Here is a 144179-nt window from a genome sequence, read left to right as displayed (position 1 = left end):
ATAATGGCCCTGATTTAAGCATTATAAAAGCTATCCATGTAACAAAAACATTTGTACCCCCTTTATATTTTGAAAAATTTTTTAAAAGCCTAAGAAAAACACTGGAAAAAAGCAAATAAAACAAAATATCAGCAAGCTGTAAAGCTAGTGTTTTTCTTGCAATTTGTCCACCACTGTATAATTTCAGAAATGCATCGGATCCTGCACATACCCTTTGCCACAGTATAGGGTAAATGAACAAACAGATGGAGGATAGGCTTTTTAATGTTTGCTACAAAGGAGAAATAAACATTAATACCCAGAAACTTCTTGTCTCCATGAAAATTCTGATCAAGTTAGGATTAAAGGCCAATGAAAAGGCCCACAAGGAGTGATTATACCCAGTGCCCAGATCATCATCTTTAAATACCATTTCTCACTAAAAGGACATGACTCCGTGAACATAGTCTTGATCTAGGGTAGGAAATATATAAAGATGGCCCAGGACATCTCGTTGTACCAAAAAGCAAGGATGTAAACCATCCTTTTCTTGGGGTTGCGCTACTGTCCAATGAGCGCACAGTGAGGGCAGTACTTCTAATGCCTGCACAACACGCCTGCATCAACTAGAGCTTTGCTTTACCTTGGTGCAATTTGGGAAAAAAGAAAAACCTCTTTTCCATGATTAAAAAAAAAAATCAAGGATGCTCTCATAAACCATTAGGTTGCATAAAAAGTACACAGGAGGAGACATGAAGGAGCTTCTATTGGCCAAAGATGGAATAATCTGAGTATCAAAAAGATAATATATTCTATTGAATGAATCACATTGAATCTAAAAACCCACATGATTACTAAAAAATAAAATATAATAATTATCTCGTTGGACATCACTGGAATCAACATGGGCACCAATTCTTTACTCTGAAAATTGGCAATAAAAGGAAAGAAATATTTATCTTCTCTTCTCCACATACTGCATTTCAAGATAACTAAATAGCTTTAGTTGATAAGGAAAAGTTATTTGCAGAAGAATTCTGACTAATAAGTGTGAAGAAATGAGAGAATTAGAAAATCAGCACTTTGCAACCTTTAATGAAATCACTGGTTAAAGCAAAAATCATCAATGGATACACTCATTTGATAAAAGATCAGTGGGGAACTTTACAATATAGGGATCAGGTTATCACCACTTAAATATACTGATTAATCTTAGTATCACTAAAGGTGGGATAAGCTCAGATATTGTGTACCTCCTGTTGAGAAGCAATATGAAGTATAAAGCGCCAATTATGAAGTATTCTTATCAAAAAAGTAGAACTTGAATCTAATCAAGCCTCTGGAGCAAACTTCCATTTATAGAAAATACAGGGAGACAGAGGGACATATTAAATGATACTATAAGGAAACAAACAGATAAATTCAGAATGTGGGACATTCTATAGAACACTGACTCAATTTCTGCAACAAAACAATGGCATGAAAAAAAAAGTTGGGGAGGAGAAGGGGGACTGCTCTATATCAAAACAAATATAAAAACTAAATGTGATAAAAGGGCCTTGTTTAGATTCAGATTTTAACAAACCAACTGTAAAAAGTCATTTTTAGACAACTGGAAATATTTGGGTATGGAGTAATCATTGGCTAATACCAAGGAAATAGCTCTAATGTTTTAGGTTTGATAATGGCATTGTGGTTATGTAAGAAGAATGTTCATATTTTTAGATGCATACTTACTGAAGTATATACAGATCCAATAACATGGGATTTGCTTTAAAATACTTAAAGGCAAAGGAAAAAAGGATACGTGATACAAATGTGGCAAAATCTTGAAAATTATTAAATATGAGTTATTAGTATATGGAGATTCATTGCACTATTCTATTTTCATGTATGTTATAAAGATTTTTACAATTAAAAAAAGGAGGGGTTAATCACAACTATTACAACCTGGGATATTTACTGTACCTTTCTTTCAAGGAGGGCAAAGTACATTAATTATTACTAATAATAATAACAATAGCTAACATTTAATAAACTTATTATGTGCTAGACACTCTAAGTAGTTTATATGTACTAGTTCATTTAACCTATCTTTCTTAGCTTCACACCATCTAATGTCAAGTCTACTTGTTCAAGTTTAACTTACCTGATATACTTGGTCTGTAGTACTATTCTTTTTAACCCTGACTGTAACTGTTGTTCCATCTGGTAATGCTACTCTCAGCTCTACATCGGACACACCGTTATAGTTCTGGGGGAAAAGACACAGAAAGAATTTATAACCCAGTATATTCTCACTCTTCCTGTAACATGTAGCTAAACAGTAACCTAAACATGTGATAGAGAGGAAGTGAGTTACAATGAAAAAGGGGGAAAAGTCAATACATTTACAAGTCATGAAGCTGACTTTAGGTTGCAGCAGAAGTTAACCTTTAAGATGAACAGTGAGGAGAGAAAAACGTTGAAGCCAACGTGTTCACATTTCAAAGCAGAAAACTTGTGTGAAGCAGTCTAGGTCAAACACAGATGAGATTTTTGGTTCACTTCCCTCTCCCCATTGAGAGCTCACAAATGTGAAGAGAAAACAACTTAAAGCAGTAGTTTCAAAATCCTCTGGTACTAATGGTAAGGCACGTAGATTGGCTAAAAGGGTATCATAAGTTCCTTTCTGAACCTTGAAATAATCAGGACATCTTGGAAATGAAAAATGAGTGAGACTCAGGTATCTGAGTTAGTCTGATGCCCAATTTTCTTCTAGCAAAGAATAAAAATTATTATTCTCTGCTGGGCACGGTGGCTCACACCTGTAATCCTAGCACTCTTGGGAGGCCAAGGCGGGAGGATCGCTTGAGGTCAGGAGTCCGAGACCATCCTGAGCAAGAGCAAGACCCTGTCTCTACTAAAAACAGAAAGAAATGATCTGGACAGCTAAAAATATATAGAGAAAAAAATTAGCCAGGCATGGTGGCACATGTCTGTAGTCCCAGCTACTCGGGAGGCTGAGGCAGAAGGATTGCTTGAACCCAGGAGTTTGAGGTTGCTGTGAGCTAGGCTGATGCCATGGCACTCTAGCCCAGGCAACAGAGTGAGACTCTGTCTCAAAAAAAATAAATAAATAAAAATTATTATTCTCCTTGATTCAAATGAAATCCTTTTTTTTGCTTTTGATGATTAACACATTCCTCTAACAGATTTTTGACCTTGTAACTTTTATTAGACAGAAACAACTATTTAGGAACAAGTCCATCTTCATTTACCACTTTTAAAAAAGTAGTATTCATTGCCTAACCATTCGAAGCATTACTTTATTATAAGCCCTTGTCTGTAAGAAACCTATGATCTAATTGGAAAAATAAGACATATGCATATAAAATAATTAGTGGATAACACACTAATATATTAGCATTAAATATTCATTCTTCTATCCAACTAATATTTATTAAGCACCTCCAGCATGCCTGACACTGTGGTAAGGCATTGGGAATGTAAAGATGACCAAGATTTAACTCTTACCTACAGGTAGCTCACACTCTTATAGGTTAAAAATATAAAGTGACAATCTGATTATATGTCTAAAAATTAGAGAATGTGATAGCAACAGGTGAAAATTGAGTGGTACTGATTGTAAAAGTTCTTGGTAGAATAAGAAATTGATAACCTGAGTCATCAGGGATGGCTTCAAAGAGAAGGTGGACCTGGCACTAGGTCTTAAAAGATAGATAAGCAGGATTCATATGAAAAGGAAGTAGAAAAAAATGTAGTCATCTGTAAAGTTTATGACAATTCAACCCATAATGAATATCTTTCATTTATTTTCCCCCACAAGGAGCCAAGAGGAAAACAGTCACTAAAGGAGGTATTCACCTACCTCATCTGATTCTGACAGGAATTCCTGCATGATATCACTCTCACCAATGACTCGTATTGAACACACTGTAGAAAACAAAGATAGAATCTGGCATAAGGCCCTAAAATCAAGAATATTAAGTCAAAAATATATGAAGGTTTAAGTTTAAATCATCAGTAGGAGGCAATGATGAGGTAGCATGCCATGCCAGGCATATAAGATTTTAAGACATGACAAACATTCATCTGAATATGATAATGGAAAAGTAATAGAAAATACAAAGATATGGCTTGCTAAGTATTAAATATACCCAGAAAAGAGAAATAAAAGTTCAGTAAATCTAGCTGGGCATGAGAAGCTGAGACAAGAAGATCCTTGACTTGAGCCCAGGAGTTAAGTGACCAGCCTGGACAACAAAGTGAGACCCTTTCTCTTTAAAAAAAAAAAAAAAGTTCAGTAAATCTAACTTTGCAGTCTTGTATGACCTATTAACAAGCTATAACAATAGAACATGCGAGAAAGAGACAGTGGTAAGGAAATGTCAATCAGGAATAAATCAAATATAAAATTGAAATACAAAAGGAAAATATCTATTTGGCCCATGAACAGGCCATTCAGAGAACCATAAACATTTAAAACCACTTTGGAAAAAAATGGATAGGTAATTAAGTATTAAGCTGAGCACATCATTTCACCTCACTGACTAGCTTTAAAACCACCAACAAGAAAAAAAAAAACGAAGGAAGGAAAGTAGGCAGATAGGTAGCTACTCATCAAATCCAAGAAGTTAATTTCTTGACATTCTCATGAGGATGCTAAATTACACTGATGATTTTACTTCATTTGATTAAAAAAATTGGACCCTTTCTCATTTCCCAAGGGCTGGGTTCAGAGGCCAATTCATGTTAGAAAAAGCTAAAAACAAATGAGGAAGTTCCACTACTTTCTATGGGAGAAATGGTTTTTCTTCAGGGATAAGGCTCCCTATCGAAGTTTTTTAAAAATCAACTAGGTCAATTAGTTCTTATACAAGGACACGAAATGACTAAATATCACATAAGACCATTATTCTATTAAATCAGTATTTTAAAGGAAAACCTATTGCACAGCTAGCAAATTCTATAATTCTGTAACTTAGTATGATAAGGTCGCTTCTCTGAGCCACAAGATGAACTATTTTATTGAGGAGACCTATGTTATTTCTGTTCCACTCTAGATAAACAAATGTTTCAGCATCCACATCCAGACTCCTAATGTATCATTTGGAAGCTTGGAAATAACAAGTAAATTTCCATACTTCTACCTTTAGCCTGCTTAGAACAATAAAATTTTAGATTACTACAGCTCTGCAAACCTATCCATGGATACCTATAAAATGAATAAAGAGTTTTCACGTAGGATATGCCAGTAAGCCAAGAATCACTTTCATGAAAATGTCTTTAATATTGCCCACTTAGTACCCAATATTCAGCATATTGATGAGTCTGTCTGAATGTGGTCGCTGGCAAATAATATAACCCTATAAATAAAGGTCCATAAAGGACAATCAAATGCATCAAAAACTAAATATTCATTTTTCTGTTAGTGTTAAGCACTCAATGAACCAATAAAACCGGCTACTGATCACTGTACTGGACATTCCAGTATTCCCTTCAAAGTTCAGATCATTCAACACTATAGTCAGAAACTTGACTTTCACTATTGAGTTTCAGGAAACTCAGCCATACAGTTTAGAAGTTGCATGTCTAGACCCTATGTCCACTCACGATAGTGGAGTTTAATGGGTTGGCTTACCTTTTTCTAGATATTCTTCCAAACCCCGACGTCGGGTATCTAATTGTTGTTCTGATAATGAGAAGGGCCACTTTCCTGGAAGACGGGGAAATGTAAAGTTGGCAAACTCTCTCTTCAGGTTCTGGTGTAGGATAGCAAACTCCCGGTACCGCTTAGAACATAGCTGCCTCCCTGCCATGTAAACATTGTATACCTGGTAAGGGAGAACAAAGAAAAGCCTACTTACTACAAATTAAATCACAGAATCATCTAAAGTCAGGCTTAGACTGATACTGGTCAGGTGATTTTTGCTAGGCACTTACAGAGACTATGTTTCGAGGGCACTTTAAAAGTAAGATGTACTTTCAACAAACATACCAAAAGTAATATGCACAAAAAAGGGCTACCCTTCAAGAGGGGCATGATCTTGTTTTTGCTATTGAAATGATCTCTAACACACTTTTAAATATCTTCAAAGGCAATTATCAGTTGTTTTTGATTTTTTTTTTACCAACTGCTTAGACTTTGCAGCAATTATCAGTTTTTAAGGATAGATTTTATTTTTTGAAAGTTAAAAGTCATTTGAAGACAATGTGATGAATACAGTGAATGAACAAACAAGCAAATTTGGATGGAGATGAAAACCTAGGGTTGATTATAAAGCGGTGTGTCTGACATTTGTGTGTGGCCCAAACTGGTTCTAAAGTTAATTCCAAAGAAAAGAACTAAAAATGATTTAAGCAATAGCATTTTTGTTAGCAAACAGATATGGTAAAAAGCAAAATAAAAGCCAAGACCTTGATAATAACTTAATTCAAATCATATAGTCTCTGCCTTCTCCATCCCATCTCTCTGCTGCCCTGACCCTAAAAAGTTATCATATCCAACTATGTTTATCATTCCCTTGCTTTCATCTTGTTATATATTTTTGCATTTATATGTAATCCTTAAATTTTTATTTTTTATGTTAATTTTTAAGGATATTTTAGTTTTTGTAAAAATGGGGTATCATGCTGTATGAGACTTTTTAGACCTTTTTCACTCAGTCTCATCCACAACATTACATATCTTTGTGGTTTATTCTGCTGCACATAGCACTTGGTTGTGCGACTATATCATAGTTGTTTGTTTTTAATCTGTCCACTGATAGTCATTTGGGTTGTTTCTGGGTTTTAGCTATTGTGAACAGTGCTGCTAGCAACATTTGTATACATGCCACCTGTTGGACAAGGAAAAGAGATCCTTCTGAGTATATACGTAAGAGTGAAACTGCAGGGTTATAAGACATGTGCATATTCAACCTCAGGAGATAATGCCAAAATGTAAGCTAAAGTGGTTACACTAATTTATTCTCTTGTCAGCAATACATAAAAAGATCCTCTTAATTTTTGCCAACAGAATGGGTCTGAAAAGATTTCTCACTGTAGTCCTAATTTATATTTCCCTAATTACTAATGATGTTTATCTTTATATATTTATTGGACATGTGAGTCCTTTTTTGTAAAATACCTATTCATGTGTTTTGCCTACCCTTATATTGAGTTTTTGTGCTTTCTCATTGATTTGTGGCATTCTTTATATGTTCTTTTTTTTTTCTTTGAAGATGGTCAAGAATCTTTATATGTTTTGACAATCTTTTTCATTTGTGTATTGTGAATATCTTCTCCCAGTTTGTCACTGGTCTTTTCACTTTATTTAAAAGTCTTCTAAATTTTAAAAAGTTTTTAATTTTAAAAAAGTCCAATTTATTAATCTTTTTATAACCAACACTTTTTGTCTTTTTTTTTGAGACAGAGTCTCACTGTCACCCCAGCTACAGTGCCGTGGCGTCATCACTGCTCATTGCAACCTCAAACTCCTGGGGTCAAGCGATCCTCTCCAGTAGCTGGGACTACAGGTGCACAGCACCATGCCTAGCTAATTTTTTCTATTTTTAGTAGAGACAGGGTCTTACTCTTGCTCAGGCTGGTCTGAAGCGACCCTCCCGCCTCAGCTTCCCAGAGTACTAGGATTACAGGCATGAGCCACCACACCTGGCCTTTTTGTGTCTTAAGAAACTTTTTTCTATCACCAAGCTCTAAAAGCTATTCACCAATATTTTCTACTAAGAGCTTTTAATATTTTTTTTTGTCATTTAAGTCCTTAATCCATCTGGAATTGATTTTTCTATATAATATGAAGTAGAGTTCCATTGGCATTTCTTTTAAAGCCAGGAATATTTAAAATCAACTTGTAATTGAATTCTCCCTAAACAAAAATATTCTGCTTTTACAGGACAATATGGGGACTTCCAAGTGGTCCGTAATTAACTTCTCACTATAAACAACTAGAAAACTGGGCACAATATAGGACACAACTATTTTCAGACATTGGACAACAGGCAGCTAAGAGCTGTGATCCCTGAGTAAGGGAAACTAACAAGATGAGCCCTACCGTAAGCCTGGCTTTCTGCCTGGAGGAAACTCCTAAACTGCAGCTCGGGGGGGGGGCACCCAAACAGAGTTCCCAGGAGTTGCACAGACAGAAACTATAGTTCAGAGAAGCCAAAGCAGCTAGAATTTGCAGGGCTGCAGCTAGAATTTGCAGGGCTGAGCACTCAAAAGGGAGCTAAAGAGAGACATAGGTCCAGAAGCCTGTGTTGAGGTCCAGAAGTCTGTGTTGAGTCCCCTTGAATTTTAGCTGAATCTGAGGAAAGAACTATAACCAAGGGCGAGCTACAAATAAACAATTCCCAGAGTTCACACAAGATATGGACTCATCATTCAACTTCCCTCCAGCCAGAATAAAGAGACCTCCCTGAATCTATGTGGAATTCAGAAGGGAACTCAAAAAGGCCATGCTTTAGGAGTGGGGCTAAATTTTTCTAGAGTGACAGCTACTCTAAACCACCCTAAAAGAGCTTAAAAGCAAACCCCAAAGGATTAAAATAAACTGTAACTTAACTGCATGCCAGAAAAAAAAAAAATCCAGAAAAAAAAAGAGTAAAAATCTTTTACTCTTTAAAAGAATATAACAAAATCTAGCACCCAATAGCATTAAATTCACAAGGTACAATGCCCAATCAAAAATTACTAGACATATAAAGAAACATAAACATTTAATCTATGACCAGGAGAAAAATCAGCCAGTAGAAACAGACTCAGAAATCACAAAGACAAAAGAGTCAGTAGACAAGGACATTAAGCAGCTATCATAGGCTGCTTCTGCTTCTGTTTAGGATTTAGGAAGCTGGGCCAGGCTTGGTGTGTCACACCTATAATCCTAGCACTCTGGGAGGCCAAGGCAGGAGCATTGCTTGAGGACAGGAGTTTGAGAGCAGCCAGAGCAAGAGCGAGACCCCGTCTCTACAAAAAATAGGAAAATTTGCCAGGCCTGGTAGCCCATGCCTGTAGTCCCAGCTTCTTGGGAGGGTGAGGCAGGAGGATCGCTTGAGCCCAGGGATTTGAGGCTGCAGTGAGCTATGATGATGCCATTGCACTCTAGCCAGGGTGACAGAGCGAGACTCTGTCTCAAAAAAAAATAAAGAAAGAAGGAAAAAAGAAATAAAGAGCACTTCCACCACAGACACCAGGAGACTTCCCACTAACTTGCAAATCCTTCCCGTGGGCCTCTACTGTATTCAGAAGAAAGACTGGGGGCAAGGCAGGGGACTAGAGATAGTCTCTCTTGGTGGCCTAGGCCTATGGGAGGTGATTAGCAATTGCTAGGGGACAGACGCAATGCCCAACCACTCTCCCATACCCTTCTCTTCTAAGCAAAAGCTTTAGGCTATTAGGGGATGGGCAGTGCTATGGTTTGAATGTCCCCTCCAAAACTTAAGTTGAAATTTATTTGCCATTGGGAGGGTATTAAGAGGAACTTTAAGAGGTAATCAGGTCATGAGGGTAAAGCCCACATGAAAGGGTTAATGCAGTTATAGAGAGAATCAGTTAGTTATCTCAGGAGTTAGGCCCTCCCTTTTCTCTGTCTCATAGGTACTTCTTCACCATGTGATGCCTTCCTCCATGTTATGATACAGGAAGGAGGCCCTTATCAAATGTGGCCCCTTGATAGTAGACGTCCCAGCCTCCAGAACCATAAGCCAAATAAATCCCTTTTCTCCATATGTTATTCTGTTACAGCAGTAGAAAAGAGACTTAGACAGGCAGCAAACCCTCTTATTCGGAGGGCACAGGCAAAGATCCACTGCTTCCGGGGAAGGAGTAAAAGCAAAATACCCTGCACTCCTGGCGAGAGGCAGGAAACCATCTTAGGTCCAGATGTGCACACTGATACCAAGCAGGCGTCTGCTGTAGCTGGAGGGGGCTCAGGAAACTCTTTCCCAAGACTAACCACAGATACTAAGCAGAGTTTGTCTGAGAAAAGAAGGAAGGACAAAAAAACGAAGACACAAGGACACAGACTCTGCCTACAGCTAAGGCTGGAACATACAACATCCACCTCTACCAAAAGAGGCTAGTGCAAATAAAAAGTAAGAAGAGTCTGTCAGTGGCAGAGGGGCAAGCGTGTTGAGAGAGAACTTGTCTGTGGTGCAGGTATGCAGGGGTGACTGAAAGCTTTGGGACAGAAATACTAAAAAACACCCTCCAGAAGCCCAGGCTCCACTCTAAGCACAAGGTAACAGCAGCCGACTGCTACAGGAACTTGAAACCTATGGCACAATAAAAGTAATGATAGCCACAAGAAAACACAAACCCAGCTTAACTGACTCAATTGCCTAACAGAAGAGGCTTGCCCATTTCCAGGTTCAAATACTATTTACTTTAGTCATCTCTACTGTTCTACACATGATGGTTGGCATTCAGTTAATTATTACCAGACAAAAATGAAAACAAACAAAAAAAAAAACCCAATACTTCTGTCAAAAGATAAAGCAATTTCAGAGGTGAGACCCAGAAGTTTAAACTATTAGACAGGGACTTTAGAATAACTGTGATTAATATGCTAAAAGAGCTAATGAAAAAGGAAAAGGTAGAATACATGTATGGACAGGGATTTCAGCAGATATGCAAACTATACACAAATATCAAACGGAAATGATAGAATAAAAGGCATGCTATCAGAGATGAAGAATTCCTCCAAGAATCTCATCAGTAGACTGGACACAGCTGAGGAAAGAATCAGCAAACTTAAAGACAGGTCAGTAAAAATGATCTAAATGGGAATAAGAGAAAAAGAAGAACTAAAACAGAATAGAGTATCCAAAAGCTCTAGAACAGTATCAAACAGTCTAATATATAGGTAATTGGAATCTCAGAAAGACAAGAGAGAAAAAACAGGACTGAGGAAATATCTAAAAACATACTGGCTAAGAATTTTCCAAAAACTGTAAAAGATATCAAACTACAGAGTCTTCAAGTAGAATAAATACCAAGAAACACCCATCTAGATATATAAAAATCAAACTTTGAAAACCAAAGATAAACAGAAAACTTTGAAGATAGCCAGAAGGGGTTAAAATATTACATAGAGAAGACCAAAAATTAAAACAAGCTGGATTTTCATAAGAAATTATGCAAACCAGAAGACTAGAGTGACATTTTTAACTACTGAAAGAAAGAAACTGTCAACCCAGAATTCTATACCCTACAAAAATATTTTTCAAACATGAAGGTGAAATGAAGACTTTTCCAAACCAACAAAAGCCAAGAGAATTCAATTCCAACAGACCTGCACTACAAGAGATATTAATGCAAGTTGTTCAGGCAGAGGGAATATGATGGAAATTGTATTTACACAAAGCAATAAAGTATATCAGAAATGGTAAATATGTGGTTAGATATAAAAGAACTCTTTTCTCATTTTGAATCTCTTTAAAAGGTAATTGTTTGGGCCAGGCACAGTGGCCCAAGCCTGTAATCCTAGCACTTTGGGAGGCCAAGATGGGAGGATCACTTGAGACCAGGAGTTCGAGACCAGCATGGGCAAGAACGAAAAATACAAAATTTACAAAAATTACAAAAATCTACAAAAAATACAAAAATTAGCCAGGTGTTGTGGCACATGCCTGTAGTCCCAGCTACCAGGGGGGCTGAGGCAGGAGGATTACTTAGGCCTAGGAGTTTGAGGTTGCAGTGAGCTATGATAATGCCACTGCACCCTAGCCTGGACAACACAGCAAGACACTGTCTCAAAAAAAAAGGTAATTGTTTGAAGCAAAGAGAATAATGTATGTATCATGAAGTTTATAACACACACAGAAGTAAATGTATGACAACAATAGCACACACGATAGAGGTGGAAATAAAATATACTCTTGTAAGAGTCTTATACTATAAATGAAGTAATATATAATTTAAAGATATATGCTTATAAATTGAATGTATACTAAAGATGTAAACCTAGAGCAACTACTAAGAAAATAAAACCACAAATTATATCTACTAAAGCAATAGTGGAGATAAAATGAAATCATTTATAAATACTCTATTAATCCAAAAAACAGCAGGAAAGAAGGAAAAAAGGAATAAAGAGCAGATGAGACACAGACAACAAAGAAAAAGATGATAAGATTTAACCTAACTATATCAATAATTATACCAAAGGTAACAGCCTACACACTCCAAATAAAAGAGACTGCCAGACTAGATAAGAAAGCAAGACCCAACTATAAGGTATCTATAAGAAACCCACTTTAATTACAAAAACATAAATAGGTTAAAAGTAAAAGGATGTAAAAGATATACATTGAAAACAATAACCAAAAGAAAGCTGAAGTGCCTATTAGTAGCTATATGTTAATAGCAGAGAAAGACATCAGAACAAAGATTATCACCAGGGATAAAGAGAGATATTTCATAATATTAAAGGGGTTAATTCATCAAGAAGACATAACAGCTTCATTATACATAAAGAAAAACCTGATAGAACTGAGGATTCTACTTCAGGTATTGTTACATAAACTCCCTGTAGATCAACCCTCCCACTAATAACAACTACAAATTCTAGACAAAATGCAAAAAAAAAAAAAAAAACCCCAAACGAACAAAAAAAAAAACCCAATTACCTGAGGATTCTGAACAATACACTAAAAACAGGCAGATTATGAGGTAAACAAAACATGGAACAATGATCTACACAGGGTGGGATGGGGGGATTCCTGCTTTTAGGGGGCTTTGCACTGTTGGTAGGCATCAGTCACAAAGTAGCACAACTTAAGCAACTAAAACTCCAGTAGAAACCCTGACATCTGGGAAAGGATTTTAGGCAACCATGGTTGCCACCAGAGTAAGTGGAGAATCCTAAACAAGAGAGAGCTGGAGAAGGGGATCCCGTAATTCTGTCAATGAATACCACATGTTTCTCAGACTAATCCCTCCTTGAACAATGTATACAGACTCAAAGTAGCACTGCAAAGGCTGAAAGAACTGAACTGAGACTTGAAGTACAACCCACAGAAGGTGACACAGCTTACAGCTTATTGTCAGGTAAAACAAAAACATCAATACTACTCAGAGGAATATTACAGAACCCAGAGTCTATACAATGTAATGTTCACAATATCCAAGATACAGTCCAAAATTACTACCAGGAGGATATGACCCATTCTCAAGGGAAAAGACACTTAACAAAAGCCAACCCCAAAATGACATAAATGTTGAAATGTTCAGACATGTAATCAATGGAACCAAATAAAAAGCTGAGAAATAGAACCACACTTATATGGTCAATTGATTTTCAACAATGCCATGGTATTTCAAAGGGGAAAGACTATTCTCTTCAACAGAGGCTGCTGAAACAACTGGATATCAATATGAAAAACAAACAAACAAAAACCCTTGACCTTTATATCACACAATTAAAAAAAAAAAAACTCGAAATGGATCACAGACCTAAATCATGATCAGTGAAAACTATGGTACAGTCACTTTATAAAGCAGTTTGGCAGTTCCTCAAAAGGTTAAACATAAAGAATTACCATATAACCCAGCAATTCCATTCCTAGGTATATACCCAAGAAAAATAAAAACATATATTTACACAAAAACATGTACACAAATGTTCATAACAACTTTATTCATAATAGCCTAAAGTGGAAACAACCCAAATATCAATTGAAGATGAATAAATAAAAAGTGGTATATCCATACAATGGAATGTCATTTGCCAATAAAAATGATGTATTGATGCACGCTACAACATGGACAAGCCTTGAAAATATTGTGCTAAGTGAAAGAAGCCAGTCACAAAATACAATTCCATTTATATGAAATGTCCAGAATAGGCAGATTATAAGATAGAAAGTAGATTAGCAGTTACCTAGGGCTGGAGGGGATGGGAGATTTGGGGAATGATGGCTACAGGGTACTACTGGGTTATTTTGGAGGTATGAAAATGTTTTAAAATTGATTGTGGTGATGAGTGTAGAATTCTGTGAACACACTAAAAACAACTAAATTGTACACTTTATATGCGTGAATTTGTGGCATATAAATCATACTTTAGTAAAGTTATTACAAAAAAGAGCTAAAACTATAAAACTTCTATAAGAAAACATAAAAGATTTGTGTCCTTGAGTTAGGTAGATTTCTTAGAACATAAAAAAGCATTATCCATAAGTTTAAAAACTGATAAACTGAACTTTATCAAAATTTAAAACTCTCGTTCTTTGAAAGATACTTTTAAAAAAGAAAGGCAAGCCAAAAACTGGGAGAAATATTTACAAAACATCTATCTGATAAAGGACTTATATAAAAAGTATATAAAGAACTCTTACAACAAAATAATAGGACAAACAACTCAATTTTTTAAATGGGCAGAAGAGTTGAACAGATGCTTCACCAATGAAGATACACATGAATGGTCACTAAGCACACAAAAATCAGTTCATCATCACAAGTCATCAGGTAAATGCAAATTAAAACCAGAGTGAGATACCACCATACCCACAAGAATGACTAGAATTACAAAGACTGAAAATACCAAGCGTTCAAGAGTTATGGAGCCACTGGAACTCTCCACTGCAGATGAGAATGCAACAATGGTAAGGCCACTTTGGAAAATAGTTTAGCAGTTTCTTATATAACTAAATTTACACTTATCATAAGACCCTGCAATTCTACTTCTTGGTATGTACTCAAGAGAAATGAAAACGTAGGTCTACATAAAGACCTATACATTAATATTATTTCATGGCAGCTTTAGTCATAACAGCCCCAAGGTGGAAACAACCCAAATGTGCATCAACAATGAATAAATAAACAAACTGTAGTAAATCTATATAATGGACTACTACTCAGCAATAAAAAGGAACAAATTATTGGTATATGCAACAATGCGTGTCAATCTTAAAGGACTATACTAACTGAACAAAGCCAGACACAAGAGTACATACTGTATGACTTCATTTATTTGACATTCCAGAAAAGGCAAAACATGGTGACAGAAAGCTGAGCGGTGGTTGACAAGGGTAGTGGTAGGGAAAGAGGACTGACTGCAAAGGGACATGAAGGAACTTTTGGGGGGTGATGAAAATGTTCTATATCTTCATTGTGGTAGTGGTGGTGATAAGACTATGAACATTTGTTAAAACTCATAAAAGTGGACACTTAATGTGGGTGAATGTTGATGTAGGTAAATTATACTCAATAAAGTTGATTTTTTTAAAAAAGACAATTAGTAGTTTCATTCCTTTTCTCAAGTTCCCAAGGTTTTAGATAATTCCCAAAAGGTTTCAACATCCCATCTGCTCTACTTTGGAGAATCTGACCTTGATTTCAACTTCTTACATGCCTTATGATTCAAAGTTAGCACTTTTGAAGCATAAAACTCTAAATTTTGTGTGTGGTTCTAAAACTACAGAGGCCATGCTTAGGTAAGCCCTATGTGCTATCATCTCCAGCTAAATTACAGATACAGTCGCAAATATTATTTGATCCTCTGCAACTTTTCTAGCTTTCTTGCTATTCTCATCTCCTCGCTAAAAAGAATTTATCATGAATGTTTAGTAGCTCATTCATATGCAGGGGACAAATCCCAGTTTGAGAGACTACAACTTTAGTCAGCAGGTCGGTTTTAAACACCTGTAGTCTGATTACTGACGTCTAACAGAACCCACTACATTTTTTACTAAGAATAACAAACATTTGTCATTATATCAACACTCCCAAAATAATCAAAGGCAAATAAACCATACTGCAACCAAGAGAAAAATTAAGTAGATTGGGCTATCAGTGGCAATTAGGTTTTGAAGAACAAACAAAGGCATTCAGAAAAGGGGCTGGCATGTGAATCTCTTGGAATTCAAGATGGGCTTTCCTGCATATCTACAACATCAATAGATTGGAAATGGATGAAATAGCTCATTGGAATTGCATTCAGAGTATAATTAGGACCTTGGGAAAAACCAGAGTTAATCACATAGATATTTCCAAAGAAAATGAAAAAGAACAAGATGTGGAAAGGAGTGTGGGGACACGCAGGTTCTGGGACGGATGAACCTCTGTGTTATCCAAATTATTTTGGAAGACATAATTTGTATTACTCAAATTATTTTTAAATTAATCTTGCTCTATCGCACCACAGAATCAACAGTAAATGAGAGATTGCTACTAGCAAAGAGATATGGCAATCAATAAAAGAACAAACAAAAAAGAAACTAAACAAACAAAAACTCACATGCTTACAACAGACCGGAATGCAAATTTGAAACTGCCTGGAAATAAAATGGAATTATATTTAAGCAGAAATAGGACTCTTATTTATCACTGTAGTTCATCCCCTGTAATAAATCAGGGTCATTGTCTTTTATTTATGTGTGAACCCATTTTCCTGGTAGACAAACTGACATAGGTTGTCGTCTTTTATTCTACTGCTATATTTTCATAATGATAAGACTGAGGGAAACAAAGCTAGATGCTTGAGGATCAAGTTGGACTGACACTCACCACAAACTTCTCACCATTCTGCTCCACATGTTTGTATGTGGGGACCGATATGGGCACTGCTTGCTTTTCTGTGTAATCATAAAATGATTGTCCCAACGAGTCGTCACTGGGATCTAGGTTATCTGCCTCATGAGGAGGTACAGATAACACTGTCAAGATCAATTCCTTCTCGCCTGCTCGGATCAGGTCCACCACCTGCTTGTGTGTCGCCCCCTCAACATTCACGCCGTTCCTGAGGGGAAAAAGGGAAAAAGACAATCCCATAAACCAGAAGGGTCCAAATACCTTGCATCTCCACCCTCCGGCCCCCACTCCGGTGTCACACAGCATGAACCATAAAGTCAAAAGGTTAATTTGGTTCCAGAAAAGTTGTTTATGTTTTCACAGATCCTAATGTGAAAAACTGTTTGTGAACTTATGGCAGGGGGAAAAATGGAAACAGGTGAGAGGACCTACCCTTCCTCTATACTAGAATCCCACACATAGCTTCAGAAAAGCACGTGGGAAAAAGGGTAAAGCCGAGGAGGAAACAACGCTTTTTAAGCTAAACAGTCCAATTTCCTCACCTAACCAAGCATGTATACAAAACAATCAAAGTGGCTTTTGACAGTCCTGCCACTTGAACTGTACTCTTTGTCCTTTTTAAACTTCATGGGAATTCTGTTAAAAGAAACTGTACAAAATGCATTCCCTTAATTTGCAAATAGAGACTCAAAAAAATTTGTGACTCAAGATAATTCTTTTACATTTATATCCAATTTCTCCCCATATCCTCAAATTAGTCAACTTAATTTTCCTTTATACCAAGTTTCATTACTTTGGGAATTAAACAGTATTACTCTTCATACACACTAGTTTCCTCTATCACTTGGTTTTTTAAAAGGCAAGGTAATTACCTGTCTAAAATCTCATGATCTGACCTAACTTCCTTTGTTTTCCCCAATCACTTCAATTAACCTCTCATGATTCTATCTACTTTTTTCCTGCTCTGTGCTGCCTCACTTAAAGCCCTGTGTAATCAGTCAGATCTAAAAAATATAAACCTAAGTTTATATAGTAAAATCAACCTACTCATTTTCCTTCCTGTTTCAATGTGTATCAAAGGCTGAAATAAGGAAAGGCACAAGGTTTAGAAGAACAATAATTTTGTCAAGAAAGATGCTGAGTCTCACAAAACTCACTCAGCAAACCAAACTACCTTCCCAGAATGCTGACCCAGCCTGCCAGTTCAGCAAAAACCACTGGGCAGCTGTCCTGGAGTTTACCTCCCCTGGCTATCCCAAGAGAGGGAATACACACCTGGCCTCTAATTCAGTTAACATTTAAAGCTCATCTACCCTTTAGTGTTAATTTCTTTTTCAGTCTTGTTCCAAACCATCAGGATTTTTCCTTCCTGAAAATGATGCTAAGTTTAGTAACAAGCCTTCCATAAACTTTTCAGTCACTGAAATTGTCTCTGTCAGAAACATCCATTTATATAAACAGAATAGGCAGGAGATCACTCAGCTAGTCTCTGTCCTTATTTAGGGTTTTTTAGGGTTTAACAATCTGGCCAGTAAATTCAGCACTCTTGACATTTCACAACTTAAAAGTCTAACATACAACAAAAAAAAAATCAGTAATTTTACAAGAAGCTAGCTATAAAAGAAAATAAAGAGCACTTTCCACTGATGGAAATTTGGGCCTTTTACTCAGATCAGTCAGACTCCAGATCAAAAAACATGGTCAACTCTGATCAGACAGCAGGATGGTAAAATGGAAAGAAAATGGGCTTTGGAGCCAGAGTTACTTGAGTTCAAATAGCCTAGTCCTGTCCACTAGTACCAGAATTGGTCTTGATGGAGTTATTGAACCTTTCTTAGCCTTGCTTTTCACATCTGTAAAATCTGTAAGTCCCTAACAGAGTTCCTGTGAGGATTAATGTAAAATAATATGTAACTTGCCTAGAACGATACCTGAATACTTGCATCAAAAAGTTTAAAAAGGGCTGGGTGTGGTGGCTCATGCCTGTAATCCTGCACTCAGGGAAGCCAAGGCAGGAGGATCGCCTAAGGTCAGAAGTTTGAGATCAGCCTCAGCAAAAGTGAGATCCCATCTCTGTAAAAATTAGAAAGAAATTAGCCGGGCAACTAAAATAGAAAAAATTAGCCAGGCATGGTGGTGCATGCCTATAGTACCAGTTACTCAGGAGGCTGAGGCAGGAGGATCCCTTGAGCTCAGGAGTTTGAGGTTGCTGTGAGCTAGGCTGATACCACAGCACTCTAGCCTGGGCAACAGAGCGAGACTCTGACGCAAAAAAAAAAAAAAAAAAAGTTTGAAGAAGGAAAGAAGTATTATGCATATAGAGATTTTAGTTAAAGAAGAAATAGAAATCTAAAGTTAGGAATTGGCAAAGGATTTCATTTAATTATTTGGCCTCTGTAGTTTTTTGAGGTTTTTTTTTTTTTTTTTTTTTGAGATTGGGGGTGTGGGGTCTCACTGTATTGCCCAGGTTGGTCTCAAACTCCTGGCCACCTCAAGAGATCCTCCCATTTCAGCCTCCCGAGTAGCTGGGATTACAGGCATGAGCCAGTCCTTACTAGTTCTGAGAAAATGTTTTGATGGTAGAAGAAACAAATTGAAAAAGCAAAGTTTAGGAATCATCAGAGAATTTCATCTATCCCTAGAACCTTAGCTTATTCATGAATACCCATGTTAATTTTTTCTTTAACACAGTTAAAAAACTAACACCTTAGAGACTGAATAAAGTATCTTAGATACTAAAACAAGATTTTTTATTGGTGCAATCAATCTTATGAGATGTGCATTTGTGAAAAAAGTTTAAAAACCGATGCTCAAATCTTTTCAGTTCCCTAATTTTTTTCCTTTAAAGGATTTTTAATCTGGGGTACTCTGTTGATAGGCTTGGGAGTCAGTGAATCTAGAAAATTTGTATGTAAAATTGTATTTGTGTGCATATTATGCATTTTTTTCCTGTGGAGAGTTTCCCTAACTTTCATCAGCTTCAAAAAGGAATATGTAATCTCCAAAAATTTTCAGAACTATTGTTTTCAATACACACCTCCACCCATTCAGTTTTCAAATCACAATACACTGCTCCTTGTGTCACTCTCAAAAATAAGCCATGAAAATCGCCAGAAAAACTTAAGTGAGGCTTACATCAAGAGTAGCCAGGGAGCAACGAAACTTGCTTAGGTTTGACCACCTTATTACTAAGACCGAGTTTCAAATTGGCTATCATCCCAAAAGCCTCTTTTAAAAACAGAGGAAAAAACTTACAGTGTCATATCCTAAACATACTTACTATTATTTATCTGGTTCAACTACAGAAGGAATGCTATACATTCCACAACTTAATACAAAGCGGGAAATTCCTTCATTTTTCAGAGAATGAAATGAGGTCAGTAAAAACCTCAGGATGTCTCATTTGAAAAAGGGCCCTCCTTCCTCAAGAATCAAGAGGTCTTCACAGTCATAAAAATGTTTACCATAAAAAGGTTTATATGATATGATCTTTCCCACAAGAATGCTACTATACCAGGCTCAATGTTTACCATAAAAATGTTTATATGATATATTCTTTTCCACAAGAATGCCACTATATCAGGCTCAAACGAGGTGTGCCTCAACAGTTTGTACAATTCTGAAGACATAAATAAATGCAAAATACAAATTCTGCAATAAAAGGAAAACTTTCAGCAGTACAGACTTCAAGTTCAAAGCACAGGTTTGGGAGTCAAACAGACTTGGGTATGAATACCAATTGTGCCATTTAACAGAGGAGACCTTATGTAAATTACTCAATCTAAGCCTCAATTTTCTAATCCATAAAATGGGGACAATAATACCTACAGCTAATGGAATTGTTGTGAGAACTAAAATGAGATAAAGCTCTAGAACATGGTAACAATTCAATAAATGATAGCTATTTGTGTTATAGTATTTATAACAATTGAGCAAATAGGTTGGTAGTATTTTGGCCTCACTGATGATATAAATCCTTTCTACCACTACTTTCCCTTGCCTTTCTTGTCTTTGTGACATAATCTAGTTGGAATTCATGTGAAAATAAATGACTAACCTCTCAACCAATGATAATAGGGTTCACAAAACCACTGCATCAGAAAACTGTTAAGTCCCATATCACACAAAAAAGTACCTACTGCCCAGCAGGACCTACCAATCTATGCTTCCTCCTTAAAGAAAGGTAGTAGCGGCCAGGCGAGGTGGTTCACGCCTGTAATCCTAGCACTCTGGGAGGCCGAGGCGGGAGGATGGCTCGAGGTCAGGAGTTCAAGACCAGCCTGAGCAAGAGCGAGACCCCGTCTCTACTAAAAATAGAAAGAAATGATCTGGGCAGCTAAAAATATGTATAGAAAAAAAAAATTAGCCGGGCATGGTGGCACATGCCTGTAGTCCCAGCTACTCGGGAGGCTGAGGCAGAAGGATTGCTTAAGCCCAGGAGTTTGACGTTGCTGTGAGCTAGGCTGATGCCACGGCATTCTAGCCTAGGCAACAGAGTGAAACTCTGTCTCAAAAAAAAAAAAAAAAAAAGAAAGGTAGTAGCTTAAATACATTCTAATAAAAAAAAAATCAACAGATATGTGATTAAGCAAATATAGCAAAGTGTTAATGATAGGGCTTGGTGTGGTGGTTTATGCCAGCATTCTGGAAGGCCAAGGCAGGAGAATTGCTTGAGCTCAGTCAGGAGTTTGAAACCAGCCTGAGCAAGAGTGAGACCCTGTCTCTACTAAAAATAGGAAAATTAGCCGATCATTGTGGTGTGCACCTGTAGTCCCAGCTACTCGGGAGGCTGAGACAAGAGGATCTCTTGAGCCCAGAAGTTTGAGGTTGCAGTGAGCTATGATGACATCAATGCACTCTACCCAGAGTGAGACTCTGTCTCAAAAAAAAAAAAAAAAAAAAGTTAATTATAGAATCTAGGTAATAGGTATACAAATATTCACTGTATAATTCTTTCAACTTTTCTGTATGTTTAAAATTTTTCATAATAAAATGAAGGAAAAATGAAGGCTGCCAAAAATTCCAACAACCCACAAATATGACCAAAATTTTGTTTCCTTAGGCAACTAGATGATACCTATGTCTTCAACATTATAAAGATACAGTTGATAATTTTAATAAAATGTTCAATTTTACATAAGACCAACATTTGGCCCCAAGGGAGAGGGGCCTTAAGCTAGTTAATGGGAGTGGTTTCAAATAAAACTTCTATTCATCCAAAGTTAGCAAGGTAGGGAAATTGCAAAGCTAATATAAACACTTCCGGAAGCCGGAGAAAAAGCTCTAGTCAGGATTTGTATACTGCTTCTGAAAAAAGCTATATATAATGAAAACTAGGTATGAATGGAAATGACAAAGCCAGTCACTATATGTACCACGGCAAGGAGCCATTCTACATGGTAAACACACTACTACTTTGACTCCCCTGTGATAGGCAAGAAAGTAATTAAAGGGTAATTAGTGCCTCAGAAGCAGCCCATTAAAAACATACAATAAATTCCTATAACTGCAAACAATAAGACATACATTTCAATTTCAATTTTGTAGATTAAAACACAATAGCTGGAAGATGGAGGGAAGGGCCAAATAAATAAATAAAACACAATGGCTACATATCCACAAGAATAGCTAAAATAAAAAAAAGAGTGACAGCACCACGTTTTGCCAAGGATGTGGAACAATTACAATTCTCATACATTGCTGATAAGTGCATAAAACAAAAACAATCTAGCAGTTCCTTAAAATGTTAAACATACATTTACTACATGATCCAGCAAGTCCACCCCTGGGTATTTATCCAAAAGAAATGAAAATACATCCATACAAACAACTATAGTTGAATGTTCACTGCAGCTTTATTCATAATAGTCCAAAACTGAAAACAGCCGAGATGTCTATCAAAAGGTGAACAGATAAACAAATTGTGGCATATTCATGCAATGGAGTAGTACAACAATAAAAAGGAACAAACTGCTCATATCCACAATAATATAGATAAATCTGAAAAACACACTCAGGGGAAAAAAGTGAGAGAAAAGAATTTTATTGACTTGATTCCATTTACTTGAAGTTCCAGAACAGGCAAAACTATTCTATAGTGCTAGAAATCAGATCAGTGGTTGTCTAGAAGGGAGGGAATGACTATCGAATGGAAGGAAGTTTTCTAAAGTGATGTAAGTGTTCTATATCTTGATTGAGGTGGTGGTTAAATGGGCGTATACTTTGTCAAAACTCCCAACTCTATACTATGTGTGCATTTGACTGTATGTAAATTAAGCCTCAATAAAGTTGCTTTAAAATAAAAATTATTATATAATACCCTCATCTATAAGTGTGAAATAGTAGTCCATCATCTGAATGAAACATAATCCCTATTCCACTTTTAGATTACTCTGATTTTTTTTTTGCTGTTATGAACAATGTTGTTATGAAGATCCTAGTAGATGAATCTCTACATACCTACAGCATAAAATTTTTTTTTTTTTGAGACAGAATCTCACTCTGTTGCCCAGGCTAGAGTGCCATGGCATCAGCCTAGCTCACAGCAACCTCAAACTCCTGGGCTCAAGCAATCCTTCTGCCTCAGCCTCCCAAGTAGCTGGGACTACAGGCATGCGCCACCATGCCTGGCTAATTTTTTCTATGTATATTTTTAGTTGTCCAGCTAATTTCTTTCTATTTTTGGTAGAGACAGGGTCTCACTCTTGCTCAGGCTGGTCTCGAACTCCTGACCTCGAGCCATCGTCCCACCTGAGCCTCCCAGAGTGCTAGGATTAGAGGCATGAGCCACTGCGCCCGGCCAGCATAAAACTATTTAAAGAATGACATGCATGCTTTCTCCTTCACCTCCCATATCTTTGTGGAAAATAAGCTAAACTTTGGATATTTCCAAGTCTTACAAGCTTATTTCTTGGAAGTAATGAAGAGAAAATTAAGCCAGAGCTAGTTTTACTCCTCCTACTACTCTGACTTTTTTCCTAATCTCCTATAAACAACAGGACACATACTTCAGGCCTAGTATAGTTAAGAACTCAGCAACAGATGACTATAAAGTTAAGTCAGATAGCAGCAGCATCTCTCTCAAGTTTATCAAAGCCATAATGTAAGGGCCAAGAGTCAAATTCGTCAAACACTGCATTAATACCATTGTATTGTATTACAAATATAATTCAGATTCTGTTTCTTAGGAAGCCTAGATTCCACTTGTTAGATTTTTAAGCATTCAAGACCATAAAGCATTGTCTTCTGACAGAGTATTTGAAAAAGGATTTGTTCAGCCAAATATCTAACATTTAGGAAACTTTTAAAGACACTGAAGTACATCAAACATATGGACTAAAAACCTCTTTAAAAATATTTATAGCCAGGCATGGTAGCTCACGCCTATAATCCTAGCACTTTGGGAGGCTGAGGCAGGAGTATCACTTAAGCCCAGGAGTTTGAGACCAGCCTGGACAACAGCGAGACCTCATCTCTACAAAAAGTAAAAAAAAAACTTAGCCAGGCATGGCGGTACACGCCTGTAGTCCCAGCTACTCTGGAGGCTGAAGCAGGAGGATTGCTTGAGCCCAGGGGTTTGAGGTTGCAGTGAGCTATGACGATGATACCACTGCACTCTGTCACTGGGTGACAGAGCAAGATCCTGTGATCAGAAAAAAAAAAAAAAAGTTCATATTCTTTCAATAATTGCATTACTGCTTTATCCTATGGAAATAACCAAAAGATGAGCTCTGCAAGGGTAAGAACTGGCATGTCGAACACTCTCAAATATTTGTTGGATGAATAAATGAAATAATCCTAAACATAGAACAGTTAAGCACAAACATATCCATTATTATCTAGGTTGTTTCTGAATTTCTGTTATTACAAAAATCAACAATAGGGGGATGAATAATCAAGAAAATTATAGTATAACAATTTGATAAACTATAAAGCAGTAATTTAAAATTGTAAACATGAAGAACAAAATAACCTAGACATACGTTTGAGCTAATACTATGTTAAAAAGTGGATTATAAAAATGCAAATCAATAAAACTTCTAAAAGATAACATAAGAGAAAATCTAGGTAATTTTGGGTTTGGCAATGAGATTTTAGACAACATCAAAAAGCACTGATCCACTGAAGAATAAATTGCTAAGCTGAACATTATTAAAATTTAAAATTTCTGCTGTGTGAAAGATGTTAAGAGAATGAAAAAACAATCCAGACTAGGAAAAAAATATTTGCAAAACACATATCTAATGAAGGACTTGTATCCAAAATATACAAACTATTAAAACTCAACAATATTAACCAACATCTGAATCAAAGTAAAAAAAAAAAGAACAAAAATAAAAACAGAGTAAGAAAATAATCCAATTTAAAATAGGTAAAATATCTGGACAGATACCTCACCAAAGAAGATATAGAGATGGCAAGTAAGCATATGAAAAGATGCTTAACAACATTCATCATCAGGGCATTGCAAATTAAAACAAGATACCACTATGCATCTATTAGAATGGCTAAAATCCAAAAACAAAACTGATAATACCAAATACTGGTGAGGGTGTAGAGCAACAGCAATTGTCATTCATGTTTGGTGGGAACACAAAACGGTACAGTCATTTTGGAAGACAATTTCTTAGATAGTTTTACAATAAGATCCAGCAATCGCACCCCTAGGTATTTACCTAAATGAGTTGAAAACTAACATTCATACAAAAACAAGCACACAAATGTTTACAGTAGCTTTATTCATAACTGCCAAAAACTGGAAGTAACCAAGTTTATCCCTCAATAGATGAATGGATAAACAAACTGTGGAACATCCATACAATTGAGTATTATTCAGCTATAAGAAGAAATGAGCTATCAAGCCATGAAAAAATATGGAGGAACCTTAAGTCCATATTGCTAATGGAAAGAAGCCAGTCTGAAAAGGCTATACATATTGTATGATTCCAAGTACATGACATTTCAGAAAAGGTAAAGATCAGTGTTTACCAGAGGCTTGAGAGGAGGGGAAGTATGAACAGGTGAAGCACAGAGAATTTGGGGGGTAGTGAAATTGTTCTGTTTGATACAGAATGGTACATACATGACAAAAATGCATTTGTTAAAACCTCTAGAACTTTATAACACAGAGTGATACTTAATGTATGCAAATTTTTAAAAATCAGGAGGTTGGAGGAATCTCAGAGTGTGACAAGGGAACCTAACTGTATTTCAAATGTATTTTAAACAACCTCACTAAAGGAGGTAGAGGAAAAGGTATGGCCCTAAATAACTGGAAATGAATGGTATCTGTAAGACTAAAGGTGAGAAAGGGACTACACACGAGTACTGTACTTTAGCCAATAAAGTTGTTTTCCACAAGGGTACAGGTTAACAATTTTGATACGGCACTGGAATGAACAATTAAGTAAATGGATGGTGGATGGGGGGAGCCAAGTTTCTCACTGTTGGAATGGAAATTTACAGGTCAGCAGGGAGAGGAGGTTAGAATGATTCATGTGGTAATGGAGCAGAGATGCAGAGTCAGTAAGAACTCAAGTTTAACTTAATACAAATATAGATGGTTACAAAGAGAAGTATACATAGATATGTATCTATGCAGGGGTTAATATACACATATTTTTCTTTGCTATCAGCTGGAATGGCCAAAAAAAAAAAAAAATCACACCCTAGCAGCAACAACCACACCTAGTGCCCAGATCTTGGTTTCTAATACCAGTCTCCAACGAAAGGAACTAAGGCACCTTGGAGAAATGGCCGATTCTAGGATTGGGGCAGGAAATATACAAGATGAGCCAGGAGCATTCTGTAGTACCAGAAAACAAAACAAAAACTATCTTTTGCCTCTGTTCAATCATGATTTAGTGTAACCATTGTCCAGCCTGAGCAACTGCCTAAATCCAAGTAAGCAGAAAACAACTACACCAAAGTTAAAGGATCCCAAAATTACAATCAATTTCAGTTTTTTCTTCTTGATTTTTAAGACCACTGACATGAAACATGCTTTTAATGCAGTAATTCTGAGTTTATTGTTTGCTAGAAAAAGAGAATTTAAATGTGTCTTGACACAAACTATAACCAAAAAATAAAAACAAACAAAAAACCCTCATCTTATTCTAATTAGGTCTCATCTTTGATAAGTGAGGGGGGAAAACAAACAAATGTTAACTACATATAGATCAAATTGAATAAACTTCCAGCATTCTATAGAGCTAGCCATACTTCACAAATCCTTTGGTGCCTTTTAAGTATCAAAAGTAAGATTTAATCTTTATATCAATATTTTCAAAGCACCTACATCCAGCAATTTAAGACTGGGCAAAAGAGTGTTAATAACAGTTTTGCCCAGGCAAAGCCTAGCAACCTAAGGGTGTCAATCAGCATTTGGTCTTCCCAGAAAGGGGAAAGAAGAATAACTTGTCAAAAAAGCTGCTTACCATCACTGAGACTTTTTACCTTTGTCTGGGTGCTCTGTTCACAAAGACTACTGCCTGAGGCAGGAAAAGTATAAACAAGGCTCATATGTTCTTCAAGCTTAATACTTCTAGCCAGAAGTAACAAAAGTTTATCACTTGGGGAGAAGGAGTTATAGATTCCTCAAATCTTCTAATTCCAAGGTAATCAGTACACAAATATACTTTTACTCAGGTAGATTTATTTCTGGATAAATGAATCATATTTTTTATTTAGGGGAAAAAGTATAATAACGCTTATGGCTTTAAGATATTTAAAAAATAAATATATAATCAATTTATTCAAAAAAAGGTTCATTTGTTAAATGATAATTAACTCTAAAGCCAATGTAACCCTTTGTCACTAAGAATAAAAACTTGTTCATTTCTTATTAGAATATAAAATTCTAGTCTTAGAACTTTAAAACAGTGTCCTATATTAAAATTATTAAGGCTATAAATCTGTGTTCCAGGTTGCCGGAAGACACCTAGTTTACACCTGTTGGCTTGGCAAAATTAACAGAGTCCCTTTCATTCTCAAAAGTGTCAGTTTAGGTGATCAACTATATGGTACCCCTAGTTTCAGTACACTTGTCTCAGGGAGACTCCTGTTAAGATACACATGGTACCTGGGCACTTGCATTTACTGGTTTAGGTAACTAAGGGCAGAAAAGTACTTATGGGGACTTTCTAGAGAAACTCCTCTAGATTCATTCAGGGGAGGGTTAGGGGTGGAGAGAGATTTCAAGTCAACTGGGCTTAAGAAGAGACCTGAAGCTTCTATCCTCACCTCCTCTGCCAACTCTGGTCAGGTGCCATCTTCTGTGTTTTCTTACCTTCCCTGGGTTTACATCAGGACTGCGATTGTTTGCTGATCTGCTGGATTCCCCACCAGATCCTAAATTTCCTAAGCGTAAGGACTAACTGTTATTCAGCTTTCTATCCTCAGTTGTCTAACCCCATGTTTGCCTCATACTAAGCACTCATAAAGAAAATGTTTTCCTGAATGGAAAAAAAATTATTAAGGCCAGTGCACAAACACAATGATGTTTTTCCTCCGTGCACTTCTACAATTTCATTCTTTATTTTTAACTTTTATACTGGTTTCACTGTTTGGAGGGAAGTACTAAAAATACTGTGCACACTCTACATTTTTTAAACTTTAGTATCAGTGATCATTTTGCTTTCTTTACGGGAGGCAGCAGAAATGATACTTAAGATTAGAATATTCAATTATGTAAGCAATTTCAAAATAAGGCTTTCTTCTCAAATGCACTGAAAATAAAAGTAGCAAAATGTCTTTATTTTTAAATATAAACCCTGATTCCAAGGATAGCAAAGAAGGTAAAGAGAAGGAATAAAAAATAGACATGTTGATACTTTAAAAGCAAGCCTTTATTTCATGTAAATTCTAGGAATAATCTATTGTAATTACATTGTTTCATGTCATGAATACTAAATTTACCATACTTAGTATAAAAAAATTTAAACACAATGCCTTTACTCACATTTGAGAGGCTAAAGAATTATCAGTGAGGTGTTAAAGAAAGTTCTCATACTAAAACTCCAAAAATATACAAAATATTGATTTATTTAGTTTTGACAGAATTTTTTGTTTTTTAAATTTTTGTCTTTAAAAACTCGATCAGTATATAGCAACCCTATTGTTCTATGCAAACCTAAGGCTGGATGTGATAATGGGTTACTTCTTCACACTGCAGGGCAATGTTAGAAATGGAAAAGTTCAGTTGCTATTAGCAGTGATGGTTTTCCTAACCTCGTTTCCCTCCTATGTACACCATTTCTGAGGACTCCCACACACACGGTTATTCACCAGCAAAACAAACACAACCAGGTCTTAACCATTTCCCAACACCAACTCAGAGTTTGAGATCTGCTACATTTTGAATCATTGCCTAGATGGCCAATTTAAATGCAACCCCAAATGTTTTTAATTCAGTATAGTGACCACAGTGAAAGTTAATTAAATAATAAAACCTACTTGCTTTGTCAACAATCTTAGTTTGCAAGTCAGGTAAATTACCAGAGAAGGAATCTTAATTTTTTAAAGTTCTATTTCACTGCTATTTCTAAAGTACTACATAATGTAATTAAAGGCATGATTCCTCATATGATCCGGTAAATTTGTTCTAGGGCCACAGCATGTACCCTGAATTCCAACCACCCATTTCCCATTTCAGTTCATCCAAGTAGTACTATATGTGAATGTGAATAGTGTAAATCTATCACAACTGAAAAAACAGCTCAGCATACTTTCATTTAGGAAATACAACCTAAAAAATTAATAATGAGACATACTTTTCAAGAGATATGACCCTTTGGCAATTAAATACTATCTTTCAATCCAAATTAAATTGGATCAATTTCTTTTGGAAGTTGAGGAACACAGGCTACAGTTTCTGTAAGTCTGTAGTCTATTTCAATATGCTGAAAAAGAAGAAAGGCTGGCCCAGTGCAGTGGCTCATGCCTGTAATCCTAGCACTTGGGGAGGCCAAGGTGGAAGGATCGCTTGAGGCCAGGACTTTGAGACCAGCCTGAGCAAAAGTGAGATCCCATCTCTACAAAAAATAGAAAAATGAGCCAGGTGTGGTGGCACATGCCTGTAGTCCCAACTACTCGGGAGGCTGAGGGAGAAGGATCCCTTGAGCCCAGGAGTTTGAGGTTGCAGAGCTATGATGATGCCACTGCACTCTAGCCCAGGTGAAAAAGAGAGATCTTGTCTCAAAAAAAAAAAAAAAAAAAAGTACAGTAGGACCTTTTGCAAATCAGCAATATAAAAGATAACTGAGCAGAACAGGGAAATCTAAAATAATTTACCAGCACATAACTCTGAAGGAAACTTCAGTGTCACATTTCCTTGATTCAAATCACCAGGTACACAGAACAAAATTCATTACAGCTTCCAAGTAAGGATAGATGCAGGTTACATATCTTAAGAAAACAGATCCAAAAAGTAATTTTAACTCTATCAGGCTCAAAATGACCATAATTTTGAGTAAAAGCTAAGTAACCTTCACAGGACATTCAGTAGACAAACTTTATACATGGCAAGTTTTCTAGATGATTAAACTGATCAGCAAAAGTAGAAAAAGTTTCCAAAATTTTCAGAGGTCATCACGTTTTCAAAGTTCTCCAAATATTCATTTAATCAATCTAAATAAATATAACTAAAAGTAGACACACAGATATAAAAGTACTGCAGTATTGGGGTGGGTAGAGACGACTTACTAGTTAATCTTACTGAATAGTTCTGAAGAGTAATCAAACTCTTGAAAGCAGCTGGGAGAACATCCACACAAGCAGCTGACTCTGCAGACTGCTCTGTACTTTTCCAAAGGGAAGTAAGATAATTACTTGTGTATCAAGTCCATAGAATATATAGACCTGTCATTCTAGCTTTACTCTGAAGTCTGACACAAGAATCTAAAAACTTTCAGACGGCTTAAGCAAGAAAAAATCATTTTTTAAAAAGATGTTTTCGTAACAATTGAAGTTCACTGGAGGAAGCACACACATGGGTACTCAAATACAGCTCCTTACTCAGCAATTCAAATACCTTGCAGATAGATAAATTTCCTCAACTATTATGAGAACCTTAGTTGGCAGGGAGTAATAAGTATAAACAAGAGAAACTATGCACATACTACCTAGCATTTGACTAATACCATATCACAAAATGTAATCCTGAAGTACTCCTCACATTACGAGACAGAGTAAAAATTCACTTTGTGGTCACCACCCATTCTTAAACTCATCTGAAGGATCTTCATATGAATTTTCATGTTGAAAGTAGACTTCAGGTGTAAATTATAGTACTGTATTAAGACTCATTTGTCTTCAGTCCCTTCAACTCCCAACAACAGGCTGTATGCCAAATAAAAGATTTAAATTAAAGGAGGCATCTTCAAATCAGAGGAACAGACTGGGAGGAAAGTACAGCTGAAACAGAACATCATAGGTAAAGCAAAGCACATGTGGACCTGCAGTAATATAAGGATAAAAATGATCAACTGTAAATATAACAGTAAGTACAGTCATTTAAAGAGAAAGAGAAATGGATATTTGAGAAGCGGATTGGATTGTGAAGTAAAATACATACACAAATTAAAAGCAACCAGCTCCTCACCAGCTGTTGCCAGCTCTGGGAGTTAGAGCTTAGTTGTTCTTAGTTCCCTTCTTTATATAGTACAAGACAGTCCAAGAGACTACATGCTCTGAAATTCTTCTAATTCTAATAGTGATTCTCCTCTTTGGCCTTCGAAAAGTTATTCGACCTCTTCTGGTATTAATACATAGACAGCTATATTCTGAGCTCATAAACAGAGTAAAATCCAAACTTCTTAGCACTGCATTCAAAGTTGTTTTTGATCTCACTTAAATCTTCCTTTCCAGTCTCTGCAAAATCGTCTACAAACAGCAACTTTAGGCCTCTTGCTATTCTAAGAACTTTTCACATCTTCCTCCCTTTGGTCAGACAGTTTCCTCAGCCTATGAAATCTTTCACCCTTCTCTGCTACTGAAATTACACTTGTCCTTGAATCTCAGTTTAAAAACCTTCTATAACCTATCTCCCCACCTATCTTCTGAAGCATAGTCACTATTTCCTCTAAATCTGCACTGTGTTCTTCATTCATCTCCATTACTTTGTTTCACAGTACACACAGGAAAGTGTTTATGTGTACCTTTCCCAGTGCAGTGCAAGCTGCTCAAGGGCAGGGATGCAGGGACATTGTGATTCATACAAGCCTAGCAATACTTTATACATAGTTTGTGCTTAATTGTGGAACCAGATTCAATATGAGGTAATATTGGTGGGCCAATATCAGGAAAAGTGATAACTCTAAGTCACTGTTTTTTAGACAGTAGGTCACAACCTAAAAGAGTCATGAAATTAATGTAGTGTACTGCCACCAACATTCAAAAAACCAAAATAAAACAAAAAACCACAGTATGAACAGACTAAAAAATACCAGAGTGCATGATACCAGTAAATACAGTTTTTCTGAAACTTGTTTCAGGTGGTTTTTTGTATATATTATTATATTCGGTTGTAACATAAAATCTCTTACTGCGAGTTGCAATTTTTAATAAAATATTTAAAAACTGGCCAGGTAATTACATGCCTGTAATCCTAGCACTTTGAGAGGCCGAGGCTGGAGGACTGCTTGAGGCCAGGAGTTCAAGACCAGCCTGAGCAAGAGGGAGACCCCATCTCTACAAAAAAAATTAAAAAATGATCCAGTTGCGGTGGCGCATGCCTATAGTCCTAGCTACTCAAAAAGCTGAGGTGAAAGGATCATTTGAGCCCAGGAGTTTGAAGTTGCAGTGAGCTACAATGACACCACTGCACTCTAGCCCTGGGGAGAGAGCAAGACTCTGTCTCAAAAAAATAAAAAATAAAAAACCGCCTAAAGATTTTTTTCCAAATGTGGGCTGGAACTATACCACTCATACATACGCTCTTACTGCATTGACCAAGTGATGCACAGAAAACGTCTATATAGCTGACAGCTGGAGAACAGAATGAACCTAACTGGCTCTAACCTAAACCTACAATATCCTCTGTTAGTAATGCCATAATCTAATGAATGAACTCACCACAGATCATGCTCACAAAGCACTCTCCAGTGATCATAAATTGTTCAGTGTTTGCTTGTCAATTAAGTCTCTTTGCTTATCTACCAGATCATAAGAATTATTCCCAATGGGATTTACTTAAAAAAATAATTATCCTTGAAAGCGTGGTAATGAGTCCTCACCTGAAACAAACTAGTCAGTGGTAGCTGGAAAGAGAACAATAACTTATGAGACCCAGACAAATCTTTATGCTACTAATAAAAGATCCTGTCCTGGCCACAGCAATCTGTGGAATTGATTTCTCAGGAGAAGGTAATGGTTTTTCAAATTTAGTTTTATTTGTTTGCAACTCCAACTACCTGTGAAATTAAAAGTATTTTTGAAGTTACAATTATAATTGTCATGTTCTCTTCACTGATAACCAACATAGTAAAGATAAGAACAATAAGGGCAAAGAATGCCTGCTTTAGTCCCCTGTCTCCCACTCAATTTAACAATGGGTGATAGTGAGTACATAAAGACAAAAAATAGCATTTCACAATAGTAGAACCAAAGTTCAACTGCTATCCAAGTTTATAGGAATATAACTGAATTTTAAGAATTTTAAGAATTTTAAGTAACTAGTCACAGTCAAGAATAGTTTACAGTCAAGAAGCCAGGCACAGTGGTGGTGCACACCTGTAGTTCCAGCTAGAGGCCAAAGAGAGAGGATCGCTTGAGCCTGGGAGTTCAAGTACAGCCCGGGCAACAGAGCAAGACCCTATCTTTAAAAAAAAAAAAAAGCTGAAAAAAATTAAAAAACGGAAAATACACTGGATTTAGAATCCAAAGACCTGGGTTTATTCTGGTTGCCACTCACTAATGCAACACTCAGTTTCCTCTCTTATAAAATAGGGATAATAATACTCAGATTCTTTCAGCATTTATTAATGTCCAACCAGACATTGGACTAGGGATACAAAAAATACATAGTATTTGATGTAGTCCCTTCCCTCAAGGAGCTTATAATTTCCCTATCTCACAGGGCTGTTGTGAAGATCAAATATAAAAACACTGCAAACTGTAACACGCTATACACATAGCAAAGTGGTATAATTATTATTACTATTAACTTGTTCTAGCTCTTAACCATCTACTTTTATTGCAAGAGCTTAGCAAAATCCAATAAGTAAAATATAGATGATCACATAGAATAGTTAGTGTTTAACTGATTTTCCACTTAGGCTAGAATTCAGGAGCCTAAAAAAAATCTCTATGTGTTAGTATAGTCTTAACTCATGACTCTCAATATAACCATGAAGATAAACTGAGAATCCAAGGTTTATAACCTATAGTGTCACTCTGGGCATGTGACTGAGTATGTGGGTTCCATTACCCACATCTAACAAAGGAGAAAAAAATAAAGATTTCTAGGGTCCATGAAAGATTTACTGAATCATAACCCTTAAAAGGTGAGCCTGAAAATCTATACTTTTGACAAGCACACCCAAGTGATTCTTACATACACTAAAGCTTAAGAACTATTGCCATAAAATTTCCTGTGATCAATAACCATGATTTCATACATTATTACCAAAATCTACCTGGAAAATCTGAGCCAAACAGAACTCAGTTACAATTGAGAAAACAGCTCTTGAGAAGGTAGTCAATATTACATGACTCACACTTAACTTGCAAAAATGCTTCTCATAGCACCGACCTCTTTTTATTGAATGATTTTCAAGCTTTCACACAAAATGAAGTAAAAAAAAAACCCTAACACTCAATAAACAAATTGATATATACAGTTTTATCTTATGGCTTAACTTTAATAAGGAAAAGCTGATGGATCTATTATCTGGTAGCTATCAAGGAAGAAAATATATACTCTTTGACTAACAAATATATCAGGATTTTGAATGCTTGCAAGCCAACCTTAGTAGTCCATGCTTAAAGACCACACTACCCAAATATCAAAGAGACAAAACAAATAGCTAACAGACAAACCTAATCCCTGAAAAATACAAACAGTCCCAGATCCTTACCTACTGTACAACAAAATCCCCCTAAAGGTATCTCTCAAGAAATCAATCAAGCACCCTTGGAACTACTTTAACCTTAAGAAAATTAACCTGAAATCAAATGTTACTTCACATACTATATAATTAGTGCAAAGACATATTTATTTTGGTTCTATTTGTTGAAAGCATTCTTCATTCATTAGCCTCCAGGTTTATACACATCAAAGAGAAGAAAGGCACTCAGTATATGTTACTCTGGGAAAAATTACAAGGTGGAAACTAACATTGCTAGTCAAGAAAACTTTCCATCTGCAGTAAAATTTATAGCCCAGAGGGCTTGTTCGTACTGCAGTACCAAGCCCTGCAACATGACTCTTTCCCAAATCAGTTAGAGTCTAGTCAGTTTTAAAAGAAGAAAGGACAAACTGAACCATACTGGCTCCAATTTAGTTTAACCATTGTTCCAACATTCGAGGAGGACAGAGCCTTGGTAAGCAGACTTTAAAAGAAACACAAAGAAGTTTAGGCTCTTACTTGTGTGCTAGCTTATATCCCCTTAAATCTCAAAGTTACTCTGTTCTTTCACACCTATGTCAGTTGTCCAAACAAATGCAATATATGAAAAATGAAATAAAAACAATTTGTATATAGGAGAAAAGAGTCTAAGGTAGGGAAAAGTATTAATTAAACAGCAATTATCAAGGTCCAGACATCCACCTATGACTTGATGCAAACTACATCTACACAATGATACTCCATCTGTCCCTAATTGTGACCCTACCTGGCATTTGATCAACATGGAAAGCTTTCCTGGGACAACAGAGGTTAACTCAAAGAACCTGGATGAGAGACAAAAAAAAAAAGCTCTAAGGAATGTTGCCCCAAAAATGCTTTAGGAAAATGAGCATCAACCTCACCAAGATGAAAACAAGCAGCAGGCACAGATATCCCTCAAGAATCATATCTATCTGGTTGCTGATTTCCTCTTCTTACTTGAAAACCTAAAGAGAAGATGCAGACTTTGGAAGAAAGGAAGGAAAGAAAAAAAAACTATATAGTTGAGGTCTCAGAGGATTTGCCAACTAGCTCAGCTTTGTGTTGCAACTATCGGTACTTCCACTATAGTACCAGAGAAGTTTCAAATAATTTGGAAATCAAAATACATATAGTTAGAAGGGTGAGAAACCAATGCCAGGAAGATTTCTGATGATCACAGCCTTCCAGAGAGAGGTCTTCTAGGCAGAGAGTGTTCTTTTCCCCTGGCCACTATTATAAAAGAGACAAAGTTTTCTACTCACTACCATGGATGTGCCAAAAAGTAATGTCTCTGCTGTAGAAGCCAAAGACTTCCTAGGTTCCTAGTCCAGAACTTGAGCCTGAGGCAAGTCCTTCTACCCGTCCTAAGGGATTATCTGAGGTCTCCTTTAAAGTGTATGTCTGGGCTCTGCTGCAGAAGCCACAGTAAAGGCAAGAAGCCACCTACTATGAATGACTGTTGGTGTGTATATGTGCCTGTGTGTGTATATTTGCAGAGGCAGATCACATTAGCTGTAGTCTCCCACAGAATTATTAGTTTTAGTTTAGTTCCTTTGGATCCTGTAGAGAGTAAACAATTTAGAACTTTACTAGAAAATACTAGAAAATAGTATGCAGGACATTAATGAAAAAAGAAAGCATCTATTTACGGAAAGGATAGAGGAAAGGTGTAATACTTCCAAACACTTTCTTAGTTAAGCAACTATTTCTTGTGGTGGAAGGGATGAGGAAACAGAATGAGTGGATATCACAGAATAAGAATGTCAAGGACAAGGGCAGGGGACACAAGACGAAGAAGAAGGAATGGACTCCCCTATAAAGCCAGACTTTCAAGATACCAGCCCCTTTGCAAATCTTGGGTATACCTACTGTTCCACAAAAAGAAACTGAAGGTTGTAGAAATTACAATTAAAATAAAATTTATAAAAAATGAGAAAGACTTCATGTGCACAAATCCCAACATGGAGGGAGAGAGCAAAAGTGTGAAAAAGATTATACAACACAAACTGAGTAAGGAGAGAAATATAGAATGGAAGACTGCTGAGGAGGATGGAGACAATGAGGGCATATACCACCTACAAGTCAACCAGCAATCTCTATGTGAATTTCAATACAAAGTACAAAAACACAAATGTAGCACCTAGATTAGGGTAGTGGAGGAGGTGTGCACAGAAATTGCAAGACAAGTCAGCATTCCTGCAAGAGCTTTAAGGGATGTGGAGGGGAAGAAGGCATGAAGGAGTATGAAGGGGAGGGATTGCAGCAGGGGAAGAGGGTGGGCTGCAGCAGCAGCAGAAGCCTTAGAAAGAGAAGGGAGGGAAAGCAACCTAGAGGAGAGAAAGACTAGGATAAAGTCAAGTGCCAGATCACAAGAGGACAAAGTAGAAGAGAGAGTGGAGACACGCATGCCCTCAAAAAGTGGAGCGGTCAAAGACCCAAAAGGGGCTTGTAGTTTGGAGGGAAGTAGGAGAGCTCTACCATAAACCTGACTGGACTAGAAAGAAGTCTGAGTATAGCGCAAGAGTGAAGACGGGCCAGAACAGGAATGCTCTCAGTGGGATGGGCTGACGAAGAAGACCCTAGATTCAAAATCAGGGTGTAATACGTGGACAGCCGAGAAGAGAAACTTGTGTCAAACACCACACGCACCCTCCCCAAAAGGCATGCATATGCATGGGTCAGAAAAGAAGGTATACTCTTGGAGTATGAATACTAAAAGGAGGGGAGGAAAGGGATACACAGTAGGATGGCAAAATTTAGGGGGTGCTTAACCATAAGGAGAGGATAACTAAGGAAAGAAAAGGAGTGGAGTAGGGGGGATGATGTTTCCGGAGGAAAAGTAGGAGCAGACCAGACGTCCAGCTTCCTCGGTCTAGAGGGCAGAAGAGACAATCCACAGGGGCTGAGCGGAGTGGTGGAGAACAAGAAACTATGATGCTAAAGATGAGAACTTGGGGAGGACACGGAACTGGCTGGGTCAGAAAAAAGAGATGCCGTCAGTCAGGAGCAGAAGAGGTTCATCACGAGGAAGGCGAGGGGGAGTGAGGAGCAGAAAGCAGCATGCCAAACGCGAAGGCAAAGGGGCAGAAAAGAACCCAAAGGAATCGGGGCAGGGGTAAATGCAATCGGGGCGCAAGGACATAAACTACGGGGGAGACGGGAGTCGCAGAAACCCAGGGTGTGTTGAGGGGGAGAGGGTCAACCCACAAGAGGGGCCCGGCAGCCAAGGCCTGAAAGGGGCGGGGGTCCCGGAGCCGGTTCGGGGGTTGGGGGAGGTGCGGCCTGAGGGTGACAGGGGAAGAGGGGAAATGCAGGGACAGGCGGAGGGGATGGAGAGGGTGGGGCAGCGGACGGTCCCGATACTCACACCTCCAGGATGCGGTCCCCCTTGCGCACCCCGGCGCGATCGGCCGCCCCCCCGGGCAGCACGGCGCTCACATGCTGCAGCGGCGCGTACAGCTCCCCGTTGATGCTCCGCAGTTGCCCGCCCTCGCTCACTTGGCCCCGCACGTTGAAGCCGTAGCCGGACTCGGACTTGACGATGCGCACGACCCGCGGGCCGCCGCCTCCTCCGCCGCCGTTCCCGGCGCAGTAGAACCCAGACCCCCCACCGCCGCCGCCACCTCCGTTCCTGTGAGGGGCTGAGGGGTGAATCCCTTCCCCGTCCTCGTCCGCCATCTTGCGAGCAAGCGAACCGTACCCCCGCCCCCTACGCCTCCACTCCCTCCTGGAGCGCGCTCGCCCTTCCCAGCAGCCGCGCGACCCCCGACGCGCGCGCCCGCTTCGCCGGCCCCGGGACAGAGTCGGCCACGGAGCTGCCGGCGGGGGGTAAAGGGGAGGCAAGGGGCGGGGGGAAACCAGGCTGTTGGGCGCCGTGGGGCCTCCTGGGAGATGTAGTTTCTAGGCGAAGGGGGCGGGGAGAGGGCTGGGACCAGGCCTGAGCGGAGGTTGTATGATGCCTTGCGGGAGCAAGGCCTGCTGGGAGTTGTAGTTTCTCTTTAATGATCTATTAGGAATTTGGTCTTATGTTGGGTGGTGAACGTCTAACTCAGCAGCCAGTGTGGCAAAATGATCCAGCTGTTGATGCAGGGCAAGTTTTTCTTTATTCTCTTTCTCTTCAAACCTCTAAAAACAATAGTGTTAGGATAAATTGCCTTTTGTGATTCAACACAGTCTTAAATTATATTAACTCATTAGTTCTGTAGCTTGTGTTCACAAGGCCCGAACAATCTGTGAGACAACTGGATCACGAATTAGTTTCCATATTTCACATGTTAGAAAACTAAACCTTAGAGTGCTCAAAGCCATACAGCTATTAACTATCAGGAACTAAGGCCCAGTTATATTTGAACAACTTTCCTGTCCTGTATTGCAACTACAGTTGTGAGCCAGGGTGACATTTTGGTCTACAACAAACTGCAAATGGGTTGGTGGCCTCATAAGATTATATTGGAGAAGAAAAATTCCTGTCACTTAGTGACATCATAACCATCACATCATAGCACACACATTACTCACATGTTTGTTGCGATGCTAGTGTAAACAAACCTATCTAGATGCCAGTCTTATAAATGTTTAGCACATAAAATTATGTATAGTACATAATACTTGATAATGGCAATAACTATGTTACTGGTTTATGTATTCACTATACTTTTAATCATTATTTTAGAGTATACTTTTACTTATTTTAAAAAAGTTAACTGTACAACAGCCTCAGGCAGGTCCTTCAGGAGGTATTCCAGAAGAAGGCATCGTTAGCACAGGAGATATCAGTTCCACGCATGTTATTGCCCCTGAAGACCTTCCAGTGGGACAAGATGTGGAATTGGAAGATAGTGATATTGATGATCCTAACTCTGCATAGACCTAAGCTAATATGTGTGTTTGTGTTTTAGTTTTTATAATAATGAAAATATTTAAAAAGTAAATTTAAAATTTTTTAAAATAGAAAAGAGCTTACAGGGTAAAGATACAAAGAAAGAAAATATTTTTGTACTGTTGTGTAGTGTGTTTGTGTTTTAAGCTAAGTGTTATTGCAAAAGAGTCAAAAAGTTAAAAAAAATTACAAAGCTTATAAAGTAAAAAAGTTATAGTAAGCTGAAATTAATTTATTAAGGTAGGAAAAAAAATTTTATAAATTTAGTGAAGCCTAAATTTACAGTGTTTCTGAAGTCTACTGTAGTGCACCATAATAGGCCTTCCAATTCACTAACTACTGTCACTCACTGACTCACCCAGAGCAACTTCCAGTCTTTCATGGTAAATGCCCTATACAAGTATAACAGTTTTTATCTTTTATACTGTATTTTTACTGTATCTTTTCTATGTTTAGATACACAAATACTTACTGTTGTGTTACAGTTGCCTACAGTATTCAGCACAGTAATATGTTGTACAGGTTTGTAGCCTAGAAGCAATATGCTATACCATGTAGCCAAGGTGTAGTCTCTACCATCAGTTTTGTATAAGTATACTCTATGATGTTTGCACAACGATGAAATCACCTAATGGTGCATTTCTCAGAATGTACCCTCATCACTAAGTAACACATGACTGTACATAAAAACTATGCCCCAACTATACAGAAAGCATACATAGCCCAGGTGCAGTGCCTCACACCTGTAATTCCAGCACTTTGGGAGGCCAAGGTGAGAGGATTGCTGAGGCCAGAAGTTGGAGACCAGCCTGGGCAACATAGCAAGACCCCATCTCTACAAAAAATTAAGAAATTAGCCAGGCCTAGTGGTGCACACCTGTGGTTCTAGCTACTAAGGAGGCTGAGATGGGGGGAATCACTTGAGCCCAGGAATTTGAGGCCGCAGAGAGCTGTGATTGCATCACTGCACTCCAGCCTGGGTGACAGAGCAAGACCCTGTCTCTTTAAAAAAGAAAAAGAAAACAAAAACATACGTAGAGAGGAAACTGTGGTCTCAGTGATTTAGAACTGGATATTAGAGTGACCAAGTAATAATTTGAATTTGGCAATAATTTTCAAGTTACCTTTATCTTTTTTTTTTCCTTTTTTTGAAAGCTTTAAAAAATCCTTTTTGTAAAAAGTTAAAATTCAGATAATAATGTAAATGTCTTTCCAATCCTTAGTGTTAAGAGCTTCAAGTATCTCCTCCAGACTTTTTCATACAAGTCAACTTCAAGCACTCTAGGAAGCTGAGACAGGAGGATCACTTGAGGCCAGGTGTTCAAGACTGCCCTGAGCAAGAGCGAGACCCCATCTCTATAAAAAAGAAAAAAAGAAAACAACTTCAGTTGACAGACCTTCCTACCACTCTAAGTACTAAGTACTTAGTAAGTACTAAGTGGAGACCCTGGGAAAAGGCAGATATCCATCTTTGCCTTTGCTTCTTTAACCAGCTTGTCACAAGTTCTACAGTGGTACAATTTGTCATAGTCAAAAAATTCCGCTTCTACATATGTGTTCCAGAGTGCATCTTCCAAACCAGTTACATATTTGACTGCTACTGTTAGACCTAAGAAGTCTTCCTGCTTCTCCCTGATGTTCTTACATTCTTTACAGTTTGCTTAACAAAGGTTCAGTGATACAGATGAAGTCATGGCCAGAAGTCCCAACTAAAGACATTTCCAAAGCACTGAAGAGAATTTGATTCAGTTCTTGCACATCATGTTGCCTCATTTCCCCATTCCTGGCCCACCGGAAGCTGTCGGTGAGGTCTGCTGTGGATACAGCTTCCCCGTCTAAGAGCAGAAGCTGAGCAAAACAAGCACCGTAACTATAAAGGTCTGATTCCTATCTTTGCATCGGGTTTATCCTTATCTTCAAACGAACCAAGCTTTTCTGGGCCAAGAGAAAATAAAGTTTCTCTGAACTCTGGTGTGAAATGAAGAATCTGAAAGGAAATTGAGGTAACAAGTTCCACCCAGATATTTCTGATTCCACTTAAATTTGGTGCATTCTCTAGAAGCAGGTGGCTCCAAAGCTTTAGTCTTTAATTTCTTCCCTCTTCCATACTGCTTATTTGACACACTGGAATAATCCTCTTCAAATAGGTCCCCAAACATTGTGAACCTGAATACTACCAGCCTAAAGCGCAGACCCCAGCCCTGGCCAAAACGTAGGGCAGCCAAGCCCGCCCCAGCTGGCCGCCTCTATGTTGGCCAGGGGAAGTTACCTTTATTTCAAATTGTTTGTTTTCCCCAGCAGTACGATAGAGTTCCTTGCAAATGGCAGCAATTTGTGTTTTTTGGCTACCTACCAAAACACAGATTTGTGGATACTGTACAAAGTGCGTAATGAAGGCAAGTGGAAGAACAGCAGTGAAAATAGCTTACTTAAGCGATTGCTGCTCAAGTCTGGCATTTGATTTTACCCAAGCGATAAGGTAATGTTAGTTTTTTACTGTTTCATGGATACTGTATAACAGCAGTCCCTAACCTTTTTGGCACCACGGACCGCTTTCATGGAAGGCAATTTTCCACGGACGCAGGGCGAGCGGCGCAGCGACGAGCTCAGGCGGTGATGCAAGGCCGGGTTCCTAACAGGCCGTGGACAGCTGCGGCCAGAGGGAGTTGGGGACCGCAGCTGTAGAATACACAAGATTTCTGGGTCAGAGACAAAGCATTATTACTCAGGACACAGGAAGCAACATGAGCTTTAGCATGTTTGTGTTGGTTACCCTTGCCCCCCAAATCCTACCAGGATGAAAGGAAGGGCTCAGATAAATGCCGTGCACTTACCAGATTTACATCTCATCTGAGGAATGAGTTTGGGGAACCTGTCGTTTTATAGGAAGCAGTAAGCAAACCTGTTCTTTGTCTTGGAAGGAAGTATTACTTCATCCCTCAAGATTGCTCTATAAACACGACCTTGAGAAATAACCCTGGTTAAGAGCAGTCAGAACCTTGCATTTTTGGCATACCCAGGAAGATGGGTACAAGCATCAAAGACCCATAAAGGACTGTATCTCCCAACTCTACTATGTGCCAAACAATATTCTAAGCATATTATATCTATTCTCTCATTTAATCCTCACTACTCTGTAATGTCCCCTATTTTAAAGAAGAATAAACAGGCATAGAGAGGTCATATAGCTAATAAGCAATGAATCCAGGAGAAGAGAGGTCTAATGACTTATAAAAGCAACAAGCAACCCCTTGAAAGAATTTACAGTCTCTATAAGGGTTTCTAGGGATTGCTCAGAGGGAAAAAAAAATCTAGTATAAGAATTAAAAGAGATCTCTCAAAATATGTGATGAGGATTCAAAGTCATTATAATTAGAACATAAAATTAATGTGACCTTATTTTACAACCAAGCTAATGAAGACGGATCTTGATTAGTTACACAATAAAGTTGGGATAAGAATTTTGTTCCAAAATAATAGTGGCATTTGGATTACACATGAATCATTTAATTTGAACTGAGTGCTGGATGGGATGGAACTTACCTAAAGCAAATCATCAGAGAAAGGAGAAAGAAGGGAGCCTCCACTAAAAGAGTTATTTTTCTCATTTATTTATTAGATAAAAATATACTGAATACCTACTCTGTGATAGTAGCTAGGGATGCAGAGATAAATATGATGGTATTTACAAACTCCATGAAGGGCAATAGGACATGATCAAACTTACAAATGCACATACCCCTTAATTTAGCAGTTCCATTTCTAGGAGTTCATTCTACTGTTACACTCGCATACATGTGAGATGGCATTTTTATGAAGTTAAGTCATTGCAGTATTGTTTGTATTCACAAAAGATTGGAAACAACTTGATGTTCATTTGTTAAATTATGATCCATCCACAATGGAAAACTGAATCATTGTAAATAAAGAATAAGGAAGCTCTTACTACACTGATATGGAATGATCTCATAGATACTGTACATGGTTAAAACAAGGTGGAACACAGTCTGTAGAACATGATACCATTTGTGTATAAAAGGAGAACCATGTATATGTTTATATCTCTAGAAGTATTCACAAGAAATTGATTGCCATTGGGGAGAGAGACTGGACAGCTGGGGTGTCGGGTGGGGTGGAGATAGGGTAGGAGGGAGACTTTTCACCTTTTTTTTTTTTTTGAGATGATCTCACTCTGTTGTCAGAGGTAGAGTACAATAATGTCATCATAGCTCAGTGCAACCTCAAACTCCTGGGCTCAAGCTATCCTCCTGCCTCGGGCTCGTGAGTAGATGGGACTATAAGCACACGCCATTTTTAAAAACTTTTTCATAGAGATGGGGTCTTGCTATGTTGCTCAGGCTGGTCTCAAACTTTTGGGCTCAAGAAATCCTCCCCCCTCCCAAAGTGCTAGGATTACAGGTGTGAGCCACCATGCCCAGCCTCACTTCACACCTTTTTGTAACTTATGAATTTTCAGTCAGATGAGTGTGTTGCCTATTCAAAAGTAAATTTAAAACTATATATATTTGGAAAAGATAATATTGGAAGAAAAAGTGAACATCAAAATAAGAAAATAAAATAAGACATCATTAAACCGTTACCGTTGGTAAGAATTCAAAATCTAGCAGGAGAGACAGCAAAAAACAAAACAATCCAAAAAAACCACTCAATTACAAGACATCATAATGACAGCTGTGACAAGAGTCCTGTATAAGCTGAAAGGGATGCACATAGGAGGGGCCTTCAAGCATCCAGAGGGTGAGGACTTAGGGAAGATGTCTCATGACATGGGAGAGCTAAACTGAGTGATTACAGATGAGAAGAGTTAGCAAGGCAGAGAAAGATAGTGGTGGAAGGGCATTTCTGACAAAGGGAACAGCATATTCAAACACAGAGATTTGAAAGAACACAGTGCAATGTGAGAACAAGCAGTTCAGTAGCACTGGAGCAGAGGGGACAGGGCAGGAAGGGGACAAAGGAGGTGGGCAAGAGTCAGATCTGGAGGGCTTAAGATATAGAATACCATGCCCAAGAGTTTGAATTTCATCCCTAAGTATTTAAGGGCCTCTGAATGCTTTTAAGCAGAATAACAGCATTAACAAATTTGTGCTCCAGAAAGTTCATTCTGTAGGATGTGCGGAGAATGAATTGAGAGAGAAAGACCAGTTAAGAAGCAATTGCAAGGCCGGGCACAGTGGCTCAGGCCTGTAATCCTAGCACTCTGGGAGGCCGAGGCGGGAGGATCACTCGAGTTCAGGAGTTTGAGACCAGCCTGAGCAAGAGTAAGACCCTGGCTCTACTAAAAATAGAAAGAAATTAGCTGGACAACTGAAAATATATACAAAAATTAGCTGGGCATGGTGGCACATGCCTGTAGTCCCAGCTACTCGGGAGGCTGAGGCAGGAGGATCGCTTAAGCCCAGGAGTTTGAGGTTGCTGTGAGCTAGGCTGACACCACAGCACTCTAGCCCAGGCAAGAGAGTGAGACTCTGTCTCAAAAAGAAAAAAAAAAAAAAAGAAGCAATTGTAGTGATTCAGGTGAGAATTAATGAGATTCCAACTAGGGCAGTAGTGGTGGGAATACAAGGGAGGGGGATACACAGGAGAGAAGGACTTGGTGACCACTGGGATCTCAGGTGCAAAGGTGGAGGAAGAAGGAATGACATAAGATTCCTGACTTGGTGGGGTGGTTCCCCAAGACAAGGCATGAAGAGGAAAAGATGTGTGGGGCAGATAATGAGTTTAACTTAGAGTCTATTGGATTTGAGGAGCCTGAGGAAGATCCAGGAGGAATTGTCCAGTAATTGGATGGACACATGAGTCTGGCACTGGGGAAAAGGGTGTGGGCCAGAGCATAGATTTGGGAGCCATTAGCTCTGGGTGGTGGCAGATGAGAGCCCCAAGTTACAGTGTGTAATGAAATGAGAGGAGTGCCAAGGCCAGAACCAGGAAAATCTCCTCCTGCCCCCACCCTATTTTGGAGACACAAAGAGAAAGACTAAGAAAGAAGACTCAGAGCCAGGGGACCCAGGGAGAGTGGGTTCTTAAAAGTCGATGAAGCTACTTTCAGAAACAGGACCTCGACCATTTGCAGAGCACTTCCCATCCAAGAACCTGTTTCATCCTTACAATAACAATGCCAACAGAAGTACTCCCAAGAAATTTGGGAGGTAACCAGCTCAGGTAACCAGCAGGACCCAGTCACACTGCTAGTTAATACCAGAACTGAACCTTGAACCCAAGTTTTCTGACACCAAGGCCAAGACACTCTCCACTATCCAGCTTCCTTTTGATTAAATAAGAAAAAGTTCCTCCTACTCATTGTGATCCAGAAAGTCAGCAGGTTTCTATTACCTTTTTTGGGGTGGGGATTACATAGGTGAGAATCCTGCCTTGACACTTCTGCTCATAGAGTCCTCTGGTCCTGGATGTTCTACCTCTTCTCTTTTCCTCTATGAGGATCTAAATTCTATTCATCCTTCAAGCCCTGACTGAAGTCCCTCCATAAAGCCTCCCCTGAGGGCTCTAGTTCACTCTGACATCTCTCTTCTCTAAATTCCTAAGGCAAATAGACCTCCCCTCAATGAGTCATGCTCTTGTGTAATCCCTTCCTCTTGAGTGTGGGTGGGACCTGTGACTGGCTTCTAGGCAATAAAATATGGCAAAGGTGATGATGTGTCACTCCCATGATTATGTTGCATTATATAACACTCCTTGGTAGCAGACCAGAGCAAGAGAGTCTCCTGCTGGCCGTGAGGAAGCAAGCTGCCATGTTGTGCACTGCCTCTGGAGATGGCCGAGGGGCAGGGAACTTCAGGGCCCTCTGGGAGCTGAGGGCGGCTCCCTGCTGACTGTTAGCAAGAAAATGGGGCCCTCAGTTCTACACCCTCATGAGATTTTGCCAAAAACCACATGGGCTTGGAAAAGAATCCTGGGCTTCACAAAGAAACACAGTCCAGCCAGCACCTTGATTGCAGTCTTGTGAGACTCTGAGCAGAGGACCTAGTTAAGCTGAGCCCAGACTCCTGACATCAAAAGAAACTGTGAGATAATCAATACATGTTGTTTTAAGCTGCTAAAAGTGTGGTAATTTGTGGCTGGGTGTGGTGGCTCCCACCTGTAATCCTAGCACTCTGGGAGGCTGAGGCAGGAAGACAGCTTGAAGTCAGGAGTTCTAGACCAGCCTGAGCAAGAATAAGACCCTGTGGCTACTAAAAATAGAAACATTATACTGTGCAGTTATCAGGGGGTAAAAAAAGAAAAAAAGAGAGAAAGAAAGGAAAAAAAAAAAAAGGAAAAGAAAAAAAAAATAGAAAAGTTAGCCAGGTGTGGTTGTGCGTGCCTGTAGGGCCAGCTGCTAGGGAGGCCGAGACAGGAGGATCGCTTGAGCCCCAGAGTTTGAGGTTGTTCTGAGCTATGATGACACCATTGCAGTCTAGTGAGACTCTATCTCAAAAAAAAAAAAAGCGTGGCAATTTGTTACACAGTGATAGATAACTAACGTAACTCCTATTGCATTTATGGTTAGTGCTAGTCAGTTTAGACCATAACAATTTAATATCTAGCTTTGCCTTTCCAAACTGAACATAAGCTTCCTAAAAACAAGGAACTGTTCACACGTGACTTGTGCCGTGCCCTGACAGTGTGTGAGTGAGAAGCACAGAGAAGGAGTTCAACAATTGTTTATAGAATGTTAGTCCAGGAAAGGACCAAAAAGTGGTTAATAACACCTGCTGCATAGGGTCCTGGTGGGGGTCAAATGAATAATATGTGAAAAATGCCTAACATAATGCTTAGCACATAGCTATTATTAGTAATACTAATAAAAATCACATCTAGCCCCATTCCCTCATTTTCCTGGTAAAGAAATACCTCCCTCCAAAGAAAGAAACATACCCAGCAAGGTACAGCAACTTGTCAAAGGTCACTCGGCAGATCAGTGGCCAGAACTCAACCCAAAGAAGAAAAATTAAGTGATTTAAAAGAGGCAAGGAGGCATGCCATTACTCGTGGATTCATGGGTTGAAGAAAACAAAAAGGGGACCCTTTTTTAGGCCCTTGTCCTAATTCTCTCTTCTTTCCTATTTGCTACCTTTCTATACCTTTTCCAGGAAGACCACATGAAAAATTCCTTTTTTGGCAAATTGAGTAACTGATTCACAGAGAGAGGATAACACCTAGAGACTAGAGGGTTAATTCGTCAAGATTCTTTTAGTTGCAAGTGACAGAAAGTCAATTCAAACTAACTTAAACAAAGAAGAGTATTTATTGGTTCACATAGCTAAGGAGGATACTGGGTACTCCAGTTAACTGTAGATGCATAACAAACCACACCAAAACTTAGTGGCATAAAACCATCATTTTACTATGCTCATGGACTCTGTGGGTCAGGGATTCAGAGAGGACACAGTGGGGATAGCTTGTTCTCATCCTCGATGCTTGGGGCCTCACTTGAGAAGACTCAAAAGTCTAAGGGGTGACTCTATGGTTGGGGTTTGGTATCATCTGGAAACATCTAACGTTTGGTGGCTGAGGCTGGCTATTGGCTGAGATCTCAGCTAGGGCTGTTGGCCTGACCATCACACATGGCCTCTTCACGTGGCTACTCAGCTACTTCAAGCTATAGCTAGGTTCCAAGAGCAAATATCCCAAGAGAAGAAAGCAGTAATGCATGGCACTTTAATGACTTAACCTCAAAAGTCACATAGCATACTTCCACCATATTGTTTTGGTCCAAGTGGTGGCCCTCTGAAACATGACAGTCAGGAGAGGTGAGAGGGAGGTGCAAGAGGTGGGAGCATAGGCACCACTATTGAATGGGAAGAGTGTTGATGCTGCATTGTAATTAGAGCATGTAAATCATGGTGGTCATCTTTGGAAAATACAGTCTGCCACACTGGGATGGCTCATAGATTTAAAGCAAGCGCTGGAGGAACCAAGGTCTCAGGATCTGACACAGAGGACTCAGGGCTCCTCTGTCTTTTTCATCTGCCTCTCCTTTTTATTCATCTCTGCTTCTCTTTGTCTATCAGCAAAACACACCTTATTTTTCTTAGCATCTGCATATGGCCTCCCAGCGAAGGACTTTGATTTGTCCTTCCTTGAGTCATGTGTCCACCACCTGGACCGATTAAAGTTGTGAGAACTATGATTGTCCAAATCTGGATCACATGCCCGGGTTACATGCCTCAGAAGAAAGCTTTCAGGGTAGACTATAGAGAAAAGCTAGTACAATCACCACAGGTTTAATGTCAGTGAGCGTTTCTGTTGGCTTGGTGTGTAATTATAATTATGTTGTTCTGTAACTGCATTCTATAGGTGTGTGTTTCAAACCCCTTTACCTGTTCATCTCTCAGGCCCTTGTCTTCCACCTTGCCATACACCACCTCTCTGAGGGGGTTTCCCATTGGAGAGAAAAGTTCACTGGCTCTTACAGTCACACTGTCTGGCTTTTTTCTGTCATGCTCTCTCACCTCACCTGACTGTCATGTTTCAGAGGGGTGAACATCATTTTTCACCATCCATCCAGCTGCAACTCCCTAGGCAATTGTCACTCTATTAGCTCTTTATTCTTTCCAGACATTCCCACTTTTTTCCCCTCAAAATCAAACTAAATTTTCCAGGGATCCCTTTTCTTAGAAATTACTTCCCAGGGCCAAGTAGCAAGACTAAAGGTGGGGAGCTCCCGAGTTGGTTAATTCAGCAACTCATTCACACAAAGGATCCAGATTCCTTTGATCTCTCCCCTCTGCCATCTTCAGTGTGTCATCTGGGCCATTTGGCCACCTTCTCTCATGGCAGCAGGATGGCTCCTGAGCTCCGGGCATCACCCACAAACATGGCCACAATATTGAGAAGCAGAAAATGGGAAATTTCTTCTTGAGTCTATTTGTAGAAGCAAGAAACCATTCCCAGTAGCCTTGTATCGGCTTTCTCTCATATCTCATGGGCCAAAAGTATAATGCCTGCTAATCTGCTAAACCAACCATTGGCTAAGGACTAATCAAGACTTATTTAGGGGGCTAAGAGTAGACCTGACCCAGTGTACATATCAGAACAAAACTGGGGCTCTACAAAAACCAAAGGATGAGAGCGAGGGGGACATGGGAGGATGGACAAACAGCCAATTGTATCTGATGCAATTCTCTTCAACTTGGTCTCTCCAGCTATAAACTAGAGATGATGATACCTACCTCATCTATATGTGGAGATACTTTAAGAAATAAGATTTTGCAGGGCAGTCACCAGGGGCGGGGCGGGGAATGGGGAGTCAGTGTTTAATAGGTACAGAGTTTCAGTTGGAGAAGATGAAAAAGTCCTGGAGATGAATGTGGTAGTGGTTGCACAACAATGTGAATGTTCTTAATGCCACAGAACTGTATACTTAGAAGTGGTTACAATGGTAAATTTTATATATGTGTATTTTTACTATAATAAATTTTTAAAAATAAAACAGGCTATTTAAGATACAGAGCAAAGAATTGTGCTAAACTTGAAAAAAAAGTATAAATTCATGGTTTTCTCTAATGACCATAATGCTGAACTTTAGCCTGTTTTAATTTGTGCATGATAACCATTTCCCAGCCTCAATTATCACTTCTTTCCCAGTCATGTGCCATCCTCCTCTCTTTTCCCAGACCCTTGGTTGTTTTGACTGAAATACAAGTCAAGAAAGTCCACCCCCCAAAAAAATGTCCTGCAAGGGAGTCCCCTGCACAGAATGGAATCAACCACAACCCCCACTCACCTTTCCTCTTGGAGGTTACCTGCATCTTTCCCCCTTTGTCTTCTAGTCTTTCAATACAGCTGGCCCTCCCCAGATCCACAGCAAGAGCCTTTAGGACAAAGAGGCAGAGGGGAAGACTCGGAGCCAGAGAGAAGCATGAGCACAAAGCACCAGCAGGTGTTGGCAGCTCTTGAAAAATCTATTTACTGACAACACATATGTACTAATATTTACTGATCCCTCAGATGTTTGCAAATGAGGCAGAGCTGTGAGGAACTGTGCAGAGAGGTGACGGCTATGTGTCTAACCCTGACACCCAATCACAGAGGGCCAGGCCATTCCACCTGAAGGTACCAAAGCCCCCCACCGTGTCCAATGCCCAGAGCTGAGCAAGAGGCCTACCCACTTCCACTGCATGACCTTGAAATCAGAGGTCATCTATTTGTATTTAACCTACTCCAGATAGTCTTTTCTGAAAAATATCTATTATTAAAGACCTTCAACGTGGAACACCCACCATCCCCTTAAACTCATATCCCAGAGCTTAATCATATTGTCAGAAAGTTTCACCTTATATGTGATCTTCTGTGATTAAAATAGATTCTAAACAGCCTCCTTCAAGTTTTGAATGATGTGTACCCTCTAGTGCACAAACATTAAATGTTAGCACTCAGTTCTCTGCATTGCTCCTGATGTGAGGCAAGCGCCCCAGGGCTCCCTGCAGGAGTGATTATCTGTTGTTCAGTGATCCTGGGAAGCCACCTGGAAAAACACCCTGCTAGTTGCAGGAAAGGGAATTCACTGCCAGCATTACCTGGGCACCCACAACCTGCCAGGCACTGGGCCAGGGCTGGGGACACAGAGATAAATGATCAGCCCCTGCCTTTTAGGAATTGTCAGGTCTTAGGGGAGATGCAGACATGAAAGCAAACAAGTACTGTTCAGGGTGGTAAGTTTTGTACCAGCTGCTATGGGAGCCCTGATGAGAGATGATTAACTCTGTCTGGGGATTCTCTGGGGAGTCAGGGAAGACTTCACCAGATAGGTGTCATTTGAGTGGGGCTCTGAAGGATGACTAAAAGCTTCCCAGATAAGGCAGGGAAAAGAATTCCAGGTAGAAGGAACCACATATGCAAAGGCAGAGAGGTGAGGAAGGACATGGTGTGTCTCAGAAACAACTGGCAGGGTAGCAGAGGTCCAGAAGTGAGGCGAACAAGTAAGGCAGCTTAATCCCAACCATCATTCCTCCATGGCCCTAGGGGTGGGGGTGGGGGGACAGACTGAAGCTCTAGTTCTATTACTGTTGAGTAAACAACGTTATCTTTCTATACAAAGACTGTACCCGTAAGTCTTTGTTCTGTGGGTGTTCTAGGTCTTCTGTAAGATTATAATCTATTAATGGGAACTGTCTTCTCAAGGAATCCAGGTCTTTTATATTTGAAAAGGCCAATGAGCAGGTCATCTGGAATCTTTGGGCAGTTGTGATGATCTGAAATGTGATTATTCTAATTATTATTAGAACTCTGAAGAACCCCATATTTGTCAAAGGAGGGAACCAGGGATCAGAGAGGTGAAGAGACCACCCAACCTCATCATGGTAGGATAAGCCACGCCAGCACCCAGCCCTCCCTACCACCCTCACTGAACTTCCTCTCCTTCCTTTTATCCCCTTAAGGTGCCCAGGCCTGTGCTCTTCATTCAGTGGACACGTGGTGATTCTGGTTATTTCATCCTCTCCAGAAAAAAACAAAACCAAAAAAATTTAGTGTATGCTTTGGCTGGGCTTTCTGGAAACTTCCAGAACCGATTCTTTCCTGAGTAAGGGCTTATTAAACATGAGCAAAATGAATTTAAACTTCTCAAGGAACTCTAGAAAAAGCTGGTCTAACACACAGCCTTATGAATGTTTTAAATCACCTTTTGGTCTGCCAAAATTTTTACCAGCCTATAAAATGCTTCCAGCTCTTCTCAAAGCTCTACCTCTGATGATGTGAGCTAACAGGGATACATTTTCAATTTTTCATAAAATATTTACTTTCCTAGAATCCAATTTCCTTCCTTCCTTCCTTCCTTCCTTCCTCCCTCCCTCCCTCCCTTCCTTCCTTCCTTCCTCCCTCCCTCCCTCCCTTCCTTCCTTCCTTCCTTCCTCCCTCCCTTCCTTCCTTCCGCAGGGTCTCGCTCTGTTGCCCAGACTAGAGTGCAGTGGTGTCATCATAGCTTGCTGCAACCTCAAACTCCTGGGCTCAAGCAATCCTGGGGGTACCACCATGCCCAGCTAATTTTTCGTAGAGACAAGGTCTGGCTCTTGCTCTTGCTCAGGCTGCCAATTTGTTTTCAGGCCTGGTCCTTATCTTCCTGGTGCTAGACCTAATTTGTAAAACTGCTCCCTCATCTCACCCTAGCCCGGCTGGCTGCCCTTTGCTAAAGAAGTAAGTGCAGGATTTACAACAGGAAAACTCCAGAGACCCAGGTGAGGTCTGAGGAGACAGCCTGCTTGTCTTCCTGTGGGCCCACCATGGCCACCTGCCCAGGTCTCGAGGACCTGCTGCCCTCTGGTGGCTGAAACTTGGGGGCGCAGGAGTACCTCCACATGGCAAAAGATAAAAATCCTCATTTTCAGGTTCTCCTCTGACTAAACCTGCTCTGAAAGCATCGTCTTCCCCCCAAAGATCCATGTAATTTTAGAGCTAAAAAGGACCTTAGTCCAACCCCCACTTTTTTGTTTTATTTTGGTTTTTAAAGAAAGGGAGTCTGAAGATCAGAGAACCAGGAATGGAACCCCCGCCCTCATTAGAAGACAGGGAAGGAGAGAAAGTAGCCATTTGAAATCTAAAACAACACAAAGATGCTACAGAGTTGCAGACTCTGGTGAGCCAGGTGAGCCCAGAAGATCCCAGACGGATCCACCCATGACTCCTTCACTAACTCCCCCCACCTGCTCCTGTCACCCCTCCCATGCTCCTAACCCTCCTAACCCCCATCTTCCCAAAAAAAGCTGCTCTGTAAGTGCACACAAGCCTCAGATAGGGACCATCTCTCTGACTTTCTGAACTTTCCTTAGGCCGAGAATACAGCACTCCAGTGTAGATCTAGATTCTTCTCCAAACTTCAACTTAAAGTAATTCACTCCCTCACCACCACGTTTGGGCCTCAATTTCCTCATCTGTAAAATGAGGGAGTTGGATTGGATGCTTTCTAAGGTTTCTTTTAGCAGAGATAATTTGTGATTGTCTTTTTGTCTCTTGGCATACAAATATCTGGTAGCACTACTAGACTGGTGACAACTTGAGGGCCCAGTCTGTATTTTTTTCCTCTTCACATCCTCAAAGCCTAACCTTATGCTTTTGACATATTAAATGCTCAAAAATATTTATTAATAATAATTAACATATTCAGTGTCTGCTACGTGCCGGACATGCTACATAAAAGATCCTCACATATAGCTTTGTGATGACCATTGCTATATCTGTGAGGTTGTAAAGCACAGCATTAAGCACAAGGGCTCTGGCGTCAGATTACCTGTGACCTAGAACTGGTTCTACACTTCCCACCTGTGTGTGTTTCAATTTCCTCATCTGTAAAATGGGAATTAAATGACAGTGTCTGGTGAATTATTGAGTGGGCAAAAGGGATGTGATTTTCAGGCAACTTGTTCATGAAACCTCAGAATGATTTAACAAGGTAGGCCGGGTATAGCGGCTCACACCTGTAATCCTAGCACTCTGGGAGGCTGAGGCTAAAGGATCATTTGAGGTCAGGAGTTCGAGACCAGCCTGAGCAAGAGTGAGACCGGTTTCTACAAAAAATAGAAAAAATTGGCTGGCCATGGTGGTGCATGCCTGTAGTCCCAGCTACTTGGGAGGCTGAGGCAGGAGGATTGCTTGAGCTCTGGAGTTTGAGGTTGTAGTGAGCTATGATCCAGCCACTGCACTCAAGCCAAGGAGACAGAGCAAAACTCTGTCTCAAAAAAAAAAGTAATAATAACCCAAGGTGATGCTATTCTGTGATTGTCTTCAAGAAAGTAAACAAGAACTTTTCATAATCATTTATGATACATTGTCTTTGAGCAATTGTAATGGGTGGTTACTATATAACATTAAATGCTTATTGACATTAGATTTCATCTGTTCATGACACCTTTCTTTTTAGAAATATATCCACAGCCAAAAAAATGTTTTGAAAGCAGAAATAACAATAAAATGATAACTCACTATAAACATTAGAAACAACAGCAGACTTTCATATAGACAGGTTAGGCTCAGATTATACATAGCTGCCATATAATTGTAACTCCATATTTTTTTCCTTACTTAAGATAGTATATTAGAATGTGAGTGTAAGTGATTTTAGAGAAAACTTTGAATTAACCAATCTGTTTAAATTAATAACAAATTACTTCTGACACTTCACAACTGATTATGACCCACCATTATGTCAAGATAAGATGAAAACTTCTTTTGGGATCTGGTGCAGGACTATTGTGATGGCATTTTTGGTTTTCTATTAATAATTAAGAATGAGTTAAAATTAATAATAAAGTCTTTAGAAGCAGGTACGGTGACTCATGCCTGTAATCCTAACACTCTGGGAGGCCAAGGTGGGAAGATTGCTTGAGGTCAGGAGTTTGAGACCAGCCTGAGCAAGAGTTAAACCCTGTCTCTACTAAAAATTAAAAAAAAAATTAGCCGGGTATGGTGGCACGCACCTGTAGTCTCAGCTACTCAGGAGGCTGAGGCAAGAGGATCACTTGAGCCCAGGAGTTTGAGGTTGCAGTGAGCTATGATGATGCCACTGCACTCTAGCCAGAGGGACAGAGTCCGACTCTGTCTCAAAAAAAAAAAGTCTTTAGAGAAAAAATGACAGTGTCTGGCATATTGTAAGCACTTGGTAAATGTTCTTATACGGTAGATATTATTATCTTGGCTTTACAGATGAGGAAATTAAAGCTTAGTGAGTTTAAATAACTTTTCTAAACAGGCATGGCCAGTAATTAACAGATTTAGATTATAAGCAAGATCCTGAAGCCCATGCTAACTCTGTAAACTCTATGCTATACTATTCCTCTATTGTTGAATGACCAAATATAAGAGAAAGTGAATGAATGAATGAGATTCTTTATTGCAGGTGGCAATGCTAATAGTTGACATTTGACTTCTGTGAGGAGGATATTGGTACCTTCTTCCTCATTCCCTGGGACCAACCAAGAGAGAAGATAAAAACAATACAAAAAAGAAGGAAGTGCGTGCTCTCTTCATTATCGAGGAGAATACAGGTTTCTATTAAATCACTGCATGCTTTCTGACCATTTATTAATACGTCGTGGCAGGACCAGATATCCATGACATTTAAAAACTTGCAATATTTTTTGGAAAACAAACATACTCAAAGTCTGAATTATAATGCAAAACAGAACATTATTACATCCTACAACAGAGAAGTACAGATTATTTGTGCCAGTTGAGTTCAGAAAGGGAACACAGCGCAGGCTTGAGAATTCTTTTTTTTTTTTTTTTTTGAGACAGAGTCTCACTTTGTTGCCCGGGCTAGAGTGAGTGCCGTGGCATCAGCCTAGCTCACAGCAACCTCAAACTCCTGGGCTTAAGCGATCCTCCTGCCTCAGCCTCCCGAGTAGCTGGGACTACAGGCATGCGCCACCATGCCTGGCTAATTTTTTCTATATATATTTTTAGCTGTCCAGATAATTTATTTCTATTTTTAGTAGAGACAGGGTCTCGCTCAGGCTGGTCTCGAACTCCTGACCTCGAGCGATCCACCCGCCTCGGCCTCCCAGAGGGCTAGGATTACAGGCATGAGCCACTGCGCCCGGCCCCAGGCTTGAGAATTCTGGGAAGAATTCATGGAAGAAAATTCAGGCTAAGTTATGAAGAATAACTTTCTTTGATGTTATCTCTGATTCTTTTCTCTCCTTCATCTCCTACATCCAGTCAATCAGTCACCAAGGCTAATCCATTCTTCCCCGATGCCTCTCACACCTGTCCCCTACAGTCCAGTGGCCGTTATCCCAGTTCAGTCCCTCATTACCTCATGCCTGGAGGTGCTCTAACATCTACTCCTTGATGACGGCCTTGACCTTTCAATCCATACCAATTGCCTCTTTGGGATTAGCCTTCTTATTTTGCATGTCACTCCTGTTATCCATTCATTCCAACTTCCCTTCCACTAATCTTTACTGAGTGTCTACTGCGTGCCAGGCATCACTCTTCTAGGTACCAGGGATTCCGTGTTGATTGAGCAAGACAGTCAAGGAAGACCCCTGTCACCCTAGAATTATATACTAGTAAAACCAAACAAACAAAAACTCCAATGGAGACCTGTTGCTCTAAAGATTGGGGGTGGGGAGAGGCCCACTCAATTGTCTCTCCTTCCCCCTCCTCTCCCACCACTTTCCCAAAGGACTCTTCAGCTGGGCTCATCATCCCCCACACATGCCTCATTCATTTCCAACTCAAGCTTTCTTCCTGCCCTTCTGGGATCTCAGGGCCTAGTTCTAGCTCCACATTCTCCCCATTCTTCTCTCACATTAGGATTTCATATGTTCCATGACTATTCACCTATTCCACATGTTGTTTTTACCCCCACTCACCTGACAAGATTGTAAACTTCTGAAGGGCCGCAAACCTGTTCTGTATTTTCCATCCTGACCTCCCCTACTGTACCTGGCTCAATATTGTGCAAATAATAGGTTCTTTTTCTTCCTCCTCCTTTATTCCCCCTCCTAAGAATAACAATTAACACCTGTAATGCAATTTACATATGTTTTCATATACATTATCTTCCATAAGCTACATAATACCCTTGTATCCATTATCAAAAAATATTTAATGGATTAATAGGTCAAAAGAGGAAGGCATTACAGGTAAAAGAAATAACAATAGCAAATGTACAAAGGTAGGAAAGATCCCAGCATATGCAGTAGGCAGTGAGAATACAGCCTAGCTGGACAGAGAGTGAATACTCGAAAATTTGAAAGATGAAGAATAAAGGTAACAAAAAACAAACAAGGGCAAAACCCATCCCACTAACATGGTTAGCATTTAGATGTATTTATTTCTAGCCTTTTCAGAAACATTTTTTTCTTTTGCACAGCTGAAATAAGTGTCCATAAAATTTTGTGTCCTACTTTTTTCACTTAACATTCTAAGCACTGTTCCCTGATGCGACAGTCTTCATAACGGCTATTTGTAGTGAATGCATAATATCCCAGAGTGGCTGCATCCTAATTTATTACCCATTTCTCTATTGTTGGACACATGTTGTTCCTCATTTTACACTATTATAATAAGCACTGCAACAAACCTCTTGTGCAGAGAGAAGAAATGAAAAGAAACTGGGTCTTTGGTGAGACCTCCCTTGTTTAACAGAGGTAAAGGTCTGAAAAGGGGCAAAATGTTTTATGATTTGTCTCTTTAAAACCCTCATCCTTTTTGGGAATAAAAACCTGCATTCCTGCCCACGCCAGTAATCAAAGGGGCAGGAAAATGTTCTTTGCTGTTTGTTTTCTAGCATCTTAAACCACAGGAGCTGGCTCAACAGAATTGTCTGGACAAAGGTCATGACCTGAGATCGTCCTCACCAGAGATAAGGTCAACATAAACCACCAACTATAGTTGAATAATAGCCCGAAGCCATGACATGTGACACTGGTCACATGAGCCCGAAAACCCCTTTTGAAAAGCCCTGTATTTCTGCTTAAAGGAAGGATGAGGGTCTTTTGAGATGCTAATCTGCTGCCCTCATTTGCCGGCAAATTAATAAACTTCTCTTTCCCTTTCCTCAAACCACTTGTCCTCATTCTTCATTCTCACTGATTTGGCCTTGAGGACAATTACTAAACTTTTGGTAACACCATAAGGCTCACCTGAGCCTAAAGTGTCTCTGGACTTTTCTATTACCTGAACCAGTAAGACTGATCCTTTATTACTTAAATCAATTGCAGTCACATTTTCTGCCTTGCAGCCCATGTTATTCTACCTAACAGACAATCACTGAGGACAGGACCATTCTTGTCTTGCTCACTGCTTTAGCCCTACCTGAATCCCTGGTCCAAGACCTGGTAACCTGCAGAGAGTAGGAGCTTAATAACTACGTGTAGAAAAAGAATATGAACCTTTTATGAACTATCCATTCTGGTCCTGGCCATTGATCTAGTGGAATCTTAGTACCTGTGTCAATGTGCTTGAGCCTATAATAAAAATATTGCCTATTCATTTACATTTATCACTAATAATTCCTCATTCTTTTGGCCTTCTTTAGTTCTCTAATTCAGAAATTTTATATTTTTATGAACTAAGATACTTTTCTTCATGACCTTTAATATCAAAACTCTAAGTGTATCTCTCCTTTCAGATTTGATAGTCAATTCTATTTTCTTCTAGTTTTTCCATAGTTAATTTGTAATATTTAATTAATTTATCTAGAATTTATTTAGGTATACTGTTTAAGGTTAGAGTCCTTTTCTTTCTCTCAATTTTTTTTTTTTTTTTTTTGAGACAGAGTCTCACTCTGTTCCCCGGGCTAGAGTGCCGTGGCGTCAGCATAGCTCACAGCATCCTCAAACTCCTGGGCTCAAGCGATCCTCCTGCCTCAGCCTCCCGAGTAGCTGGGACTACAGGCATGCACCACCATGCCTGGCTAATTTTTCTATATATATATTTTAGCTGTCCATATAATTTCTTTCTATTTTTAGTAGAGACAGGGTCTTGCTCTTGCTCAGGCTGGTCTCGAACTCCTGAGCTCAAACGATCCACCCACCTCAGCCTCCCAGAGTGCTAGGATTACAGGCGTTGAGTCTTTCCCTCAATTTTTAACCAACTGTTCAAATGTCTTTTTCCCCACTAAGTTGCAATGCTTATTTTATCCTTAAATGCTTATACTGTATAATTGGGTCCACTTCTGTCTAACTAGTCTGTTAAATTGATGTATAAGCTATATAATGTTTTGCTATTTGCCCAGGCTAATAATCCTCCCAATTAAGCTCTGCCCTCAAAATTTTCTTTGCCATTTTCCCATATATTCTTCCAGATGAATTTTTAAATAATGATATCCAGTTCTAAAAAGACTCTACTGAATTACAGTGTAATTCACTGTAATCACACAAAACCAAAAAATAAATTAAGGAAGAATTGATATATTTACAATTTTAATTTTCCTATCCAGAAAAAAATTTTCTTCATTAAGTTTCCCCATACTTATCAACAACTATGGGAAACTTCTTCATATATCTGGTCATTTTCTTCACATAGATCATTGACATTTCAAATAAAGCTTATTCCTAGGTACTTTCTATTTGTCATTATTTTATGTTGTTTTGTAATTGGGATATTGCTGGTGTATGTAAGGAAACTCACTGCTTGACAAGACAGTCTACCCCACTCTAATTGTCAATGCATCCTTCTGTTTCTTAGCTGTCTCCCTGTAACCACCACCCACAGATCCAGATTCTATCGTCTGGAGCTAGATGGAGCAAAACTGCTGCTACTTCTCCCAAGGGACGGACTTTTATCTTTTCGGAGATTGCTATCATGTTTCCCATCAACATTCTTTTGTCCTGGCTAAAGAGCCCAAATGATAAAGTGAAAATAGCATTTGGGGAAAATTCAAATGGCAGTGGTGGGGGGGGTGGATTTGGGGCAGGTAAGAGACTGGTGAGGGGGGAGGGATCAGCAAGGACTGCCTCAGTGGTAACCCAGATTCAAGAGATGGGTTTAGTTGAGGCTGTGAACATGGGAAGCGGCATGTCTGAAAGATATATCAAAGGAGGAAACATTAGGACATGGTGACAAACTGGATGTAAGGGATAAAGGAACAGAAAGAGGAGGCACAGATGATTTGAAAATGTCTAGCCTGAATCACTGAAGGGTTGGTTATGCTTCCACTAAGACAAAGTGTAAGAGGTTAAAAAGGAGACAAGTTTGAAAGGAAGTCAATTTTGGACCTCCTGACCCTGAAATTACAATACAGCCAAGGAAAGGGGTCTGTCTTATAGACCAGTGTTCTTCACATGTTTTCCCACAGTAAGAAATATGTTTTACATAGCAGGCCAGTTTGAACACAAGCACAGACAGATAGATATAAAACAGACATAAAAGGGTCACAAAACTCCCGCAGACATATGCAAGTTTGGGCCTGGAATCCTAGTGGGAGGGAGGAAAGGGCTGGGTGTGTGATCAGCACTGAATTGATAGATTAAGTCATGAGGACTAATGACTTCCCTTCCCTGAGCCCTCTGAAGTCCTGTGGTCTAAGACTTGGCGATCAACACCTTGTCAGGAAATTAATTATCCTGCCACCATCTACCTTCAATCCCCTGTCCCAGAGGGCTCCAGGGGAAGAGAGATTCCAGCAGAAAGGCCACACACATTTTAGAGTTCAAAGTAGGTCTCACTGCCAACCCACAGAGCACGCTGTGCTAGAAAGTACTGGCTTTTAAAAAACATCTCCTTTATCCTCAGCCTGGATAAGATTTTTCTTTGGAGAAAGAGGGACTAGACAGAATATTTAGGTCTCCAAACTTTCAAGTTTCAAGGCCATGGCAGTTAGTATTGGGACAGGGAAGACAGGAAATAATTTCTCCTTGTAAAGCTAGAGTCCTAAATCGATGCGTGGAAAAGAGGCCAAGGGCCCTAGGCTAACATCTGCTGTTGGGTCAGAGCCTGAGCTCTGCAAGGCCTGGCTCTGAGGAACGAGGGAGCCCGGGGGGTTATTAGAGGCCCCGCAGAAAACAGCATCACATACTGAAGAGCTGGTTAAAGAGGGAACGCTGCTTTTTCAACCCAAAGGACATTACCCTCCTCGGTCAAATTAAGTTGCTTTAACCTGTGTCATGTCAGAGCATCTTTTCAATGTGGAACATTCCATAGCAAAAGGTACTTTTAAATAGAGATGAAAACAAGCCAACCAATGTTTGGCCTCAGAAACTTAGTTTTATAAAAGTTCCAAAGCACCATTTGGTTGAAATATCATGTTACTGCCAGGCTTTTTTTCTGTTCGGGGGAAGGAACAAACGAAAAGGGAGAAGACAGGGCAGTGGTTTGGGAGGCGAGGTGTGCTCCGGCAGCTTCTTTTCCCACGTCGGGGCTGACGCTCCTGGTTTACAGGAGGCAGCTGATGACGGGCTGCATGTCTGGGCAGCTCGTAGCCCAGCTCAAAGAAACAAGCCTGCGTGGCAAAGGTCCCAGGGAGTTAGACTCCATCCTCTCTCCACAAAATATTAAAGCAGCACGGAGGAGGTGGCTTAAAAATGACAAAACACAGGCAATAAACAGGCCATTGAAGCCAGGAGCAGCTTACGCACCACACCCTTTCTCGGGCCCTGAGCTCTACCTCCTTCTCCTGGGGTCCCCCGTTCCCCGTCTCTAATTGACACTATCTTTCCCTGACTACTTTCCCTCCCACAGAGCCTCCTTATCCCCTGCGATGGCCCTGCTCCGGTTGGCAGTGGTATAACTCAACTCCAGGAAATGCACACCAGAGGCACTTTCCTGTCCATGGAATCTCTTTGAGCTCTAGTTCTAGTCTCAGGAAGGCCTCCAGGCCACATTATCTCCAACCCAAATCTGTGCTCCTCCCACGAAGTGCAGGAGGTCCAGCTGGAAAGCCTCCCTTTCCTGTATGGCAGCACACTCACTCCTGTATTCCTCCAGCCTTGCAAGTCTTCTTGGCACCTTAGTCAACTCCACCCTGCTTCCAGCCTGTTAATATTCTGAGAACAAGCACAGTCTGGATATACCCATGCCAAGCAAGACTGTCAGAGAAAGAAGAGAACCACGGGTATCAGAAGACAAATCCAGGTCTAGAATGCAAGGAAGTTTCCAGTGCCTTTTGAAGCCTGTAGTGTGAATTTGGTTGAGAAGCAGAAGGGAGAAGAAAAGTGGTAAGAAAAAAATTTACTCTTTCAACTGAAGGAGAGTTAAGGGGAGCTAGAAAGGAAACAAGGCCAGAGATGAGGGAGGGCTGCGTTTCTAGTTTCTTTGGCCCAGAGATTCGTGTGAATTCAGCTATGTCCCCATTTGGCTCTGTAGTCAACTGCCTCTTGGCAGAAAGAAAAAAAAATCATGGGACTAATTAAATGATGCCCAGAGATAACCAGAAACTAAACCCTTAACCGGCTGCAGTCAGCATTTCCAGAACGCTTTCCATTTCTGCAAAGGACATGGGGCTATTTACCTACCTCCAGTGCTGACTGGCGTATCTCTGCGTAATCCCAGGACCTCTGAGCAGCTCTTTTCCAAATGAGGAGGACACAAAGTGGCCCAGCTTTGAGATTCCCACAAGGCCACCCCCAGAGAGAGTCAAAGGTAACGTTAGGAAATTAGGGGCTACTCCCTACAATCAGAACTCAGACTATGGAGCTGAGCTGCTTCTAATGCCTCTAAATGCCACCAAGCCCTCATATCACAGTGTTTGGCACGTTTGGACCATACCTCCCAGATGTGGACAACAGCATGTCCATTCAAGAGGCACTAATATTACGTTCTTTCATCTTACCCCCAAAGTGAAAGGAAACCAGGCCAGGAGGTCAAAGAGACACAGTAACATAATTTATTAAATTCACCATACAAAGAATATGCCACAGAAAAAAATGTCAGAACTGGAAAGGACATGGAGTCTGACCCCCTCATTTTACAAATGAGGGAGCTGCCTCAAGTCCCAGAACACCATAGGACAAGCCGGAATGTGAGCCTGGCCCTGTTACACAGAAACACACAGACTTAAGGCTTCTGGTTCTGAGCCAAGTAGAGCCTAAAGACTTAATCTATATTTAGTTTTAATTTTTCTATTTCCTCTAGCACCACACTATGATGCTTATCTACTTCTTGAGGCTGTAGGAAGAGCACTAAAGAAAAAGACAAGCTGCAGGTCATTCAGAGCCAGGATAAAAGACCTATTATGGAGCAGAGGGGTTTAGAAGGATCAGGGGAAGAACAGCTCCTCACCCTAGAAGAGTCCTGATTACCCCTTGCCCCCAAACAACACACTCTCAGACCCCAACGCCTCAGGGAAAGTATACTTGCATTCCTGAGGTGCAGATCAAGTTTGGAGGAGGAAGGGGAAAAAAAAACAGAGGAAAGGGAAAGATTTATAACAATTTCATTCTGGGACAGGTGTGGTGGCTCACACCTGTAATCTAGCACTTTAGGAGGCCAAGGCAGGAGGATTGCTTGAGTCCAGGAATTTGAGACCATCCTGGGCAAAATAGTGAGACCTCATCCCTACAAAAAAAAATTTTTTTTTAATTAGCCAGGTGCAGTAGCAGAAGGATCACTTGAACCCAAGAGTCTGAAGTTGCAGTGAGCTATGATGACACCACTGCACTCTAGCCTAAGCAACAGAGCAAGACACTGTCTCAAAAAAAAAAAAGAAAAAGAAAAAGAAAGAAAAGGAAAAGGAAGGAAGAGAGGGAGGGAGGGAGGAAGGGAAGGAGGGAGGGAAAAACAGCAACATCATTCAGAGATCAACAAGTCCAATGGGAACAGTTTTCCCAGTTTCAAGCAAATCCAAACACTGCAAGACAAGGCCATAGAACTTTGCTATTAAATCAATTATGAGATGTAAGCAAAAACACCAATAACTTAGTAAAATAAATACAATGAGGACTTTGCTGGGACTGATGTAACCCAGTAAAAACAGTTTTTAGGCTCTGGGTCAAGAAGACTGAGGTGTGCCTTGTGGTACACCTTAGGGGAAAACCCTAAGAGACTCTGGGAGTTTTCACAGCAGAGAGAATCACACATAACTGTCTGTGGCCCTAGAGAATCTTTCCGCAAAAAACTATGCCCTGAATGTACATTCAAAACCTTTTCCCCAGAAAGACAAGGCCATCCAGTCAAAGTTTAGGTTCACTGACTCTGACCGGGCCTCCCCAGTGAGCTCCGCAGACAGACTGCAGGAGGCCCAGGTCAGCACGGGCTGAGGGTGGGGCAAGTAGAAAAACAGTTTGTTGCTAAGAACTGAGCTGTGTTTACAGAAGAACTTCATTCCTCCAGGACATTCTCCAATCACTCTGGACATCTATGCCTCTATCCTTGAGGGCTGAGGCAAAGCTCGTCACCTCTCCTGACCAGATGAAGGCCTGGCTTCTAGGGCAGTTGGACTTCAGTCTACAACAGAAGGGAGACTCTCTACAGAGAAAAATAGTAACTACAGGAATAAGGATACTGCCCTGGCTCCTGCCGGCAGGATAACGGCTTCCAAAGGGCTGCAGTGTCCAGAGGAGGCGCTCGCTTATGCTCTGACTGCCCAGCATACAGAGCAGAGGAGCTTGGGAATGGTGGGACACGGGAGCCCAAGCCCTAGGTGCAGCCAGGGAACAGTCAGGAAGTCAAAGTCAGTGCTAACAGCCAACAGGGGTGGTGGGCTTCTCCGCAGGCAGGAGGCAGCAGCAACAGCAGCATCTGTCTCCTGGCAGCTCATGTTTCCACCACTCGGATGAGAGGCATGGGTTTCGGGCTGGGAGGCTTGGATATCCTAACACTGAAAAGAAAGTTGGAAACACTGAGTTGTGTTGGAAGCAGCTGTGTTGCTGCCCACCCTCCACACGTGCCTCTGGAATCTCACACTTCAGTGCTGGCTGATCTCGTGGGTTCCAAATGCTTTGAAAAAGTGATTGTCAGTGACATCTAAGAGAAGATTTGGGGCATGATACATTTGCCTGGAGACACGGATGATGTAAAGAGAGGGGAAGTTCAACAACTGAGAAGTGGATATAGCTGTGATTCTTGATTTTTTTCAAGGTCTTAGGCCCTTCTGTGAATCTCCTGAAAGCAAAAGACCCTCTCCCTAGAAATATGCAAATATTACCAATACATTTTGCATACCATTTCAGGGGGTTCATGTGCATCTAGAAGCCATTCATGGACCTCCTTGGGTTTGTGATATCAGGCTCTATTAACTAGGTTAGAAAACGGTTCTGGTGGAGAACGGGTCAGATTAGAGACTGAGGGAACAAAGCCGGACTTAAAAGAGCCTTGTCCTTGCTTTAGCACTAAAGGTTTCACATGGCTCTCTCCCTCCTTCTTCCCTTCCTACCTGGGCCCGTTCTATCTATCTATGCGCTTACTCACCTGCCCGGGTTCTCTGTCTTGGCCCGAGCCTGGGTGCTGAAGTTGCCGTAACTGATTTGTTTTTCTATCAGGTGTTCCATCCGGTCGTGCATCTCTAAATTCTGTAAGACAAGCTATGGGGTTAGAATTGGCCTTTTTCTGGTGCATTCTGGTCTCTCCACTTCTGTGTTTGTGCTGCTTTTGCCCCACCCCCACCATGCGGTGTGCCACCACGTGGATGCCCGCTCCCCTCGTTCTCACTACGACAGATTGCTCAACAACTCTGGGCAACACTGACCATTTGCTGTATATCCTCTATATACATTTCTTTTTTTCTTTTTTTTTTGAGACAGAATCTCGCTCTGTTGCTCGGGCCAGAGTGAGTGCCGTGGCATCAGCCTAGCTCACAGCAACCTCAAATTCCTGGGCTCAAGCGATCCTACTGCCTCAGCCTCCCGAGCTGGGACTACAGGCATGCACCACCATGCCCGGCTAATTTTTTCTATATATATTTTTAGTTGGCCAGATAATTTCTTTCTATTTTTAGTAGAGACAGGGTCTCGCTCTTGGTTAAGCTGGTCTCGAACTCCTGACCTCGAGCGATCCGCCCACCTCGGCCTCCCAGAGTGCTAGGATTACAGGCGTGAGCCACCGCGCCCGGCCTATACATTTCTTATATATAATTTCTTGTCATCAATTGAGAGGTCCCCTTGCCTTCGTCAATATGCTATTCTATAAAGCATTCTTTGGTCTTTTTAAAAAAATGCATATTATCTCTAACTCTAAATGATAAACAGCCCTAATGATAAACAACCCTTTCTCCCATTTATCTCCCCTACACAAGGAATCTTCACACAGTGGCTATAAAGTGATCTTCAGGTAGTCAACAGACAGTAAAGGCTTTGTAACAACATGGAAACTAGACTCAGAAGACCAATGCCTCAGCGAATCAAGCCCATCCTCTTAGCCATGGAAAAGACTCCAACTACAGAACGCCTCCTCCTCCTTCAAAGCCCGGCTGCCACTGTCAGCTCCTCTGCAAAGCCCCATAAGGTCAGAATGAAGGGTTCACCTCCATGCTGCCATGACATGCGGGTTGCACCGTGATATGTCCCTGGAGGGCAGGGGCAGGTTTCACCATTGTTAGCAACTCCCTGGAGGTTCTCAGAAAATGTCCACTCAACTGAACTGAAGATCCACCAACCATCCCAGATACTCAGTTCAGAGCAGCAGCTAGACAGGACCAAGACCCCTCTATAAGCTCTCCCTCCCTTATATCCATCTTGTCTTCACGAGCCCAATTCCCCTGCTGGGGCTGTCCAGCACACACACCTCTGCCTCCAGATAGGCGATTTTCTCCTTGAGCTCCTGGATGGTGGTGTCCTTTGACTGGATCACAGCTTTTGAATTTTGGAGCTGCAAAGATACAGGAGACACTGGAGGTCATTATGCAATGACTCATTACACACTCACCAAACTTCACCCCACTGCTGGGGAAGCTAGCAGAGATGAAAGGCAGAGCTCTCCAACTCTCACATGACTTAATTAGCTTTTCTACAAAGGCTTCATTTCAGTCAATATTAAACTCTTGATTATCCCAGGGGTGAGAGTGAGGGATATATGAGGGGAACACTACCCTGATAATCCAAAATAATGGATGATTCAAAACCCATCCCATTTGGCTTTAGAAAATACCAATTATTTTTTCATTTAAGAAATATTTATTAACTAGCATTCTGGGAGGCCAAGGTGAGAGGATTGCTTGAGGCCAGGAGTTCAAGACCAGCCTGAGCAAGAGCGAGACCCCCATCTTTACTAAAAATATAAAAATTAGCTGGGCAACTAAAAATAGAAAAAAAAAAAAAAAAGAAAATTAGCCAACATGGTGGTGTGCACCTGTACTCCCAGCTACTCTTCGGGAGGCTGAGGCAGGAGGATCACTTGAGCCCAAGAGTTTGAGGTTACTTGAGCTAGGCTGATGTCACAGCACTCTAGCCTGGGCAACAGAGCAAGACTCTGTCTCAAAAAAAAAAAGAAAAAGAAATATTTATTGAGTGCTTACTATATGACAGACCCTGTTCTAGACAATGGGAAACAACAGTAGACAAAACAGATGCAAATGGAGCTGACATAAAGCAAACACACCTTCCCAATTATGGGATGTTAAGTTCTCAAAACAATTCTGCAGATGGGCATATTCTGAATGTACTCCCCTACAGCTCAGGTGGGGAAGGACAGAAAATCTGCCATGAGGCAGGAAGACTGATAATCTGTAAGCAGATAACACAGTTATCAGATGACTCAGTTACTCATTTACCAGCACTTTTCAGCATATACAGGAGACTAATCTTTTCCTTCCTTTCCTTTTAGAAAGCAGAAGCCAAATGGCAAAAAAAGTAGGAAAAAGATAGAAGAAAAGCAAGTCCCAATGAACCAAACCTATAAATGTTTCATGGGAAACACAGGAATATAAGCCAAGCTTCCTGGGAGAATAAATAAATAAAAGCGTAGACTCGAAGTATCAACCCAGGGCGGGCTGAGACCGGACCTCCTTACCTGCTCTATCATTTGCCGCACTTTCCGCTGCTGGCTCTTGAGCATGTCATCCAAGTGGTGGATCTTCTCCCGCAGCCCGGCCACTTCCTTTTCCAGGGTAGCAGCCCTGGGGATAAAGACCGGAGGCTGAAGCAAGGGAAAAATATACCTTCTCTACCCAGTACGAGAAGAGCCTTGGGCCTGGGAAGCACCATCGGAGATCATCCTATCCAAGTGACGAAACTGAGCCCCAGAAAAGTTAGAAGGGATAAGTCATTCTGGATGGCTCTAGACGGTAAAACTAGAACCAACGGGTAGATGTTCCAGGTAAGCTGTTTTTATATTAACGCAGGAAAGACTTTCTCAGTATCAAAGCCGTCAGAAAGTGGGCTGCCTCACATGTAATGAGCTCCTCGCTACTGGAAACAATTCAAGTAGGAGCTGGGGTTGTTATACCCAACACCATCAAGCTGTTGGCAGGAATTTTTTTTATTTTTTTTAGAGATGAGGTTCCCTGTGGATGTTCACGCTGGTCTCAAACTCCTGGCTTCAAACAATCCTCCTTCCTGCCTTGTCCTCTCAAGGGATTTTATATCAGGTAGGAGATCAGGAGGATCCTTAAAGCATCTTCACGCAATTCTGTTTCTAAGTCTCCTAATTCCCAAACCACATTCCTTTGCATCTTCTAAGCAAACTGAGCCAATATTCCCAACGGTCAGTGTGACATAAAAAGAAATATATATTTGGTCTCTAGCCCGGGTTCCTGAAACAGAGCTCCTAAAACCCTTGTAATTTCCTGAGTATAGGGGTGACAGGAGTACGTTTTGTTACAATATTTGGTCTTAGTGTCTGGTTCCTGACAAGACCCTTGGAATCTCCGGGAATTCTCCAGGAATGACGAATGTGTTTTTGTGTACTAAGGAGATGTCTGGTGGTTGGGATCCCTAGATAAAGCCAGGATGGGGGCTAGTCAAAGACCATGGCATGATTAAAGGGTTGGCACTTTCAGCTCCACCACCCCAACCTCTGCGGAAGGGTGAGGGGCTGGAGGTTGAGATTCACCAGTGGTCAGTGATTTTATCCATCATGTGTATGTAATGGAACCTCCCTAAAAAACCTGAACAAAAGGGTCTGGAGAACTTCCAGGTTGGTGAATGGATGCACATGCTGAGAGGGTGGCACGCCCCAACTCTATGGGGACAGAAGCTCTGGCGCTCTTCCAGACCACCCCCTATGTACCTCTTCATCAGTCTGTTCATTTGAATTCCTTATATTATCCTTTATAATAAACCAATAATTGTAAGTAAAATGTTTCCCTGAGTTCTAGGAGCCACTATAACAAATTATCAAATCTGAGGAGAGGATCATGGGAAGCCCCAATTCATGCCAGGTTGCATTGGACAGAAGCGTGGGTACCCCTGGATTTGTGAATCTGAAGTGGGGGTAATCTTGTGGGACTGAGCCCTTAATCAGGGGGGCAGGGGAGGCAGGGGGGCGGGGGAGGTCTGCACTAACTCTGGGTAGTCTCAAAATTGAATTTAATTGTAGGACACCCAGTTGATTTCAACTGCGAACTGGAAAAGTGCTTGGTGTGCAAAACGCACACAATTGGAGTCAGAGGTATTATGAGTAGAGGAGCAGTTTGCCTTTTGTCAGGCCACTTGGGAGAGCATCCAGGAGTTAATCCATGACTGCTCCATTCTGCCAGAGGACACTGAAGTGCCCCAGAGAGTGGACAGTGCTCGGGGCAGGGGGCATACAACGCAGTCAGAGCCTCCCCACATTCTTCTTGAACTTAACATTCTAAGTTCCCACCCTCAGTTCTCCAGTGCCCTATTTCTCGGTCTCCTCTCATTTGGAAAGTCAGCATTTTTGATGCACGGCTGCCACGTGCATCCCCAAGCCTTGGCTTTGGATTGTCTAGTCCTCTTTGTTTCTCCTGTTCCTCCCTTCTCTTGGTCTGCCCAAGTGCACCTCCACCAGAGAGGAAGACGGAGTGCTGAGTAATTTAAAGGAATTCTGATATGAAGTCAAGTCACAAAAGAGGCTTCAATAAGAGGTGTGCATTTTCCATGCCAAGAAGTCAAGTCTAGGTTATCCTAAAGGAGAGAAAATGCCTCCGGAAGACCGAGGGTCCTGAAAGGCAAGGATCGTGTCTCTTAATCTTGGAATTCCTTAGAAGGCCCTTCAGGTAATGTCTTGCTGAACTAAAAAACAGTCCAACTTATACAATGGAGATCAGACGCAATATGCTGATATTAAAATTGATTTACCATTTGTGGTCTTATTTATTAATTGCCGACAGCATAAAGAACTTCTACATTCCTGAAAATCCAGAAGGCACACTCGTTGCTCTGTGGGTTTCACTGGTCTGGAGCCTCTGAGCCCCTCTGATCAGAAGGAATCTGCAAAACCCTCTACCTTTGGCAGTAGGAAGGATCTCAGTGATGGCCCTGATGCCACAGCTGACAGGTGGTTCTCGGTTTCTAACTGCGTCGCTTCAAGTGACAGGAAGTTCAGTATCTCTTCATAAAGCAGCTCATTCTATTTTTCATCAGCAAAACTCGCGAGGAAGTTATTCGATTTTACCCTCAATAGTTTACAGTCAGTTTTTGGTTTGGCAGGGAGGACAGCGGGGTATAATACACCCAGTGTAATAACCTGCAGAATGACGTGCTGCAGCAGCAGATGCTCTACCAGCTTCCACTTAACCTTGGCTCTCAAACTGTAAAAGTCTTTTCTTTAGGTTATTACCCCATGGAAAATGAACTCCCTGGAGATGGCCGCCTTCCAAATAGCGTCTCCCCAGGCAGGGCTCCACCCTGAGCAAACACACTGTGAGTCAGAGCTGGAATATCTGACATCAGCACTCGCTTCCTCCCCAAATCTGGCCACCACGGGAGCTGCAGGCTGCACGGCCCGCCCTCCCCTCCATGCACCCCAATTTCACAGTCAACAAGAGCCCTTACTTTTCTTGTTCTGCTTGGCAGTCAGCGTTCTTGCTCCGAAGTTCCTCTAGGGCCAGCTCCCCTTCCCTGACTTTGGCCAGTAAGGCCTGATGCTCCTGGATGGACCAAAAGAGAGAGAAAACCCACAATGAGAAAATGGCAACAGTTTCTGTGTTTGAGGTGAGATGGGCACTAGGACTGGGACTCAGCCCCTACTGGGCCTGGGACAGCTGCCAGAGAGCAGCAAGACAAGCTGGTTTGGTGGGGCACCCTCCCCTGTCAGGGAGAACCCTTCCACCCTCGGCACACAGACATTTCCCAGCCTCACCCAGCTGCCCAGAGGGAGAATCTGGCCCTGCATTACGCAGGCCCACCTGCCAGCTGTGGCTGCCAATCGCCGAGGAAGCCGGCTGCATGACTTCTTAGCAACAGTCTTCAAAAGCCCCAAAGGGGCATCTGTATAAGAATCCGATTAAAGTGGAAATGGGTTCAACTCTAGTTAGGGGGAGGCTGAAACTAGCGGAGAGAAAGATTTTCCCATTGAAGTGTGCTTTTTCTGGAGCAGAGTCTCAACAACCATCTCAATCAATCCTTGGGCCTGTTCCAGCCCAGGAGTCCAGCAATACAAAGCAAGACCCCACCATTACCGTCTCCATCCCTAACAAGCGCCTCTGCAGCTCTCCGACTTCTGCGTCTTTCTGCTCCACTCTGTCCTCCTCTCTCTGAAGGGCCACATTACTCCGTTCTGCTTCTCTCTGGTACTGGCTGAGTTTGACCTATGGCACAGGACGGGGATGTGTTAAATGGTATGGAAAGAAAGAGCAAACAAGGATAAAAAAAACCTTAGAAAAGAACCCAGGAACCTGGGGCAGCTCTGGCACAAAGACGGGAGAAAGGAGGCGACTCTGCTGAGTGCACCGTCACCTCCCAATCACTTTCAGGATCACCTCGGAGGACTCTAGCAGATTAACTCTATTTGCAGGGTTAACTGGCACACAATTGAACTTCACTTTAAAGTGACACCCGGGCTGGGCATGGTGGCTCATGCCTATAATCCCAGTGCTTTGGGAGTCCAAGGCAGAAGGATCACTTGATGCCAGGAGTTCAAGATCAGCCTGGGCAACATAGTGAGACCCGTCTCTACAAAATATTTTTGAAAAAATTAGCTGGGTGTGGTGGCACATGCCTGTAGTCCTAGCTACTCGACAGGCTGAGGTGGGAGCATCACTTGAGCCCAGGAGTTCATGGTTGCAGTGAGTTGTGAACGCACCACTGCATTCCAGCCTGGGTGACAGAGCAAAACTATCTCTAGAAAAAAATTTAAAAATAATAAAATAAAATAAAGTGACACTCGGAACACACAAGCAATACTTTTCAGATGGCTGACTTCTTTAACATACCCAGGAATCCTCCAATGCCACCCAAGCTTAACCCAATGTTGTGGCTTTACTACCAATTCAACAGTAAATAATCTCAGGGAGGCTACAATTGCCACATTATTCCTTCTGTTTCCTCAACTCTTCCTTGCCCTCAATTTAAGCAATATTTCAGAGCCCATATTCAAAGGCCTAAACAGCATCTGGAAGGGCTACTAAGCACCAGGAAGAATTTGTCTTTTATCAAAGATGAAAAGCCAATTTAGAAAAAATAAAAGCAGAATTTTAGAATATTAGAATAAGAAACAAAATAAGAACTTGCTTCTGTTTCTCTCACCTGCATCTTGCCAACTCCTACTCATTCTTCAGGTCTCACTTAGACACCCCCTCTTCCAGGGAGCCTTCCAAGCCTGCAGAGGAGCTGTTCCTTTGTGTACCCACAGAAGACACACAGCCCTTCCCTCTCAAAGCACTGAGTGGATTCTGCCCAGTTACTTGTGCACACACCCTGAGTAGATGGTCAGCTTCGTGACGGCACAGACCTAAGCACCATTACATTTCCAGAGCTCCCACAGTAGCTTGCAGTCCACTAACTGATAAAATCACAAATGGAATTTCACAAGTAAAGGTCAACTGAACTAATGGAGGTCATACAGCTAGTGAATGACAAAGCCAATGTTAAAACCCAGTTACTTCACCATCCATGTCAACCCTTCCCAGTTGCCCTATACTGACTCTTCATTTACTAAAATAGGATCCAGGCCAGGCTCATGCCTGTAATCCTAGCACTCTGGGAGACTGAGGCAGGTGGATTGTTTGAGCTCAGGAGTTCAAGACCAGCCTGAGCAGGAGCGAGACCCCGTCTCTATTAAAAATAGAAAGAAATTATATGGACAGCTAAAAATATATATATATATATAGAAAAAATTAGCCGGCATGGTGGCACATGCCTGTAGTCCTAGCTACTTGGGAGGCTGAGGCAGAAGGATCGCTTGAGCCCAGGAGTTTGAGGTTGCTGTGAGCTACGCTGATGCCACAGCACTCTAGCCCAGGCAACAGAGTGAGACTCTGTCTCAAAAAAAAAAAAAATATATATATGAAAAATAGGATCCAGGTAACACCTGAAAAGCCTAGCCAGGCCTGGGAAAACAGAACACCAGCAGCCAGTTTGTCTGGCTCCTTCTGAAGTCAGAATCAGGGAGGAGAAAGCACAGCACGGGATGATGTACAATGAGACATGTCCATGCCGCACACCAGCCCGGTCTGGAGCAAACTCACTCTCACTGCAAATCCTTCCTGACAGCAAGCAGCCAGTAGAACGGGAAACCCAGGCTTAGCAGCAGGTTATTTTCATGTTAACTGATGATCTTGCCCTTCCTACCTCAAGGTTCAGAAAAGTAGACCAGAGAGTCCAATTCACTAGGAGAGACTAAGGAAAGCTCTCAAATGACCCACGTTGGCCTGAAGCAGGCCAGCTGCACGGGCAGGAACTTTGAAAAGAAGGCTTTTCATTTCTGTACATAAACACTGCACCCAGGTTGATGAGTGCTCGGAACACAGTGTGCACCACGCTCAGAGCACTGGAGGCCACGGTCCAATACTCACACCCCATCATAGGATCACAAAGGTTAGAAAACAAAACAACATTCCCATTCCACATCTGTCCCTGTGGCTCCAGCCAGCCTAGTCCCCAGAGGAACCTCTTAATTATAAACAGGTGTGCCTAATAGGGGCAACAATGCGAGGAGCACTTGCTGTTGCAGGTGGTGCTGTGCACCATAGGGTTAAGGAACAGCCTTTTCTGAACTGTGGGTAGTCGGCTGCAGCTGTCCGGGGCCTTCTGGCCTTGGGCGTATATTCAGGGCACTTTTGCTCCAGCTCTGAAACCCAGAGCAGCCGACTCTTCCATGTGTGGTCAAAACTGACAAGTATTTCTGTAATTTCTACAACTTAAAAATGCCTCTCAATGCAGACATTTCTTTCCAAAATTCACAACCTGGTCAGTGCTCTACCCTCAACCTCCCCTTCCTCCTGTTTTGTTCTGAGAAGGTACGAGACAGCTAGTCACCAAACTGATACCTCACCAACCAAACGTTCCACATTGTGGAAGCTGAAACAGATGCAGAAAACTTCTTTACCAGACAGCTGGTTTGTTTTGAGATCACAAACTAACCTTAGTATTACCCTAAGTCCAAACTATTTACGATAGGAAAATCTGCTTATCGAACTGATCGTGAAGAAAAATACAAAATATCTCTTATATTTCCAAAACCCTGTAGAATAATAAAGTGCTCTCACAAATATTACCTCACTTAATCCACACAACAAGCTTGTGAGGTATGTTTAATGACCCCTTTGTATAATAGTTAAAACTGATGCTTAGGGAGGTTAAATTGCTTGCTCAAATAAGACTTCAGCTAACCTAGAGGCAATTTATCATCCTCAGTGCCCTTCCTCCTCACCTTCAATCCTCCTCTAAAAATTACCTTTCTCAGTTCCATGAGAAAGAAGAATTCAGGTTGCCCTCCTCTTTCTGTCAGCTCCCAGCGTGCCTAGGCAGGATATAATCCTACCATAACATATTTATGACATAAAGAATACTTTATTTATGGAAAAGCAAAGCAGATAACAGATGGTTGATCTCACAGAGTAGTTAGAAAACTGTCCCATGTACCTTATTTTACACTCAAAGAATTTTCTAGAAAATATGAAAGACCTTACATATTTTTAATAGTAGAGGGCTTTTGCTCTCCATCTATAGACTTCTGTTTTTTTTAATCTTCTGTAATAATCTAGTGTTACTTTTTAAAAAAAATCTACTGTTGGCCGGGCGCGGTGGCTCACGCCTGTAATCCTAGCACTCTGGGAGGCCGAGGCGGGTGGATCGCTCGAGGTCAGGAGTTCGAGACCAGCCTGAGCAAGACCCTGTCTCTACTAAAAATAGAAATAAATTATCTGGACAACTAAAAGTATATATAGAAAAAATTAGCCGGGCATGGTGGCGCATGCCTGTAGTCCCAGCTACTCGGGAGGCTGAGGCAGGAGGATCGCTTGAGCCCAGGAGTTTGAGGTTGCTGTGAGCTAGGCTGACGCCATGGCACTCACTCTAGCCCGGGCAACAAAGTGAGACTCTGTCTCAAGAAAAAATCTATTGTTACCTTCTATAACAATAATTAAGATACTCGTTTCAGATCACAAAGCTCTGCACAGTAAAGCCTAGAGCTAAAGTCCTCTGACTCCATGGGCACAGTTCTTTCTATGACAACACAGCTGACAGCACTCATCCATCCCACATTCACAAAGCACCCACCTTAAGCCAGGTATTGTGCCAGACACTGGGGACTCAGTGGTGCCATGACAGCAGCAGTCCCCGCCTGCATGGAGCCTTACAGCCCAGTGACTCTTATCATGGTACACACAGAAATGACTTCTGAATGACCTGCTGTCCCACACTAGTATTACTGCTCAACTTCATCTGAGCAGAAAATCAAGAGCTGACCTTTGAACTATGGGCCAGCCTTGGACAGTAAACCATAGTAAGTGTCCACGAGAAGGAAAAGCAGATGAGAAGTGCCCCAGGCCTCAAAGCCTTGCCTTTCCAGTTGGTGGCACCCAGCCAGAGAGACATGAAGTCCAAGCCGAGAACGTCACTGGCACCTGCATCCAGCAGCCCATCCCTTAGGGCACCTTCTCCCCAAATCCCAGATCTCACCTCAAAAGCCACACGGTCTAACTGGTGTTGACGTTCAGCCTCCTGCAGCTTGGTTAGCAAGTCCTGCACGGTCTTCCTCAAGCTCTCAACATCTTCATTTATATAGGTGTCCACCTATGACCAGAGCAGGGAAGGGAAGGCAAAGCCACCATGTTTTTTATTTGGTAAGAGAAGGTCCGCTCCCTGCCACACACTGGTTTGGACCACCTCATCCAGAACACCCTCACAAAAGAATTAACATCACACAGGGGGAGAGTTAGTCTTAGGCAGCCAAGAATTCTGAGTTGTTCAATGAAACTTTCTCCCTAAAAAATTCAGCTATGTAATCCTAGCACTCTGGGAGGCCGAGGCAGGAGGATTGCTCAAGGTCAGGAGTTCCCGACCAGCCTGAGCAAGAGCGAGACCCCATCTGTACTAAAAAAAATAGAAAGAAATGATCTGGACAGCTAAAAATATATATAGAAAAAATTAGCTAGGCATGGTAGCACATGCCTGTAGTCCCAGCTACTCAGGAGGCTGAGGCAGGATTGGTTGAGCCCAGGAATTTCAGGTTGCTGTGAGCTAGGCTGATGCCACGGCACTCTAGCCTGGGCAACAGAGCAAGACTCTGTCTCAAAAAAAAAAAAAAAGAGAATTCAGCTAGCCTCAAATCACCGAATTATTTTAAGACATGCTCAGTAATAATTTGTACCTATGTCAACCAGTGATTTCTTGGCAGGTACATGTATGCCATCTTTATGTTGTGCCCTGCTTCCCTGCATCAGACTAGACCTCTCTGAGAGCAGGGTCCATGTTCCTCTTTGGAACTCATCTCCAGGGCAGGGGCCCAAAGGCACACCCGTCATCGTTCTCAGCACCTGGCACCGAGATCAGCAGATGAAGGGTTACTGATGGATGCACAGGTTAAGGGCAAGAGCACCCAAGCAGTCCGCAATCTGATTCAGTGTAGGAAAAGGTGTCTCATCAAGGTTATTGCTCAGTCTCTCCCAGACACACCCAACTGTGGGCTGGTGATTAGGGCTGAGCTGACATGTAGGGTCTCGCCCCCATCTTTGCTGCACAGACACCAGACACCAGTTACGAGCTCCCTGGGTGTCTGAGGGAAGAATCTCTCCCTGTCTTGCACTGTGGGAAGCAGCAATATCTTCAAACCAGAGCGCAGAGCTCTCAGTTGGGAGGAGGGAGACAGGGTCCCAGTCACTGCATTATTACCAGGTCCTGTGGGCCTTCCTTCCTTTATCTGTGAAGCAGTGACAAGACTCCTTACAACACCCTGCCTTACAGGCTGCCTTTAAAATAGCCAAGATAATATCTGGCAGAGCTTTGAGCTTGTCAGAAGAAAGAGGCTAAACAGATATTACCAGGTGTTATTATTAATATAATTTGTTGCCAACAACATATTTGCCAAATGTGGTGATTCAAGGGAATGGGAAAATCCAAACTGCACATCTGAAGAGGGGCCAGAATCATGACATTCTAAATCTAGACATCAACAAGTTATCTGGTCAAATCCCCTATAGCCTCACCTAAGCCACTGAGCAGGTGAAAATGCTTCAAAGGCTCCTGGAACACAACTATTATGTATTTATTTGAAATGGTGTTCTCATAAGACTATTTAATGACATGGAACACTTTCATGAAAATATTATTTCATCATATGATATAATATGAAGTGACAAAAAAGTGAGATAAAACTACATGAGGGGCCAGGAGCAGTGGCTCATGCCTGTAATCCTAGCACTCTGGGAGGCCGAGGTGGGAGGATCGCTTGAGGTCAGGAATTCAAGACCAGCCTGAGCAAGAGCGAGACCCCCTCTTTACTAAAAATAGAAAAAAATTAGCTGGGCGTCATGGCTTGTGCCTATAGTCCCAGCTACCTGGGAGGCTGAGGCAGGAGGATCGCTTGAGCCCAGGAGTTTGAGGTTGCTGTGAGCTAGGCTGACACCACAGCACTCTAGCCCAAGCAACAGAACAAGACTCTGCCTCAAAAGAAAAAAAAAAAAAAGAAATGCTACATACAGTATATAATAACAAACTTTTTTTTTTTTTAAAGTATAGCCATGGAAGGAAATACTAAGCAGGTATTCAAAAGATTGATTTAGATCTATATGTACTAATATGGAAAGACAACTATAATTATATTCTTCAGTTTAAAAAATTAAAAAGGCAAGGAATAATGCATTTACCATGACCTTGTTATCTGTGAAAAGTATATGTATATTACATACATATGTGTGTGTGTGTATATGGGATGTGTATATATAATAACATACATAATATGGTATTTAAATATGGTTGTCTATGTACAGAAAAACACTCTAGAATATTGGTACTCAACTTTAGTTAAACACTACTAGTATCACCTGAAGAGCTTTTAAAAGTCCTGATGCCCAGGCCACACCTCAGAATTACTATCCCTGGGGTGGGGACCGGCATGATCTCCTATAAAGCTCGAAGGCCATTCCAGGCGGCAGCTGAGGCTGAGGAGTCTGCTCGAGAAGGACCACTGAGTTCAGTCTGCTAACAGCAGATACTTCCCAGGACTGGGACTGGGGAAGGGGAATTTCAACTTTTCATATTTCTCTATTGTTTGAATTTTTACATCAAGTATTACTCTTGTATTAGAGAGACAAAGAGGGCGAGGGAGCAATAAACAGAGAAAGGGATCAGGGAAGAGGGATCTGGCTAAGCAGAGTCACCATGGTGTCCCCTCTGTCACCTACCTCAGGCGGGCTGCTGTACAGGGTTGTGGGACTCTGACTAAAGCCATTTGGCTTTTCTAGAACCACCTGTTCAAAGAAAAATAAAACTGGTAGTTAAAACAGTTCCAAGCAACGGGCTTCAAAATATTATTCTCCTAAGACTCAAATCTTAGAAAGAGGGAGGAGAGGAAGGACGAAGGAAGAGGCAAGGGGAGAAAAGGAGAGAAAAAAGGAAGGGAGAGAGGGAGGGAGGAGGAGGAAAAAGAGCAAAGAGAGGAAGGAAGAAAGGAGAAAGGGAAAGAAGAAGAGAGGAAGGCAAGGCAGGGAAGGGAAGGGAAAGGGAAAAAAAGACTTCCAGTGCTTCACGGGAACACACAAAGACGGGGTGGAGAAATGTGTGTGGCCCTGAGAAGAAATACCCTCCCCCTGTAAGGAGGATGAAAGAAGCCTCAGGCTAAAACCTCTCAGCAGGTTGGAAGATGCATGGAGCCCATAACCTCCCAGCCAGGGGAACACAGGCAACTGTCTGTAACAAACAGTTTCCCTTGCCCCCGGGGATCTTGACAAGGGTTGACAAAGCATAAATGGCAAGGGGAAGCTGCTTTTGTCATAATTCTTTCCAAACCAATGCCTGATTATTCATCATATGATGGCTGATTTGTGTAAACACGGGGCCTGGACTTTTGTGCCAGTCTCTGAGCACACTGCGCTCTTCCACCACCTGACAAAGCAACTCCCACCAGCCACATGTGAGCTCAGGCGCTGAAAGTCCTACCTTCAGCCACAGAAAAATAAATTAGGGAATGTCCCACGCAAGCCTAGTGCGTGCCCAAGACAAAGAAGAACTGTCCTGGCACCAGCTGCTGGGCCACTGCTCCCTCCCAGGGGAATGAAGGCAGGGACTGCTGGACAAAGTCCACCCCGCCCAAACAGAAATGCAAATGAAGGAAATACAGCTCAGAATCTAAAGGAGCAGCAGGGTGAAGTCGCTGCTCTCCTGAGGACATTTTTGTCCTCAAATTTTGGAAAAGCTGAAAAGCACGATCCCAGGATTCTCCACTTCAGAAAGGATTTATCCAATCTGTTCAGTCTAACAAATATTTACTGATGCCTCCTGCATCCCAGACTATGGGGTGTCGGGCCTGGTAGGGGGAACCCCTAACCTCGAGGAGCTTCCCATCCCAGGTTAGATATATTAACAGTTACATACACAGATTAATAACAGGCCAGGAAGAAGCAGGACAAAGACTTCAGTTTACAGCACAGGTATCACCCAACAAATTAAGCAAGATCAACTTATAAGAAGTTTGGATTTAGGGGGGACTGCTTTATAAAACTCTGAATTACAATATCGATCACAGAACCCTTATAGATAAGAGGCTATGACAATAACTGATGATCATTCATTATAAAATTCCATTTTGTATAGTGTGTTAGGATCAGGTGTACTTATACACAGGCTGACACATGTAAGTGCAAGTGCCCACCTGCCGGACAGCCCTAACTCTAGATCGTGAGTATTCAGAGAAGGCAGCACACCTAGATTTTCTCCATTCTTGGCAGTGGTGCTAGATTCAGCACACACCACGTAACTGGTACATGGGACTGGCTGGCACAACCCCACCTCCTCAGTGGGGACCCAACCATGGGCTATTTCCTATTACCTGTATCTCCTGTCGATGGAGAGACTCTCCGGGATCCCTGTCAAGCTTGCTACTTATATCCTCCCGGAGCTTCTGCAGGCAGTTCCTGGCCTGGGAGGGGAGGGCAAGAAACTTGAGCTTTAGGGCCGGTAAAGGGAGCAAACCAACTCCCCCACCTTTGTGCTTGTCCCCAGCCCATACTACTGTGAGTCAGGTGCTGTTCTAAGTACTGGCTGCAGGAAGGAAGGAGGGACCCTGGTCAAGTGGGGCTATGGCCAACATTCTAGTTGGGGAGACACACAACACAGCAGACCAACAAGTAAAGCATGTAATATGTTATATGGTAAGACATGCCAAGGAGAAAAATGAGCCAGGGAGAAGGTTAGGAAACACTGGGAAAGGTGGCTGATATTTTAGATAATATGGCTGGGGGACAGTGCTAGGCACATGGTGCTTCATAATTATCTGTGGATGCATGGATTGGGTACAAAGGGTCAAAAATGATATTTATTTGACACATGGAAAGGCCTGGTGGCACTTCAGAGACATAAAGGGAACAGAAGGGAAAAAACCAGAATCCTTAAAAGTAAGGAAGCCAAAAAAATGTGAGGTTTAGAGAAATAACCCAAGCACTCCTTCAGAGGGAAGCGGCGCCCACCTCCTGGATGTACTGGACCTCACTCTTCAGCTGGTTAATATTCTTCTCGTGGATCATCTTGTCTCCAGACCTCCCCTTCAAGTACACCTGAAAAAAGGAAGATAACACTATTTAGTTAAGAAACCTCAAATTAAATTAATTCCACAAAAACAAGCAGCTTCATACAATGCTGGTAGGAGGCTAAATTGTTACCATCAATTTAGTGGGTAGCAGTTTGGTGATTCAGATCAGAAGACTCAGAAATATATTTACTTTTTGACTTAGCAAATCTACTTCTGAAAATTTATCCTAATGCAATAAATTTAGCTAAATGATATATAGCTATATAGGCATAAACATACAAATACAGTCATATGCATCACCTAATGACAGGGATATATCCTGAGAAATATGTCATTAGGCAAATCTATGGTGCAAACAAATGCACTTACACAAACCCAGATAGTATAGCCTACTACACACCTGGGCTGTGTGGTATATCCTGTTGTTCCCAGGCTGCAAACCTGTACAGTATTTTACTGTACTGAATACTGTAGCACAACTGTAACACAACAGTATTTGTGTCTCTAAACATATCTAAACATAGAAAAAGTACAGTAAAAATATGGTATTATGGGACCACCATCATATACGTGGTCCATCATTGACTGAAATATTCTGCAGCATGAGTGTACTTTCACTGGGTCAATTATATGGTATGAATTATATCTCAAAAAGCTGGGTTTTTAAAAAAAGAAAAGAAATAAAAAAATGTTCTCATTTTAAAAAATAAGTTCCATAAACATACCTGCCACCTGTCTCTACAACCTCCAGCAGCAAAACATGGCCAATGGACAGGCACCTAGTAAGGTCATCCATCCATCCCCATGCCCGCAGCCAGATTGTACCAAAGTCACTATGGGCAGATTATAGTCTCCTGGAGAGTCTTAGGATATTTCCAGGAGATGGCAAAGAACTAGTGTCTCAGGTCTGGTTCCTTCCAGTCAAACCACAAGCTTCCTTTGGCAATGGCAGCTGCTCCCTCTCATGTACCCGCAGGGAGAATGAGAGGAGGGAGAAAGGTGGTGAACTAAGGTTACCTTAATGATCTCCTCGTGTCCATCATTGGACTCCACCAGTTCTGAGGCCAGAGAATGACCAGCTGAGCGGCCGGACACCATGGCATAGGTCTTCCTGCCCGCCTGGCAGAGAAACACAGAGAGAGAAAGATGGCTCAGAAACCACATGGCCAGCCCAGAACTCCAAACCCTCGACCAACGCAGAAGACCTGCTTCTCAGAAGACTTGAGGAGTTAGTCTGGTTTTTCCCTCCAAAAATTCATTTCAGAAGCTCTAACAGAAGCCACACAGCAGCAAGAACCCCAGATGAGGAACATTAGCAGAAATCGCAGGTTAGTTTTAATTGTAGTGGGGGTCTCCCCATCCTCCAAAGCAGTGCGCAATGCTGAGGTCAGCTGGTATTTCTGAAAGGAGATGCTCCCAAGCTTGGGACAGCAGAGATGGCTCCACGCAGCATGGGGTGAGGGGTCAGCAGCAAGGAGGGAGAATTGGTGAGGGGAGGAGGCCTCGCCCCACCAGAAACCTCAATACCTTCTGGGCTATGTGTTCAAGTTCATCCCCTGTCAGTTCACTCTGCAGAGTCAGCCTGAAAATGTCCACGCTGCCCTAATAATGACAATGACAGCAACAAAAACCCTTTACCTTTACAGTCTACAAGTGCAGGTGCGCTTCCGCCAACCCTGTGGGGTGGGTCGTGTCATCACCACTTCACAGACGAGGAAAATTGAGGTCCACAGAGATGGTGTTAGCTTGCCCACTATCAGGTGTTGGGATGTCTCTGGGGCCATCTGACAGTTCCCTTTCCACTGCACCAGAGACTACACAGCCCACTGCTCCGCACAGCGCCCATGGGGCTACCCTGGTTCTCAGATTACAGGGAGCACACTGCATGGACTCCCCTTCCCCCAGCTGTGGAGAGGTCACCCCTGGACTGGTCATGCCCAATCCAGAATTTCTGCTCCTGACAACCAGCCAGGAAATTACTGATGCAGTTTACAAGACTAGTATATTCTTCCTGAATCAAACTATAGGAAAATATTTGAATGCAAACTCCCATTTGTATGAGCCACACAGATAGAAATTATCCAAGTGAAAGCAGGTAAGATAATAGATGTTTATCTAGAGATCAACCTAATTTCAAAGGATAGGCTGGGTGTGGTGGCTCACACCTAAATTCTAGCACTTTGGGAGGACAGGAGTTCAAGACCAGCCTGGGCAACACAGAGAGACCCTGTCTCTACAAAAAATTAAAAAATTAGCCAGCTGTGGTGGTGTGCCCCTCTAGTCCCAACTATTCAGGAGGCCGAGGCAAGAGGATCACTTAAGCCTAGGAGTTCGAGGTTACACTGCACTCCAGCCTCAGTGACAGGGTGATACCCTACCCCCCAAAAAACAAAAGCTAAAACACCTTGTGGGGAAAAGAAAAACCCTGAAAGGAAAAACACGTGGCAAGAGGGAGAAGTGGGGGCCTAGAGATCTGGGAAGACAACAACATTCACAGAGGGCTAGCAAGGCAGAGTGGACCAAACCTTCTCATTCATTCATTCATTTATTTAGACAGAGGCTCATTCTGTTGCCCGGGCTAGAGTACCGTGGAATCAGCCTAGCTCACAGCAACCTCAAACTCCTGGGCTCAAACAATCCTACTGCCTCAACCTCCCGAGTAGCTGGGACTACAGGCATGCACCACCATGCCCGGCTAATTTTTCTATATATATTTTTAGCTGTCCATATAATTTCTCTCTATTTTTAGTAGAGACGGGGTCTCGCTCTTGCTCAGGCTGGTCTCGAACTCCTGAGCTCAAACAATCTGCCCGCCTCGGCCTCCCAGAGTGCTAGGATTACAGGCATGAGCCACCGCGCCCGGCCCTTCCCAATAATTTATATGTGGAGGTGAATGAGGGGCTTAACCATCTGGGTCCTCTAGTTCCCACTGGAAAAATAAGGGGCTGGACTAAGTATCTTTTAGGTACCTTCCAGATTCCATTCTACGACAGCATGAGGGTGGAGTATAAGCCTCTTCCAGGCAATAAAGGGAAGATGGGTGCTGGGCTACCCAAGGAAGTGACGTTGAGGCCATCTGGTCATCCTCTGCCTCAAGGCCCAGGAGCATCGATGCCATCTTACCCATAACAGGTTTTAAGGAACCCTCCTAACCTTCCAAATATCTGCAGAAGACAACCTTACAACTTGGTAGAGAAAAAATCAGTTTTTGATCAGATACTTAACTCTTGGTGTTCTCACCTATAAAGTGGGAATACTACCATACAACTGAGGAGAGTTTTGTTGAAGATTAATTGAAAATATATGGAGGTAACTCTCTGCCACACAGAAGGGAGGCATTCAAATGTTAGCCTCCTCCCACTGCTTGGAATGAACCCAAATTTAGGAAAGACAGCCAAATGGCTCTTAAGCCTTCCCAATCCTAGCAAAGTAGCTGGTTTTACAAAAACACTTAATTCCTATGAAATAAAAGCCAGATCCTTAGTGTGGCATACAGAGCTCTCCATGGTCTGGGTCAACTCACCTCTCTTGCTACCGTCCCTCACTGCCCCCCACCCAATACATCCTGTGCTTTCGAACTTCAGTGCCTTTGTTGCTATCATTTCCTGTACCTTAAATATTCTTTCTTCCTATTTTCACCCGTGGCATCTGCAAGTCCCTCAAGAGTTCACATTTGGGTGCCACATCTACCATGATGCTATCCCTGCATCCTGTGGAAAACACATTTTCCCACTCTGAGCTCCCTCAACATCACAAGGCTTCCTAAGGCATCTGCCTCTCAGTCATTTGTATTCCATGAGGAATTACCCCTCCCAGTTGTTAACTCCTTGAGGGTTGCTGTCTGCCCGTCAGCCTAGCTCACAGCAACCTCAAACTCCTGGGCTCAAGCAATCCTCCTGCCTCAGCCTCTGGAGTAGCTGGGACTACAGGCATGCACCACCATGCCTGGCTACTGTTTTCTATATATTTTTAGCTGTCCAGCTAATTTCTTTCTATTTTTAGTAGAGACGGGGTGTCACTCTTGCTCAGGCTGGTCTCAAACTCCTGAGCTCAAATGAACCTCCTGCCTCGGCCTCACTAAGTGCTAGGATTACAGGCGTGAGCCACCACACCTGGCCTACCTCAGCCTTTTAGCACAGTATTTTCTAAATGCACAGTGAATGTTCCATAACATCTAGGTCAAGAGAACACTATAAAAAAAAAGAAGAGAAAATGATTTCAAAATAGCCAGAATGACTACCAACTCTTTTTTACCAGGACATACTTTGATGAAAACATGCACTTCGGATTAAAATACAATCTCCCCATACCTGGAGGCAGCTAGGAAAAGCGTGGGCATCCCTTAGTCAGAACAAAGGAATTATTAGCCAATGAAGGTCAAGCCTGGTTTATTTCATAAACTCAGGCATTCCAAATGAAAGAGCATAAACAACTAGGCTGGGTTGGGGCACTAAGAGATTATCCCATTCATTCATGTCATCAGAATTCCAGACAAAGAGGAGAAAGGGTGAGTTGAAAAAGTACTTAAAGAAATAATGACTGAAAACTTTCCAAATTTAGCAAAAGACAGAAACCTACAGATTCAAGAAACCAAGCAAATCCCAAATAGAATAACACAAAATTCATGCCATGATACATCACAATTAAACTTCTGATAACTAAAGACAAAGAAAAAATCTTGAAAGCAGAGACAAATGACACTTTGGGGACAAGAGGGGTGGGAACAATTTGAATAACAGTAGATTTCTCCTCAGAAATGACAGAGGCCAGAAGAAAGTGGTACAATATTTTTCAAGTGCGAAAAAAAGGACTGTCAATTCAGAATTCTAAAACAAGAGAAAATATCCTTCAGGAAAGAGGGGAAAATCAAGACATTCTCAGAAAAAGGAAACTAACAGAATTTCTCACCAGCAGAATCTACACTAAAGAATGGCTACAAAATTCTCTAAATAGAAAGGAAACAATTAAAAAAAGAGAAACTTGAAATATTGTGAAGAAAGAAACAGAAAAAAGATGAGTAATACAATGGAGTTTCCTTCTCCTCTTAGGTTTTCTAAGTTATGTTTGATGATTGAAGCTAAAATTATAATACTGATGTTCTAAATGTACACAGAATAAATATTTAAATATTATATATTTAAATAATATATAATATTATAACATTAAACATTTAATATTATAAATGGGAGAAGGTAAAAGGAAGGAAAGGTTTCTCTTCTTCACACAAACTGATAAAATGACAACACCAGTAGACTGTAAGTTATGTAATACCTAGAGCAACCATTAAAAAGGCTATACAAAGAAATAACATTCAAAAATACTATAAATGAATCAAAATGGAATCCTAAAAAGTGTTCAGGTAACCCACAGGAAGGCAAGAAAAAGAAAGCAGAGAAATGAAAAACAGAGAACAAACAAAATACAAAAAGAAAATGGCAGACTTACCATACCAATAATTATATTAAATGTCAGTGGTCTAAATATACTAATTAAAAAAGCAGAGATTGGTTTTGACCCATCTACTGTGAGAATGGAGACCATTCTCAGCAATCAGACTGTCAACATTCCAGAAAATATCGACATCACTCTTAAGGGATGTACAGTTACAGTGAAGGGTCCCAGATGAACCCTGCGGAGGGACTTCAATCACATCAACGTAGAATTCAGTCTCCTTGGAAAGAAAAAGAGGCTCCAGGTTGACAAATGGTGGGGAAATAGAAAGGAACCAGCTACTGTTCGCACTACTTGTAGTCATGCACAGAACACGATCAAGGATGTTACACTGGGCTTCCAAATTACCAGATGAGGTCTGTGTATGTTCACTTCCCCATCAATGTCATTATCCAAGACAATGGACCTCTTGTTGAAATATGAAATTTCTTGGCTACAAAATACATCCACAGGGTTCAGATAAGGCCAGGTGTTGCTTGTTCAGTATCTCAAGCCCAGAAAGATGAGTTAATCCTTGAAGGAAAGGACATTGGGCTGGTTCAAATTCAGCTGCTTTGATTCAGCAAGCCACAACAGTTAAAAACAAGGATATCAGAAAATTTTGGGATGGTATCTATGTCTTTGAAAAAGGAACAGTTTAGCAGGCTGATAAATAAGATCTAAGAGTTGTCCTGCTCCATCAAGATGATGCCAGATGATTCCTAAGACCTGTTTACAATTTTAATGATGCAATAAAAGACATATTGATTTGGGACTTTTTCTTAAGCTGATTATCCCTTTTAACTACTTGGCAAGTATATAGTTCAGGAATAAACTCTAGTGAACTAAGAACAATGCAGAAGGAATAGAACACGAATTATTAAGGCAATTTTTTTTTTTTTTTTGAGACAGAGTCTCACTCTGTTGCCCGGGCTAGAGTGCCGTGGCGTCAGCCTAGCTCACAGCAACCTCAAATTCCTGGGTTCAAGCAATCCTTCTGCCTCAGCCTCCCGAGTAGCTGGGACTATAGGCATGTGCCACCATGCCCAGCTAATTTTTTTCTATATATTTTTAGCTATCCAGATCATTTATTTCTATTTTTTTAGTAGAGACGGTGTCTCGCTCTTGCTGAGGCTGGTCTCAAATTCCTGACCTCGAGCGATCCTCCTGCCTCAGCCTCCCAGAGTGCTAGGATTATAGGTGTGAACCACCACACCTGGCCCTTAAGGCAAAATTTAATGTTCAATCTTGATTTCTCTTACTATACATCCAGTCCATGAGGAAAGCCTGATGAATACCTTGAAAGTAGTAAGGTATGTTCAAAGTCTTTATCAGAAAAATTAAGTAAGAAAAAGTAAAAGAGAGGTAGCAACCAGTTGGAACGTATGGATCTTATTTAGCTCTTGATTCAGATGCACCAATTGAATATAAGATATTGAGGAGTTAATCTGTTTGATGACTATTTGGTTAAGTTCTTAAGAAATTTGGGTGAAATAATTTGCTTAGAAATACCTGAGGTAGGGTTGTGGTAGGCACTGAATGGAGTTGTAGGTGAAGTAAGATTACTTATGAATTAATAATTGTTGGAATTGGAAAATATGGGTTCATTATACTATTCTACTTAGTTTTTTAATTTTTTGGAATGTAGGAAATGAAACAGACGCTGTATATTTAAAAAAACAGACTGGCAGAATGAGTTTCTTAAAAATGACTCCATATATGCTGTCTACAAAAAACATACTTCAAATATAAAGATACAGGCAGGTTGAAAGTAAAAGGGTAGAGAAAGATACATTATGTATACATTAATCAAAGGAAAGTATGAGTGGTTACATTAGTATCAGATAAAGTAGACTTCAGAGTAAAAAAAATTACCAGAGACAGAAAGGGACATTACATAATGATAAAAGGATCAATCCACAAAGAAGACATAGCAATTCCAAATGAATACGCATCAAACAAGCTGAAAAATGTGAAGTTAAAAATTGATAGAACTCAAAGCAGAAATACAGAAATCTACAATTATATTTGGAGACTTCAACACCTATTGCTCAAAAATTGATAACAACTGGACAAAAAATCAGCAAGGATATATAAGAACTCAACAACACCATCAACCAACAGAATCTAATTAACATTTATAGAACACTCCAACCAACAACAGCAAAATACACATTCTTTTCATGCATCTACAGAACATATACTAAGATAGACCATAATCTGGGTCATAAAACAAACCTCAACAAACTCAAAATTGAAACCATATGTTATCTAACCATAATGGAATTGAACTAGAAAGGAATCAGAAAGATAACAGGAAATTTTCCAAACATTAGGAAACTAAGCAACACACTTCTAAATAATCCTTGGGTCAAAGATGAAGTCTCAAGGCAAATTAAAAAATCATTGAACTACATGAAAATGAAAATACAAAATATCAAACTTTGTGGGACACAGCTAAAGAAGTTCTATGAGGAAAATTTATAGCACTAAATGTATACATTAGAAAACAGGACAGTCTCAAAACAATAACTTAAGCTCCCATTTCAAGAACCAAGAGAAAGAAGAACAAACTAAACCTAAAGCAAGCAGGAGGAAGGAAATAATAAAGATAATAGCAGGCTGACACAGTGGCTCACACCTGTAATCCTAGCACTCTGGGAGGCTAAGGAGGCTCCCTTGAGCTCAGGAGTTCAAGACCATCCTGAGCAAGAGCGAGACTCCATCTCTACTAAAAATAGAAAAGAAAAAAAAAAAAAGAAAAGAAATTAGATGGGCAACTACAAATAGAAAAAATTAGCTGGCTGTGGTGGCATGCACCTGTAGTCCCAGCTACTTGGGAGGCTAGAGCAGGAAGATCACTCGAGCCCAGGAGTTTAAGGTTGCTGTGAGCTAGGCTCCATGCCATGGCACTCTAGCCCGGGCAACAGAGGGAGCCTCTGTCTCATAAAAATAAATAAATAAATAAATAAATAAATAAATAAATAAATAAATAAATAAGTAAGTAAGTAATAGCAGAAATGAATGATATTTAACACAAAAAAAATAAAGAAAAATCAATGAAACAAAGATCTTGGAAAAGATTAATAAAATTGACAAACCCTAGCAAGACTGACAAAAAATAAAAGAGAAACACATAAATTACCAATATGAGGATTGAAATGAGGTATTCTGTAGATCCTGCAGACATCAAAAGGATAAGGTGACAGACATTATCAACAACTCCATGAACATAAATTTATCAATTTAGATTCACTGGCCTATTTCTTAAAAAACACAAACTACAACTCTCCCAATATGAAACAGGTAATCTGAATAACCTTATAACTAATAAGGAAATTAAATTTATAATTTTAGAACTCTAAAAAAAACCTCCAGGCCCAGATGGTTCCACTGCAGAATTCTACCTAATGTTTAAAGAATTGGCACCAATTCTACATAATTTCATCCAGGAAACAGAGGAGGAGGGAACACTTCCCAATTCATTTTATGAAGCTAGTCTAACCCTGGGAGGGAGGGAAGGAGGATGACTTGAGCCCAGGAGTTGGAGTTGCAGTGAGTTATGATGAAACCAGGGCACTTTAGCTGGAGCAACAGAGTGAGACACTGTCTCAAAAAAAAAAAAAAAAGCCTGGTTATGACAGGGTACTATAGTTTAACAAGATGTTACCACAGGGGAAAGTGAGTAAGGAGTACTTGAGATTTCTATTATTTCATTTAACTGCATGTGAATCTATAATTACCTTTTTTTAAAAGTAATTAATATTCTTTGAAGCATTTTCAGGGACAAAAACTGAAGAAAATAATGAAGAAAATAAGCATTTATAATCCTACCACCCAGAAATAGTCCATTAAAATAATGTATTCCTTATAATTTTTCTATGCATATTTTTAAAGGTATACTATTATACACAGTTATAAATTTGTGTTTTTTCCCTTTTAACATTTTATCATTAATTTCTCTCACATTAAATATTCTTCAAAATTGACTTTTAATGGCTACTAGTACTCTATTTTATAGATTAAACTAATTTATTCAACCTAACCCCACCTAAGTTATTTTCGATTTCTTTTTTTCTTATATATATTTTTTTATTTTAGGATATATCTTCTATTTTGATAGAATGAGATGATATACAACAGTACCTAGATAACCACTAGATTTATTGCCTGGTTCACTGCCCCTCAAGCCCAACCTTTCTCTCACCCTTGCAGAAAAAGGATAGCACTTGGAACAGTTAGACCTTGGCTCAGACATGGGCTCTGGTTTTCCATTTGCTGTATAGGTTGACACTACCCTCCCTCAGCTTTAGTTTTTCAGTTGGTAAGATAGTAGCATGACGGCTAAGTGAGAAAATAGTGACTAATATAAGTAGTCATACAAAATTATCAGTTCCTCTAAATTTGACATAATGCTCCTCTTCAAAATATTTTAATGACTCCATATGCCTACAGGTTAAAGTAAAAATGCCTTGTTGAAGAAAAAAATGTATATTAACTCCTACCTCACACCATCAATTGTGGAACTGATATACAAACATCATTCCTACCCCTGTAATATTCTGAAATTTTTTTTAAAAAGGCAAAAATGTAAAAATAAACAAATGGGATTATATCAAGCTAAAAATCTGCACAGCAATAGAAACAGTCAACAGAGTGAAAAGGCAACTACAAAATGGGAGAAAATATTTGCAAATTATTCATCTGGGAGGAGATTAATATGTAGAATATGCAAGGAATGCAAACATCTCAATAGCAAAAAATAAACAATCCATTTAAAAAATGGGCAAATGATCTGAACAGACATTTCTCAAAAGAAGATATACAAATGGCCAGCAAATATAAGAAAAAATGCTCAACATCACTTATTATCTAGGAAATGCAAACAAAACCACATGAAGTATCATCTCACCCCAGTTAGGATGACTATTATCAAAATGACAGAAATTAACAATTCTTGGCAAGGATGCAGAGAAAAGGGAACTCGTATACTCTGTTTGTGGGACTGTAATCTAGTACGGCCACAATGGAGAACAGTGTAGAGGTTTCTCATAAAACCACAAATGGAGCTACCATATGACCCAGCAGCCCCACGACTGGGCCTTCATCCAAAGGAAAGGAAATCAGTACATTGAAGAGACATCTGCACCTTCAATTATTGCAGCTCTATTCACAATAGCCAAGATACCAAACCCACCTAGAATTCCAACCACAGATGAATGAATAGAGAAAATGTGGTATGTATACACAGCAGAATACTATTCAGTCATAAAAAAAAGATGAAATTCTGTTATTTGCTGCAACATGGATTGAACCAGAGTACATTGTGATAAGTTAAATAAGCCAGGAACAGAAATGTAAACACCACATATTCACATTCATATGTGCAAGCTAAAAAGAGTTCACATCATAGAAGTAAAAAGTAGGACAGAGGATACTAGAGGCTGGGAAGTGCAGGGGGAGGGGTGATAGGGAGAGATTTGTTAAAGGATATCAAAATTATAGCTAGAAAGGAGGAATAAGTTCTACTGTTCTATAGTACTGTATGATGACTACAGTTAACAATATATAGCTTCAATCACTAGAAGGAGGATATTGAAGTTCCCAACACAAAGAAATGATAAATGTTTGAGATGAGAGATATTATGGTAATTTCCCTAATCTGATCACTGTATATTATATGTATCCAAACATCACTATATAATCCATAAACATGTTCAATTTTATGTCAATTAAAAAATAAAATAAGAATTTAATTTAAAAAAATCATTCCAAGTAGATTGTAGGTTTAAATACATAAAGCAAAATAAAGATTTATGGCCGGGCGCCGTGGCTCAAGCCTGTAATCCTAGCACTCTGGGAGGCCGAGGCGGGCGGATTCTTTGAGCTCAGGAGTTCCAGACCAGCCTGAGCAAGAGCGAGACCCCGTCTCTACTAAAAATAGAAAAGAAATTATACGGACAGCTAAAAAAAACATATATATATAGAAAAAATTAGCCGGGCATGGTGGTACATGCCTGTAGTCCCAGCTACTCGGGAGGCTGAGGCAGGAGGATTGCTAGAGCCCAGGAGTTTGAGGTTGCTGTGAGCTAGGCTGACACCACGGCACTCTAGCCCAAGCAACAGAGTGAGACTCTGTCTCAAAAAAAAAAAAAAAAGATTTTATAGGAAAACATCTTTACAATCTTGGCAAAGGCAAAAATTTTCTTAAACATGTCACAAAGAAAATCTTGCCCATAAAAATGAAAAATTGACAAATTGGGCTGTATTAAAATTTAGAACTTTTGTTCATCAAAAGACACTCCAGGCCGGGCGCGGTGGCTCACGCTTGTAATCCTAGCACTCTGGGAGGCTGAGGTGGGAGGATCGCTCGAGGTCAGGAGTTCGAGACCAGCCTGAGCAAGAGCGAGACCCCATCTCTACTAAAAATAGAAACGAATTAGCTGGCCAACTGAAAATATACATAGAAAAAATTAGCCAGGCATGGTGGCACATGCCTGTAGTCTCAGCTACTCGGGAGGCTGAGGCAGGAGGATTGCTTGAGCCCAGGAGTTTGAGGTTGCTGTGAGCTAGGCTGACGCCATGGCACTCACTCTAGCCCGGGCAACACAGCGAGACTCTGTCTTAAAAAAAAAAAAAAACACTCCTAAGAGACAAAGGAAAAAAACTTCACTACACATATATCTGACAAAGGATATCAAGAATATATAAAGCATTCCTACAAAACAAAAAGACTAAACCCAATATGGTATCCCAGATTGGATCCTGCATCAGAAAAAGAATATTAGTGGAAAAACTGGTGAAATCTAAATAAAGTCTACAATTTAGTTAACAGCATTGTACCAACATTAATTTCTTAGTTGTGACAAATGTACCATGAGTGAAGAGTATACAAGAGTTCTCTGCATGCTCTTTGCAATTTTTTTAGAAATCTAAAATTATTTTGAGATAAAATATTTACTTATACCTATTGAGTACAATGTACACTATTCAGGTGATAGATACACCTAAAGCCTAGACTTCACCACTATACAACATATCCATGTTACAAAACTCCACTTGTACCCCGTAAATATATTGAAATTTTTTTAAAAAGCATATTTAAAGAAAGAGAAACAGACAGAAATACAGCCCAATAAAAAAATGAGCAGAGGACTTCAACAGATACATCATTAAGAAATGGTCAATAAACAAACATATGAAAAGGGTTCAACTTCATTAGGCATCATGAAAGAACTAGAAACTAAGACCACAAGACAATACCACAAAATAACAGAATGACTAAAATGAAAAGGACAACTGCAAGGCTATTTTCTGTTTAGATGGATCTGGTACCTGGAAGTAGGTATTTTTGTGCCCTGCCTCCCTAAATAAAAGAGGTATTTATCCATTAAAAAAAAAGAAAAAAGGACAAAAAAATGCCAAGTATCCCGGGCATGTGGAACAACCAAAACTCTCACAAACTGAAGGTGGGACTGCTCATTATCACAATCGCTTCGGAAAACTGTCCACAAGTATCTACCAAAGATGGACATATGCATACTCTAGGACACAGCATTCTACTCCTATTTATTCTACCCAACGGAAATGCACATATAGGGTCTCAGAAAATGATACCCCAAAATGAAGGTCTCAGAAGCAAAAGCTTTTGTCTGACTTCATCCTGCTCTCCTTTCTGTGGCCTCTCATTTCCCCCCAAGGCTAACCATAGAAACTAGAATCCTTCCTCCCCAAGGCAGGTCATAGAAACCCGACCCACTTTCCCCAAAGCCAGCCATAAAACCTAAAAATATTACTCTAATTTTTCCTGCCCTCTCTCCCTTCCCCCCTGCTTCTCTAAAAAACTGGCCATAAATAAATCATCTGACCTACCTTTTTAATTGTAATTCATAAGACCCCTACTCCAGAGAGGGTCCTGCTCCACACCCAGAAGGAAGCAATATTGCACACAGAGGCCAAGAAAAATCTGGACAGACAGGCCTTGCTGGGTTTCCCCACTCAGTCCATTAGCATACCCTTTTTGTCCAATCATAGTTCTACATAGCTGTTCCTACTTTGTTGAACCTAAGCATAAAAATGGACTGTTTTCCCTGTATCTTTGGGTCTTCATTCTGAAGTCTCCATGTCATGTAAAACTATGATCAAATAAGTTTGTATGTCTTTTCTCCCATGAGTCTGCCTTTTGTCAGTGATTTTAAGTGAAACTTCAGTGGGTGAAGGGGAAGCTTTTCCTTCACCCTCAACACATACATATGTTCCCCATGAAAACATACACTAGAAAGTTCATAGCAGCATTTTTCATAATAGCCCCAAACCAGAAATTACCCAAATGTTCATCAAGAGCAGAGTGGATAAATTGCAATATATTCATACAATGGAACAACGATGAAAAAGAATGAACTACTGTACATGCAGCATTGGTGAACCTCACAAAAATGTCAAGCAAAAGAATCCAGACAAGTATGCTATATGATTCCACTTACATAAAAAGTATAAAAATAAGCAAAACTAACATTACAAGTCAGGATAATGGTTACCCTTGAGGGTGGAGGATAGGTAGAAACTAGAAGGGGACATCAGGGAGCTTCTGCAGTACTTGTTTCTTCCTTTTTTTGAGACAGGGTCTCACTTTGTTGCCCTTACTAGAGTACAGTGGCATCATCATAGCTCGCTGCAACCTCAAATTCCTGAGCTCAAGTGATCCTCCTGCCTCAGCCTCCCCAGCAGCTAGGACTACAAGCATGCACCACCATGTCCCGCTAATTTTTCTATTTTCTGTAGTGACCAGTCTTGATCTTGCTTAGACTGGTCTCAAACTCCTGGGCTCAAGAGAGCCTCCCGCCTCGGCCTCCAAAAGTCCTGGGATTACAGGTGTGAGCCACCATGACTTGCCCTTCTCATTTACTGAAATACATACACACACACACATACACACACACACACACGTTCATAATACTGGTAATTGCCAACTCTAGTTATAGGAATGACTATGTGTAGAGCCCTCTTGGGCCCTGTTCTAAGTGCTTTACATGCAATATTTAATACTAACTCATTTAATCCCCACAAAAATACTATATAGTAGGTACTATTAATATTATCAACATCCCCATTTTATAGATGGGAAAACTGAGGCACAGAAGTTAACTATCTTGTCCAAGGTCACACAACTAGTAAGGGGCAGAGCTCATATTCAAACCCAATCACTGTGGCTCTAATCTAGGCTCTTAACTAGCATGCCACATGGCATTTTTTTTTTTTTTTTTTTTTTTTTTGAGACAGAGTCTCGCTCTGTTGCCCGGCTTGGAGTGAGTGCCATGGCATTAGCCTAGCTCACAGCAACCTCAAACTCCTGGGCTTAAGTGATCCTACTGCCTCAGCCTCCCAAGTAGCTGGGACTACAGGCACGCGCCACCATGCCCGGCTAATTTTTTCTATATAGATTTTTAGTTGGCCAGACCATCTCTTTCTATTTTTAGTAGAGACGGGGTCTTGCTCAGGCTGGTCTTGAACTCCTGACCTTGAGCGATCCACCCGCCTCGGCCTCCCAGAGTGCTAGGATTACAGGCGTTAGCCATCGCGCCCGGCCTTCACATGGCATTTTTAAATTAATATACACTAAAGTGAAGAAGGGCAGGTAAGCAAAGGGGCTTTTATACCATATACTTATAGTATTTTAAACTTTAGCAACAAAAATGTATTTGTGCAACTCTCCTATAATAAAACACATAAATAAAGAGAAGGAAAGAAAAAGTACTAAACTTGGAGTTGGACGCAGGATGTCTGAGTCCTGAATGACACCCATTAATCCTTGAGCAAACTACTTAATCTCTCTGGGCCTCAGTATTCTACCTGTAAAATGGGGGTGATAATGCCAACCCTGCCGACATTGTAGGCAGACGCATAGGAACAATGTGAAAGTGCTTTCCAAACCATAAATCACTTCACAAAGGTCAGGCAGCATTACTTTCCCAAGTAGCTCTACCAAGTCTGCAAGGGAAGAGGGTGGATGAAGTGAATTGTCTAAATAGAGCTGGTGAAAAATCTAGGGCTCTCTCTGGCACCTCATCCTCTAGAACCAAAGAATGCAGTCTAGTTAACAAGGCCACAAATCACACCCCACAGCCCCAACCCAGAGGCAAGGAGGGAACCTGGGGTTCCTCTCTGCTCAGTGATTTTGTTTTCCAGAGCTGCAGTGACCTCAGGGCTGTAAGCAGGCTCCAGGAACTTTAGGAATGCCCCAGAAATGTCTGCCAGGGTGGTCTCCACTGGGGACTCTAACAGGCAAGAGGAGAAGTGGAGTGGGGGTGGGGAGGAAGAAGCAGGGCTAATCACAAGGTAAGCAGCCTCTAACCTCATAAACATTCTCGGGGAGAAGCCCAGCTACCTCCAAATTACAGGCAGACTCATCACTCTGTTCAAACAAACCTGCAGCGGTGACTCACTCCTCCAAGCAGGGAGCGGGTAAACACATAGCTGAGGGGTTAGAGATCAAGACACTAAAGGAGAAGAGATAGGAAGATAAACAGGGAGGCCCTGGAGATAAAGAGGGAGGTGAGGTTCTCACACCACAGGCTCATGTGAATAGGGAAATGCCTATGTCCCCAGCTCTCACTCCCAGGCTTCTGAAGGGGCCACAGGACTGGGTGGTGGGTGGGGGTCAAGTGTAGGTTTTTTCTAAGAGAAAGTAAGCGAAGTGGAGATTGCCCAAGCTGCAAACCCACAACCTTAATTCTCCTTCACCCTGTATCCCCTCCTCCATCGCTTTGTCCCTAAATCCCGTGTCCTCTCCCACCCCAAATGCGCATGGTCTCTCAAGCTACTGCAGGAACAGCCACTTCAATTTCCCCAGTCTAAGAAATGGGAATAGCCAGCCCCTTGTAGCAATGGTTCCCAAGAGACCAGGGTGAGGAGAGGCCCGTGAAGTCAAAGAGGAGAGAGATGCTTGGGTGCCTCTGCTGGGTGAGACTCCCGACCCACTCGCAGGTTTCAGGTCCTTGCTCCGGCCTTCGCCAGTGCTCTCTAGGCCAGGGATGGCCCTTTGTAGAGTATGACACAAAGAATCACTCCCTTTTTTCCTCCCCACAGATTAGCCAACAAAACAGGTGTTTGGTTTTTATCTGGCTACCTACCCAGAGGCATGGGCTGGACAAGCTCTATGCAGAGGGCTGACCAGGGTGACTGGGAGGTGAAACACGAAAAGGCATTTGGGTGGCACCCTAAATGGGGCAGCCCTTCTCATCACTTGGAGCCCCAGCAAAGGCAAACACTGGGGCCTGGCAGTGAGAGTGTGTCTGTAGAAGGGAGCAGGCTCCTGAACCCAACTCTGAAGGGGACACCCTTTTGCTAAGCCAGTCTCTCTGCCAGACACCTGCCTGGTGACCAGTCAGCCTGGAATGAAAGGGCAAGTTCCTCAGTGCCCTCTCCCCTCAAAGGGCTGACATAAGTGACTCTGCCAGCTCTAGTATCTGACTAAGCTGTTTGTGATTTGTGCTTTTGTGCCCTAGACCCCAGAAGACCATTTTCTTTTTCTTCCTTCATCGAGCCATCTCCATCGCACACTGTATTCTCTTCTCCTCTTCACGCCTCTATTGGCCAGGTTTAAATCTGGGCCACCAGCCCTCCTGGCACATACCTATTCCCCCAACTAAACCCTCCCAACCCCTAGGAAACAAGGGTATTTCACAAGACTATGCATTGTGACCCAAAGAAACACGTATCATAATTAATAGCAGGCTGGGCAGCTAGTCCCACCTTCTCTGAGCACACGTGTCTGGAACCGAAACCATCCGGGTGCACACGCCCCTCCACCCCGGAGAAGTATGGGCACATGTTAGTGCCAAATGCCTGGTGATTAGGTAACCCTCCTCTCTCAGATCCTCCCTGCTCCCTCCTCCTCTGGCAAAGCCCAGCATTCCCGAAAGTCCTGGCAGGCCTGGAGACATCAGCTGCAGTGCTCCTCAAAGTAAGAACCTGGCAATAAATGGGAGAGATGGAATGGTGTGAGGAGGAATTTATGGGCTGAGTTAGGGCAAGTATCATGAGTGGAAGGAACAGGCAGTCACCAAACTTGAATGGTTCCTCTGCCCAAGAGTTTCTTCTCCACCCAGGTGTCACAGAACCAGGACTTCCATCATTTTAGAATGCGTTCATTCCTTTGGAATAAGCAGCAATGACTCCAGATGAATTTTCTTTTTTTTTTTTTTTGAGACAGAGTCTCACTCTGTTGCCCGGGCTAGAGTGAGTGCCGTGGCGTCAGCCTAGCTCACAGCAACCTCAAACTCCTGGGCTCAAGCGATCCTCCTGCCTCAGCCTCCCGAGTAGCTGGGACTACAGGCATGCGCCACCATGCCCGGCTAATTTTTTCTATATATATTTTTAGCTGTCCAAATCATTTCTTTCTATTTTTAGTAGAGACGGGGTCTCCTCTTGCTCAGGCTGGTCTCGAACTCCTGAGCTCAAACGATCCGCCCGCCTCGGCCTCCCATAGTGCTGGGATTACAGGCATGAGCCACTGTGCCCGGCCAAATTTTCTTTTAAAATGCAAATATTCTGACCCAGCAATTTCACTCCTAGGTATTTCTCTCCAACAGAAATGAAAACATAGGTCCACACAAAAACTTGTACACCGAAGTTCATAGCAGCATTATTCATAATAGCCAAAAAGTAGAAACAACCCAAATCATCCATGATGAACTTATCTATGATAATACATCTATACAATGGACTATTATTCAGCCATAAGAAGGAATGAAGTATTGATTCATGTTACAACATGGATGAACCTTAAAAACATCATGCTAATAAAAGAAGCCACATTATTATTCTTCTAATAAAAGAAGGATCACGTATTACATGATTACATTTATATGAAATGTCCAGAATAGGTAAACCTATAGAAAAAGAAAGTAGACTAGTGGTTGCCTAGGGTCAGGGAGACTGGGGGAAAATGGGGAGTGACTGCTAATGGGCCAGGATTTCTTTATAAGATGATGAAAATGTTCCAGAATTGATTTATTGATGACTGTACAACTCCAAGAATATACTAAAACCCACTGAATTATATACTTTAAATGGGTGAATCTTATGGTATATGAATTATATCTCAATAAATCTGTTATGAAAATTATGTGAATCTCATGGTAAGCCTTTAATAAATCATAGCTTTAGTTTAAACAAAAAAAAGAGAATGGGGCTCAGGAAAGACTTGGTATTAAACTACTTCAGCTTCTAAGGTCCTAAAGAAATATCGCCTATTCCACATAAAGACAAGGGTTCAGATTGCAGCTGATAGAAAAATTCCAAATCCTCTCAGCTGTTTAGGGAACCTCTCTGGCCAAGACAAATCCAAAAAAATAAATAAATAACAATAGAGAGAATAAAAAAAAAAGCAAATATTCTAAGGAAGAGTGACACTGATAGATTAATTAAAGAAAACCCCCTTTTCAAAGAGTCTACAGCAGCAGAGGACAATAGCTGCCTTGGCCATGAAGTTAGAAAAAGAAAGAGGAGGAAAGGTACCCAGAGAGGGATGCCAAAAATGAACCCTGACCATCATCACCCTGAGACCAGTCCTGGCTGAGTTAGGACTGGCAAAGCTTACTCAGGTCTTTGCCCTGTGTCTATCTACAGGCCCCCTCTCACCCTTGGGACCCCCACTGGCACAGGGACCTGGACCATCAAGGAAAGGGAAAGAAACAGATAGGAATAAACAAATGTCAACATAGAGAATAAGCAAACCTTGATCAAAGCAGAGTTTCCAGACTCTTTGTCCATCCCTTGGCTGGGTGCTCAGAGGTTAAAATGGTCTAGTCTAAGCTAAGAGCAAATGGAAAATAATAGCTAACCTCTGAACACTTGCCACGTGCCAGGCACAGTGCTTAATGTGTCATGTGTATTATCTCATTTAATCTTCACAACAACCTTATGAGAAGGGTACAATTATTATCCATGTTTTACAGATGAGGAAACTGAGAATGAAGAAATTAAGTAATTTACCAAAGTGATCTTGGACAAAGCAAACGTTGAAGCCCTGACTAGAGCCCACCTTAGTCAGATTCTCAAAGCCATGCTCTTAACCACAATGCTATCAGCAGAAATCATAGTTTAGCTAAAAACTGACAATACAATTGCACTGAGAGAATGGGAAGGGAACATGTAAGAGGTGGGAGTACAAATTTTCCTATAATTCCTACAATAGGAAGTCAATAGATATCTAAAACTGATAAATCAAGAAATATCACTATGAACATATTATTTAGAAACACAGAGGTAAACACCAGACAAAACAGCTAAAAGGGTTGAGAGTGGTTACTTCCATGGAGCAGAACTTGGAGTATGGGACCATTTTGTTTTAAAAGCCTTCTGATATTATTAAATCTATTTAAAATCATGCACATATGTGCTCACTTCAGCAGCACATATACTAAAATTGGAATGATACAGAGAAGATTAACATGGCCATATTTAAATTTTTTTAATTGTGCATATTTAATCCTTTGATTAAAAAGTGATTTAAGAAGAAAGGGAAGGAAGGAAGGAAGGAAAGGATGGATCAGAGATCATCCATGCCAAAATCTAATATCATGGACATCTGTTCTTTTGCCACACAGCTTCCATTCCCCTCCACTGGAGACACTTGGGTCTTCCTTTGGAGAATCTTCCTCCTTGACTGGTAATCTGGTGGGCCTGCCAATCAAGGAACTCTGCCCTGGCCAAGTGGGGGCCAAGGGGCAATGGCACCCTCTCCCTGGAATCTTGAGCAGAATGGCAAAAAGACCTAAAACAGCCAGAACCAATTCACCAGGCAATAGAAAGCCTCTATTAGTTCCTTCCACCTACCCAGGCCCCAGGACTCCCTTAGTTAGGTCTTTTTAAGCTTTCCCTAAATTCTGTGAGCTGCCCCATTTCCTTCTAATAAATTACTCTTCTGCTTAAGTTAGCTGGAGATTATAACCAAAGGAAATTAATGGAAATGTCTAATAAAAATGAATTTGATATTTATTTGTTCTTTTATTTGCCAGTATAAATTACTATAGTGGCTTGCAAACTTTTTCAAACTCAGAAATACATTTTACATCACAATCCAGTAAACACACACATATAATATGTACACACACATATATGTAACTGAAACAGAAGTGTTGTCACAAATGTCTACACTCATTAACGCTGTGAGAATGTTAATTCTACTCCTTTGTTTATGCTGGTTCCCACTCACTAAGCTGATTTCAGACCTACTAGTGGTTACAGTCTGTAGTTTTGAAAAACACTGGCTCCTTATACCTGCTGCATCTGCCTCTAACAATAGAAACAACCCACCAGGGCTTTCAGACAAGCCTACGCAACATAGCAAGACCCTGCCTCTACAAAAAATTAAAAAATTAACCGGGTGTGATGGTGCATGCTGGTAGTCCCAGCTATCTGCCGAGGCTGAGGAGGGAGAATCACTTGAGTTCAAGGCTGCAGTGAGCTACCACTGCACTCCAGCCTAGACAACAGAGTGAGATCCTGTCTCTAAAAAAGAATCTAAAACATAAAATTTAAAAAAATGCAGAGAGTATATTAACCATATTTCCATGTCTATATGTGCTGTACTAAGGCAAAGGCCTGGCTGGTGGGGAAACAGAACCCAAGGTTCCTGACTCCCACTATGATACCCAATCAGTGCAACTGTCTAGCTGACTCCAGAAGAAACATCTGTTCGTGTATTTATTCACTCACTCATTTTGCACATGCACTGAGCACTCTTTAGTGTGTGAATATATGACAGGTTCCTGGGGACAGTCCAGAGCCAAATTCTGTCTGCAGGCTGGTTCAGAGGAGAGGAATCTGGGACAAAGTCTGCCTCCTGACTGATTGATTGTTTACCATCTCCTCCCCCTATTTAAGGGCCCAGGAATATCTCCAAGATTAGATCGGGGCAATGATTACTTCATTCCAAGCTTTGGAGTAAAATAAGTCTCAAGTTCAGCTTAGAAAAAAAGGAATAAAAGGGAATTTCTGTCTCCCTCTTGCTCTAGAGGTCTCTGGTTAGCTTCAAACTAATCTATGGCTGGAGACTATCTGAATTCCTTGTTCAGTATTTTCTTACTGATTCTTTCTGCCCCACCAGACAAGCAGGCAAAACATCAACAAATAGCAGAGGGTGGCAACTCATTCTCAACACTGCCCATGCCTGGTCTTAGACTTCTCTCTGGATCTCTTTCCTACAGCAAGCAAAATGAAGCCCGAACATCCCTCTCCTTTATTTATCTCACACCATTTTCTTCCAACCATTCTGAAACAGTAAGCAAGAACATGGAGTAGGAAGCCAGAGGTGGCGCATGCCTGTAGTCCCAGCTACTCAGGAGGCTGAGGCAGAAGGATGGCTCGAGCCCAGGAGTTTGAGGCTGTAGTGCACTATGATCACGCCTGTAAACAGCCACTGCACTCCAGCCTGAGCAACATAGTAAGACCCTCATCTTGAAAGAAAGAAAAGAAAAAGAAAGAGAGAGAGAGAAAGTAGGACTTGGGGTTGACACAGTAAGAGATGGATTTTTTCCATCTCCTCAGGTCCCATAGGTGGGAGAGTGGCAGGCTACAGATGACTGGGGGTTGGGCAACCGGTGTTGGGCAGCAGCAAGACCTGGATTGTAATGTGGCAGAAACACTCATAGCATGAGCAGAAATGGAGAGGGGACTGTGAGCAAAATTAAAAGGCCATTTGTACTTTAAATGTGAAATAAGTACCTATTCTACAAATATTCTTTGAAAAAGAGCCATAATCCAGCTGCAGCTGGGTTAGCTCTACCTCAGGGGCATTCTGAGACAGGCAGAGGGTAAGGGAATCAGATGGGGTGGGAGGTGAGGGTGATACAAACTCCCCATCACCTTGGCTCCCATTTCACTCACCCACAATAGCCTGGAAATCGATGAAATAGTACACTCCTATGTGGGTTACGTTCCCCAGCAGAGCCTAGAAACACTCAGCCACAAATTACCCTCCTCTGCCTCTGGAGAGGAAAAATCATATGGTGAGCTGGGGTGGGGAGAACAGGGACGGGGAGGCAGGGAGTGAGGGAAGCTGGACAGACCAGCGTGCACTGGAAGACGCCCCCTCTCTCACCACCCTCTTTCCCGTGCAGAAGCCCTCGCATGGGTCACTTCCATTCCAGTCTCTGCCCAGGTTCTACATCCCCTTTATCCACTGTGCCCCGGGCTTGGCGGCTGGAGACGGAAGCAAAACCAACAAACCGGCCCAGGAAGCTATCGGTAGGCCCATAGGGGCAGGGGAGGAGAACTGCAAGAGGGAAGGAGAAATCCGAGACAAGAGGTGACCCCCAGGCGGAAAGCCATATCCTTCTCAGCAAAAGGTAAGGCCCAGGTCAATCTCGCCATCCGTCCCCCACCCATCCCCCACCCTCCCGTCCAAGTCCTAGGATTTCACCCTCTACCCTTTTTCTTGTTATTGATCACCCAAAGCACCATGAAATTCTTTGAATGGCCTCTGAGGTCACCAGGACCCAAGGGAAAGCCTAATCCGCCTCAGCGGGACACAGTGTCCAGCAGAGCTCAGGGATCCGGTCTCTTGAGCTCATTCTCCTATGACCCGATGTAGAAGCCCACAGGACGCCTGAGTAACGTGCTCAGAGACCCGCGGCCCAAGCCAGGGCTCAGAGGCGCCGGGTCCCGGGCAGGAGCCGCAGTGTCCTCCCTCCCAAAGGGCAGGGACGCCCCGAGCCCTCGAGCCTCAAAAGAGTCTTCATCCCGAGACTCCCCGGGACACCCACTGTCCGTCTCCGGCAACAGAAAACAGAGAGAAGGGCTGACCGCACGGAGCCGGACACCAGGTGATGTCAGAGAACTCGACGCGGGGCACGCGAGGGACGGACTTAGAAACGGAGCATACCAAGGAGGAAGGCGGCATAGACGCTTTTTCTTACCTCGGCCTGGCCCTCCGGGTGCACGTCCACCAGGGTACACCAATTCCGTGTCCCGTTCATTTTTTTCCCCGCTGGGCTCGCGGCGCACAACCCGGCCCCCAGCCCTGCGGTCCGGCGCCTACTAGGCGGGCGCGCGCGGAACCGCCCCCAGGTATAGGCGCGTCGAGGGCGGGGGCTGCAGGTGGGCCACGCCCCCAGGGCGCTGTTTCGCCAAAGACAAGAGGCGATAGCGCGAGGTAGGTGGGGCCAAGAGGCTTTGGGACACGCCCCATCCGTGCTGGCTCAGATTTACATAAAGGTGGAGCTTGGGAGCCACTTAGGGCTGCTTAATTACGAATAGTTGCACCTCAACATTCTTCGTTAGTCTTGCTGTCTCCATTCAACTCTCCAAGATAAGATTGGTCGGGGGGAATCACCCTGTCTGCCCCTAGAGGATGAGGAGTTGGAACGTGCCAAAGGTTCCATACATTCTCCTCTCTATATATGCCAGCCTGTAGAATTTGCAGAGCTGAGTAAACCTTTCCTCCAACGCAGAAAAGCAGGCGCCAAGAGCCAGCTCACTCATTACTGGCCTAAGCCAGTCTGGCAGGTGCCCTTCCCTGGCAAGAGGCCCAGGGCAAAGTCAAAGCCAGCTAGGCTCTGGGTGGGGCTTGTTTTGCAGAAACTATTACACTAAAGGTGCCCTTATATGGTTGGGAGAGGCGGGACACATTGCCTTAAAAGGAATTTGTATTTTTGAGAGAGGATGAACCTGGATTTCTCCAATGACATTTGCTCCCCAAGCCTACGCCAGGATCTTGAGGGCCTAGAAGAGAGGGTTGGCCAAACAGGACCCCAGAGCCTCCTCCCAGCTCAGCTGCCCTGAGCAGATGGCTATGGTCCACCTGGACAGAAGGCAGAATAGGTAAGGTCTGACCTAATCTCCAGTGGGCAGTATCCCTATACCTAGCAATAGGCTTTGGTGAAGGAAACACCTTGTGTTTAATGAAACACAAGGCCAGGGAAGGCAGAAATTTCCCTACCTCCCAGGTAGGGACAGGGTCCCATGTGAGTTCGAAATGGATGGGGATCTTTGTACCTGGGAGATGAATGGTGGGGTTATTCCTGTGATCCAGGGGAATAAAACCAGTTCTGGTCTGTTCCCCTCTAACCCTTAAAGAAGGCATTTACTGGTCTTGCTCTTCCCAAAAGGTTGTTCAGAAGAGAATGGAACTGCTATAAACATTTCCAGGTTTTCTAGGTCACATCTGATCTGTTGTAAAGGGCCTCTGAAAAGTGAGGTAAAGAAAGCTCCAGCTTCAGCCTTTAAGCTATACAGTTAATATGACGTTTTCATAAAACTTGAACCTCCAAATGAGCCAGGAAAAAGAATGAGAAGACAAGCCAAGGATTTCAATATAGATATATAATTTTAATATTTAATTCATAATAAAACCAAGGCTGGATTGGATTGGGAGAGAATGTCTGATTTGCAGAAGAATATGGGAATTTTTTTTTAAATCATGAAATTAACAAGTCATTGGTAAGAACAGCCTTCCTCCTCCCACAAGCTCCCTATAGAACCTGCTTAGGAAATAAGAGAGGTGAATCATCCCCCATACCTCTTCCCCACCAGGGCTTGGCTCACCCCAAAATCCAAAGAAGGAATAAATCCTCCATTGCCTCTTCCCAATTCTATCAGAAGTCAGCTTCTACCCCCAGGCAAAGCCCTGAATCAGAGACAAGCTCCTGAAAAAAACGAGGATTCCTTGGTTCTCTATTGAAATTGGGCACACCTGGTCAGAAAAGCCACGAGGAAGGCCAGAGGGACTGAGACCTTTGCTTTGAAACCTGTATAGACAGTTGTCAGAGTTCCCAGGTGCAACCACCTTAGAACCACATCTGTAGTCAAGAGGAAGGAGAGGAGGAAGGATGAAAACCCTGAGCAGAACCAGGCCCCCACCACCTTATCATGCCCTACCAAGTCCCTCTCCCAGGGGTTCATTGGTAGAGAAGCCAGCAAGCAGCTCTCTTGACCAGTCACTGGGGCAGCAGGGAAGGCTGAGAGCCCCGGTTGGGGAAAGGCTGGTCTTTGGAGAGGTATGAATGTGCAGATAAAAAAGGCAAGAAGAGCATCCTTATCTCCTCACCCTGGCTAAGGCACTGAGAAGAAGCAAGGTAGGAATGGTAAAGATGGGAAGAGGAGAGGATAAAGGATCCCTTGGACCTGCTTGCTTGGAGAAGACAAAAATACAGGAACTGGAGGGGTGTGGGGACTACCACATGGGCCCATGACTGTGCAAAGAGGAGCATCTGAGAAGTGGGTAGAGCCACGCCTGCGTGTCCATTACCCATAACGTTCCCCTCACCCTGCCCCAGGGTGGGAGGAAAATGGGCTACAGGAATCCCGGAAGCAGAACAGCATAAGGTATTTCCCTGAGCCTTAGGGTTAAGGGCTAAAGAAATAAAGCTTTATACACATGGCAATTCCTATCCCTTCCTATCCTGCTCAGTCCTCCTCAGCCTATACGCTGACCATCCTTCCACTAAGAGAGATGAGGGAGGTGTCGGCACTTGAGGGAAGGGCTTGGTTGGCCTAAAATATCCACTTCTCCAGTGGAAAGGGAAAGTCCATCTATCAGCTTATTGCTGATGCTTTTTTTATCACCGTCACTCAGACCCCTCCCTGTCTTAGGTCTGAATAACTGGGTCACCCACAGGCATGAGGAATCCAAGGTGGGCAGGGCAGAGCAGGGATGGCCCTGAACCACAAGCTAACAGGAGCTGGTCTGCAGGTTGCTCTCTGTAAGCAGTGATGCGATGGATGAGGGATCGTAGACACTGTCAAATTCCTCATCTGAGCTCAGCCCTTCATGTTTGAGGGTTGACTCAGCAGCTGAGCGGGAAGCTTTGCGCCTAAGTCAGAGAGAAGAATACTTGTAAGGGAGGAGGAATAGAAAGATTGAGACAGCCACCCTTTTCATGCTAAACTCCAGTTTTTCTAAGACCTAAAGTTACTCACAAGATCCTCCACTAATCCGAGTTTTGGGGAGAGGATGGTGGCTTAGATATTAAGAAATAATCATAACTGGCTTCCAGCCAAGAATAAGTGACTACACAGTCCCATCTTAGTGATTCTCCTCCTTGGCCAGCTCAGGGGAGACCATTCCCTTCTAGCTCTACTGTCCCTATGAGGCAGGGGGCAGAAGAGCAGCCCATACCAGGAGTCCTTCTCCAGGGATTTGATCCGGGCCTGGAGCTGTTCGTTGACCTCATGCTGCTCCTCCAGCTCACGCTGGGCCTTCTTCCTCAGACCGTCCAGTCGCTCGATCTCCTCTTCTGCTTCATCCACCTGCCGCTTCAAAGCCTTCACCCTCAGGCTCAGCTGGGCAGGATACCAAGTCCCATTAGGAAAATATCTGCTACCATGGCCTGGGACCCTCTCCTCTAACAATCTTGACAAGGGATAGTTTCCCTAGAAAAATGTGACCATGGGCAAGTCCCCTAACCTTTCAGGGTTGTCTTGGGGATTCAATGAATTAATACATGTAGAACATTTAGACAGAGAACCTATTATAGCACATAAGCACTCAATATATATGCTTGCAATGACTGCTCCAGTCCTTTCAATCTCCCTGTCTTTATATTTAATACAAGAACAGTCCAAGTTTGGAAGACCTACAGAAGAGGGGCCTCCCTTGGCCTTCAAGCAAACACATACTGTATACTTGCCCCATGGTTGCTTGGCCCCAGGGTGCCATGTCCTTACCTGGTCTTTCTGGTCATTGACATGCTGCCGCTCATCATCAATCTGGATGGACAGCTCTTTAACTCTCCGCTCCAGTTTCCGGTTGGTGGACTGCAGAACTGTCTTCTCCCTGAGAATGAGGTAGAAGGATGTCTCTGGGTGTTGCCATTTCTGAGAGAACCCTGACTTAGCCCTAGTCTACTGCCTCCAAGGACTTCTCTCAGTCATGAGCCCACCATCAGACTGGGGAGGATCCAGGGCAGATCCAAAGAACCAGGGAGACTGAGGTCATCAGATTTCTGCAACTCTCTCTGCTCTTTATCAGGAGAAAATGGCCCCCCAAAGATCAGGCTAAGTCGGCCATATCTGAGGTGGAAGATGGAGGGAGCACCAGAAGAGAAAAACCCAGAGGGAGGGAAGAAGGGAACAAGGGAGGGAAGAAGGGAAAAAGGGAGGGAGGAAGGGAAGGAGGGAGGAAGGGAGGACAGGCTCATGTCACCTCTCTTCAGCCTGTAGCCTCTCCTGCAACAACTGATTCTGGGACTCAAGCTGAGAGAGACTGGCATTGGGCTTCTGGAAGCCTTCTGAGCTGGCCAACCGGGTCTTCAAGTCCTTATTCTGAAAGGGACAGGGAGCCTCCATGGTTAGCACTCCACTTGGTCATTCTACCCCTGGGCTCTATCCCCAAGACTCCCCACTCTCCCCCTCACCTGTCTCTCCAAGGAGATTTTGTCACATTCTAGGTCCTGCCGAGCAGACCTCTCCTGCATAAGCTCTGTCCTCAACTGATCCACCTAGTGGGGATGGATGAGAGGAACCAGACATGGGGAGGGCTGAGGAAGAACCAGCAAGCTGAACCAAGTGAAGCAGAGTAACTGGACGATGGTCTTTGAACCCTAAACCCCTAAATTCCTAGGCAACTAAGATATCACAGCTAGGTCAGGCACAGTGGTTCATGCCTGTAATCCTAGGACTCTGGGAGGCCGAAAGGAGAGGATCGTTTGAGCTCAGGAGTTCGAGACCAACTTGAGCAAAAGCGAGACCCCGTCTCTACAAAAAATAGAAAATATTAGCTGGGCATGGCGGCACACGCCTATAGTCCCAGCTACTCGGGAGGCTGAGGCAGGAGGATTGCTTGAGCCAAAGAGTTTGAGGTTGCTGTGAGCTAGGCTGACACCACGGCACTCTAGCCCAGGGCAACAGAGCAAGACTCTTGTCTCAAAAAAAAAAAAAAAGAAAAAGAAATCACAGCTTATTCATATGGGAGGAGATACACAATTTAAACAGGGCCTCCTCTGTCCCACCAGGAACTAGCATCCCTTTGGAACTAAAGCAGCCCCAACTCAGGTCAGAGAGTAGCCCAGACCACCAAGATTCCTTCCTCAACCCAAATTCTTAGCTTCTTTCCACCTGAGGAAACTTGCCAACCCTTCCCAAAGCAGATGAGCCTGAAGTAGACCCAGCCGTGCACAAATTTTGCAGCCAGAACTCTCCAGATTACAAAAGAGGGGAGGGTAGATGTTTTTGAGAAGATCAAGAGGTTATGTAGGCCGGGCGCGGTGGCTCACGCCTGTAATCCTAGCACGCTGGGAGGCCAAGGAGGGAGGATTCCTCAGGTCAGGAGTTCAAGACCAGCCTGAGAGAAAGCAAGACTCCGTCTCTACTAAAAATAGAAAGAAATTATCTGGACAACTAAAAATATATATAGAAAAAATTAGCCAGGCATAGTGGCACATGCCTGTCTCAAAAAAAAACTGAGATTCTGTCTCAAAAAAAAAAATAAAAATAAAAAAAAGGCCAAGCACGGTGGCTCACACCTGCAATCCTAGCACTCCGGGAGGCCGAGGTGGGAATATCGCTCGAGGTCAGGAGTTCGATACCAGCCTGAGCAAGAGCGAGACCCCGTCTCTACTAAAAATAGAAAGAAATGATTTGGACAGCTAAAAAATATATATAGAGAAAAAATTAGCCAGGCATGGTGGTGCATGCCTGTGGTCCCAGCTACTTGGGAGGCTGAGGCAGGAGGATTGCTTGAGCCCAGGAGTTTGAGGTTGTTGTGAGCTAGGCAGATGCCATGGCACTCTAGCCCGGGCAACAGAGCGAGACTCTGTCTCAAAAAAAAAAAGAAAAAAAAGAGGTTATGTAGTCAGGGGTAGACACAGATGAGGGGTAAGAAAGGGACTACCTGGTCCCGGCCACGATTCACCCGATCTGTTAGCAGCTCCACAGTGTTCTTCTCCTCATCTAACTCTGTTTCCAGCCGTGAGACTTTTTCCTATGGCAGAAGGACAAGGTTAATTCTGTCCCAAATGCTGGATGCCGGAATGGCAAACTCAGACCAGCACCCTCTCAAACTCCAGCCTCCACAGACCTCTCTCTTGCACACCCAACCCAATAACTTTTTGGTACTTGTCCCCACCCTCAACCACCACGAAGCTAGCGCCCTCTGGTGCCCAGCCATGGCATCGTGGGGAGGGGGTGGGGCATGCTCTGGTCATGGCCTCTTGGCGGGAAGGCAAACCCCAGAATCCATTCCTCATTGGAGAACCCTATTTCTCTAAGGGGAAAACTGAGAGAGAAACCCAAGTATCTGGGCCACAGCTGAGATGAAGAGACTCAGAAACAGAAGCACCAGAGTACAGATTGGGGGAGCAAATTCAAGCCAGGCGGTACTATGTAGAGGCTGAGAGTATGTACATGGGCCAGACTGCCTGGGTTTTAAAATCAGGTCTACCACTTCCTGGCAGTGGAACCATGGACAAGGTACTTAATCTCTCTGTGCTTCAGTATTCCTCATCTGTAAAATGAAGACAAGAAGACTGTCTACCCAACAGGGTTATCCTGAGGCTTAAATGAGTCCAAGTGCCTGTCACACAGCACAATATGTTTGCTGCTGCTGCTATTATTATTATCACATATGGCAAATTGAAGAGAATTATTCACTCTAAAGGGGAAAAGCCACACTGCTCAGCTCCAGCCCACTGCTGCCATTCACACTCAGGACTAGAAGCTCAGTGTTACCACATCTTCCAAATACAAAAAAATCCAGAAATCCAAATTTTTATGTGATACCTATAAATTTCTAAACATTGTCATTTAATTCAAAGTTGTTTAAAATACTTTAGCCAAACAAACCCAATCAGCTGTAGGCTGCCAGTTTCCATCTCTAGTATAGAAAGAGGATTTGGAAGTCCCACCTATGCCAGCACCCAGAATGCCCCGACCCCCACAGGCCACCCCCCAGTGTCCTGACCTCAAGGCTCTTCACTTGCCGGGCCCTGTCATCTTGGGAGCGCTTCTTGTTCTCTGCCTCTTGCTCCAGCCCCTGCAGTCGCTGGGCCAGCAGCTCTTTGTCCAGCCGAGCTGAGTCCCGCTCAGCCTGCGATGCCTGCAGGGCCTGCCGCAGCCTCTGGATCTGGACAGAAGGAAAAGATGCAACAGCTCAGTGTAGTAAGAAGGTTGGGGTTGAAGGATGGGAACAATCTGCTCCTCCAGAGAGAAACATTTCATCACAGATTTTCTTTAGAATTATCAGCACATGGTGACAATAAAAAGCAGATGGACTTCTAGTCCATTTTCATTATTGTTTTAAAATTCTCTACACAGGCCGGGCGCAGTGGCTCAAGCCTGTAATCCTAGCACTTGGGAGGCCGAGGCGGGCGGATTGTGTGAGCTCAGGACTTCGAGACCAGCCTGAACAAGAGCGAGACCCCGTCTCTACTAAAAATAGAAAGAAACTATGTGAACAGCTAAAATTATATATATAGAAAAAATTAGCCGGGCATGGTGGCGCATGGCTATAGTCCCAGCTACTCAGGAGGCTGAGGCAGAAGGATTGCTTGAGCCCAGGACTTTGAGGTTGCTGTGAGCTAGGCTGGCGCCATGGCACTCTAGCCCGGGCAACAGAGTGACTCTGTCTCAAAAAAAAAAAAAAAAAATTCTCTACACAAATTGGAATCACCTGAGGAGTTTTTGAAAATGCTAATCCTGGGTCCTACCCCCAGAGACTATGATTTAAGTGATATGGGATATAGCTTGGGCATTAGGATTTTTTTTTAATCTCTCCAGGTGATTGTAACATGCAGCAGAGTTTGAAAATCACTGCTCTACAGATGATATATCCCCTATTGTTTGTACCTAGGGTGGACGACTCCCTCTACCCTACCCCACCTTATCATGTCACTGCAAGTCATTAGACTACACCTGGGCCCCAAGACCCTTGGCCACAGGTTCAATTAAGAGGCAATGACCTCCAAACCCAGGGACAATGGGATGGTTCCCACCCTCCTGTCATTTAGACTCCTACCTCATCCTGAAGCCGGCTAAGCCCCCCAGAGGTCTTCTCCGCCTCACTGGCCCAATCCTTGGCCTGGCGCTGGGCATCTGCCACCTCCCGCCGGGCCTTTTCCTTGTAATCCTCCAGCTGGGCCTGGAGCTGCTGCAGGGCTTGCTTAGAGTTGTCCCCAATCTGCTCTAGCTAAAACGCAGAGAAAAGAATTGTCCCTTTTCCAGGCACAGACTCCCAAGACTGTCCCAAGAGCCTCCTTCCTGCCAAGGCCTTTCCTGGGCCTAGGTTCCTAGTATGGCTAATAGTTACATACAGATGCCTGGGTTCAAATCCCGGCTCTACCACTTACTAGTGAACATAGGCAAGTTACTTGTCCTCCATGGCTGTGGTCCCCAACCCCCAGGTTTTCGAAGACTGGTACTGGTCCGTGGTCTGTTAGGAACAGTGCTGCACAGCAGGAGGCGAGCAGCAGGCAAGCAAGAGAGCGAAGCTTCATCTGTATTTACAGCCACTCCCCCTTGCTCATATCACCACCTGAGCTCCACCTCCTATCAGATCAGCAGTGGCATTAGATTCTTAAAGGAGCTCGAACCCTGCTGTAAACTGCACATGCAAGGGATCTAGGTTGTGTGCTCCTCATGAGAATCCAATGCCTGATGAGATGAGGTGGAGACCACTGCTCTATGAGTCTCAGTTCCCTATCTGTAAAATGGGATAATAATAGTACCTACATGAGGTTGTTGTGAGAATTATATGAGTTAACTACATAAAGTTCTATACTTACAATAGTGCCTAATACAAAGTAAGCCTTAAATGACTATATTTCAGCAAACTCAAGGTGCCAATGATTATAGGATATACCACTAAGAAAGAAAAGTCTGCCAATTGAACTATGACATATCATCAATTATAAGATATAATCCTTGGCCGGGAGTGGTGGCTCACGCCTGTGATCCTAGCACTCTGGGAGGCAGAGGCAGGAGGATTGCTTGAGCCCCACCGGAGTTCAAGACCAGCCTGAGTAAGAGCGAGACCCCGTCTCTACTAAAAATAGAAAAATTGGCTGGGTGTGGTGGTGCGTGCCAGTAGTCCCAGCTACTTGGGAGGCTGAGGCAGGAGGATCCCTTGAGCCCAGGAGTTTGAGGTTGCTGTGAGCTAGGCTGACGCCACTGCACTCTAGCCCAGGCAATAGAGTGAGACTCTGTCTCAAAAAAAAAAAAGAAAAAATGCAATGCTATTTCAGAGATGATAAAATGTGCACTTTAGAAATGATGTAATACATTGTTTGCTCTTATTTTATAAAGTAAGAGATTGGAAAGAGAACCTTATCAGCAAAAAGCCATTTATTTCCTTTTCTTTCTTTCTCCTTCCCCTCTCCCAAAATTTAAAATTCTACCAGCAAAGATTCTTGTGTTTAGGTTTTATTGACTTCTAAGGTAGACTCCTAAGAGATATTCTCCAAGAATGAAGACCACAAAGGAATGGGATGTGGGGGGAAGGGCAAAAGCATGGAAGGAGTTAGAAAGGATGCCACTTTCGGAAGATTTGACCTTGGCTTTCCTGACAATGTACTTGAGGAAAGCAAACATCATGCATTCTGACTCCCACCCCTGGCCCTCAGGCCAGCTTCTGTGCGAGCTGGGCCTCTTCCTAAGGGCCCAGGCCACACCGTGCCCCACCTCCTTGTTCAGTCGGTCCACAGTCCTGTCCAGCAAACGCTTCTGCTCCTCCAACTCAGCCTTGCCTCGCCGAAGCACCTCCCGCTGCTTCCCCTCCTCCTCTAGGGCCCGTCTCAGTGCCTGCTGCTCCTGCCCCAGGCGGGCCAGCCCCCGCTGGGACTCTTCCAGCCGTGCCTCCAGTGCCCGCTTGGCTGCTGCCAGGCTCCCCTCCTCTTCCTGGGCTGCACTCAGGGCCTCCTCCAGCCGCTGTTTCTCTGCCTGGGAGCAGTGGAAGGGGGGTTGGACTGGGAGAAGGCAAAGCCTGGGCTCAAGCCATTTGAGGTAGATGGATGAGAGCGGGGGAAGGAGGCATTTATGAAAAATGTGGGCATTGAAAACAGGCTCAGAGGAACAAGAAGAGAACTCAAGACACAAAAAGCAAGCAAAGATGGGAGATAAGAGACAAAAATACCAGTGCAAAGTCTAGAACATTCACACCTGAGTATACTCCAGGAAATAAACCCAAGGTTAACAAAGGGTCTGGGGAGGCAAAACAGAAGCACACTAAGAGCAAAATAAAAATGATGGCTGCGTATGCAACGTGGGAGTATTTGCCAGGGCTGAGTAGAGAGAACCAGGAGGAAGCCAACACTGTGGGCAGAAGCACTGACCTCTAGCCGCTGCACTTTGTCCCGAAGTCGTCCCTCCACCACTTCCCCACCCTCCGCCAGGCCTCGAGCCTCCTTCAGCTGCTGCTCCAGACCCAGGATGCGCCGGCGGAATTCGTCATTTTCCTCCTGGGTCTCTCGAAGCGTCGTCTCCACTGCAGCCCGTCTCTGCCCCAGCACTGCTGTCTCTGCCTCGGCCACCATCTTAGCCTATGGACGGTCCAGGGAGCGGTGGCTCAGACCCCAGGGCTCAGCGCCACTGCCAACACCCAGGAAAACCCTCCCAAAGAGAGCCCAGAAGAACAAAGCTTATAGAGGGGTACTACTGCCAGCCAGAAGCTTCCCTGAGAATCCCACCCCTACAGAGATGCAGTGGGCTGCCAAATCCTGGCTGCCTTTAACCACACACCTCGGACCAAGGAGCTGGTTAGTACATACCCATGATAGGTAACTTGCCACACCCTCTGGCTCCTCAGCCCTCCAGCACCCTCAGCCTCCACCTCCTAAGCCCTGTGCCCACTCCCCTTGCCTTGGAAGCCTCTTCACAGTCCTGTCTCAGTTGCTGGACAGTCTTTTGTAGCTGGAGGTTCTGCTCTTCCAGCTCCTGAACTCGATCAGCCTCAACCCTCAGGACTGCCAGCTGCTTCTCCAATTCCCGGTCCCGGTGTCGCCCAGCCACCTCCTGGCTCTGTCGCTCTGCCTGCAGCTCCTTAAGCTCCTCCTGTGTCCGGCGTAGCTCCTGGAAGGGAAGGGGAATGGTGATGGGGCACAAGAGCCAGACTTCAATACCACAATGTGGAGAAATTGAAACTCACACATTGCCAGAGGGAATATAAAACGATTTGACCGCTTTGGAAAGCAATTCGGCAGTTTCCCAAAAAAACGAAACAACTAAAAGGGTGGAATTGGAATGTTTCTAACACAAAGAAATGATAAATGCTTGAAGTGATGAATATGCAATTACCTTGATTTGATTAATACACATTGTATGCCTGTATCAAAATATCACATGTACCCTATAAATATATAGAACTATTAATATTATGTACTGATAATAATTAAACTTTTTTTTTTTAATTTTTAAAAAGTGAAACAGAATTACCATATGACCCACCAATTCCACTCTTAGGTACATAACTAAGAGAACTGAAAATATATGTTTACCCAAAAAATGTGTACATGAATGTTCATAGCAGCATTATTCATTATAGCCTAAATGTAGAAATATGCAATGTTCATCAATTGATAAATGGACAAAATATGGTATGTCCATAGAATGGAATATTATTCATCTATAAAAAGGAAAGAAATACCGATACTTGCTACCACCTTGAGAACATGCAGGTGAAAGAAGCCAGACACTTAAGGCCACATATTATAGAATTCCAATTATACGAAATATCCAGAATAGGCAAATCCAGAGAGACAGAAAGTAGATTAGTGGTCACCAGTGGGGAATGGGTACAGGGTACCTTTTTGGGGTAATGGAAATGTTCCATAATTAGATAGTGTGATGGCTGTACAACTTTGTGAATATACTAAAAACCACTAAATTGTACACTTTTAAAAGATGAGTTTTATGGTAAATAAAATATAATTCCATTAAAAAAATTATGTAGAAGGAGAGTGGATGAGGATATGGCCAAAACAAGATTGGCTGTTTAAAAAAATGTATTGAAAACCAAAATATGTGACACAATAAATACTGATACAGCTCTGATTTCTTTTAAAAAGAAAATTTAAATGTGAGTTCTGGTTCTAATTCTTTAGCTACTAGCTACTTCTGAAATTCAGAAAGAACCATAATTAGGCTAAAAGGATATATAGTGTATATGTAGTGAATCTTCAGTGTAAGACACTAACAAAACTAATTTGAAAGAAAAAAAAATAGCAGAGTATATCATCTATACTGGACTTTGTTAGTCTTTTTCCTAATGCATATTTTATTAAATACTTGATAAAATATACTTAATATACAAAATAGATGAAACACAAGTTATTGCTTTTTTGTTTCACCCAGAATACAAAATCAACTGAGATTGTCCAATGGATTGTCCGAGTTCATTCACTATGTCAGCTAATACAGGTTGGGCATCCCTAATCCGAAAATCTGAAATCTGAAATGCTCCCAACTGCGAAGCTTTTTGAGTACCAACACAATGCTCAAAGGTCATGCTCAAAGGTCATGCTCAAAGGAAATGCTCATTGGAGTACTTTGGAATTCAGATTTTCAGAATAGGGATGCTCACCCAGTAAACATAATGCAAATAATTATCCTAAAATCCAAAAAAATCTGAAACACTGCTGATCTCAAGCATTTTGAATAAGAGATATTCAACCTGTACAGTGAACAGACATCAGACTATCTTTAACATTTGTTAACTTCAAAATAATATAGTAAAAATTTTAAGAGTAATTTTAACCTGGCCGGGCGCAGTGCCTCATGCCTGTAATCCTACCACTCTGGGAGGCTGAGGCTAGTGGACTGATTGAGATCAGGAGTTCGAGAACGGCCTAAGCAAGAGCGAGACCCCGTCTCTACTAAAATAGAAAAAACATCTGCAGGGCAACTAAAAATAGAAACAAAAAGAGAAATTAGCTGGGCATGGTGATGTGCGCCTGCAGTCCCAGCTACTCTGGAGGCTGAGGCAGGAGGATCACTTGAGCCCAGAAGTTTGAGGTTGCTGTGAGCTAGGCTGATGCCATGGCACTCTAGCCTAGGCAACAGGGTGAGACTCTATCTCAAAAAAAAAAAAAAAAAAAAATTTAACTTGACCATTTCTTCAGGAGTTTTTCTGAGAAAATGAAATTTTAAATTATATAACACAGCATGACAATCACCAAAGTATATTTGGTTGGCCGGCCGCGGTGGCTCACGCCTGTAATCCTAGCCCTCTGGAAGGCCGAGGTGGGTGGATCGCTCGAGGTCAGGAGTTCGAGACCAGCCTGAGTAGGAGCGAGACCCCGTCTCTACTAAAAATAGAAAGAAATTATCTGGCCAACTAAAATATATATATAGAAAAAATTAGCCGGGCATGGTGGCACATGCCTGTAGTCCCAGCTACTCGGGAGGCTGAGGCAGTAGGATTGCTTAAAGCCCAGGAGTTTGAGGTTGCTGTGAGCTAGGCTGATGCCACGGCACTCACTCTAGCCCGGGCAACAAAGCGAGACTCTGTCTCAAAAAAAAAAAAAAGTATATTTGGTTAACATTTGTTATGTTTTTGTCTACCACATATTTTGTGTAATTAGAAAAAAAACCTCAGGCTTTTATTTATCTGGAAAATAATTACTTATAATTTTTTTTTACTCATTTAAAAATATGATTACCTGGATTACAATTAGGCAGTCTTATACTAGAGGTGTAATAAACAAGCATTGATTAACTAATAATGAAGCACCTATTACACACATCCATCATAGTAAATCAATAAAATATAAAGCTGGAAGAATCTTCAGGAGACCATAAATGCCAGCTCCCTATAATTAATGAAAACATTTTCTAAGTTATCTAAACCATCCAAAAAAAAGCAGTTGCCTTATCATTCATAAACTAAAGCACAAGGAATGTGCAGAAATTGTGTATTCACTTCAATTTTATGACCTTATCATTTGTGGCTCTTTTAAAAATATCATCTATGCATGATAAAAAGATTTTTTTTAAAAAAAAAAAAGAAGAAGAAGAAGAAGAACAAAGAGGGAATCTTACCATGAACTTCGAGTGTTAAAGCCCCACCAGCAAGGCTATGCCCTGGAGACTGGGCAGACAGACACATTAAACACTGGGATTCCTTCAGTTTCCCATGTCCAGATTCTATACTTTTTACACAGCCTTCAGATGACAATTTGGCTTCCCATATAGGTCAGCTGGCCATGCTAACACAAATATTCCAGTCCATGTGATGATATTTCTCATTGTAAGTTAAACATTTGTTTCATAAATGTAGTTAATGAGTCCCCCATGAAAGAGCAGCTTTTGCTATGCTAACCAAATTAGGTTTCTATGCCTGTAAAAATGACCCTAGAGTTTCACAAATCCACCTAAATGCTTCTACCCATGATGTCTCTTGGGAGGCAGCCAGCGGCCTCTGGCTATACCCCAACCTGGCCACTGAGAGCCCTTTCCACTGGAAACCTCTATACTCACTCCTCCTGTGCCAGAAAGAGATAAAGCTGACCGGGCAGGATGGGGTCCGAAAACCAGGCACACAAGAGACAGCCCCACTATCGTGGAGGCCCTCATAGATAGGTGAAGCAGATGCCCATCACCCCCACCTGCCATTCTGCCCCCCAACTCCCAAGTACCTTCTTGAGCTCCTCAACCTGGCGAATATCTCCAGCACCAGCTCGGGCCTGCTGTAATTCCCTCTGCAAGACCTCTATCTTCTCCCCAAGCTCCTCTTCCATCTCCTCCTTCTCCATCCGCAGCTGCAGGAGTCTGAGTCCAGCGAGATGGAAAAAGGAAAAAAGAAAGGGTACAGGGTCAGGCCACCTGCCTAGGAGAGTGGGACAACAAAAACCACCTCTCTGGAGGCCAATGCACTAGGCACGTACTCCCAAGAGGGAGGACAGTGAATATGGAGAAGAACAGCCTGAGAAATGGGAGAGCAAGAGCACGGCAGAGGTAGAAAGGGAGGGGGCTGTTCAGAATGATGGGTAAGTTTTTCTAGGAGTGGGGCAAGGTCCTTACTCCTGCTTGGTGGCTCTAAGCTCCTCCTTGTTCTTCTGGAACATGCTCTGCCAGTGCCCTGTCTCCTCTGAGGTCTCCTCCAGCTCCCTCTGCAGCCCCCGCACCAGAGCTGACATCTTCTGCTTTTCAGCCTCCAGCACTGCGTGGTCCTAGAGAAGGGGACAGTGGGCACCAGAAGGCTCAGTGGGAAGATATCACTTCAAAGAAAAGCATGAGGCCGGGTGCGGTGGCTCACGCCTGTAATCCTAGCTCTCTGGGAGGCCAAGGCGGGTGGATCGCTCGAGGTCAGGAGTTTGAGACCAGCCTGAGCGAGACCCTGTCTCTACTAAAAATAGAAATAAATTATCTGGACAACTAAAAATATATATAGAAAAAATTAGCCGGGCATGGTGGTGCATGCCTGTAGTCCCAGCTACTCGGGAGGCTGAGGCAGTAGGATCGCTTAAGCCCAGGAGTTTGAGATTGCTGTGAGCTAGGCTGACGCCACGGCACTCACTCTAGCCCGTGCAACAAAGTGAGACTCTTGTCTCAAAAAAAAAAAAAAAGAAAGAAAAGCAGGAGTGTGTAAAAGGGAAGGCTCAGACCTCAAAGGTCACTATGCCAGCTGCACCCCTCATACTCTAGTGGTGGCTGATACGATGCCAGCAGAAGGTTCTCTCCCCAAGTCTCTCCCCCTCTGTCATCTAAAGAAACCTCTCCCAGTAATTTCCCCATGGGACTTTGGTCACACAACCTCATGGTACTTCTGGCCTGCCTTTGCAGGTTTCCTGGCCAAGGTTTTCACTACATCTCACATGTGTTCTTTACGGGGAGTCCCCAGTTGCAACCAGGAAAAGTCCAAAAATGTAAGATTCCAAGGCAGCCCCTTTCCCCTGTGGCACCCTACTCTCCCAGCCTTGTCACATGCCTGGCTCGCATCTTGCATGCTCCGGCGAAGCTGCTCTGTGTCTCGCTGGTACTGCTGCCGGACATGCTCCACCTCCTGGTCACGGGAGGCCACCTCCTCCTTCAGGGCCCCCTTCAGGGCTGTTAACTCCCGCTCCCGCAGCCTCAACTGCTCCTCTATCCGCTGTTTCCCCTCCAAGACCTCTTCCAGAAGTTCCCGGGTCTCTAACAGGTCCTGGGCAAAACAAAGGTGGAAATATAGAGGTGACCATATTAGGATCCATCTGTCTATTAATTAATTCACTCATTTGTCAAAATATATGTATTGAGTACCTTGTGTTAAGCACAGTACCAGGTGCTGTCTGACCTCCCACATGCCTAGTTAGGATAAAGGAAAGAAACCTACCATCCTGAGTTCTAGCCCCACCCTGCCACTGGTCTGAATACTAAGGAATCCCCATAAGCAGCTATCCACTCCCCACATTTTGGGGAAACTGTGGATGAGCAGACCTGAGGATGCCCCAGCTAAAAGGAAGCAGAGGCTGAGGTATACAATCCCACTTCTTACCTTCAGTAGCACCTCCTTGGCAGGCTCAGGTCCCTGGACCTGCTTCAGCTTGTTCTGCAGCTCCATCACCTGGGTCTCCAGCCCACGGCGTAAACTCTCACCCTGGTCCAGGAGGAGCTTCATGTTCTGGAGCCTGATAATAGAACATTGAGCACTATGCATCAGGCAGTTTTTGAAACACTTCACGTACATTAATTCACTCAAACCTCCTTTCTCTACAAAAACATTTAAAAATTAGCTGGGGTGTGGTAGCACACACCTCTAGTCCTAGCTATTTGGGAAGCTGAGGCAGGAGGATCACTCGAACTCAGGAGTTCGAGGTTACAGTGAGCTATAATCATGCCACTGCACTCTAGTCTAGGTGACAGAGCAAGACCCTGTCTCTAAAAAAAATTTAAATAAATAAATAAAACCTCCTTTGTCAAATCTTAATGAGGTCTCCCCTGACTTCCTTATTTAATACTGCAACCTGCTCCCCTACACCCTGGCCCTCTTGATCTGCTTCATCCTGCTCTACTTACGGCCTTCTCATGTTATAAATTTACTTATGTAATATGGCTGTTTACTGTCTGTTCCCTCTCACTAGAAACTAACCTTCTGACAAGCAGGGCCCTTCATCTGTAGGGTTCACTGATGTATCTCAGGAACCTAGATTAGTGCCTGTCACATAGCACTCACGGCAAACATCTGCTGAATGGATGAATGAATCTTCACAACAATCCTGTGAGGTAGGTACTATTATTAGGCCCATTTTACAGATTAAAAACCTGAGGCACAGGGGCAAATCCAGGTATCCGAACTCCAAATCATGCACACTATCACCATTATTGACAAAGAAGGTAAAGAGAAAGGTGCTATTTTATCCTAAGCATCCCTGCACCTTTTCAGCTTCTGGAGATTTCTTTCTGCCTCCTTCAACCTTCGGGAATGGAGTCTCTGAGTCTGGCCTAGTCCCCCAAGCAGCCCCACATGCGCCACCAGCTGCACTCACTCCCTGGTGCTCTGCTGGGCCTCGGCCTTCCTCCTCTCCAGCAGCTCCTGCAGTCGGCTGCACTCTTCTGCCTTCTCCTCCAGCTGCCGCTCCAGCCCAACTCTGGATGGCTCTAGTTTCTGACGCTTCTGGAAAAGGGAATGAGAGCATAGCAGATGGAGGGTAGAGAAGGCCTCTCGGAAGGACTCATAATAATGGGGACATCTGACATTCATTGGACATTCACTATATGACAATGTTCTCGGGAACTTATATGTATTATCTGCGTTTCATCCTCATACAAATCTTGGTACTGACGATGGCTTAAAATATGTCCACAAATTCTTTCATATTCCTGTCAAAAGATGAAGCCCAATTCTGGTCCCTTTGAGTATGGGCTGGACTTAGGAATTCCCTTCTAACAAATACAAAAAGGAGGAAGTGATGCATAAAGTCTAAGATTTGGTCATAAAAAGGCATTGCGGCTTCCTCCTTAGCACTTCCCTTGGCTCCCTCATTCTGAGGAAAGGTGGCTGCCCTACTGTGAGGATACTCAAAAGCAGCGCTGTGAGGAAGTCTAGACAGCCAGGAACTGAGGCCTCCAACTAACAGTCATTTGAGTAAGCCACTTTAGAAGCAGATCCTCCAACCTACTCAATTCTTCTAAAGGCAACAGCACAGCCAAAAGCTTGACTGAAACCTCATGACAGACTTGAGCCAGAATTACCCAGCTAAGCTGATCTCAGATTCTTGGTCCTAAGACACTGGGAAATATTTGTTTTAAGCTATTAAGTTTGGGGGTAACTTGCTACACAGCAATAGATAACTAATACAGTACTATTATTATCTCCACTTTATAGTTAAGGAAACCAAGGTTTAGAAAAGTTAAAAGAATTTGCCGGGCACGGTGGCTCATGCCTGTAATCCTAGCACTCTGGGAGGCTGAGGCGGGTGGATCGCTCGAGGTCAGGAGTTCGAGACCAGCCTGAGCAAGAGTGAGACCCCATCTCTACTAAAAATAGAAAGAAATTATCTGGCCAACTAAAAATATATATAGAAAAAATTAGCTGGGCATGGTGGCACATGCCTATAGTCCCAGTTACTCGGGAGGCTGAGGCAGTAGGATCGCTTAAGCCCAGGAGTTTGAGGTTGCTGTGAGCTAGGCTGACGCCATGGCACTCACTCTAGCCCGGGCAACAGAGCAAGACTCTGTCTCAAAAAAAAAAAAAAAAAAAAAAGAATTTGCCCAAAGTCAGTTGCAAAGCCAGCAAGTAACAGTACCAGGATGTGAACCCAGTTAGGCTCCACAGCCCACCACTTAACCATCACACTATATTGCTTTCCAGGAAACAAGGGGTGTTACAATCCAACATATACTGAGCACCAGCTACATACAAAGCAATACTGTGAAAGGAGAAAGCAGTAGATTTAAAAAGACTGACCTGGACTTTTTTCATTCCTCTCTGTAACTTACTACCATAGGCAATTTACTTAACCTCTCTGATCTTCAGTTTTCTCATCAGAAAAGGGTCCAGAATGCCTACTTTACAGGGTTACTATTAATATAATGATTACGTATTATCCAGGATAGTACCTATTACAAAAATTATACTCCAAAAATAACAGCTACTATTACTGCCGTCATTATTACAATGAAAAGAAATGAGGCACAGAGAATATAAGTAGTTTTCTCAAGTTTTACACAGCCAACAAGTGGCAAAACCAGGACAGGAACTCCCAAGGGAAGGGAAAAGAAGGTAGTTGGATTCCTAACGTGTTCTGCCTCCCTAAGCTCCAGAAAACCGCAGAAGTCCTTGCTGGAACTAATGCACACTCTTATCTCGTAAGATACAAGCATGCTCGGTCCCTTGCTAGCCCAGCCCACCCCCAGGCCAAGGCTTTCTCCCTGTGGTCCCTCATCCCTCCAGCACCTAACAGTTCCTCACCTTCACCTCTTCATCCAGCTTTTGCTGTAGCTCCTCCACTTTTCGGGTAAGCTCACCCTGCCCAGTCACAGCCTTAGTAGAACCAGGAGAAACCATCTGCCAGAGATACAGGGGGAGGAGGGAAGAGAATGAGTTCAGATCCAGATCCCCTGACCCTCAAAGCCCTAACCCTGACGCTTGCTCCCACCCAGAGAAGGCCACTCACCACCAGAGGCTGCATCTGCTCCAGTACCAGACTGACCTTCCTCCTCACAGAGGTTTCACTTTCTGAGCTTCTGGAAGATAAAAGGTCAGAAACAAGGGTTAGGGGAGGAAAGAGGTAGCAGAGATAAGCCAAGAGTAAAATCGGGGGAGACAGGGAACAAAGCTGGAAGGAAAAGAAGGGAGGTGTGTGCTCCCGCTGCTGAGTGGGCCCCGGCTCACCCCTCCCTCAGGATGCCATAGACGGTGGCCTTCACATGGTCCACACTGCCTGGTGGGGCTGCCTCTTGCTGGTCTCGGAGAAGGTCTGGAGTTGATTTGAACTGTCAAAAATAAAAACAAAGAACTAGGAGGATTAGGTCAAAAGCGTGTGTGGGGTTCAGTTGGAGCAGAAGTGGAGTCAGGAGACAAGGCCCCTGGAGCATGACGAACAGCCTGAAGTGTGGCAAAGAGGACAGGCTGCGGAGGCCCAAGCAACAGGCCGGGGAGAGGTCCAAGCAGGAGACACCTCTGCACTGCTGCTGCAAACCAGAGTTTCCTCAACAGATCTCAACCAGCTGTGAGCTGGGTCACAAGTAATTTGTCCCTAATGATAGTTGGCATACAAGTTTATAAATGATTTACTTTTAGAATGGACTTAAGTTTGTCTCAAAGTAAAGTCACTCCCCCACCTACTTGCATTCCTGAGTGGGAGAGAAAGGTGTGGAATTTCGACAAGAGCACCAGGGAAACTGCTCCCATCCTGCAAGCCTGCCTTACATACCCTGCAGACCCAGCAAATGCTGGTGACTGACGCATGGTTACTGGTTGTGGCAATGACAAGTAACTCTCCATGCTTGTAAATACTGATTTCATAGTTAGTTCCATTTCCCTTAGAATTTTACCCACGGAGGTATCTTGGCCATATGAATATCACCTATTTTGTGCATGCATAAAGTACAGAACAAAAGGTGGAGACTTTCTGCCCTTGGTTATGTGAATTAGCACGGAGTTCCAGGGCTGAGGAGAAGGGGCTGGGGTTGGCAGCTGGGGAGGGGTTGGGGCTGACCTGCAGCATGGTGGGATCCTGTACTCTCCCCTGTGACTCCTCAAAACTCTGAAGGACCCAGTCCTGAGTCTGACGGGAACGGCCAAAGCCACTGCTCTGACCCTGGACTGGCTGTTTCGAGCTGCTCACACGGTTGTCATATTTTGTGCTAGGAGTCCAGTCGTTGGGGGACTCACGCTCCCGTTCCTCAAGGGTATCCCGTGGGAGACGGCTCTCCAGACTCTTGCTCCGTTTGTGCTGCTCAGGGTGTACCGTCCGTGTTCGACGGCCAGTCCGGCCTCGGGCCTGGCCTGCAAGTTGACCATCAAACTTATTGATGAGTGAGTCCACTGAAGACAGGGGAGCAGTGTCAATGGTGCTAGCCGGGGAAGCCTCTTTCGGGGCAAGCTCCAGCAAGCTGGTGCTCCTGCTGCTAGAACCCACAGGGGCAGGGCCTGCCAGCGAGGCCTGGGACTGGGAACGGAGTAGTCTTCCATTCCAGCGGGCCCCAGGCTCCTCGTCAGACGTGCTGCCCTGCGAGGGGGCAGGAAATCCCTTAACCTGAGAGTAGGGGTTCTCAGGGAGTTCCGAATCAGAGCTCAGAGCTCCTGGGGCCCCTTGGTTGTTGGCACCCTTGATCTGGACCCCGAAGGAGTCGCCACCTTTATCCCCACTGTTGAGCACCACAAAGGGCTGCCCAGCGATGCCCTGCACACGCACAGCAACCCCATAGGTACTGGCTCTTGCATCCTTAGCTGGGCGTCGCCCGCCACGACGTAGGGTGCCCATCTCTGCACCACCCACTGGCTCTGTGATGAAGCGAATCTGAACTCCATGGTCTACAGGGCCCCAGGACTCAGCCATGGTAGATGCCTGCTCCATGGGTAGGAGGGGTCCTAGAAGATGAAGAAAAAAGTTTAAGCTGAGAGACTTGAAGTAGGTACCGAAAAACCTCCACCCGCCCAGCTCTGATGGGGCCGATTGCCCTGTCAATTCCTTAGATTTAGAGCACTGGTTCTCATACTTTATCTGAGCAGTAGAATAACAGGAGGCCCATGGAGGGCTTGTTAAAATACAGATTGCTGGACCCAGCCCCCAGAGTTTCTGATTCAGTAAGTCTGGGTTGGGACCTGAGAATCTGCATTTCTAACCAAGTTCCCAGGTGATGCTGAGACTACTGGCCCAGATACCAACCATACTTTGAGACCCACTGACCTAAAAGAATCCATTTCCTATGACATAGCCCTGGGGAACTTGGCTTCGTTAAGACTTTAAACATTTTGCTTGATTTTCAACATACACATACACCACCATGTGCCTTCCTCCTCCCCACAGTGAAGGCAGAACCCAAACCCTGCTGAGCAGATGCCTCCATCCCACTGGGGAAAAGGGGGCTTCCTCTCCCAGAGCTCATTTAAAATACAGAAGACCTACAAGCGTATCATCCCACTTCTGGGAAAAGACTCAAAAGCACTAATAACAGTGACGTCTCCGGGGTGGAGGAACTGAGGGCAAGGGGCAGGGAGAGGAAAGTTTCTACTCTCTGAAAGAGTAGAAAGGGGTGGGCTTTCTACTGTGTATCATTTTGTCCCTTTTCAGTTTGGAACCATGTAGATATATTAACTACTCAAGAAAAGATTTAAATAAGGTTTTAATTGTGCCAGTCTGTGGTGCCCCAAGACAGGTTGATGTGTCCCAGCTGAGGGCCAGAGCGATGGCCATCCGCAGGCCAGCCAGCTCCCAAGTCCACGCTGCCCAAGCTCAGAGTCAGCAAATGTAATGTATCCCAGCTATGCTCTGGCTCCAGGAACTGGGGAGAGAGATTCTCTCCCAAGTAAATAAAAAAATCCAGTCTCCACCAGAGCCTAGCACCAAACTGGAGGAGGAGCCTCTAAAGTGCCAGACAGAAACACAAACATACCCAACTCAACCTCCCTGTGGAGTTCTGGGCCAAGGAAACTTGGCCTGGTCCCTTTCAGGGATTGCTAGGAAGCCAGGAAACCAGGGTGAGATGAGAAGGGAGGGGATGGAAGGGGCAGAGCTCCAGGTGAGAAAGGGCTTGGTGGGGGAAAAAGACTCAGGTCTAAGGAAGAGCATTCTTAGAATTCCCAGCCCTTCCTCTCAAGAGAAAGGAATAGAAAAGGAGGGCCAGTTATTAAAAATGTTTCTTCATCTTTTTGGCCCTGAGATTCCATGAGAAAATGATGAAAGCAAACCACCCTCCTCCAAGAAACAGCCCACATGAACTTTTACCATAGCATCTTACAAAGTTTATGAAGGCAGAGAGGTAAAGTAGTTTTCCAAACCATTCATCCAGTGTAAAAGACACTAGACTAGAGTCAGAATCTGGCCTGGAATCCTAGCTCTGCTATTCATTCACATGACATATATAACCTTTGGCAAATCACAACTTTTCCAAGCCTCGATTTCCTCATCTGTAAAATGGGTATAATGATAATACCTTACAAGGCGATTACCTGTGAGAATTAGATAATAAATAATTACATAGGTATATACAACTATAAAAAATTATCAAGTTACACACTTAACATTTTTGTATACTTTATTACACTTAGGTTCTACTTTAATAAAAAAGGAGGGAAATGATAAGATATTAAACATGAAAACACCTAGAACATGCCTGTATCAAAGCTGACAACAAATATTACCCTTCACACATGCCACTCCATCCAGCAGGCACTTTCTGGCTTCACTTGGTTCATAGAAGGATGTCACTTCCTCAGAGAACCCTTCCCTGACCACCCCTCTAATAAACCAAGTCAGATCTCACAAATCAGCCTCCCACAAACCAGGTGAGAATCCATGCTATATCCATGCTACAGTTGTTCTTTGGTAGGTTTACCCCAGTTCATCTTTATACATTTATTGGAGTGATTATTTGTTTCCTGTCTCCCCCACTAGATTATAAGCTCCTAGAGGGCAAAGACCACGGCTATCAATTGACCACTCTGTCCCCAGATGCTTGGATACATGGTAGATGCCAATAAATATTTGTTAAAGGTCATACATCAAACCAAGGCCAACTCACACAGCAGTGGGGAGATCTGCCCAAAGCAAATCTAGTTTGCCTTAGTAACAGAACCTCTTCCTGATCTGGACTACTCTACGCAGTCATGATCTTAGAACCAGATGTGCCTAGACTGCCAGCTCTCAGAAGTCACATGATTTATTCATGATGCAGCTCTACCCTGTCAGTACATCTACTGATCTTCCAGATCCAGGTCAAGGAGTTCCTAGCCTAGGACTGGCACAGTGCACAGCCCCTTGGGCAAGAGGACCAAATTGTTCAGAGGCAGTATCAAGTGTTCCCCCAGGTCCGAGGTTAGGTTGACTGCCTAACCTCAATCACCTTCAGTCCAGGACATGTGGATCAGAGACCAGAGGGCTGAAGGGATCTTTGGGGTGGGTCAGAAAGCAGAGCTCTAAATGATTCAACATGGAAAACCCGAAACCTACCCGCCTTCAATTACAGAGGACAGCGGGGCGGGACCAAGGCAGCAGGGCAGCTCCAAGGCCTTGCGTAAGCCCCAGAGGCAGGTAAACAGCGATCCAGTGCCAGGCAACATGGAGTCTGAGGCCTGCGCTCTCACCAGATGCCTGGCCCTGCTTTTCCCCGCCCTGGCACATGCCCAGGGCTCTCCTCACCAACTGTACTCTGGGAAGAGACCAGGCTACAGTTAATTCAGCTTCATCTGTCTGCCTCTGCCATTCCTGCCTGCAAGGAGGGGGAGGACACTCTACACCTGCACCAGATAGCCACTTCTCCCCAAGTTACTCATTAGCCTGCCCTGCCCCAGTTCCATCACCTCTGGCCCAGCCATATGCGTCTGGCTTCCAACTAGGAGTGACAGGGTCTCTGGACTTCTGGCAGGAAGTGGAGGTGGGGTGGTTTCGGGTGTGCAAAAGAAGGCCTGATACACACAGGGCCAGGCAATATGCTAGATGCTAAATAATCAGCAGATTTAGAAAATGGGAGAACTAGAGGTATAAAGATTAGAACTCCCTTGGAGGTAATAAGAAAGCAAATGGTCAAAACAGAAAAGGACAACTCAGTGACCTTGATCACTTGGCTCCCTTTTTCTCATAGTTAAAAAGATAGGAAGGTTCCTGGTGGATCCATGAAGAACCCCCAGGTAGACTCCTGGCTAAGTCCACTGAAAAAGCAGAAATCTGAGAGCCAGGCTAGAGCTGCTTGGTCAGTGGGGGAAAAAAACACACAATGAGGAACTGGGCCCCTGCAAACTGGCTGGACTGGTTTGAGAGGCAAGGGGAAGGGGAGGGCCAGGAAGACTACACTGGCAGTTTGTAAAGCAGACCAGAGAAATTCCACACCACAGAGGAGGCAGAGGGACAAGACCAGGGGCAGGGGCTCTGGCTAGCCCGATGCCAAGGCCAAGGCTCTGAAGGAGGAGACAGCAGTAGGGAGGGAACAGGCAAGAGGAGCAGATGCACAAGAACCTGGTGACAGGCCAGTGTGTGACAGAAAGACTTTGTCTTTCTCCACCCCTCCCTCTCAAGTTCCCAAAGTTACATTCCTGATCCCACACTTGCCTTGGCCACCTCCCTAGCCCTTAGTTCTCCCCTCCCTGGCATGAAGAGAAGCAGCCCTACCCCCTCCTCACCTCCCACAAGGGGAATGGCATGCAGGCCAGCCTGGGAAACAGGAAGGGTTCTAGGAAACCAGAATCCTCTTAGAGTCAGGCAAATCTCTGGATTAGCAGTCCCCCAGAACCCGCCCCCCAACCCCAAATATCCAGGATGAAAGAAGAGGTGCAGAGGCACGTGTAGGCAGCCCGTCTACAAACATAGCGGTTACTATTTCCCAATTACAACCTTCCTCAGGCAGGGCTTCAAAGGGGCCACGCTAAGGTTGGCTCTGGTTCTCTTACCTGCCTAAGGCAAGGAAATTTGCCTCAGAAGTCTTGTCTGGGCCCCAGTGTACACCTTCCATCTGGCCTGGGATCTGGAGGTGTAATTCCCCTAGTTTGTGGTCTACCAAGGAGTCCTGCCTATTTCCTGCACCGCTAGTGCCTACTGCCAGTCTGACAGCCATCATGGGTCAGGAGTCAGGGATGCCTGGTGGCGTTTCAGGGAGTAATGGGGATTCTGGGAGACATCACGGAAATTGGTCGGGCTACCAAACCTCACCCAATGGCCCCCATCTAGAACCACAGAAAAAAATATGTGTGCTTAGGGGGAAGGGTTTGACATCAGCCCCGAGAAAGAAGCCTCATAAGAAATAAGTATTCCTAGACATTTTGTAGGCCCAGGGATCTATGCTACCTCATAGCCTCCCTTGGAGAACATTCTCTCAGGAGGAAGAAAGAAAAATTCTCCCTGGTGTGAAAGCAAAGGACAGAAACTGAAAGCCTTAAATACTTTTACACCTAGCAAAGAGATGGGGGTGCCCTCTCATCCTGCCCCTCAGTGTCTCTTATTTGCAACTGTCTTCACCTGTAGGTGAAGAATTGGAGAAAGACTCCACACTTCAGAGCCATTTCAAAGCCAGAAGGGAGGTGTCAGCGCCCAGCTCAGACTGGCAGACTCAGGAGAGAACCTCAGGAAAACAGCACCTGCAGATGCCCTCCCCTGACGTCTCTGAACCTCAGGCAGCAAGTTCCCTTTGCCCAACTGGGACTAACTCCTTCCCCCCCACCACTCTGGTCTCCAAGGGAAATTCTGCCCCTAGGGCTGCGCCTGACCTCCAGAGGTATCCTGGCCCTGAAATGCTTTCATGCCCTAGGAACAATCTCACCTGGCACCTTCCCAGCCACCTGCTTCTGGCACCTTAGAACAGGGGCCAGCTCTTAATCAGTACTGCCACCCGACCCTGACCTCCCCTTCCCTGTCCAACTCAGCACCTGTGCCCAGAAGACGGGTACTTCTGATTGCCTGAACCGCCGCCCCTCAGGGGTACACCTGCGGGCCCGCTTGCCTCTCAGGTGCCCTCGCCCTCGCCCCGTTTACTCACCCAGCGGGGCTCGGCGCTCCCGGGCTCGCGCGCCGGGCTCGGGCTCCGGCTCGCGCTCGGGCAGAGCAGCACGCGCGGCTCCCGGCCCTCCCCCTGCGTCCCTCGGCTCTCCCTCCTTCTTTCTCCCCCTCCCACCAACCTGTTACTCCCCTCCGGAGCTCCACCCCCATTGGCCGTCACCACCCGCCCCGCCTTACCCCTCCTCCGGTTGGTCCGCTTCCCGCGAGGGGCGGGGCCGCGGCCGCGGGGACCCAGGCCTGGGGTCGCTAGCCCGGTGGGCGGGAGGAGCGGGCCGTGTCACGTGGCCGGCGGGCGGAGGAGCTCGGGGCGGGGCGGCGAGGGGCATCGGAGGCCATTTTGGGGGCGTAGTGGTTGGAGGCCGGCGGCAGCCCCCAGCCCCGGCTCGGCAGCCGCCTGCCAGAGCATCTTCTCGGCTCTACAGGAAGACAGCCTCCCGCCGCGGGCTTACTCAGTGGGCATCACCAGTCAGAGCCCTTTCTGCCCTTCACCCACCTCCGCATAAGCCAGAACACTCTACCGTCACTTCTCTGCAGAAAATATCTCCGTTGTTCCCCGACGTCAGAGCCTCCTTCACTTCAGCTCGTCTCGCTTTTCCCCAACCCGAACCAGAACCCCAGTCTTGGATTCTCTCCCCTCATCTCCTGGCTTCCACAATCATTTTCCAGCCTGACACCTTTTTCTGTGTAGTATTTATCATCTCCTAACTTATATAATATAAATAATAATATTCATCGTTCTGTCCCCCTTCCTACGATAAGCCCCACCAGGGCAAGGATCTCTCGTTCGCTGCTTTGTCCCTACAACAGGGACCGGCACATATTAGGCGCTTAATATTCGTTGAATGCATGAATGAGAACTGAAGACACAAATTTACGTGACTAGGAATGACCTTCATTTTAAACCGAAGGAGACTCAATCCCAAATTGTAAACCCACGTTAGAGTTAGCCTTTCAAGAACCAGGGATATTGATTTCAGTTTTCAGAAAAGAGTAAAATCTGGGGTGCTGTGCAAACCACACACACTCCGCTAATACCAGCTGCAGTCAAACAAGAGACTGACTTAGCTTACGTTGCTGGGCTCTGGGTATTGTTCTCATTTCGTTATTCAACAAATATTTACTGTGTACCTATTTATGGTTAAAGAGGAATCTTCAATGCAGCCCAGAGTTCTCGGGAGCTCACTTCCTCCCCGCCCCCTAGCCTTCAGAAACTGGGTGTGGGTCCAGGAGGGTAAAGTCCACCTACCAGTTCCTTAGCTGGGGTGCAAAGTCTCCGCATTCCAAAGGAAGCTTTATATTAGGATTAGAGCCATCAAACTGGCCTGTGCCCTGGGGAGGGATAGCAAAAAAGTTGTGGTGGAGGCGGGCATCAGGAGAGGAATTGTCCCTCCAGGATCCCACCTCCAGACAACTGGGGTGGTATTTTAAAGATTTTTTTTTTTTAATGTGGGATTGTTAAATTGACCCAGATATGGAAAAAGTGGAAGCACATAAACTCTCCTAGGTAATACCTTAACAATTACCGTATTTATAGTAAATAAAAACTTGGGTGGTTACCTAGCACAATGAATACAGATTACAAGGAAAAACCAGGAGCCTGAGTGAGTCACAGTCTTTGTCATCTGTTCATCAAGGAAGCATTCAGTCTCAAAGGGACGCCATAATCAGGCACAGGTGACAAAGGTGACACCATGGTCTTTTTCCAGTGTTCCAAAGAGAAGTGATCCCTCTTCTTAAGAAATATTATAGTTTGGCAAAATTGGCCAGTTTATAAATATGGCAAAAGCAGAACATTAAAGTGAATATATTAAGTTATTAAGGGCCAGGCGCAGTGGCTCACACTTGTAATCCTAGCACTCTAGGAGGCCGAGGCGGGTGGATGGCTCGAGTGTCAGGAGTTCGAGACCAGCCTGAGCAAGAGCAAGACCCCATCTCTACTGAAAATAGAAAGAAATTATCTGGCCAACTAAAAATATATAGAAAAAATTAGCTGGGCATGGTGGCGCATGCCTGTAGTCCCAGCTACTTGGGAGGCTGAGGCAGGAGAATCGCTTGAGCCCAGGAGTTTGAGGTTGCTGTGAGCTAGGCTGACGCCACAGCACTCTAGCCCAGGCAACAGAGTGAGACTCTGTCTCAAAAAAAAAAAAAAAAGTTATTAAGTATGGAATGTCTGATTTCCTTAAGTACTAAATTTGACAGTTGATATCTCTGATATTTAACTTTGACACTTGTAGATTGATTTTAATTGTGAAGGTATATCCTCATTCTTTCAAACACATATTTTGTCTTCTGATTATCTTTCAAAAAAAATTTTAGAGCAATTTTTGTGAAACCATGGATAAATCAAAAATTCATGTTATTTTTTAATATGAGTTCCATCATGGAACCAATTCAGCGCAGACAGCTCGAATTATCAACAAAGTGTTTGGGCAGGAGGTGGCTAGTGAATACAGAGTACGTGGATGGTTTGAGAAGTTCTGTTCTGGTGATTTTTATCTTGAAAATGAGCCATGTGGGAGACCTGAAACCAAGGTGTATAATGATGAGCTGAAAGCTATAGTGGAAGCGAATCCATCTCAACCTGTGTGTGAATTAGCCACAAGGTATGACATTACTATTCCAACGATATTGGACTATTTGAAACAAATGGGCAAGGTAAAGAAGCTGGATAGATGGGTACCACATGAATTAAATGAGCATCAGAAATCATCTTGAAGCTTGCCTTTCTTTGCTGTCACAACATAAAGGTGAACCATTTCTACACTGTATTGTTACGTGTGATGAAAAATGGATTCTTTTTGAGAATTGCAAGCCTTCAGCACAATGGTTGGATAAAGATGAAGTGCCAAAACACAGTCCAAAACCAAATATTCATCCAAAAAAGCTAATGGTGTCTCTTTGGTGGTCCAGCTACAGCTTAATGAAACCTGGTCAGTCAATTACAGCAGATGTCTCCTGCAACTAATTGGACAAAATGATGAGGATGCTTGCTATTAAGCAACCAAGATTGGCCAATAGAGACAGGCCAATCCTCTTGCAAGACCACATCTCACAAAAAACAATGCTGCTTAAACTACAGAAGCTGGACTTTGAAACTCTCTGTCACCCACTGTATTCACCAGATCTTGCACCAACTGACTACCACTTCTTCCAGGCTTTGGACCACTTCTTGCAAGGAAAAATATTAAATTCTCAACAAGCTGTGGAAAATGCCTTTGTCGATTTCATTGCCGCTGGCTCTGCAGGCTTCTTTGCTGCTGGCATAAACAAGCTACCGTTAAGATGGCAAAACTGTGTTGATAGTTTAGGCACATACTTTAATTAATTTTACTGCTTCTTGTTTGAAATATAATAAACTAAACTTTTGATTGAAATCGGACATTTCATACTAAATGACCTAATACTATCCAGAAAGGAGAAATAAATAACATTGATATATTAATATATGCAAGAGTAGTTTTATTTTGTGAAACGGGGTATAAGAGGAAGTTCTAGGTAAATCGGAGAAGATTACATCAAAGGAGTGGATCTGGAGCCAAATTCCTGTCTTACAATTCTTTCGTGAATTCTTTCCTGAGTTCTCCAAGACTCGTTGCTACAACTAACAACTGTACTGAAATTGTTCTCTCAAAGATCACCACCTATTAAAAAAATAATAATGGAAACAAGGTGATACTAGCTGAGATGGAAAGGACAAAAGACAGAAGGGATTTGGGGAGGACCTAGAAAAGGAAGAATATAATAAATTGACTTTGGAACTTGCCATTTTGAAGAAGTAAGTGGGACATCCACAAAAAAATGTCTGACAAACAACTAGAAATGAAGCTTAGAAGAAAAGTTTGGGCTAGAGACAGAGCTAATAATCATCCTCATAGATGTAAAAGTTTGTGAAGAGGACCAAAGAATAAACCATGAGAAATATGGTACAGATGGGGAGAGAAGGGAGGACAGTGTTGGAGTAGTCAGATAGGTGAAAAAGCCCATGGAACAGAGTTGTTCAAGTAGGAGAAGGCCTGGAATTTGGCATTTAATAGTTATGGTTTATCTTCCAGAAGTCAGTTTCAGCAGAGTGCTAGGCTCTCAACTTGGACTGCAATATAAGAAGCATATTATCTTCAGGATAGGATTGAAATTAAAAAAAAAAAAAAAGTATATTGTCAGCAGGGCATGGTGGCTCACACCTGTAATCCTAGCACTTGGGGAGGCTGAGGAGGTGGGAGGATCACTTGGACCCAGGAATTTGAGACTAGCCTGAGCAGTAGAAGAGATCCCGTCTCCACAAAAAATACAAAAATTAGCCAGGCATGGTGGCCTGAACTTGTAGTCTCAGCTACTCGGTAGGCTGAGGAAGGAGGATCATTGGAGTCCAGGATTTTGAGGTTACAGTGAGCTATGATCATGCCACTGCACTCTAGCCCAGGGAACAGAGTGAGACCCTGTCTCAAAGAAAACAGTATATTATCAATAAAAATATATTATCAATAAAAGAGGAGAGAGGATATCTTGCCTTAAAGGAAAACAGAATAAAAGAAAGGGGAAGTTCTATGTTTGTTAGTTTTGTTTTTAAGAAAGATAAACTTGGTTATGTTTTCAGAAGAAGCCAGAAGAGTGGGTAAGAGTCAAGAAATAAGAGATGGTGCAAGGGAGAGGGAGAGAGAGAAAGAGATAGTCAAATAGTCAAAGCCTGGAACTTTGAGGAGAAGGTGAGGTCTCTATTCTGGAACTTAAATTGGAAGAACAGATGTGAAGGAGTGGGGAGTTGAAAAAGTTGAGTCAGATATTAATAACTTTAGTTCACCAGATGGCTGGACCTGCCAAAGAGAAGAATGATTCTCAGGCAGGAGAATTTGTAAACAAATTCTGGAGCAGTTGGAATTATCTAAAAGCCAAAGGAAGGATATGATAAATGCCAAATCAATGGCACAAATGAAATGCTACTGAAAAGTTTCTCAACTAGAATAGGGTAACATCTAATCGGGGCCTTGAAAAAACAGGTGGGTGAAGGGAGAGGCGGAAAGAGAGCAAGAAATGTGCAAAGGCCCTGCGGGCAGAGAAGCATAATGTTTGTTGAGTGAACTAGAAGGAGAGCCTGTAGACTGAGCAAAGAGATAGAGAATAGTGGGAAATAAGACAAAAGGTAAATTCTAGGGTAGATTTTACAAAGCCTTGAATATCAGGGTAAGAAATGTGGGCTTTTGGTAATGGAGAGCTACTGAAGGCTCTTGAGCAAGAAAGTGGCAGTACTTCAGAAGGTTAATCTAGGTCTGTATGATAAATTTAATGGCAAGGCTTGATTGGATTGGTAAGCCCTACATACTACAGTGGTGGCAAAAGGGAGGGAAAGCAAGGACCACACACCCCGATGTCCTTTTAGCTCATTACTCATCTTTCCCTCTTGAACTTTCTTTACAAATACTTTGCTCTTCAACAGCAATAATAACATGTAATTATACTAATGCTTGGGGCTTTTCCTGGTTGAGTAAAATTTTTATTCTAAGTGTGGTTAGGGAAGACAATAAAAAATGGATGGGTGCAGTGGCTCACGCCTGTAATCCTAGCACCCTGGGAGGCCAAGGCAGGAGGATCGCTCAAGGTCAGGAGTTTGAGACCAGCCTGAGCAAGAGCGAGACCCCGTCTCTACTAAAAATAGAAAAAATTAGCTGGGCAACTAAATATAGAAAAAAAAATGAGCTGGGCGTGGTGGTTAATGCCTGTAGTCCCAGCTATTTGGGAGGCTGAGGCAGGAGGATCACTGGATCCCAGGAGTTTGAGGTTGCTGTGAACTAGGCTGACACCATGGCACTCTACTCAGGGCAACAGAGTGATACTGTGTCTCCAAAAAAAAAAAAAAAAATGGTCACTGTATACACTCACCTTCTATACCCTTCCAACCTTTGGGTTCAGGACCTTCGAGAGTCCCCAAAAGATATTTCATTCCTTCTGACCTATGTCCTGCACTGTTTTCTCAGTTTGTCCAGGGAGGCAGAGCCACAGAGGTTTCATGAGTGGACATCACTGAAGCGGAGCACTGAGTCAGGAGTCAAGAGACCTCTGTTCTAATTTTACTTCTGGGAAAGCTATACTCCTAGACAAGTCTTCTAAAATCTTTATTATTCAGTTACCTCTGAGAACAAAGAAGATGATTCCAGATTTCACAGTTGTATTGTTTCCTTTGGGGCCTCTTGGGGTGGGGGGGGGCGAAACACCCAGTCATATTCTGTCTCCTTTTATCTGCTGGGAACAGGAGTAAATGTAACCATATCTGGTACATAACAGAGTAACTGTTTCAAACAAAGAATCCCAAGAAACTTTTTTCGGTCTAATCAGGGTCACTCCCTGACAAGGGAAAGGCTCATCCCCGAAGCTCCTTCAGTTGCCCCACACCCTCCAGCCCCTCTATTGTCCCAGCCGCCCACCTCTAATGTTCTAAGCAACTAAATTTCGGTAGGTTCGGAGTCTCCAGTATACATTCCAAATAAGAGTATCATTTAAAAGAAAAAAAAAATGAGCAAGAGAGGCCACATATTTCCAATTCTGATGAAATTAAAAGGAACAGATTCTTTTTGCATAATTTTTTTTCTGAGTTGTTAAAACGCCGTTCTGAGGAGAGAGCCAGCTTCCTTCCACACACCCAAACAACAGCTGATTCCACCTCCCATCTCACTTCCCTCCCCCATCACTGACGGAGACAGGAGCTTGGCAGCTCAAATCTACACACATGTTCCTGAAGCCCCAAGTTTCTTCCAGTTCACTCACAATCCATTGTGGCAAGTAGCAGAATCACACTAATTGCCAATTTGCTTAGGTTCTTCATCTGAACCTTTTTCAAAGTATATATTTCATAATACAGAGGCAATTTGACATGGAAATAGCACTGGGCTCGAAGACAAAATACCTGACATGGCAGCCATGGCTCCCTTTAAGAAAGAGTTTGCTATTCAACTGCCAGAATGCAGTTCACTGTCAGCCTCCAGCTGCGTCACCTTTGGGACCCACTACAGTGTCAGAGGTAAGGCCACAGTCCTCCTGGACAGCCCCTAGCCAGTGACTGAACACAGTGTAGGTGTTAGGCCCTGGCCATTTGTGCCCACTGTTGGATTCCTGTATATGATAACCTTTTCTCCACAGCTTTCTGTTGGGTAGACTGCAACTTGAAAAGGTCTTCACCATGGCTGGAGGTTCTCCTTGCCCAGTTCTGCTTCCTACCTCATTTCCTTTCAAAGGTATCAGATCTGTGTCAATATCTAAAGGCTTTCTCTGACCATTCCTGCTTCCTTCCTCTTTCTCTTTGACAGGTATTACCACCCAATAAGCCTCTCCCACTCCTAACTTTGTCTCAGCATCTGCTTCCCAGACCACCTGAACTGACTCAGTGGGTTCTAGGAGTGGTCTGAAAAAGCAGGCAGTAAGATGAGGTTAGGGAACTGCCTGGCTGGCAATAAGAATGTCTCCTGGGTGGTGTGGGGTACAGATTGTCTCTGAAACAGGATGGTGGCCCAGTTGCTAAAACTACCACTAATGGTGAAGTGGGAGAATGTTCCTATGGTGCAACAGTTCAGGCATTTGGGGGGAGGCAGAAGGACAGCAGTGGATACAGGGACAATGGAATTGGCTGGTTGTTATTAAGTTGCATTAAGCCTTGCCAAGAGATAATGAAAAGCTGAGAGTAGTTAACAAACATTGAAAATTAACTGTGAAGGTCAGAGGGCCTCTTTGATGGCTTACAAAGAGGCCCTTATCTAGAGCAGTGGGAGAGCAAAAAAATCTGAAGACCAAACTCCAGACTTAATAGAGTTCCCAGAGGCAGACCTGCAATCAAAGTCAGGGCCCTGGTTGGGAAAACGTGGGACCCTGACACACAGAATGGAGATATCTGGGTGGGTGGGTGCCCCTGAAGATTTTGGCTTCTTACACTCCTATTGAACTGTCAGAGCCTTAAGAGAGAGCCCACCCCTTCCTATTAAGAGCTAGAACTTCCACCATGTGGGAAGACACTGCAAAGGCCTCTGTCCTCTCAGAATATGCTGCCAGGACCTTAATTAGGGTTAACTTACAACAGACTCTGGCAAGAACATGGTAGACCTGATAAGGGAAGAAAGGGACTATACCACAAAGTATCTGCAAGAACTGGCCAACATGTAGTGGTAAGAATATGGGAGTACCTGCGGGATTGGATTTTGATGGTGCTTAATCATGGGGATGACAAGTGCATAAGGGAGAGTTTATTGAATTGGGGCCACTTTCTTGGGATAGAATTTAACTTTCTGGTAAGGACCTGCCCCAGTGACTCCTAGAAGCATGGAGGAAGTGATAATCCTTGTTGAGTGAAGGTCAAATGCCTGAATTGCCAGAGCAATAGGCGGAAGAATAGATTAAATGGCTGGCTCAGTGAAGTGGGCTTGCTAGAGTCAATTCTAAGAGGCCAGAGCCCAACCAAATATGTTCCATAGAAGGCCCAGAGGAACTCCATTTACCAAAGCCATCAGGAATGTGCTGGTGAGAGAAGTACCAGTATCACTAAGAAGCTCAATTGTGGCTTTCTTCTGCGGGCCAGGGATAACAGAAGATACTGCCACATGCTTGGCTCTTTGATAGCAACAGGGATGGTGAAGTCCTGAAGCTATAGAGGCTAAGCACTTAATTGGCAGCACTTAATTGCCAGAAGCCTGGCAATAGAGATTACAATTGTCATAGTGACTGGCAAGGTCAGAGTGACAGCCAAGGGGGGCTGGACATGAAGTATATAGATGATTACTAGAACATGGCATCCCTAACAGCCAAGTAGGTGACCAGTCAAAACAAGGATATTGCTGGATATATGGAATCAAAAGAAAGCAAGAATGGATGAGCAGGAACCTGAGGATGGGGGTCTCCATAAAAAACCATGTTCCTTTGTCTAGTCCTGGACCTGAGTCAGTTTTCAGACCTAAAACTCATTGACTGTAGAGGTGGACAGGTCCCCAAAGGCTGGCAACACCATGGTAAGTACGTACTGTAATGATTCCCCAATCCTTCCAAAAAGGGATTTGTAACTATTTACTCAGGTGACTATACATAGAGGAATGGAGAACACCTAGGCATTTTGAGAACTGGTAAACACTGGATCTGAATTGACATTGATACCTGGAGACCCAAATGTCATCTTCCTTGCCCTGTTGGAGTAGGAGCTTATAAGGGCCAGGTAATAAAGTCATAGCCAAAGTCCAGTTTACAGTGGATCCACCCATCTGGCCAGCAATTCAGATTATTTGGACACCCTGCAGAACATCACTTTGATCCATGACATCAATGATGTCATGCTGATCAGTCAGGATGAGCAAGAGTAGTCAGCACTAGAGGCCTTGATAAGACACACGTTCTCCAGAGCATGGAAGATAATCCCTAAAAATCAAAAACCTACCACATCAGTAAAGTTTTTAGGGGTACAGTGTTTAAGGGGCATGCTGGGACATCCTTTCTAAAGTAAAAGATAAATTGATGCATCTTGCATTCCCTGCCACAAAGAAGGAATGAGTACCTGGTAGTTCTCTTCAAGTTCTGAAGGCAACACTTTCCACACTAGAAATACTGCTCTGACACATATACTTGGTGGCACAAAAGACTTCCAGCCCTGAGTGGAGGCTGGAGCAGGAAAGCAATAGCCCCACTTACCATCACTCCCAGTGACCCACTGGGGGACTTCATGCTTCCTCTTCCTACAATGCTGGGCTCTGCAGGGTTAGAAGTTCTGATCCCCTGGCCGGGCGCGGTGGCTCACGCCTGTAATCCTAGCACTCTGGGAGGCCGAGGTGGGTAGATTGCTCAAGGTCGGGAGTTCAAGACCAGCCTGAGCAAGAGCGAGACCCCATCTCTACTTAAAATAGAAAGAAATTATCTGGCCAACTAAAATATATATAGAAAAAAAATTAGCCAGGCATGGTGGCTCATGCCTGTAGTCCCAGCTACTTGGGAGGCTGAGGCAGTAGGATCGCTTAAGCCCAGGAATTTGAGGTTGCTGTGAGCTAGGCTGACGCCACGGCACTCACTCTAGCCAGGGCAACAAAGCGACACTCTGTCTCAAAAAAAAAAAAAAAAAAGAAGTTCTGATCCCCAAAAGGCTATACCCTTTCTAGCGAGGGTCACATTGAATTAATATGCTTTGGCTGCTACTTGAGCACTTTGAATTCCTTGTATTTAGGGATCACCAGGCAAGAAGAGAAATTGCCATGTTGTCAGGGGTCATTGACCCTGACCAGGGAAGAGGTAGGGCTGCAGTTATAGCACTGGGGCAGGGAGGAATATGTGTGGTGACTCTCTTGGGCATTTCTTGGTATTCCTTGGATTCTTAGTTGTGACCAGGAACGGATAAGTGCAGCAACCCTGGCCTGAGAAGGGGGCCTCAGTCCCATCAGGAATTACGGTTTGGGCCACAGCATCAAGTAAGCCACTGAGACTAGCAGAGGTGATAGCTGAGGGCAAGGGGACCCAGAATGGAAGGAAACAATGAGTACCAGTTGCAGCCCTGAGACCAACTGCAGCAATGGGTGTTGTATGTTATTCCACTAACCTCCCTCATTTAAGTTTTTCACAGGAAGAGAGGCCCATGGAACCCTTACCAATTATGTATGGAGAATTGAACCCACATCACATGGGGCAGGGGTGGGGGTAGTAGTCATGGAGGTGCCCCACGTGGATTCCCTTCAAAAAAGAACTTTCTGTTCAGCTGCAGTTACCTCATAGCATCCAACTGCAGCAACTTCAGGATTCACTATTATGTTCAAGTTAAGACCATAGGCTTCCCAGGCAGTCCCCAGACATGACTGGGCATGATGGTGGTACTAGAGCCTGGCCATTTCTGCTCAACGTGGGACTCCTCTAGCAGCTTTGCCCCAGATCTCCCCACTGCATTGACTGAGACTGTCAGATCTGCATCAGGACTTGAGGCTCTCCTTGTTCAGTCCTGCTTCTTCTCCCTTTATGTTTAACACGCATTCCCCTCAATAAACTTCTTCCAGTCCTAACTTTGCCTCAGCATCTACTTCCCAGAGAACCCAAGCCAATGCACTGGGTAATAACGTTAAACAGAAAAAATGAAAACTATATATGTGTGTGTGTGTGTGTGTGTGTGTGTGTGCATATATATGCACACACAATACAATTATAAAGATTTTTTAAATGTGTATTTATATAGATGAGACCTGTAAGAAGACAGAAAAATAAAACTGTTTAATCTATTAAATAGAGTAAAGGGATAGTGAATAAACTTTTTTACATGTCTTTCATTGTTGACATAATGTTTAAGCACTAGACAAAAATAAGGAGAAAACAAGGATATTGGTTCTGAATCTACTTTCTGCCTCTTAAGAAGTCTGGGATTTTGGACAATTAATTTTCCATTTCCTTATCTATAAAATAAGATTTTATTGTTATAATAATTATAACAATAAAATGAAATTAAGATATATGGCCCGGTGCGGTGGCTCACACCTGTAATCCTAGCACTCTGGGAGGCCAAGGCGGGAGGATCGCTCGAGGTCAGGAGTTTGAGACCAGCCTGAGCAAGAGAGAGACCCCATCTCTACTAAAAATAGAAAGAAATGATTTGGACAGCTAAAAATATATATATATAGAAAAAATTAGCCAGGCATGATGGCTCATGCCTGTAGTCCCAGATACTCAGGAGGCTGAGGCACTAGGATCGCTTGAGCCCAGGAGTTTGAGGTTGCTGTGAGCTAGGCAGATGCCACGGCACTCTAGCCTGGGCAACAGAGTGAGACTCTGTCTAAAAAATAAAAAGATGTAAACATACTTTGTTATTATACAACACTAAAAATTGTGAAGTGTTATTTTTATTATTGGCTGAGGTCCCAGATATAAGGAAGTTGGTCAATCAACAAATGTTTATTGAAAACCTACTATGTGTCAGGTACCATTTGTATTAGTTCCCTATGGCTGCTATAACAAATTACCACAACTTTAGTGGCTTAAAACAACACAAATTTATTATCTTATAGTTCTGGAGGTCAGAAATCCTAAAATCAAATTGTCAGCAGGTCTGTGTTCCTTCTGGAAGCTCTAGGAGAAAATCTAGAGGGTTTTTGTTTTTGTTTTTTTAGGATTTTCTGGAAAATCATTGCTTTTTCTAGCTTCTAGAAGCCTTCTGCATTCCTTGGCTCATGGCCCCTTCTTCTATCTTTAAAGCCAGTAGCATAGCATTGTTAAAGAAAATAACGAGAGGCTGCCTCCAAACTTCAAGTTCCTATGCAACAAACTGCAACCTAGCATAGGAGTATAACGATCAGCCAAGTATCAGCCAATCACAGGCAGCCGACCCATCACACCATGCCTAAATAAAGCAGATGTCTACCTACAGCCAATCAGGTGATTTCTTTACTGTACTTCTGTGTCTGGCCTATAAAAGCCTGCTGCTCACACTACCTAGTAGAGCTCTCTGAACCTCTTCTGGTTCCAAGTAGTGCTCCCTGATTAAAGAATCATTCTTTGTTCAAATAACCTGCTAAATTTAATTTGTCTAAAGTTTTGGGGATTTTGTTTGTTTGAGACAGCATCTCACTCTGTCTCCTGGGCTAGAGTGCAGTGGCATCATCATAGCTCACTGCACCCTCAAACTCCTGAGCTCAAGTGATCCTCCTGCCTCAGCCTCCCGAGTAGCTGGATGACAGGTGCATGCCACCACACCCAGCTAATTTTTTTATTTGTGTAGAGATGGAGTCTCACTCTTGCCCAAGCTGGTCTTGAACTCCTGGCCTCAAGTGATCCTTCTACCTGGGCCTCCCAAAGTGCTAGAATTACAGGCATGAGCCACTGCACCCAGCTTATCTAAAGTTTTCCTTTTAAAAGCATCTTTAAGTGTCTCTCCTACTTTCTGACCACTGCTTCTGTTGTCACAACTCCTCTGACTCTGAGGCTCCTTCCTCCCTCTTATAAGAATTCTTGTGATTACACTGGGCCCACCTGGATAATCCAGAATAATCTCCCCATCTCAAGATTCTTAACTTAATCACATCTGCAAAATCCCTCATGCCATACGAGGTAACATTCAGGGCTTCCTAGGATTAGGATGTAGACATCTTTGCGAGGACATTATTTTGCATTATTGCGGGTGAATGCAGGTGATAAGATCCCTGCTCCATGGAGATTCTATTCTAATGTAGGAGAGACAGGTAATAAAAAGGTAAATTAATTAATACTTTCAGATGCTGATAAGTGCTATGAAGACATTTTAAAAAAACATGATGGTGACTAGGAGTGGAGAGTGGTCAGGGAAGTCCCTTTAGAAAGTGGCTTTTG

The 144179-nt window shown here is 42.8% G+C and overlaps 3 protein-coding genes and 4 pseudogenes across 13 annotated transcripts in view; 3 read left to right on the top strand and 4 right to left on the bottom strand.

Moving 5' to 3' along the window:
• The window catches only part of SNX27 (sorting nexin 27), a 66725-nt gene extending 28276 nt beyond the window's left edge, over positions 1 to 38449 (bottom strand). For 2 of the 3 annotated variants that reach the window (XM_045545097.1, XM_045545096.1), the window contains exons 1-5: positions 37966 to 38449; positions 16489 to 16720; positions 5624 to 5816; positions 3851 to 3915; positions 2129 to 2233 (exon numbers count right to left, since the gene is read on the bottom strand). In XM_045545097.1, coding sequence (XP_045401053.1) covers positions 2129 to 2233; positions 3851 to 3915; positions 5624 to 5816; positions 16489 to 16720; positions 37966 to 38276 — 906 coding nt within the window. In that variant the 5' untranslated portion in view covers positions 38277 to 38449. The remainder of the gene's footprint in view (positions 1 to 2128; positions 2234 to 3850; positions 3916 to 5623; positions 5817 to 16488; positions 16721 to 37965) is intronic. The other variant, XM_045545098.1, reaches the window with a different exon arrangement.
• On the top strand, positions 518 to 643 carry LOC123636304 (annotated as a pseudogene).
• On the bottom strand, positions 38308 to 41660 carry LOC123634774 (annotated as a pseudogene).
• Positions 41661 to 63582: 21922 nt separating this feature from the next.
• On the bottom strand, positions 63583 to 104418 carry TUFT1 (tuftelin 1). Of its 9 annotated transcripts, XM_045545089.1 has the most exons (14): positions 104253 to 104411; positions 103222 to 103322; positions 82429 to 82503; positions 81919 to 82020; positions 80840 to 80926; positions 80203 to 80292; positions 78560 to 78625; positions 75837 to 75950; positions 71396 to 71524; positions 70770 to 70864; positions 67822 to 67927; positions 66598 to 66681; positions 65287 to 65387; positions 63583 to 64696 (listed from the first exon to the last, which is right to left on the bottom strand). In XM_045545089.1, the coding sequence occupies exons 4-14, from the start codon at positions 81997 to 81999 to the stop codon at positions 64633 to 64635; spliced, it is 1017 nt and encodes a 338-aa protein (XP_045401045.1). In that variant the 5' UTR covers positions 82000 to 82020; positions 82429 to 82503; positions 103222 to 103322; positions 104253 to 104411; the 3' UTR covers positions 63583 to 64632. The 9 variants fall into 9 exon arrangements, with proteins under 9 accessions (XP_045401045.1, XP_045401042.1, XP_045401046.1 ...); XM_045545086.1 differs by lacking the exon at positions 103222 to 103322 and having other exon boundaries at positions 104253 to 104418; XM_045545090.1 differs by lacking the exon at positions 82429 to 82503 and having other exon boundaries at positions 104253 to 104412.
• LOC123633982 lies at positions 86432 to 87008 on the top strand (annotated as a pseudogene).
• On the top strand, positions 100730 to 100822 carry LOC123636216 (annotated as a pseudogene).
• A 1224-nt stretch (positions 104419 to 105642) lies between the features above and the next one.
• On the bottom strand, positions 105643 to 131021 carry CGN (cingulin). The gene is made up of 21 exons (XM_045545085.1): positions 130870 to 131021; positions 124899 to 125773; positions 124073 to 124173; positions 123855 to 123924; positions 123650 to 123745; positions 121725 to 121852; positions 120734 to 120866; positions 120188 to 120400; positions 119281 to 119429; positions 118896 to 119028; positions 115123 to 115332; positions 114597 to 114803; positions 113947 to 114204; positions 112286 to 112456; positions 111233 to 111394; positions 110165 to 110254; positions 108690 to 108773; positions 108479 to 108597; positions 108001 to 108109; positions 107453 to 107616; positions 105643 to 107147 (listed from the first exon to the last, which is right to left on the bottom strand). Exons 2-21 carry the CDS (start codon positions 125757 to 125759, stop codon positions 107006 to 107008), a joined length of 3600 nt encoding a protein of 1199 aa, XP_045401041.1. The 5' UTR covers positions 125760 to 125773; positions 130870 to 131021; the 3' UTR covers positions 105643 to 107005.
• Positions 131022 to 144179: the final 13158 nt, after the last annotated feature.

Source organism: Lemur catta, chromosome 3 (assembly GCF_020740605.2).
Source record: "Lemur catta isolate mLemCat1 chromosome 3, mLemCat1.pri, whole genome shotgun sequence".
NCBI lineage: Eukaryota > Metazoa > Chordata > Mammalia > Primates > Lemuridae > Lemur > Lemur catta.
The sequence above is the reverse complement of the archived record's forward strand: the minus strand, read 5'-3'. Positions and strand labels throughout refer to the sequence as shown.

Coding starts and splice junctions, on each gene's coding strand:
- CGN (XM_045545085.1), bottom strand. CDS start 125,759: ATGGAGCAGGCATCTACCATGGCTGAGTCCTGGGGCCCTGTAGACCAT. Junction 123,925..124,072: donor TATGGCATCCTGAGGGAGGG/GTGAGCCGGGGC, acceptor TTTATCTTCCAG/AAGCTCAGAAAGTGAAACCT. Junction 114,804..115,122: donor ACTGTGAAGAGGCTTCCAAG/GCAAGGGGAGTG, acceptor GACCGTCCATAG/GCTAAGATGGTGGCCGAGGC.
- TUFT1 (XM_045545095.1), bottom strand. CDS start 82,836: ATGACCAGTCCAGGGGTGACCTCTCCACAGCTGGGGGAAGGGGAGTCC. Junction 67,928..70,769: donor TGCCAAGCAGAACAAGAAAA/GTAAGGGCTCTT, acceptor CTTTATCCCCAG/GGCTGCTACCCTGGAAAAGG. Junction 64,697..65,286: donor AAGACAGAGAACCCGGGCAG/GTGAGTAAGCGC, acceptor CTTTCTTTTCAG/TGTTAGGATATCCAAGCCTC.